The 132,500-nt window shown below is 43.2% G+C and overlaps 2 protein-coding genes across 14 annotated transcripts in view; one reads left to right on the plus strand and one right to left on the minus strand.

Annotated features, from left to right (window-relative positions):
• Positions 1 to 6,859: 6,859 nt before the first annotated feature.
• LOC147010503 (clathrin coat assembly protein AP180-like) lies at positions 6,860 to 80,476 on the minus strand. 6 transcript variants are annotated; one of them, XM_085859415.1, is made up of 28 exons: positions 80,193 to 80,474; positions 66,236 to 66,378; positions 64,788 to 64,863; positions 61,234 to 61,336; positions 60,303 to 60,396; positions 53,684 to 53,795; positions 53,426 to 53,532; positions 53,267 to 53,308; positions 52,792 to 52,865; positions 48,901 to 48,928; positions 48,666 to 48,772; positions 43,513 to 43,610; positions 39,369 to 39,386; positions 22,619 to 22,852; positions 22,324 to 22,395; positions 21,353 to 21,577; positions 19,974 to 20,057; positions 19,453 to 19,524; positions 19,059 to 19,127; positions 18,448 to 18,528; positions 18,140 to 18,280; positions 16,449 to 16,658; positions 13,134 to 13,161; positions 12,737 to 12,842; positions 12,591 to 12,641; positions 12,370 to 12,486; positions 7,936 to 8,033; positions 6,860 to 7,408 (listed from the first exon to the last, which is right to left on the minus strand). In XM_085859415.1, exons 1-27 carry the CDS (start codon positions 80,320 to 80,322, stop codon positions 7,953 to 7,955), a joined length of 2,703 nt encoding a protein of 900 aa, XP_085715541.1. In that variant the 5' UTR covers positions 80,323 to 80,474; the 3' UTR covers positions 6,860 to 7,408; positions 7,936 to 7,952. The 6 variants fall into 6 exon arrangements, with proteins under 6 accessions (XP_085715541.1, XP_085715536.1, XP_085715537.1 ...); XM_085859410.1 differs by lacking the exon at positions 39,369 to 39,386 and having other exon boundaries at positions 80,193 to 80,476; XM_085859411.1 differs by lacking the exon at positions 19,059 to 19,127 and having other exon boundaries at positions 80,193 to 80,476.
• Positions 80,477 to 102,669: 22,193 nt separating this feature from the next.
• Positions 102,670 to 132,500, plus strand: part of LOC147010504 (lethal(3)malignant brain tumor-like protein 2) — a 76,243-nt gene continuing 46,412 nt past the window's right edge. For 4 of the 8 annotated variants that reach the window (XR_015052482.1, XM_085860043.1, XM_085860049.1 and 1 more), the window contains exons 1-2: positions 102,670 to 102,717; positions 126,761 to 126,914. Coding sequence is in view for 4 of the 8 variants with exons in the window: in XM_085860043.1 (XP_085716169.1) it covers positions 102,685 to 102,717; positions 126,761 to 126,914 (187 nt within the window). In the remaining 4 variants the exon portion in view is untranslated. Of the gene's footprint in view, positions 102,718 to 115,934; positions 116,074 to 126,760; positions 126,915 to 132,500 lie in introns of those variants that run through there. The other 4 variants (XM_085860044.1, XM_085860048.1, XM_085860047.1 and 1 more) reach the window with 4 other exon arrangements.

Below are 132,500 nucleotides of genomic sequence, written 5' to 3' on the forward strand. Positions count from 1 at the left end.
TCATGCTACTCAAGCTACACAAGCAAAGAAAGGATCTCTCGAATAAAGAAATCAGAGCAAGGGCCATCTGACCATGAAAAATCGAGTCATCCAAGCACCAGTGCAGCAGAACTACTGACCACACCAGCCTCCAGACTAAAGCTCATCATCTCCAATGAATTGGGAGGCATGCATGTTTTGCCAGAATGTTGTAGCCAATACAAAGTTGTCATCAGTGACTATAATGAAGATGAGCCAAAGGATCCTTGAAGCTGCAAAGTTTGACCAATGTCTACATGTAAGGATGGCTGGAGTAAAGGGATCAACACTAACAAAACTGCTGACATTTAAAGGACTTCATAAATCTTTTGATTTGTTCCCTACCTAAATTATCCCAGATAACGAAATACATACTTATCAATGAGTTGGCAATGTTGAAATCTTGCACTTTTGTACGATACCAAACATGATTATTATGTTTGTCACTAAGAAGGTAACCTATGGAAATGGGTGTGGCTAATAATGTGATATCAGGGGTCACTGGGTTAGGATACAGCTTGACAGAACTTTTTTAAATTCAGCATATAGGGTAATGTAATGTATCTACCATGTACACCAAAAAATGTCAGATTTTTTTTCATACTAAAATTATGCTTCAGGATAAGCTGGCAAGGCCGGAGCAGTAGGGGCGTTCTGAATGGTATTTTGACGAGAAGCTTCTCGATTTTAATCTTGATTTACATTAAAATCGAGTTGCTCCTCGTCCAAACACTTGTTAGATCCTCCTATCCCTGATGGTTTATCCTGAATAATGATTCCTTAGAATGAAAAAGAACGATATGAATTTAGTCCTGAATTGTCTTTATAGAGCTATGTGGAATTACGTAATATTGTTAAAGGATCAGCGGTGGAGGGAATCGCACCCCACTCCGGACACCAAATGTTGATTCGGCGTCACGAAACGGCACCGCCGTCTCAAGGGTTATAACGCCGGCTAGTTCGGCACAGGTCTCAGGTCACGTGCCTCAGATCACGATACCAAAGTACATCTGGGCCGTACCAGTTGGGGATATAGACCCTGGCTACAGACTGGGTTTGTCAGAGACCGAGCGAAGTCTGCCAGTCTGTAGCCCGTTTAGTTTTATATACAAATCGAGCAATTGTTCCTTGGCACGGCACGAATAAATTCAAGGCGGCAACTTTCATACGAATCAGCCAGATTTATTGGGGACACATCGGGGAAACACGACACAAGCAAAGCATTCACAAACGTTATCATTCATGTATAACCCGCTTTTAACTAGGGAGCTACGGATACAGGTTTCGAAGGGAACCCTAGCGAAATAAACCTAAGGCTCCTTAGGTTTATTTCGCTCTTGAGCTCCTGACTACTTACAAAGCTTTTGTCCGTAGCCTGATGGAGTACTGCTCTCCCCTCTGGGCTGGTGCTCCTGCCTCCCACCTTTCTCGACTTCACGCTGTCGAAACCAGGGCTTTTAAGATCATTGGCATCTCCCGCAATGAAGCTGAGTCTTTGGGCCTCTCACTCAATCACCGCAGGTTGGTCGGTGGTCTTTCTGTCTTCTACCGACTCCTCTCCAGCCTTGCCCCCCCTGCTCTCTCTGCGATTTGTCCCAACCACATTTCCACAGGGCGCTCAAGGTCCGCCAACAACCCCATTCTGGTAAAACTACCAAAATCACGAATCACTGCTCATCTTCACTCTTTCATTCCTCTTTTTTCCCGCCTTTGGAATAAACTTCCTCACTCTATTCTTTCCCATTCTTCCCTCCAGGCTTTCAAAACAGCTGTTCACCACCACCTCTTATCTTCCCCCATCCAAATCCTCGATCTTTTCTACCCCCGATAATCCACCCAAGCCCACTTCCTTCAATTCTCCTGCTTTCCTTCCTGAAAGTCCCTGTAATGTCCATCTTCTCCTCGCCATGTTCCCCGTCCCATCCCCATCCCTCTCCCTTCCACAGTTCACCTGTGTCTGTTCCTCAATGTTTTGTCCCTTCCACTCCCACCCCTCTTGTCTCATGCCTCCTTGCTGTGAGTTGTGTGTTAGCTCTCATACGAGCCTCGACCAAGGTATACAAAAAAAAAAAAAAAAAAAAAGGCCTGGCCACATGCAGACAAGACACGGAGTACTTGGTGGTGCCTCATGGACGAGAGGAAAAGCGTCGAAGGCACGAATGCGGCTCGTGACAAGCCGATTGTGTTGGATTCGAGCGTCCAAGCTCGAGCATGTGGGGTGGCAAGATGGCGCTCGTACTCCTATTCTCGGCACTGCTTGCGCACACAGCGTGGCAAGATGGCGCTCGTTCTCTTATTGACTTCGCTTGAGTACGCAGCCTCGGCGCGTCCAGCCCCCCGTAAGGTCAACGGCACAAGACAGTCAGATCTATGGTGGGTTCCAGCTGGTTTCTCACAAGGTCCAGTATGCGAATCCAGGCCTGGCCCGCACACCAGACTAGGCCAAATCTGGGTGTTGGACTCTGCATGCTGGGTCCATGGCCGAGGAGGAACAGCCGGCCAAACCACTCTTCACAAAGTAGATCCCCGACCGACCAAACAGTTCCTCTCGAAGCAGATCGCAGACCGACACTGGGCAGTTCCTCTCGAAGCAGATCGCAGACTCGACACTGGGCAGTTCCTCTTGAAGCAGATCGCAGACTCGACACTGGGCAGTTCCTCTTGAAGCAGATTGCAGACTCAACACAGCCATCCCTTCCTTTGCTTTTCGGGGCCCGCCTTTCTCACGAAGCCGATCGCAGACAGACCTCATGCAGTTCCTCTTGCCTTTCGGGGCGGGTCTTTCTCACGAAAACAGATCGCAGACAGACCTCATGCAGTTGGGTCGCCGGCACGCCTTGTCGACCGACTGTCAGGGTGCCGGGTGGGGGCTGGTTAGGAGGGGGGAAGAAGAAGACGCTTCTCCGTACACCACCACTGTACAAACAGTGGACAGCCTGCTACACCTCCCGACACACAGGTAACATCCGATTACCAAACAACCTGGCTAAACATGCATTTAAGGGGGGATCTGGGCTAATCCTATATTTAATAACACACTAAGGGCCCATTTCTGCAACAATATGATATGACCTCATTTGACCCAAAATGACCTCTAAATGACACCACATGATGTAATATATACTTATTAATCACGTTTTTGCAATGTTCATGTCATTACCTTTCATGATACCACACATGATATATTTACATTAACTTTTACAGTAAACCGTATTACGGAATATGCAAAAAAGGGGCGTGGCTTATTACATCATTTTGAGGGTCAAGATACAGCTTGGCAGACAGCAAAATTGAAATCAGCATACCAAAATTAGGTAAAGTAAAGTGTCTGCCAGCTTTTCCTCAAAAATGCCTCTAGGGTTGTTATATTCAGAAAACTTGACTAGTCTAACAGCCGGGAGTGTCGGGTTCTGTGGATTTTACTGTGAACACGAAAATGAAAAACAATGCACGTGTTCTCAGTTGCAGGGAATGGTCGGACAAAGCGATTGTGCCGTCTTCAAAAGGAAAACATTGCTAAGATTTGGGTTTAGCAAACATCTGGCTGACGTATGCAAACATGCTCGTACCACTTGTGGCTACTGGCGGTGTGAAGGCCACTTGGCTCAAGTGTGTTTAACGAAACAAACCCATCACTTTACCACCTCCAGTGATGAGTCACAGCACGAACCGAATATGGTGTATGTGATGCATATTAACTCAACATCGGTTTCAACGGACACGACCCCTCACTACCAGATAAAAATCTCCATAGACAGAACAGAGATCCCAATGGAAATTGATACGGGGTGTTCAGTAATTCTACTGCACAGTCGTGATTTTCACCAAATACCTGGCGACATCAATATTTTGAAACCAGCCACAATATTACTGAAACGCAATACAGGTGATGCCATCAAATGCTTAGGTGAGAAAGAAATGTGTCAAAATTGGAGAGCAACATGGTTTTGTTACAGTACGAGCAGTTGATGGAACAGGGCCCTCACTACTGCGAAGGGATATTACGTCTAAATATTCCTTACCCTGGGAAAAAAAAAAAAATCTTCAACGTTGTTCTTTCTATTTTCACCGATGACAAAATCAGGCAATACCCTGATTTATTTGATAGTAACACCCTGGGAAAACTGAAAGGGGTACAGGTTACTCTGAAGGTTCAGGATGATAATCCTGTATTCATTAAGGCTAAAACCGTTCATTTTGCCATCCGCGAAAGGTTTGACCAGGCGTTGGACAAGCTTGAAAAGAATGGTGTCATTGAGAAAGTCCACGTTTCACGGGTTAAGAGTGTTCTATTTAATTTCAAAGTTTTATTTATTGTGTTATTTTGAGATGGATTAAATCCATCTACATTTTAAAATAGTTTTAATACTTGTTTCAGTTGATTTGGGTGCTGGCTTGGATATGTATCACTTTTGGAATGGTTCTGTCCACTGTCCATTCCCCCCCCCCCCCCGTCCCACGATCCTGGGTTGGTCGAGTCCACATTTACATTCGATTTGTTTTCCCAATAAAACGAGAACTTTTTTGTTTTTTTGGGGTTGCGTGCACTCGCCCAGAGACAAAGTAACTTCCTCGTGTTGGAATCGCCATCATAGCTTCAGCAGTTGTTGAGGTCACTCGTGCTACAGTTTTACATTGTTTTGAGAGGGGAACAACGAGAAGTAGTACAAATTGGCGTTTTAGCAATCTGTCGTTGTGGTAGTTTAACGATATATTTTGGCATCTTTTTAAGTCTTGGTAGTTCAGAAAACGCTCAAGAATAAAATATATGGCTTTTAAATGCTTGTGACTTCACTCTTTAGGTTTAGCAGTTCACGAGTGTATCATTGTGTACACATTTGAATGGGAAGCCATTTTTTTTTCTGCATCATCCCTCTATATGGAGTACCACCATACTCCATTACATACTTTGGAGGGGACCCACAGAACATCCGTGCAATGCACAATGTGACCTCAAGTCCTCAAACCCACCCCCCCCCAAACTCCAAGTCTTCAAACATCCTCCCACCAACCAAACACAAACAGCAATTCTCCAACATGTCATGGCGCATCACAGTCACCTGTCCGACTTGCAATCCCACAAGATATGCGGAAACCCCATGGAATTGCAACTCAAGTGACCACGAGCAGCCTAATTGTGCCAATAAATAACCCTAAACCAATGATCTTCCTGATGAAGAAGTAAGTCACCGATTTATGTTGTTTCAATAGAACGTCATTAACATTATGGGACAACTGTGAATTCTGTTTGTCCAATACCCCAGGGTGTGTATCTTTCGTTCTCCCTCCCATTTACTTAAGTATGCACATTAAGTTACTTGCTCCGAGTAATTTGAGTTGCCATAATTGCAAACAGCTTTAGTTATTAATCGTTCGTTAAAGGATAGATGTTTTATTTATGGATGATTAGCATCTGGATGGAAAGCACCCAGCATGCGGTGCGGTAATGGCTCAAACTATTTTTTCCTTCAAACGAATATGTCTGCCACACCACATGACTGACGTTTTAGTTATTACTTTGATCCCCATGACGAGTCCAAGGAAGAAGTTATCTTTACCAAACTTTATTCCCTATGGGTAGTCGATCATATTTACAAAATATCGCATCAATCTCTTAAGCGGTTCAGCAGAAGATTTTTTTTTCTTTTTCAATCCAATATGGGTGCCAAACCACATGACTGATGACATCATACATTTAATGCTTACTATTATTTGGTCATAAATCAGATTTATAAAGTTTGAGTTTTTTTGGACATGGATTTTGATTCAACCAATTATGGTTGGCATAGCACTTCACCGATGTGGGAGTCGGCAGGGGGAGTTGATGACGTGTCAAGTTTCAATTTTTTTCGTTGAGCAGTTTTGGAGATGATGTCCAAAGTTTTTCCTTCAATCCAATATGGCTGTCACACCACTTGACCCATGAGCGCAGTCATCAATGTAAAATTATCCATGGGGAGTCACTGATGTTTAAAGTTTTACATTGATTGGACAAGCGGTTTCAGAGAAAAGATTAATAGTGAATAATATGGCAAACATGCTCAAATGAGCTAAGATTCTCGTCCTCTTAATGGTGACATCATAAAAACGAATATGACGTCATTGTGATGTATTAGGTTTGCGATAGATTATCTGTGCTAATGCCCGGCTTGATTCCCGCAAACAAAATTTAAACAGCTTGCCTAGTTTCGGAGTTAATGGTACAGGCGATTTCCATTAGCGGCGATATTATGACGTCAACTTTTTTTCTAGGAAGAATTTCCAAAATCGGAGATGGTTACTGCCTGCGCGTGGGCTTTCTGCATATGCATGGCAAGTTTCACGAAGATCCGAGGAAAACTCTGGGTTGTGAAACAAAATGTCAAAAAATAGGAATGACGTCATAAAAATTGATATGACATCATAGTGATGCATCATATGTGCGGTAATTCATCTCTGCTAATGCCCTGTTTGATTCCCACAAACAGAATTCAAAAAGCTTGCCTAGTTTCGGAGATAATTTTTTCGGCGATTTCCATTAGCGGAGATATTTTGATGTCATAACTTTTTTCTAGGAGGAATTTTCAAAATTGGAGATGGTTACTGTCTGTGCAGGGTAATTTTACATATATACGCCGTTTCAGGAATTTTCGATGAAAACTGTAGGCTGTGAAACAAAAAAAGTCCACAAGAAGAAGATGAAGAACAACAACGTGAGTAATACTTAGAGATCCTCCACGAGGATCTAATAATATGGCAAAAAAGGTATAAAGTATCATAGTAACCCAAGGAAAAATCAATAGGGTACCAGCCAGGAACGGCTCGATCCCTGAATTAAATAATTTGCATCCAAATTCTAAAGTTTCTGCCTGGGTGACTTTATTATCCCACATCATACTTACAGGAGGAATCCACATGACCGTGATTAAGCCAACAGCGGCTATACAGCATTCACATCGCAAGGGAGACAAAAACGCTTTCTGTGGCAGAATACACAATTGCACGGCACCTTTTGAGGAGAGATGTGTCAAAGTAAATAAAACAACAAAACTGCTCCAAGCACATATCAATTAACCAGAGGTACATGGGGAATGGAATTTCACTTTACACAATCCAAAAAAATAAAATAAAGGGGGGGGGGGCTGGAGGATGATCCACTTTGAACAGCATTGGAGCAATCTTGATAGCACAACACCTGGAGACACATAATCATGTTTGTTCGGATACGATCAGTTCCCCTCGCCCCTGCCGTTAGTTCGCTCCAAACTCTCAACGTGACAATCGTCTTACAAACACTGCCATGGTAATACACTTAAATCTGCACCCTATGTTTGCAGACTGCATACGTGGCATCCACCGACGGTGGCTTCAAGGTGGTCGGATTCATTGGGCCAGGAACCCTCAACTTCCGCTGAAAGGAAAAAGTAACAGGAGGAGCGTAGTTTCGGTTAAATGAGCAGCAAGCAGAGTTCCAGGTTACGTACAGATACGTTGGGCAATCCACAAGTTATTGGGGTTTGCCCACCAGACGGGAACAAAAGAACATTCCCTTTTGGGAATATCGTAGAATTACGGACCTCAAGCTTCCCCTCTCTGTGCCAGAGCAATAACCCTGTCATTGATTAACATAAAGAGATATTTAACTTTCTCCAAATGGAAAGCAGAGTTAAATTTCACCCTTACATAAGATGCTTGTGCACAGATTCAATTGACCATCGATTTCATGCATTCTTAGTTTTACAATGATGTTTTACATGTGTTTTACACATGTAAAACGATAGTTTTACATGTGCCAAATCATTTTACAATACAGTTTTACAATGTTTGTCTCAAATCTATGGATTATAAATCGATTCAAAGCAATGGTGATGTTCCAAGCCAACAACAACAACAACAAAAAAAACAACCACCAAGGTACAAAATGCAAGCTTCTCTCACCTGGATACGAGTGTGAATCACATGAAATTCTTCAGGTTGAGATCGGCAAGTGGGTCCTTGGACTTTTGCGGGCTCTGGGAGACCGAAGGTGGGCCTGACTGCAAACCCAGGAAAGAGCATAATCGTCGGAAAATGCAACGTTACATTAAAATATATACATATACACACAATGTCAAGAGCTAACACACAGAACATATAACAAGGGGAGCAGGAGAGAAGGGGGAAGCACAAAACAGTAGGGGACAGACACATGAGATCTGTGGAAGGGAGAGGGATGGGGTGGGGTAAACAAGATGGACACTACAGGGACTTTCAAGAAGGAAAGCAGGGAATATGAAGGAGGTGGGGCAGTGAATATTGATTTTGGTAGTTTAACCAGAAGGGGGTTGCTGGCAAACCTTGCGGAAATATTGGGGGGGGGACAGATCAGAGAGCAGGGGGGGCAGGCCAGAGAGGAGACTGTATAAGACAAAGACCACCAATGTGACTGTGGCGAGAGGTCCAACAACTCAGCCTCAACGCGAGAGATACCAATGATCTTAAATGCCTTGGTTTCCACAGCGTGAAGCCAAGAAAGGTGAGAGGCAGGAGCACCAGCCCAGAGAGGAGAGCAGTACTCCATCAGGCTGCGAATGAAAGCTGTCAGATGTGCCAGGAGCTCAGTGTGCCAAGGAAGTCTGCGTGGTTGTTCTTTTTGGGGGTCCATTGTTGAAATGTGCACCCATTGACAGCTGCTGGACCCCCAGCTCCAGTTCTGCCAAGTTTGATGCGGATTGTCGATGGAGTGCAATCTTCAAGTCTCCTCATAAATGTTCAATTGGGTTCAAGTCAGGACATTGGAGTGGCTGAATGAGAAAATAAATGTTAATGAGGGGCCCAATGAGTGTGGCTTTAGCTTTGTGCTTCAGATCATTGTTCTGCTGTGATGTGAATCCCCTACCCAGTTTCAGATTCATGGCAGCCTCAAGCAGGTTTTCATCAAGGATTCTCCTCTACTTTGCACCGTCTATTGGCCTTTCCTCGGCTGATGAAAAGCATCCCCATAACATGATGCTGCCACCATGCTTGACAGTAGATATGGTGTTGACTGGGTGATGTGCAGTGTTAGGATTAAACCAGATGTAGTGCTTTGAATTTAGACCAAAAAGTTCTTCAATTTTTGTCTCGCCTGACCAAAAAACTTTTCTCCATGTACCTGCAGTCATGAAGATGCTTTCAGATGCGTCTTTTTCAGCAATGGCTTCACTCTTGCTCCCTGTCCATACAGGCCATCTTTGTGAATGGAATGGGATATTGTTGATCGATGAACACTGACCTCCGTCTGACATATAACGTTGCAGATCTTTCAAAGTCAATGTTGGATTTACAGTAACATCCCGAAACAGTTTCCCGATTGCCCTTCTGCTGAGTTTGGATGGTCGACCTCATCTGGGTAGAGTCTGGGTAGTATGATAAGTCTTCCACGTTTTAATGATGGGTTTCACCGCACTCGAAGGGATAACGAGTGGCTTTGAAATAGTCATAACCCTCTCCTGAATGGTGCTTCTCCACCACTTCATGTCCGACTTCTTTGGAAGGCTCCTTGGTCTTCATGGTTTACCAAGTTGCACCTTAAAACACCTTAGATAAGTAGGGGATGTTAATTTTTAAGTTAAACCACTGATTAATTACATACAGGTGAAGCTTATTACACTTATTTTGTAACCTTTCAAACAAATAATTTGCTCCTGAAGTGATTTCGGGTTAATTATGTGAAGGGTTTGAATACTTATGCAACTGAGAATCATCTGATTTTCACTGTTAATATACCTTATTCACATTTTATCTCCATTTTTTAGCTTTATCACTGGAGTTGTTTGTAAAACCCTATTTATTAAGTTTGATTTGAAAGCGTTATGAAGTAAGCAGGTGTGGGAGGGGGGGATACTTTTGCAGGCCAATGCATGTCAAAAAATAGGACCATCTGTCCTGAAGCTCACCTGGATCAGGAGCAAGTCACTCAAACCCCCCCCCCCACCCCCACAAACCCTGAATTCTTTTAATCCATGAACAAATTTCGGGACATCAAGAGCAATGAAGGTTGTGGTTAAGTTTCATCGAAATCGTGTTTGTAGTTTCGGAGAAGAGAATACCTATTTTGGGGGGTTTCAACCCCCCCCCCCATCCCTCGTAGATGCCTTAATTAGTACAGATTTTGATGTGGTCAATAAAATTTGGTACATCACTCATGATGAAGGATGTGTTCAACTTTCATCAAAATTGTGCGTTTGTTTCAAGCAATGACGACTGGTGTTTACGGACTGACTGACTCATTGACTCACTCCCCTACAGACGCTGCTCAATCACATAAGCTCACCTGACTGAAGTCCAGGTTAGCTAATAAAAATTAGTAAGGTTTAATCAAGCCCATCAGTGCTCATGGTATGCACCTCACTAAAATAAATAAATAAATGAATAGTGTGGACCAAAGACATCAGGCGATAACAGTGTCAAGGTGTCGATGGCCACCATGAGGTAAATGTAACCAAACTTCCTCCCATCACTGCTACCCCCCCCCCCCCTTCAAGACAAGTTTCAAAGCCAAACACTTGCCTACGACAGAACTGTAACCTGTCCAGGATTGCATCGTTAAAACTTGTGTGAACAATCCAACAAGCACCAACACCACTACTCAAAAGTAGAGGATGTGAAAGTAATTATCCACAACTGTCAATCAAATTCACAACGTATGCTACCCATGATGCCAACACAAGCGAAGCCTCCCTATGCTGTGACAGACTCAGGAGAACCTGCAAATTCCCAAATCAAAAATGTTTTTAATTAATTAATTAATACCGATTAGCCATGGGGTATTGTTGAAGATAATTTTCTCAACCAAATGTTGACTGGTATGCTAAACCACCATGGCACCGAATCTCGAGCGACGTCTCAACCGAAACGTCGCTTCACCGCCTTTCTCACGATGAAGAGTATACCTCAACATTCGGTTGAGGAAACTCAACATCCTCATTTCTCTATCGATGCTCACCTCGGATATTTAATTTTAAACCCTCGTAGCAATCGGACGAGTTCCAAAATCCGACGTCGGTTAAAATGTGAAATCATTTGGCATTCACTTTACCAGAAACACAAGACGTGATCGACAGAATCAAACACGGCAACTCAAATTAGTCCCGGCAGGAATTTACTCATGTAATCAAGATTATGGTAACCATGAAAACTGCATTAATCATGACCTGGGCAATCAACCTCAACCCGTAAGGAGGAAGGGGTTCGTCCGCTTGAGCTCGCACGTCATGGAAAGCAATGTTATCAAATCTATATTTGGAGCCGAAACAAGTAATTCCAGGGTGGAGATGAATGCTCAATTTCACCGGTTAAACAAAATCATTAACCTCCCACAAGCTGGTCACCATGACACCGAGATCCCAAGCTATTTTGTTTTTATCAACATGTCCAGAGACATTAAAATGGATAGCTCATCATGGTAAGGAGAAACAACCACGTTTGAAATGTTAACCTACACCCCGTTAATCCACCCCAAACCCACCTCCTTAAAATTCCCTGTTTCCTTCCTGAAAGTCCCTGTAATGTCCATCTTGTATTCCCTTGTGTTCCCCACCCCATCCCTCTCCCTTCCACAGATCTCCTAATGTCTCTGTTCCCCACTGTTTTGTCCTTCCCTCTCCCGCCCCTCTCGTCTCATGCCGCCCTTGCCGAGTGTTAGCTCTCACACGAGCCTCGACGATGGATACAAAACAAATCAAAAACCTTGATTGCCACCATCCTCCCCATACAAACCTGCTTTGGTGATTTTAAACCTCATCTTTGCCCAATAATAGTGCAATCACACCAAAGCGGTGGTTTTAACCTTCCAGCCAGACATCCAAGACAAATGTTATGATCCACCGGTGATGCACTTTGAAATCGGCATCAAATATACCAATTATCGTGTTGTTGTTGTTTTTTGTATACATTGTCGAGCCTCGTGTGAGAGCTAACACACAACAAAGGAGGGGGGGGGCATGAGAAGAGGGGCGGGAGAGGGAAGGACAAAACAGTGGGGAACAGAGACATCAGGAGATCTGTGGAAGGGAGAGGGATGGGGCAAGAAACACGGGGTATACAAGATGGACATTACAGGGACTTTCAGGAAGGAAAGCAGGGAATTTTAAGGTGGGTTTGGGTGGATTAATGGGGGTAGAAAAGATCGAGGATTTGGATGGGGGATAAGAGGTGGGGATGAACAGCTGTTTTGAAAACCTGTTGGGAAGAATGGGATTGAACAGAGTGAGGGAGTTTATTCCAAAGGTGGGGAAAAAAGAGGAATGAAAGCGTGAAGGTGAGCAGCGATTCGTGATTTTGGTAGTTTTACCAGAAGGGGGTTGTTGGCGGACCTTGGGGTATTGCAAGACATTTGCACAAAAAGCTTACCTGAGCAGGAGAAATTGGTGAAAAGGCTGTATGAGGGACGGGCTGCGTGCTTGGTGGGACAAATGCCCTGGAAGGCTGTGCCCCCATGGGAGAGGCACCAGGCACCGGCTGGGAGGACTAAGGAGGATGATGAGGGAGAAGGCAAGGCCACTTAGAAATCTGTGATTATGAAAACCCAAATAAACGTCTGTACAGTGGAAGACAGTACTGTACAGACTTACCATTCCAAAGCCAGGCTGTACAGAAGCAGGGAATCCCAAAGATCCAGTGGCCTAGGAAAGAAAACATCAAAACTAACTGAATCAAACTACAACAACGCGTGTCTGAACAAATGAACCAACTAATGCTCAAGTCACAAACATTGTACCATTTGGGGTGTTGGGCCGGCCCCATGAGCCCATGCCGAAGGGGGAGCTGCTCTGGGCTGCCAATTGGCCCCACCAGTGAGCTTTTTCTCACCTCCCCACTGTCCCCTGGAGGTGCACAATGAGGACACGAACATGAGGGAAATGCTAAACTACAATTGGTATGTACAGGACAGTATATTCAAATAAATAAATAAAATAAATAGTTTTGCTTGCACAAAATACTCATTCGTCGCCATCCAATGAAACCAAGCTTTGTTTTTGTGTCGTACCACCCACCCCCAGACAAGGAATTTAATGGAACGTGTGCCAACATGCAAACGCCATTAATGTTAAATTCTAACCCCAACAGCTTGGACGCTCTGAGCACAAGCACAGATAAAATGTAAAATTACTCACTTTTTTGCAGGACTGTCGATGCCAAGATCTACAGGAGAGGGAGAGAGAAGGTGGGAAGCAATCCTGGAATTACAACTCGTACATCAACTGTGTTGACATTGATGCGTGCATGCTACTTGTGAATCTGAGATGTACCAAACTACCACTACCAACTACTTATTCTTCAATGGCACCATTCCACCATCTTGTGGCTTCAGTCGTACAACATTGTTCACGAGTCAGCTCGGAAGGCCGGATGTTTGGCTGAAGGTTATTTCGGCAGGAATATGTAATTTGTTCAGAATACCGGCGATAATTCACCGATCTACTCTTCATGAAGGATAATATGGGAGATATATATATATATATATATATATATATATATATATATATATATATATATATATATATATATATATATATATATGTATATGTATATGTATATATATATATATATATATATATATATATATATATATATATATATATATATATATATATATATATATATAAAATCCACCGACTAATGCCTACAGAAGAGATGCCTCAGTTTAACCTAGATCCGAGGGACGAAACGCATGGACGCCTCGCCCTGCATGCGAAACACCAGGATGGCAGTTTATAGTTGGGCCATGATTAGAACCGAGGCTCGACGGCTCAAAGGTGACCATGCAGAACTCTCGGCTATCCTAGCGGACATCATACATGGGTAAGTGGCAAATAAATTATTTGTTGTTTTTTTCTGAGAGTAGAAGTGAACATTGAAAGATGAAAACGTTGAAAGAGAAATCAAACTTGAGTAAAAGGTGAATGTTGTTCACATCAGGTTAGTGGGGGTGAGTATGGCAAGCTCAGTCCAAAAAAAAAACACTACAAACTCCAAGGAGTCACAACTCGAGAGGTCATAGAACACATTACATCCCATGCAGTGTTCAAGGGTAAACTTCAATTTAAAACAATGGTTTTATAGATAATTTAAAAAAATAATAATAATAATAATTCCAGAAGGTTAGTGCTAGTGAAGTAGTCTTATACACAAGCCGAGTTAACATGTCAAAGTACGATAAAACTGCAGCTTCTTGGAAGTGACAAAAAGGCGATTTGTGTTCTACAATGTTCAAGTATCCTTAGGATAATTCACAGACGGTGCTTGTGTGTGTGTTTGTTGCGCTTCTCCTCCTTTTTTAAATTAAATTTTTAAAAACTCCTACAGTTGTCGGCTGATTACATCCAGACTTGCTACAGAGGATCAGCTGGACCCCAATTAGTGTATAGGGGTGTTTTTATCTTTGCCAGTGGGGGTGGGGGTGGAGGGTGACTGGGGAATTCTCTATGGAAATGTGTATCGTGTCGCGCCGCCTCCGGGCGGGGGAAAACATTACAAGTCTCCACCATTTACAATACAGTATTCATGTCCCCAAGTTTTCCAGTGCAGAGAGGTGTTTTGAATTATAAGCAGTAGGTATGTTTTTGCTTCATGCACGTAACAAGAGTTATTATATTTTACCTATACAGAGCTGTCAGTTACCTTTACAGCACCCAGACAAAGGTATGCAGCAGAAGAACGTGTTGCATGCTTTGAACAAGATTGCCCGTAGGGTGGGTACTCTGCCATTACTGGATAATTCAATATAAATAAAATAAGGATTGTAGAAATCATATAAAACAAATTAATTCCAGAATTTACTGCCGTGAACGCAGTCTCTATTACACCACCTTACATTAATTGTTTGTGCCCGTTTGTGTCCTTTATAACAGCCTTTAAAAAAAAGTACGTTTCCTACTCGGAACGATTTTCAATTTTGTTTGTCAGGCAGACAGAGTAGAAAAAAAAAACCATCGATATGATCTCACTCCTCACTGCGCACGTGCAATCAGTTTGGATTCAGATCCAAAGTACGTTCAACGGCAGGTTTGTTTTCCGACTTGTGTTCAAAATTTAACATCCAATTGGAATACATGTTGTTCCTCGATTATAAACCGACACTTGCAGACAGACGGATGGACGTAAACGATTTGCTTGATCCCAATTTTCATGCATGGGGTAAAAAGTAGAAATTCCTATTAAAAACAAACAAACAAAAACTGAGACCGCAGGAAGTGCTGCCTTGCAGTTGTCAACACAAAACGTATGAAAATCCACCTTTTATGCTTTCCCAAGACTAGAGAAAACCTAAAATGTTACTCGAATATAAACTCCGCTCCACACAATGCTACCAGGTCAGGAAATCTTAACCCTTTCTCAACCTTATTGTTCGAAATATTAGAAAAAAAAACAAAAAACAACGCATCATGGTGTTTTGTGTCTCGTCAAATTCCTCGTCCTTGGAAATACCCGCGTACGTTCAGTAATCGGTGAGTGGTTCGAAACCCGTGAAAGATTCAAGATGGCTCGGTTGGCGAATTTACACGAGCATTTGCTTTGTGCGACACGGACCACGGGTTAGAATACGACATCGTACAACAAACGGTCCATCCATGGTGTCCTAATTCATGTACAAGCTCTTCAACGAGACTCGGTCACAATAAAAGGATAAAAACAAACCAGAGTTGGTGTCAAAGCCACCCAATGTTCGCCTGTTTATACATTTATCGTTTTTAAAAGACTCGTCTAATAATTAATATTTTTTATAAAGCATTGCAGTGAAGTCTGATCCAAATATTTTTAAAGCAATCTATGTATTTGTATATTGTAATCAGTAACAAGAGCGCAAGTGAGCACAATATACGCCCGAACAAGAAGGTATATACAGAATTGTGCTACTACATGGAAAACAGCATCCTGGTTGCCATGGCAACCACTTTAGATGATGAACATATGTCACGACACACCGACTCCACAGTCTGTACCTATGTACCAAATATGAAACGTGAAAGTTGAAAACTTTGGGAGTTAGGTTAGAGTGCGGACAGGAACGGACAGACAGGGATGGACGGACGGACGGACAGACAGACGACCAGTATCACATAATACGCCCCGATATATATATATATATATATATATATATATATATATATATATATATATATATATATATATATATATATATATATATATATATATATCGGGCGTATCAAAAAGTGTGGGAGATAAAAACATTAGAAAGGAAAAAAATAACTTGCACCAAAAACTTTAACATTTTCACGCTCACGCTGACGCTCACGTCCACGCCCATGCAGACGCTCACGCCGGGGGTATCGCTATAGCTCTCTGTTCTTCGAACAGGCGAGCTAATAATTGAAACGCAGGATCTCAGATCACAAATTGCATTCAAGATAGTCATCGTGCGAGGCAAACACACACTTCCTTTAACTTTGGAGACAAACCATACATACTGCCGACAAGACTCGCGAGGGACGAGTCCAGGTCCTTAGCCAGCAGTTTGTTCGGCTGTGGTGATGGTGTTGGCATAACAGGAATAGTTGGGATGGGACAAGCGACCAGGGCTGGAGAGACGGAAGCTGGAATCTGCATTTGAGGAGTTGCTGGGGGTGCTTGTGTAGAGCTGAGTGTTGGCATGAGGAGGTCACCCAAAGAGGCCAAACCTAAGTAAGGATAAAGGAAAAGAATATCATCCACAAGTCTGGTGGTAAACATCCCAAGTGCTCGGCTAAAACCAACCAAGACCAAGATACGGTTTCGACCGTTTCACCAGAGGGCCGACATCTCTGCAAGGCTATTGGGTCCCTTCAATGATCATTTCTACCAAATAGGAATTGCATCTCTAAATGGATATCTGATGGTACCATGAAAAAAAAAAAAAAAAAAAAAAGATTTACTGTTGAAATATTCAAAAAATTTTAACTTCTAGCTTGAGCTTTCAGCCTTCCAAGGGGCCATACCGTGCGGCCCACATGATGGAGACCATTTCCTATTCCTTGTATGGGTCAGTGAGCACGATTGCTTGTGCTTGACCTCACATGGAGAGAAGGACTTGTGGATAAACTCAGTGCTTTCTTGGACACTATAAACACCAGATCCCTCTGAGAGCATCCATTTCAATATCATTTTGTAATAATGGTAATATTATTAAGCTATTATCATTATTGTTGTTGTCATTGGAAGCGGCCTTGGAAAGACACCAGGACAACGCATAACGACGCTCAAGCCGACACCTGTACACGTGGCATTTCCCTCCCCACCCCCCCCCCCCACAAGGCATAAAAACACAGGAATTCCTCTAGAGTTTTTGCAGTCGAGTTTCAAGTAACACAAGATAAGCGAGTACCAAAACAAGGTGAAGGCCTCTCAAGCGTCACCCGTAATAACCTGTCCCACCACAACCAGGAACGATACAACACGGTACACATTGGCTTTAGCCCCACCTTCGGAACACCTCCAGGAGGGGTGGTGGAAAACCAAGCAGCTACAACCAGTCTTACGACTCTTAGTCCTGCTCACGAGTTTGGATAAGCAATGACCGAATGCATCGGCCACCGAGACAAACCAAATTGCGTATTCTAGTACGATAGTGGTCGAACAAACGAACAGGAGGAACGTGTCAGTATTCGTCGAGATGAAGATCATTACTTGTGCAACGATCCCCCATGAGAAAAATTTGTGGAATTGTGTAACAAACGATGAGAACATTCCGCAGCGGAATGATTCATTTCATTGGTCAGTTAGAGGAAGTGCAAAGGTAATGGTGATCACATTCAATCAATCTCCGGATAAGATGACTCATTGAACCTTTTCAATTGCTATCAACACAAAACATTCCTCACCTGAACAGCAAGCAAGCTGGATTTTTATCCCTCATTGAACCAGCACTTGTCTGCACAAACCAAGTCGGAGCCAAAATGTCACAAAAAACAACATGCAAGTCGCTGAATTGAGGAACTGGAAGAGTGATTAGGTCGGATCATGCCTGAGAGTTGTGAACAGAGTTTCTCTTCTCGAATCCAAATGGAGGTTATTCCTGCTTCAAGGAAACTCCACCTTAACTGCACATTCATTTTCACTTTTTGGAGAAACTAAAAATTCCAAATTAAAAATATTTGTGTAATCAGAACCAACACCGCCATACCAGAACTCTGATCCACTGGAGCCGGCGATGTCCGACCGAACAGATCCAGGTCGACTGCCTGAGGAACCAGGGACGTTTGAGGTTCCACGGAAGCCGGCTGAGGGCTGAGCGCCATGGTAGCCGGAGGTGAAGATCCGATCGCTGCAAACACCACGATCCAAGGGTTACTTTGAATGGAAGAAATGTCCGTTAGTTGGTTTCCTTGGCTACCTTTCAATGGCATACGAGCTCGCAATTAGGTGATTGGGAATGTCCGTACCCTTACCAATTTCCACAAATGTCAAGGTGCAGGAGAATCTGAGGCTCACCTGAAAAAGGATCAGCACTGGAAGCAGGAAGCGAAGCAGCCGGAGTAATAGCGGGCGATTCTGCGGCAGCTGTAAAGGATTCTGAAAGGAAGATTTAAAATTTACATTTTCAAATAAATTTGTGCATGGGGCAGAAGAATAAAAAGAAGAAAGCATTTACTGTACAAGTTATGAGGTTCACTCATCCTTTTTTTTAATTGATAAGAAGCATTAAACGATCACAGAAGTATAAATCGCATTATTATTTTTAATGGTTTTAGAACGCATTCTATAATCATAGCCCAGGCAAAGACTCAGACTAATCACATGGAAATACCGTCCCACTATGCAAGAGTTCATGGAACACCTTACCCCGTGATGTCTTGAGAAACAAGGACATGTGCAGGGTGTACGAGCGACAAATTTGATTGGTCGTGATGACGTAAAATGCAGTAATATTAAAATAAATCACAACAATGTCTCCTTTTACCAAGTTTGGGATTAAGTAGCATCATTCAAAATAAATATTCGTCAAACGGAATGACTATCGGTCATTAACTGATCAAATGAATCTTTTTCGAATTCTGGAACGGCACAAAACAGCTTCGACAAAAACAACAACAGACACCCACCTCCAAGAAGATCTATACACACTTCGGACTTGGCTGGGGAGGCAGGTGTGGGGGTGCTCAAAGGCTCTGCTGTTAATGTGAGTGAAGGGGTAAGGAAGATGGGTGAGGTTTAAGGATCCGATAACCAGTGCACCTTCCAGAATGATCTGTAGCATTATAGCATCCCATGAAGTCACCAGTGCAATTGAGATTATCAAACTTTTTTTGGTTGTTTTCTTTAACTTGATCTCTATCAAAAATATATATTAAAAGTTTGATAATCCACTGTATTATTCCAGGCAGTGGTTGAACCCCGAGCCCACCCCCCATGATTTAGCAGATTGCAGGTGATAGCAAGCATGTGACAGCATGTGCGGAGGCAAGTTAGCATTATGCCGGAGCCAAGTGGCCTCACCAGGCAGCAGTGACGCTGAAATTGCTGCATCAGGAAGTGGAGAAGTTCCTCTTGATGGAGGGGAAAACACCTCTGAAAGGAATTGACAAATAGAAAATGGGGGTGATGGGACACACATCACTGAGAAACGGCTATTCTGAACCCAAAGATACACAAGGAATTTGGATACAGAAGACGGCATCAAGCCGACCGCGTGCTGTACAAATTTGTACAAATGTTCTCCAGTACGCATCCTTGGTTTAAAGAAAATGAAAGTATCAAAACAGAAATACAAACTGGAGGGGGTAGATACAATTATTTTGAGTAAAGCAATACAAGGCAAAAATCTGAGTCATGGTGAGTCACCTTGCACATCGTCAAATTGAAATACTGTTCCACTGGCAAACAAGCCTCTCGCAGAACAAGAAGATCACTGCCTTTGCTCAATGCAAATCATGAATATTAAATAATTAAATGGAACTTTGAGAATGTGTAATTTTTGAGTTAACATTTAGAAACAACAAATACCTGTAAGCTATTACCTGAAGCTAAAAAGTGGACGTCGGTAACTGTTTCTGGCCTGGGAGAAACAGGGCGAGCCTGTTCAGGTAAAGAACCAAACGCATCTGGAAAAAAGGGAAGGGGGGGGGGGAATATTGACAAAATTATTAAAATAAAATAAAGGGACACAGGTACAACAAACTTCCTGCCTTTGGAACAAACTCCCACACTCTCTTCAATCCCATTCTTCCCTCCAGGTCTTCAAAACAGCTGTTCACAATCATCTCTTATCTTCCCCCATCCAAAACCATGATCTTTTCTACCCCCGTTAATCCACCCCAAACCCACCTCCTTCAAATTCTCTGCTTTCCTTCCTGAAAGTCCCTGTAGTGTCCATCTTGTATACTCAGTGTTCACCACCCCATCCCTCTCCCTCCCACAGACCTCCTCATGTCTATGTACCACACTGTCTTTTTCTTTTCCTTCCTTCTACTGCTCTTAATCTATCTATAATTCCAGCAGTGTGTGTGTGTGTGTGTGTGTGTGTGTGTGTGTGTGTGTGTGTGTGTGTGTGTGTGTGTGTGTGTGTGTGACCGCTGTTTCTCGACAACCACTGGTCCGATCTAATTGAAACTTGCCAGGTATATTGCCGGGGACCTGAGTATGTGCCTTTTCAAGGTTTGATATTAATCGGACAAGTGCTTCCCAAGTTATGGCCATTTATTTACCAAACCAATGACAAGACACGTTGCTGCGTAGGCATGGCCGATGGGGAAAGGGCACCATTTAGTTACCGTAGCGTAGGAGTGGCAATGGTCAATGGCAGCGAATGTCATGGCTAGCAAAGACAGGGAGGTAAACTTGATTTTAATTAACTGTGTGTGGAAGTATCACAGCAGTTGTTACTTCAATGCAAGTGATAATTCGTGGAATGCATGTGAACATTCCGTACGGGCACGCACCACTTCCGGATAGTGATGACTTACTGTATTCGAATAATTTCTCAATTTCTGATGCGCATTTATAGATAAACACAATGCCCCAATCCAGTCGTCATTTACGAGAGCGAAGGAACGGCCTGTGTGGTTGTTTGAAAGTTTTTTTTGGGGGGGGGAGGGGTTGCACTTACGGCCATGCACATACGGCCATGCATATACGGGCACGCGAGAGCGAAGGAACGGCCTGTGTGTTTGTTTCTGGCACACGGTTTTTTGTTTTTTTTGCACGTACGGGCACATACTAATAGTAATAATAACAATAATAATACATAAATTAAAAAATCGTAGATAAATAATAATTTTTAAAACGTGGACATCAAGTTAGCAACTGAAAATCTACATATTCAAACCTACAATCACACACACACACACACACACACACACACCCCAATTACTGAAGGAATAAAAAAAAATAAAAACACCTGCAAAAATATCTGCAGCAGTTGTGGTTGGAGTCACCATCTGGGTCGGTGTCAGAGCAGAAGAAGGGCCGGGAGGGGACGACACTGTGAGAGGAGGAGCCGGAGTAGGGGCTCGAGAAGGGGTTGAGGTCGTCACGGCCGGGCTCTCGGAATCCGACGGTTTCATAGCAAATAGGTCAAGAGCCATCGGGGCCGTGGCACTACCTTCACTTGGTGCAAAAGGATCTAAGCGGAAAGGTAAATCGAGGGAGGTGAGAAGCAAGATGGTAAAAACAAGCATTAAGGTTTTATGTCAAAATAAATAAATAAATACAAACTTCAAGTTGCATCACGTGCAAGTTGGATTTTATATATATATATATATATATATATATATATATATATATATATATATATATATATATATATATATATATATATATATATATATATATATATATATATATATAAAACAAATTAAATGGACAAACCAATTTGAAAATAAATTTTATTAAAATGAGCAGGTTGCCCATACCTGCACGAGATTCTATACAGGGAAGGGAGAAAGGTGGCAAAAATGCAAATGGCATCTTCTGTCATCAAGCTGGCAAGCTGGGAGCAACAATTCACATTTATTGCCATGTCTGATGCAATTTTAATGCTCTAATGGTGGTGAGGTGCTCCATTTGAAACTGTTTTGTCGATATCTGTAGCTTTTTGATTCCTCGGGACTGTTATAAAAATTTCCATTGGTGTCAAAGGCAGAGATCAATTGCAAATCGATAGTAGCATTACAAAACATCCCCACGATGCAACTTCACGACAGATACAAAGATAAAACGAACGAGATGTCGACATGCAAGTCTCTTGCCAACATCACGGATGAGAAATCACAAGCTCAGCCAAAAGATCATTGAATCACAAATCAAAAAAAAAAAAAGTTTCTACAAACAACCAGAAAAGAACAGCCAAAGGACAAATAACAAACAGACCATCTCCAGTGAAGACGTCAACAGCAGCAGCTTCGGGTGCATCTGCCTTTCCATTTTCAGAAGCAAATGCATCTGTAGTTGGTGGTACGCAAGGGATGAAGGAGCATCGCAGAGTGCGGTGTTAATTAGGATAAAAGGTCAGAGAAAGAAAGAATGCAGTAAGAAGCTGTGGAACAAGAACACGTAGTGACAATGAAAATAAATAAATGATGCATCCATCTCAAATTTGGGGAAGGGGAGGTGGAGGATAAAAAGGTGCAAACACCAGTTTTCATCCATAAAAAAACGATCAGACCTGCGAAAGGATCAGCATTTGCCGTGGGTGGTGCGGGGGTGGGAATCATACAGGTAGTGGTGGTCAGGGGAGCGGGGCCGGGCACAGAGGCAGCGTCGGTGTCGGCCGGGCCCAACGAGACTCCTAATCCTGAAAAAGGGTCGGGGCCATCACCACCCCCATACTGGGCTGCCCCTCCAGATGCGAGCGGAGTGGGTAATGGCACCGCGCTTACGGCCACTGGGGCAAGCACATCTGCCAAAGTCAGAGTGAGCAAGTCATTCCACCAGTGGTTGAATGACAGGAAGGAATATAATGACAGTAAGAAAGAGCAGAAATGTTGCAGAAGTTACAAGGCCATGTTATTAAAAAGCATGTGCAGGTAGTTTTGAAAAGTGACAGAACATCAGATCTGACCATTCCAAGCACGTCCACCATCTTGTGTGTCAAACGCAAAGTAAAGTTTATGTCCCAGTCGGTGATTAACGATTTCCAAAAGGAAAGCTAACTTTTTCGAACCATAATTATGCCTCACTTCATTATGTTTGTACCATATCCTGATGCTGTGTGGACTGTGCTTCCCCGCTGACGGACCAATGGAAGCTTGTACATGATGCTGCGTTTGAGCCCGAGGAGTAAATGCTGAAATCTATCTGTCCCAGTTCTTTGTTCTTTGTTCCCTTCACATTTCTTTGCATATTATTATTATTATTGTTGTGATGAGGGTGCTATTAGCCTTACAGGCTGTGGTACCCTATTGTTACCTCCACCACCGAAGGTGAAGGAGGTTATTTTCACCCCTTTCTGTTTGCCTGGCTGTTTGTGTGCAGGATATCTCAAAAAGTTGTGGACAGGTCGGGTGTGTGACGAGGATGAATTGATTCAATGTTTGTGAAGATCCAAATCTGGATACGACAATTATTTAATTTTTAAAGTGATTCTTCACCATTGAGAGATGGAGCAAAAAAAACGATATAGTACTGTATAGCATGATAGTTCAAACATGTATTGGGCCCGACCTGTTCTCGTTGATCAGGGATTACGTGGCAGAGGTGTGCGCTCCACTGAGTGTCCTTCTAGTTTTTGTTGTTTCCTTTTATTGTTAGTCTTCGTCCCTTTTTGTCCTGTTTTTTTTTTGCTCGATTATTTCTTCAACATTATTTTCCCCAGCAACCGCTTGTCCAATTGAAACAATATTTTAAGGATAGGAGTCAACCCCCCATGGAGAATATCTTAATTATAATTACTAGTACGGGCCCGTAGGTGCGTAAACGATGACTGGATTGGGGCATTATTTCAATTAGATTGGACCAACTGTATCATAAATCGCCATAACTTGGGAAACACCTGGGAAAAACATATTCAGGTCCCCAGCGTCAATTGTGACATCATATCAAATGAAGAAGAATTGACGCCCCCTCTCTCTCTCGCCCCCCCCTCACTCCCCTCCTCTCGCCCCTCTCTCTCTCCCTCTCTTGAATTGTGACGCCCTCTCTCTCACCCCCCTCTCTCTCCCTCTCTTGAATTGTGATGCCCTCTCTCTCACCCCCTCTTTCCCTCCCCTCTCTCACCCCCTAGTCTCGCCCCGCTCTCCCCCCTCTATCCCCCATAGTCTCGCCCTTCCTCTCTCTCCCCCACTCTCATCCCCCCTCTCCCGCAGATATTCGTCGACAGATAAATGGCGTAACTTGGGAACTGCTCGTCCGATTAATATCAAACCTCGAAAAGGCACATCCGCGGGTCCCCAGCAATATTCCTGGCAAGTTTCAATCAGATCGGACCGTCAATCGTGCAAATAAAATAAAAATAATAAATAAACATTAATTGTGACGTCATTCATGAAGTCATAGCACAGTGTCTTGTCATTTGTCGACAAATAAATGGCCGTAACTTGGGAACCGCTTGTCCGATTGATATCAAACCTTGAAAAGGCACATCAGCGGGTCCCCGGCAATATTCCTGGCAAGTTTCAATCCGATCGGACCGGTGATCGTCCGGTTATCAATAATTTGGGGAAAAAAATTGGCATGATAAGGTGAGAAGGTGGAACGACACCTTCAGCTGCCATATATACACACCTTTAACACTGAAAAAGCAGTAAAATGGCCGTAACTTGGGAACCGCTTGTCCGATTGATATCAAACCTCGAAAGGGCACATCTGCGGGGCCGCGGAAATATTCCTGGCAAGTTTCAATCAGATCGGACCGGCGGTCATCGAGAAACGGCGGTCGCACACACACATTGCTGGAATTATAGATAGATGATGTCATAGGTGACGTAGTATGGCAGCCATCTTGGATTAAACAAACAAACAATTTAAATTATATATCACTGAAACCACTTCACAGATGATCAGAAACATTTGAAGCTTAGTACATCACATTCAACTGCCAATGGAAAAGCCTGGTGTTGGCTTAGTGGTTAGGGTGGCGGCTTGGGATCCGAGGGTCCTGAGTTCAATCCCCGTTGGCCGCTGAATTAAAATACTCCAGGAGGTTGACTCAGCCTGTCATCCTTCCGAGATCAGGAAAATGAGCACCAGTGTACTGGTAAGGGGGACACTGCATCAGCGGCATAGGTCAGGTCAGGTCAGGTATGGGAGCATGTGCCAGAACAGCGCGTCGCTGCGTCCACTTTCCGCCGGTACTCCAGGGGCCTCCGTCTGGCCATCCCCCAGGCAGATGCCAGGCCCATCCCCATCTCCTTGAGATGATGGTCAACCTGCTGCAACCATGAGGCACGTGGTCGGCCCACTGGCCTCCTCCACTCATGAGACTCCCTCGCTGAGAGAATCTGGTGAGCAGGATCAGCGTCAGGAAAACGAGCCACATGTCCATACAGCCGCAGCTGACGCTCACGGACTATGCAGGTAACAAATCTCATCCGAGTCTCTCTCAGCAACCGCTCGTTGGACACAAAATCCGACCAGCGATAGCCAAGGATTCTCCGAAGAGACCTGGTACCAAAGGAATTAAGTCTCCGTCTCAGATCCTTGGTCAAAGTCCAAGTCTCGCACCCATAGAGCAAGACTGGAAGTACCAAGGACCTGAAGACTCGGACTTTCGTCCTCCCGCACAGGTATCGGCAGCGCCACACCCCATGATCCAGTGAATCCATGACTCCCCAGGCCCGACCCAGACGTCTATTGACCTCCGGCTCACAACCTGCGGAGACATGAATATCACTGCCAAGGTAAGTGAATCTATCCACGACCTCAACATCCTCACCACAAACAGACACAGACAGGACAGCAGCATCCAAGATGTCACCGAAAGCCTGGATCTTTGTTTTGACCCAAGAAATCCGTAATCCCAACGGCTCCGACTCCTCATTCAGCACCTCGAGGGCCCCCAAGAGGATGTCTAAAGTCTCCGCAAAGATGACTGCATCATCTGCAAAATCAAGGTCCGAGATCTTGACATTGCCAAACGATGCACCGCAACTTGATCTCTCCGACATCCTCCCAAAAATCCAGTCCATACAAGTGCTGAAAAGTGTGGGGGCAAGTACACATCCCTGACGAACTCCAGTAACAACTGGAAATAAGTCAGAGGCGGTACCACCACACTTCACAGCACTCTCAGTACCAGAGTAGAGTTCAGACATCAGATCGATCAGTTTCGGTGGCACCCCACGAAGACCAAGAATCCTCCAGAGGACATCCCGATTCACTGAATCGAACGCTTTACAGAGATCAACATAGGCTGCAAGCAGCCCCTGCCGAAACTCTCGTCTGCGTTCGGTGAGGACACGAAGTGCAAGGATACGGTCAATCGTTGACCTCTTTGGTGTAAAGCCTGACTGCTCTGGACGCTGGTGCTCAAGCAGATGGTGGCGAACCCTATCGAGAATTATCCGAGCAAAGACCTTGCCCGGCACTGAGAGCAGCGTCACCCCTCGGTAGTTGTTGCAGTCTTGGCGATCACCCTTCCCTTTCCAGAGAGGGACAACAAGGCCCCTCTTCCAGTCAGTTGGGATGATGCCTGTGTTCCAGGCAGAGCACAAAACTGCATGCAACGACGCGAGTGCAGCATTTCCACCAGCCTTGAGAAGTTCGGCATGGATGCCACAAATCCCTGGAGCTTTGCCCCGTTTCAACTGGTTCACCGCAGCCCGTGTTTCCACAAGCGATGGTGGACCACATTTGATTCGAGGGTCAGCAACAGGGATTGTAACACCCTTGACGTCCAACTCAACAGCTGGGGGATCAGACTGGTACAACCGCTCAAAGTAACCGGCCCAGCGGGCCTTCACTTCAGACTCCTCTGTCAAGAGCCTACCACTCTCTGCTCGAACTGCAGTGCTCCGAGGGATGGGCTTTGATGAACGTAATGCGCGAATTCCCCTGTAAGCGGGACGAGAATCACCTGTCCACAGGTGATGCTCTACCCCCTCACAGATTCCTCGCACATAGGCCTCCTTGTCCACCCTCAGTGCACGTACAGTTTTACGCCTCAGCTCCCTGAACAGCTCAGCTCTGCCATTCAGCCTGGCCCTGCGACTCTGGTCAATGGTATCCAGTGTCCCTTGAGAGACAAAATTCTTCTTTGCCCTGCGGTGAACTCCAAGGCATCCACCGGCAACATCAAGGACGGTGGTCTTGAAGGTGCTCCACAACTCTTCAGGACCCCCCAAAGCACCCAGACCCCCCAAGTGTCCACTCAGCCTGTTCGCAAACTCCTCAGCTACTCTCTCATCCCTGAGCTTGGCAACATCCAGCCTAGGCTGGGATGGTACCATTCTCCAGGATTTAAGGTGCAGCTTTAGAGTTGCTACAACAAGCCTGTGGTCAGTATTAAGGAACTGAGCACTCCGGTAGACCCTGCAGTTCTGGATCATCCTCCAACGACCGTCAATGAGGACATGGTCAATCTCCTTTGCCACACCGCCAGCGTTGGAATGCCAAGTCCAGCGATGAACTTGCGGGCGCTGAAACCATGAACCAGCCACCCTAAGTCCATGACTTCTTGCAAAGTCAAGGAACCTAGTGCTATTCTGGTTCATAGTTCCTGACCCATGGGGACCAACACACACCTCATAACCATCCCTATCAGTTCCAGTCGATGCATTAAAATCCCCCAAGACTAGAAGTGTATCTCGTCTGGGGCACTGATCAACCACAGACTCGAGTGTGGCGTAGAATGTGTCCTTCACGGTAAGATCACTCGCCTCAGTCGGAGCATAAATAGAGACCAGGGAAATGACACCTAAGGAGTGACGAATCCTTAATCTCATAATACGCTCGTTGACCGGTGTTACCTCAATTATCATTGGGGTCAGCTTATTGGACACAGCTACAGCAACTCCTTGGGTATGGTAACCATCAGAGCGACCAGACCAATAGTAGGTGTAACCACCCACCATTATCTCGCCGCAATCCGGTCTCCGAACCTCAGAGAGAGCTGCAATCCCGATGTCCAAACGCTTGAGCTCAGATGATAACAGAGACAGGTGATCATCCTCTCTTAGGGATAGGACATTCCAGGCACCCACCCGAAGGGACCGCCTCAGGTTAACCCAAGGAGACCGCCGTCTGGTGGACGACACCTCAGCACCACTCCGACACACTCTCCCGCAATCTGACCCAGGGATGTTACCCCGTGGTTTCCCTCCTATCAAAGATTGGGGGTCCCGAAGGCTTTGCCCCAATCCCATCATCCGGTGAGCTGCCCTGCGAAGGGAAGCTGCACAGGAGGTACTCCCACGGAGTGGGTTTTCAGATTTTTTTGCGTTTTTGCGTTTTGCGGAATGAAGCGTTTTACGGTGGCTGGAGTGCAAATCCTGCCACCAACCTCCTAATAAGAAGTAACCCAACTGCAGGAGGACGTCCGCAGACATAGTTGGGCACTAGATATGGATGGCCGTTGGCTCACAAGGAGCTCCTCCGCCCTTTGACAGGTTTTGTTTTTAATCCTGCTGGGTGTCCATATCCAAACACCCCCCTCACCAGAAAACCTGGTGGGGGAGACGGTTTAGTCGCCGACAACCCGACCATGGAACAGGTTAGTACAGGTTTACATGGTACCTGTAGCAGGTCACAGATCGAACCTGACCTGACAAAAAAAAGCGGCATAGCCAAAAAAAAAAAAAAGCGGCACATTATTGACAAAATTATTGTTATTATTGACATTGACAAAATTATTATTTTGTTTTTTGACAAAAAATTATTGACAAATTGACAAAATTATTGACAAAAAAAAAAAAGCGGCATAGCCGCGTCCCAAACAATGATGAAAGAGAGAAAGAGAGAAAGAGAGAAAGAGAGAAAGAGAGAAAGAGAGAAAGAGAGAAAGAGAGAAAGAGAGAAAGAGAGAAAGAGAGAAAGAGAGAAAGAGAGAAAGAGAGAAAGAGAGAAAGAGAGAAAGAGAGAAAGAGAGAAAGAGAGAAAGAGAGAAAGAGAGAAAGAGAGAAAGAGAGAAAGAGAGAAAGAGAGAAAGAGAGAAAGAGAGAAAGAGAGAAAGAGAGAAAGAGAGAAAGAGAGAAAGAGAGAAAGAGAGAAAAGAGAAAGAGAGAAAGAGAGAAAGAGAGAAAGAGAGAAAGAGAGAAAGAGAGAAAGAGAGAAAGAGAGAAAGAGAGAAAGAGAGAAAGAGAGAAAGAGAGAAAGAGAGAAAGAGAGAAAGAGAGAAAGAGAGAAAGAGAGAAAGAGAGAAAGAGAGAAAGAGAGAAAGAGAGAAAGAGAGAAAGAGAGAAAGAGAGAAAGAGAGAAAGAGAGAAAGAGAGAAAGAGAGAAAGAGAGAGAAAGAGAGAAAGAGAGAAAGAGAGAAAGAGAGAAAGAGAGAAAGAGAGAGAGATGCCAATGGAGAATAAGGACATCATCATGATTATGTCAAAGGTGAAGTGGTACAGCAGCCAAAAATTTACTTGATATCCTTGTCCTATAAATCTGAAACTTCATACACAATCTATGACCGAATATAAATGGAGGTATTAAACTTATGACATCATCAATCACATGGTTTCGCAGCCATATTGTTTTGTTTTTTTTAAAGGGGAAGAAAACAAAAAACAAAATCTTCTCCAGAACTGCTTTACAGATCAAAGTGAAGCTGCACCCAAATCAGACTCGTCATGCTGAATCAAGTTTGATGACTGACATCATAGGTCACATGGTCTGGCAGCCATCTTTGATTTACCCTAAAACCTTCAAAAAAGAAAAAAAACTTTTCCCAGAACAGCTGGACAGATTGAGGGGAAACTTCGAAGACATGCGCCTCATGAGTTGGGGATACGAGGGCGATAAAGAATTATTGATAGATCACATGATTCGGTGACCATATTAGATTGAAGAAAAATATTAAATGTTTTCTCTGGAACCACGTATCTGATTGAAGCACAACTTTAGAAGTATCATCTCGTGCTATTGCTGCATACATGATAAAAATGACGTCATAAGTCACGTGGTTTGGTGGCAATCTTGGATAGAAAAACACACCTTATCCAATTAAGATGAAACTTCACAAGAGTGATCCACGACCCAATTCGAGGCAGAATCTAAATTTATGTCATAGGTCACATGGTTTGGCAGCCATATTGGATTTAAAGAAAATATTAAATAATGCTTCCTCTGGAACCGCTTCAAAGTGAAACTTTAGAATGATCTCGAAGACAAGGTGAACATATATTTTAAATTTAATTGTGATCGGCCACATGATTCGGCAGCCATATAGGATTGACGGGAAATATTAAATAATGTTTCCTCTGGAACTGCTTATCCGATTGAAGCGAAATTTACCAAATATGTACTACCATTGCTGCATGCAGGGTAAACATGATGACATCATAGGTCACGTGGTGTGGCAGCCATATTGCATAGAAAAAACAAATCTTATCCGATCAAGACGAAACTTCAGTGTGATCCTCTACCCAATTATGGGCAGAGTACAAATTTTCATTGCCATAGGTCACGTGGTTTGGCAGCCATGTTAGTTTGAAAATTTAGAAAACCCTTTTTTTCCGAAACGGCGAAACATATTGATGTGACTGGAGAAAGGGTAGTGGATCAGAACTGCAAAGTTTCGTATTGATCGCTTCAGCAGTTTGAGACATAATTTTTTAATATTTCCCTCAAAACCAATGTGGCTGCCACTCCACCTGACTGATAACATCATTATATGCCAGGTGTTGGCTTAATGATTAGGGTGGCAGGCTAGGGATCCTAGGATCCTGAGTTCAAATCCCACTTTTCTGTTGAATTAACACCAGGTGGGGTTGAATGGCTGTCATCCTGAGGACGGCAAAATGAGTGCCAGCTTGCTGGTATTCTGTGTCGGAGTGGCAACCCATCCAGAATTGTGCCCAATAGCCAGAGACTGCTTAGGCAGCACCAACGCTCTGCATGGAGTCTGGTCCCAATGGATGGATGGATGGATCATTATCAAAATATATCCTCCAAGGGTAGTGGATTATTTTCATAATGTTACAATGAAAGTTAAGCGGTTTCTCGAAATATATAATTTTAATATGGTAGACTAGGCATGAGGAATATTGGTTGAAAATTTCAACATCAGTCACATGGTCTCGCAACCATGTTGGACAAAAATAAAAAATAAAAAAACCTCATCCGATCAATATTAAACTTTCCACACCAGATAAATTACCTGCATGCAGACAGCTAGAAGGGGAAGAAGTAAAGGGATTAAAAATAAAATTAGTTCGAAATTTTTTCTCACAGGAGCCGATGACAAAGGTCTGACGTGCTGTGAGATGCGAGTGGTGCGAGTGCGACTCCAAAAGCGGCTGCGGGACAGCAGTCAGACGGCTTGTGTGCATGGGAAAAAATTGCATGGCATGAGAGCAAGGGAGAAAGAAAACAGAGTAGATCGTGTGAATGAGTGGTGTGCGAAACACAGCAGGACAGCGCGAGTCGGCAGTGTGCACAAGTGGTGTGAAATCGGTGGGACGGGTGCAGAGATGGTTATGGAAAGTCCCACATTGCAAAAGTGTGTGTGGTGACCCATATGTGAGCGATGTCTGCAGGGATCTTTTTCAGCGCCACTCCCTTTCAAAGCGTGGGTCAGGTGTCCACTCAAAGCTGGGGGGGAGGGGGGCATTGTACCCTATAGTCCCTACATAGAAGAGTTACGACATGACAAGTCCGGAAAAAAGTGGTCACGTGGTCTGTGGACGCCATGTTGTTTCAGACTTTCTCGGCACATTTTGCACTTTTCGTTTGTTTACATCGAAGATCACTATTTTTGTGTTGTCTACATTTACTAATTTCTTGAAAGATGACGGGTTGCTGTGCCTTTGGGTGCAGTAATCGGTCGGAGAAGGGATTTCACATGTACAGATTCCCGAGAAATCCTGAAAGAAGGAAACTGTGGGTGAATAGAGTCCGGAGAGTAGGATGGGAACCGACTTCCTCGTCATTTCTGTGTCATGTTAGTCATAGTATAGTAGTCCTGTACACATACTTTGATGTGGTCATTTTTTTTTATTTTTACTGTCGATTGCTTCTCGCGGTTTAATTTTGTCTATGAAGTCAAATTGAATAAAAATTCATAATACGGTACCAAGTAAATACAATATTATTGCTATGTGTATGTGTAGTGTTAATTTTTTCAGGAATATAATTGATCTAGGGGTCTATTTATTGAAGAAAACACAACTTTAATTAGTCTAGAATCCAATTCAAATTGACCAGAGGCCGAGTAGTGAGTGAGTGGCACTGGCCACTGCCACTGGGAGTGGTAGGCATGAATATGATGAAAATGATGAGTCCAAGTCCGATTGCAATCTGAACCCGGTGCAATGGCAGCACGGGGTCAGATATATGACGATCATAAATCTGGAATATAGTCAGACTGACATGTCTGATATTACTGAAAACGGTAGTAAAAACGGTAGTTGCAATGAATTATGTTGACCAAGAGAAGGTGGAGAAACAGGATTCGATGTAAAAATGACATACTTGCATGGTGGTTGAATGATGATGATTTAAAGAAAATACAAGTATTTTTCCAGTTTAGTCAATATAATCTTCCCTTTATTTTTTTTTTTTTTGATATACCTGCACTCCACCCTACATTTCCAGGCCCCCCTAACAAAGGGACGCCAACATTGTCAGACGGAATGAAAACCCGTCATTCTTGTTACAAAAACAGCTAAAATTGATGAAAAAGTGGCCGAAATTGAAACCAACACAGTAATTACGGTCGCAATAGCAAATATAATCGAAACCAACACGTTTATTCTACACACAAAAACGGTCGTGACTGACACAAGAACGGTCAATCCCGAAATAGAATGGTGGGGAACGGAAGCAACATCGGTTATTTCCGTCGCGAAACGGCGGAGACCGAAGCGAAAGCGATTCATTCCGGTTACCATAACGTGGAAAACATGGCGGCTTGAAAAGTTCTTGAAGTTATGGAAAGTTAACTTTAACGTAGTCTGCCTTGAATACATCATGTCCGTTAATGAAAACCCGTTTGTGGTACGGGATATTATACAAGCAGCGATAAATGTGCCCTCTTGACTTAATGTGTGGCTGACATTTCGTGTAATTCGTGCCCCCGTGCTGCAGCGATCAGTGACGATTGATCGTTTATATTTGCACGAGGTGAAATTTGATAGTAATAATAAATTGCAAATTCCAATAAAATAACAAAGTTAATATGATGTAAAAACTGCAAAAAGATCCCATACACGATCCCCTATGTTGAACTGGGCATACACAACTAGCGATCCTTCACTCGGCGGCTCGAAATACAGGCAAACCAAACATTATCATCACAACAAAATTCGGTTTAATAAATTGTTAAAACTACATCAGGTACTACCCACTATATATTGTTACGTTTGAGGGGGGGGGGGTATGCATTCAAAGGGTAATTAGGATGTTTAATTAGGTATGCCATGCTGTTCGAGTTTACCAGGATCTCGATGTAATAAGTAGCAATTCAGTGGTGATAAGTTGTCTAGTAAATGTCCATTTCTTCAAGGGGGAAATGATAATTGTCACGTAATTAGATAGGGACACGGGATGGGGTAAGTGTGTCTGCGTAAACCCCTTTTGGTATTCTCTGGAGGCTGGCCGTGACGTCACAGGACAGTGCAGCGGATGGCTCCGCCCCGTGATCACGATTGGCGGAAGGCGACGGCGGTGGGCCAATAAACGGCTCGATTGGAAGTGATGAGGACAGGAGGATAAAAAGGTTCTGTTCGGGGTCGAAAAGGAAGAGGAAGAAGATCGGGACAAAAAGATCGTGTTTTTTTGGTGTGGAGGCTGTTGCGCGGGAAGCGTACTTGTTGTTGTGCTGATTCGATCGTGTTCTTCATCGTGTCTTGGAGCCTTGCTGAGCCTCGTGCCTCACCTTGGTTGGCTCTGGAGTTCTGCTGACTCGGAGTACGGGGTCGAACGGCGGGCGGACCTGCCTCCCTCTCCTGCTCGCAATTTGGCGCCAGAACTGGTTCCCTGGCGGCTGTGAGTGGACTTGGGCCAGGACCAGGAGGTCGACAGCACCACGGTTTCTCCTGCCCCCCCACGACGAGAGCAAAGCCAGCTCGTCCGGCGCTGATCCAGGGACAGTTGCATCCACACCACGGTCCAGCCTGACCACCAGAAATAGCTACGTGCGTGTGTGTGTGTGCGTGTGTGCGTGTGTGCGTGTGTGCGTGTGTGCGTGTGTGCGTGTGTGCGTGTGTGCGTGTGTGCGTGTGTGCGTGTGTGCGTGTGTGCGTGTGTGCGTGCGTGCGTGCGTGCGTGCGTGCGTGCGTGCGTGCGTGCGTGCGTGCGTGCGTACTTGGCGCCTTAGAGGGTTTGAGATCTGTATATTCATTGGAATTGTCTGTGTTTTCCCCACGCCCGATCCCACACCATCCCGTCGAATCGCCCCGGATCCCTCTTCTTGCAGAGTCTTGTTATTTCTGGTTAATAATAAAAACAAATAAACATCATCAACTCAGTAAAAAGTGACTCGTGCCACCTTCCTCGTCCCGTTTGCGGTAGAGCGATTAGAACCGCCATGTTTGGGTTATAAATAAATAAACCGCCTCCATCGTTTCGGCTCATTCTACGTTGGCGGGACTGTTCAAGTCCCGTGGACGTCACAATATTATCTATATTACATTTATGTTCGAGGCACAAGCACTAAAAATTTACATTCCGTAACAGGTCGTTCTACTGCATCCGCCATCTTGTTCGCACTACAGTAACCGGAATGAACCGCTTTTGTTTCGCCCTCGGACGTTTCGCGACGGAAATAACCAATCTTGCTTCCGTTCCCCACCAATCTATTTCGGGATTGTCCATTCTTGTTTCCGTCACGACCGTTCTTGTGTGTAGAATAAACATGTTGGTTTCCATTATATCTGCTATTGCGACCGTAATTACTGTGTTGGTTTCAATTTCGGCCGCTTTTTATCAATTTTAGCTGTTTTTGTAACAAGAATGACGGGTTTTCATTCCGTCTGACAACGTTGGCGTCCGTTTGTTAGGGGGGCCTGATTTCCATCCTCGTTTTTCTTCTCACTTCTCCTTGATAAAACATGTTTAAACAATGATTATTGCAATAATTAATAAAATCAGAGTCTAAATCTTGGATGAAATCGTATTAAAAGCGAGGGACACGGGGCAGGTCATGAATTGCACAACATAGCACAATGTACACGCTGTAGTGGGCAGTGCGCTTGTGCGTGGCACAAACAATGGAAACAAAATGGCGTCAAATTCCGGGTTGTTGTAACTCTTTCTATGTAGGGACTCTATTGTACCTGACCCTAACTGCTCGCAGCTATAAAGCGTAGCGCTTCTCGTGTTTGTTTTTTTTTTCCCCACAATTCTCTTTATTCATTCTAATTCTTGCTTTTTCTTCTCTTTCATCTTTTACTTTCTATTTCTCCCTTTCTTTATGTTTCTGTCTCAGGAGAGGTGAATTCTTACAGAAGATTTTCTGTAAGATTCACTTGTCTGCATCTGGATGAGTTTGAGGGAAGTGGAGTAGCGGCTGAAACCAGAATCCGATTCAGGTTCCACCTGACGACTCAATCTTTGCTCTACTTATTTGGGTTCCTTCTTGGTCTTCCGTTTCATCGTTTAGCAATTGGATTGAACAGTTCCAACATATAGATAAATAACTGTCCTGGCAGCAATTAATAATTGCAGGTGATTGATCATCAAAACATTCTTCATAACAAGAAAGAACAATCGGAGATTGCAGACCCTCACCAGGACTGCTTTTGTGTGGTGCATTTTGTGTGGCGTTTGTGTACTGGTGTTACATAATTAATAGGAGACATAATTAGAACTGCCACTTTATAACTGCTGGCAGTGATTACCGGGTACCAAAACGTCCCGCTTTCATTAGACACCTGACCCATGACGTTTTTAAAAAGTATTATTCATTTGAATTTAAAATGGGATTAAAATAAATTTAATTTAAATCAAATGGAAGACCAAATAGGTACAATCCTGCATTGGAGAAATCAGAAGGAACCCGAACAAACAACAAGTGAAATCCTTCAATACAGTGCGTGTGGTGAAGCAAATGAGTACACTAATGTTAAAATATGCAATCTATGCTTTTTCAGTTGAAAAACAATTAAAAAGCATACTTAATATTTGAAATGTAAAAATCTTGTTATTATTGTGATAAGCACCTTTATATATAACAGAAGGAATGAAATCGCTCGATACAGCGTGGCAGGGGGGCCACAAAAGAATGATGGCAGAAGAAGAACTAAGCTTTCAGCGTTCGGCGCGAAATGCGATGGTGGGAGGAAATGCGATGGTGGGCGGAAATGACGTCTTTCGGCGCGAAATGCGATGGTGGGCGGAAATGACGTCTTTCGGTCGTTCGTACATGAGAGGGGCGCGTTTCTTGCTTTTTTTTTTCCGTCAAGCAATAAATTCAATGTTTTTCACATATATATATATATATAACACGTTAGTTTCACAAATTTCCATTGAAATACTCGGGTATTTGTCAATTGTCGCCATTTCGGTCTAGGTTATGCACTGCATCTACCGGACGGCAGTCATTGGCTTTCACAGGCACGTGGGGGGACACCGGGACACCGGAGACGTGGTAGACACCGGGGACATTTCAAACTCTGTGCAATTGTATACAGCGCAGGCGCTGTAATAAAAAGCAAAGATGAAGTCGTTAGGAGGAACCTGGATAGGATTTGCATTTCAGTTGCTACTTCTCTACCCTCAAACCCATCCAGGCACAGCTAAATGAGCCTTATTGAAAAAATTAAAAAAAAAATAAACCCCCAAAAAACAAATAAACCCCAAAAAGAACCCATATCAAAAATATAATTAATTCTGGCTGCCAGACCATGTGCTAATCAAGTTGCAATTTAGAACCTGTATTGCCCATCACGGCTGGATGATAAATATGAAATTTCACATTGAGTGATTAAGCAGTTCCAGAGAAAACTTTGTTTAATATTTTTTCTTCAACCCAATATGGCTGCCAAACCAGGTGACCCATCAATTATTCCTCAACAAACTTGTACACCCATGGCTTGAGGAACACTTGTGTGAAGTTTCCCCTCGATTTGTCCAGCAGTTTCTGGAGATTTTTTTTATAGGTTTTAGGGTAAATACAACATGGCTGCCAAACCATGTGACCAATGACATGTGTGAACCTTTTGTTCCTCATGGACAGGCGGTCATACGTGTAAAGTTTCGCTTCGATCTGTTCAGCCACTTCAGAGAAGATTTTTGAAGGGTTTTTTTTGCTTGTGCTTTTTTTATTTAAATAAAAAAATATGGCTGCTGAATCACGTGAACAATGACATCAATTTTTTTCTGTCAACCATTGTAACCCTAGATGACACTCAAATTTTCATACTGATTGGATGTAGCGTTCTACATGTGCAATTATGACGTTACAACGAGGGCACCTGGCACCTATCTTGTCATAAAAAAATATAATAGAATAAAATAAATCAACCTCATTCCCCATGAGGAGTACTTGCAATGTACTAAGTTTCAATTTTTTCCTTGGTGCAGTTTGAGATACAGGAGGTCCAAAGTTTTTCCGTTTTTCCAATATGGCTGCCACACCACGTGACCGAGGACGTCATAATTATCATTAAAACATTCCACATGAGGAGTCGCACCAATGGTCAAAATTTCTTCTCCATCCGACCAAGCGGTTGCGGAGAAAAACATGAAAAGTTCTGTGCGAACAAAACAGACAAACGGACAGACAGACAAAGAAACAAACGGACCCAAATGCAATCTCCTCTCCTTCGTCAAGGGCAATAAATCATCAAAAGTAAAAAAACGAGTAGTCACAAAAGCATCACGGGATGTAGGACAGCAAGCTAAAATAAACTAGGATAAGCCTGCAACAAAATACTAAATACTCTCTAGTCTGCTCCGATCATTTGTTAAAATGTATATACCATATAGTAATAAAGTACATTGCTTCAAACAATTAGCCTGTCTGCTACGCAGAGGGACACAGGGTTTTGAGCGTCTGCCAAAATGCACGAGAGTGTGAGTGAGTCCCGGCCACAATTTCTTCTTTTGTTGTTTGCTTCCTCCTCCTCCCCCCCATTTAGGCCTTTGCCACTTTAGCCCAATTATTAATTACTTCTCATAAATAAGGGTTTGTTGAAAATTTGACAAAAGGGAAACTCACAGTGAGTAGAAGTAGGCCATATTAGACCATTTGCAGAGTCACGTGACACGACCGGGTTTGCTTATCGACTGTTTGAGCTTTTGTCATCAAGTTTCCAACATACCTTTATTATGAACATGGAGAACACTAATTAATTAAACTAAGAAGAAAAAAAAATTATATATATATATATATATATATATATATATATATATATATATATATATATATATATATATATATATATATATGGAGCTGCAAAAGTAGGTATACAGTAATGAAAAACAAAACGTGCACACAAAACGTATTTTATTGATTATACAAGTATATCAATAATAACATACCAATAACAAACATATTAATCCCTCAAATATTTTGATTTTAATGAATTAAATGAATTCTAGTATTAAATGAATCCTAGCACCACTATTATAATACTGGTAATACTGCTATAATCCTTACTGTATACCTACTTTTGCAGCCCCCTGTATACTAGTTGTGCTTTTCCTCAAGTTGAATTCAGTACAAAGCGGACACAGATGGGCTTTGCATTTTAAGATGTTTAAATGTCGTAATTTTTCATCCATTGCTCATCTCAAAACACCATGGGTAAGAATGAAACGATGGATGCACGCCGTGCCTTCCTAGTGGGATGTTTTAAATAAATTTTCCGTAAAAGCAAAGTTGTATAACTATAACGGATAATCTTCAACCTCGCTCCCTCCTCACACATCAATATTCACATCAAAAACAGATGTTGGTTTCGCCAAATGGTTTTTAACTCGTCATCTCTGTTGCGACATGTGATAAAACATGCTAAATGATCAGCTTATTAAAATTAAAATGTACACACATTCAGGCAAACAAGCAAACCTACATAATATCATGTGGACCTGAAACATATTTTTGGACGCCTAATCTTTAGAAAACACACGCACATCATCAGTTGTCAAGACAAAGCTCGATGTGCAACTGAAACAATATGGAGGACTTGGAAATGGACCATCACCATTTGGTCATGTGAATGAAATAAATAAATTTTTAAAATAAACTAGTTATACAAGCTCTGTAAAGGCGATGCAATCAGAGCGACGACAGAACAATGCGCTTCCTCCCCATAATGTTTAGCGTCAAGTCATCCACCGTCAATGGCCAGAAAACCCACCCTGAAATTAAACCAAAGGAACCTTACCTCCACCAAGAAGATCAGCTTACCCAGCGAGGACGAGGTTTTAAAAATAAAAATAAAAGGACAGGAAAGGAAAGAAAGATAAAAAGCAAGAATTATGTCTCAAACTTAAGAACACACACATAGCTGTGCACACAGCATACAATACAGCCTTTGCATCAGCGCCATGCACCAGAACATCAACAATTATCAAGAGAAAACGGTCCATTCCTGTTTAGTGTTTACAGCAGGAATAAGCATCTCACACACTATGCCTGGAGCAAATAATGTGCCGGGCAACCAATTGCTCTCCACACGGTACGACCAAGTTATGGCTCGTTAGCTATTGGTAATGTACGCCTCGTTCACACGTTCATATATTGGAACAGCTGAAGCTCTGCCTTCTCCTGCCAAGTCCAGCATTCCACAAGGAAAACCCATCCTCAACGAGGGAAGTGTCCTTGCAGGACAACCCCATATCCCTCCAGCGGATAAAACAGTTCGTCTCGGAATGGGGTCATTCCGTGCCAACTCACCTATATTTCAAAAACCTCCCCAGGCCACCTCCTCAGATTTTGGTGGAAAAATTCTGAAATGTAGATCTAAATGGCTCTACACACCATGCAAAAGATTAGCTTTCAATTCCTCATAGTTTAAAAAATATCTATCTCAAGAGACCTTTGAAATTTTGCCCTAAAAATGCCAAATGTGAAAAACGCATTTTTTTCAACTTCAGGGGCTTATAATTTTATAAATGGACTCCTCTAGAAAGTTAATATTGCAAATATTTACTAATTGGCATCCAAATTTTTCAATTATGGCATCAGATAGCCTCTGGGATGCATATTTCTCACTCTATAGGAAGCTAAACTTGCTTTTGGGCCAAAACGAGCTAAAATAAGGTGAAACTATAGGAGCCCTCCTGAAAAATATGGAACTACTTAGAATTTTTTTCCTCATAACAGTGATTATAGGGTCATTATCTATCCATAGATACATTTTTGTTGGGATAATACAGTTAGGTGATGAATTATAAAAGTTTTACCATAAGCCCTTGCCTCCGAGGGCTCTAAAATGGACCAATTTTGTCCCATGGTTTGACCATGTGGCTAGGGGTTTAGGATCTTAATTTTTTTCTAAAGATTGCCTCATGTAAGATGTGTCTACTGACCGAATAATTTTATCCAACGCCCATGGCTTCATATTAAAATTATTTACATGCACATTTTTTATAATTATTCACTTTTTTCATATTCATGAGCTTATAAATCTGAAACTGAACACTCCAGCAAAGTGATACTGCAGATATTTATAAACTGGCATATGAAATTTAAGGATCTGTTATCAGAATGTCTGATAAATGCATATGTTTCTTTCTGTAGGAAGTTGAAAATGCCACTTTGACCAAAAATGGTGAATATGCAGGGGGCACTAACTGAGGTTATGTAACAACTTAGATTATTCTTCTCATAAATTAATAATTATAAGTACATTTTTTATTCAAAAATAAATTATTGTAATGATAATCCAAACATATGCTTGGGTTTTAATTAAAAAAAAAAACATGTCCTACAGTTCTCCATTTGAAGTCATTAGTTATGACATACACCACCAGATGGAGTAATGTGATGGGATTGGAGGAACTGTGAAGCGCCTTGTTGCAAGGGCAAGTTTGCAAGCCACTCTACAGAATCAGATTCTGACAGCTGAAGAGATGTTCCAGTGGGCAGAGAAGAATATAGGAGGGATCAAATTCTTCTTTGTGACATCACAAGAAATCTAACAAAATGCAATGTTGTATGACCTTGAGAAGCGCTTCAGAGCAGCAACAACCATTGCTGGTACACGGTCACACCATGGTTTCCTGCCAATCTCCTCAACATGTCTGGAGATGACAAGGGTTTCTTCTGATGCTGTATCATCAACAGTATGCACAGGACCGGAAACCACACAAGCTCATCTGTCCCAGTTATTAGTCCCAACCCTAACTGAACTGAACTGGATGTATACCAGGCTGGGAAATATATTGCTTGTATTTATGACAGAAAATGGTACATTGGGAACATTGTCACAAGAAATGATGATGAAAATGATGAGTTTGTGAACTTCATGAAGCAAGGAAGGGGTAACACATTCTCATGGCCTCCAGAAAAAAAAGAAAGATCAATGCTGGTTGCCATTACTCAACATTCAGTGTGTGGTTCAGGCCCCTGACATAAAATCTGGTGGAAGTCAGTACCAACTGTCACAGCATGACTTTAAGCATGTTCAAGACCTGTTTTCTAAGATGTAAAATTCTGTGCCTCTGAGTGCTAGATAATCATGATAATGAATGTCATAAAAGATGAAAGGTCATTAAAGAGTTTTCCAAGGGATAAAAATTACTAATATTCATTGTCTCTGTATATCTGTAAATAAAAAAGCTGTGACTCAACTAATCAAATTTGTTCTAATTTAGAATTTGCAATCACTTACGAAAGTAATCATTAGCATGTATTTATGAATAAATAACATCCTAATCACTAATGTCTAATAAGAAGCATAAATAATTTAGCCTCATGCGCACCCCTGCAAGTTCACCTTGTTTTGTACCAAGTGGGCCAAATTGCCATATTTGGCCTCCTAAAACTAGGAGTATGTGCTTTCGAGACATTCTGATGCCACAATCTGAAATTTTGTATACCAGTTTATAAAGTTCTGCAGTAACTCTTTCCTGGATAGCTCCATTAAAGATTTATAAACTTCTGAATATGAAAAAAGTGAATAATGATTAAAAAAAAAAAACGTGCATGTAAATAAAAATTTATTTTACCATGAATCCATGGGCGTTAGATAAAACTATTCGGTCAGTAGACACATCTTATATGAGGCAATCTTTAGAAAAAAAATGAAGATCCTAAACCCCTAGCCACATGGTCAAACCAGGTGACAAAATTGGTCCATTTTGGAGCCCTCGGAGGCAAGGGCTTATGGTAAAACTTTTATAATTCATCACCTAACTATTATCCCAGCAAAAAATGTATCTATGGATAGATAATGACCATATAATCACTGTGTTATGAGGAAAAAATTTGAAGCTGCTCTATATTTTCAGGAGGGCTCCTATAGTTTCACCTTATTTTAGCTCGTTTTGGCCAAAAAGCCATTTTTAGCTTCCTATAGAGTGAGAAATATAGACCCCAGAAGCTATCTGATGCCATAATTGAAAAATTTGGATGCCAATTAGTAGATATTTGCAATATTAGCTTTCTAGAAGAGTCCATTATAAAATTATAAGCCACTGAAGTTGGAAAAAAATGCGTTTTTCACATTTGGCATTTTTAGGGCCAAATTTCAAAGGTCTCTAGAGATAGATATTTTTTAAACTATGAGGAATTGAAAGCTAATCTTTTGCATGGTGGGTAGAGCCAAATAGATCTACATTTAAGAATTTTTCCAGCAAAATCTGAGGAGGTGACCTGGGGACCCTTAGGTGAGTTGGCATGGAATGACCCAATGTCATAATGCTCCCAGCCCCTTCAAACACAAAGGAACACAAAATTGCAGATGTAGCAAAGCCCACTACGCCCCTCCACCCTCCCCCCCCCCGTTTTTGATGGTACTGTGGACAGAAGAGAAGAGGAAGCTCAAATTGAAAAGCTGTTCAGTCGTAGTTCAAAACTGGGGTGGCACGAACTGCAAGCGAGAGTGATGAAAGTTGACATTCTTTGGAAACAGGTCTGTAATGCCTCGGCCATTATACGAGATATTTGAACCCCAACTCAAACGGACGCAATCACTCAAACGGAAACAATCGGCTCTACTCATGCCTCGCAACACCTCAGAACAGCTGCAGCCTTTAAATTGAATGGGTCACAGTGTTGACGCATTCTGTCTGGGAAGCCCAAATTGGCTTGGAGGAGGTTTAAAGACTTAAGATGCACAGACATTTTGGACACATTCCCTTCTTGGCCAAAACTAACCATCAGATCTGATGGATCTGTCAAGAATTGCACCAAGCCCTTAAAGATCCAGCAACCCTGATAAACATCTTGTGATCAGATGAGTTAAAACACACACACACACACACACACACACACACCCTTAAAAAAACACAATGATTGCATGAGTCACTGGCAGGCCTACATAAAATGTGAAGAAAAAAAAACTGTGGAAACGAGGTCAATACCTGACCAGCTCGTTGGTGGAGTGGGAGATGCACTTGGCTGGGGTGGTGTAGCAGATGTCAGGAAGTTTGTTTGCAAACCTAGAAGGTCAGTCGATGCACTAACCGAGAATGGAAAGAAAGTTAGTTCCACTTCTCAGGTGTGGGGGGGGAAAAAATTCCGAGACCCAACTCCTAAAACCCAGCAAACAAACATTTAATCAATGAGATTACATTGGCAGGACGGAGGAAAACCAAGATCAATGTAAAGGTCTTGAACCATTTCAGTGTTTCTCAACAATGGAGGGTTTAACAAAATTTGGTTGAAGAGGAGGAGAGAGACAGGCAAGGGTTAATGATCGCAGCAACATCAAACCTCATTCCAGCAATTTAAAATGACGTTGACACGCTCTACTCGAGGCAGATTCTTAGGCTATTTTACAAAGGGATCATGTTATTGTTCCATATAGAGGCGAAAAAACAGAAGATGATAAATAAAAATGCACAAATCTAATAACTCAATGGGTACCAACTACTACACAAATTATCCACTCAACTACAATAATAACTAGAAGTGCACTCGGAGAGCATATCGTCTCGCCTCACGCGTTCATTGAACATGCTACTATTACGGCTCATGACACCCGTATAATCCATGCACTCTGCTGTCACATCGTTTCTTGGCATGGGTTATCAACGTCATAAATTTAATTCTTCACATCACGGGTCATAGATCAGATACAAGAAGTTAGATTTTTTTTTTGGACAAAGATTTCAATTCAAATAATTATGGCTGAAATACCACTTCACCGATGACTTCATCGTTATCACCCTCCATACCCCGTGGGGAGTTGATAACACATGAGAAGTTTCAAACTTTTTCATACAGTGGTTTTGGAGAAAATGTCCAAATTTTTGCCTTTAATCCAATATGGCTGCCATACCATATGACCTATGACATCAGAGTAGGCAATACAAAATTCTCCATGGGGAGTCCCTCCTATGTTTAAAGTTTTGCATCGAACAGAGAAGCGGTTGCTGAGAAAAACATATCGACGTGGACACACAGACAAGATAGGGGTGTTGCAATAGTCTCGCATGCCCTTCGAGACAAGACTAATAATAATGATAATCTTTACTACAATGGAGCTATGGTGTATGTATGTATGTATGATCTACTTCTGGGGGGTTTGACATGGAATGCTGAAACTTTCAGGGATAAGGGCACCCTGAAGTTGTGCATGTGAAAGTTTTGTTTGATTCCATCAAATTTAGAATTTTTTTTATATGCAGTCATGCGCCACTTAACGACAGGGTTACGTTCTGAGAAACGCGTCGTTAAGCGACGTCGTCGTTGTGCGAACATCATTTTTTTTTCGTTTTCAAACACCGTACTTACAAAACTACACACCAAGGCTATATGGTATAGCCAACTACACACCTAGGCTATATGGTATAGCCTATTGCTCCTCGGATACAAACCTGTACAGCATGTTACTGTACTGAATACTGTCGGCAATTGTAACACACGTTAGTTTTACCTTTGTGCTGTTCATGACGGCCATCGGTGTTGTTAGCAGCAGCTTACAATCGCCTCTCGCATCGATTATAGAAAGATGAATAGCGTTTGGATTTTATAAATACGTAATCATTGCATCGATGTTATAATTTATAAATGAAGAAACGAGCTCCTGTCAATGGTGATATATATTTTCAGAACAGTGCGATTGTTTTAACAACATGAAAAACTTCACCAAAAAGAAATTTGTGTTTTAATTTCGACTGTAACAACGATTTATTCATGGAATTCTTCAATTCAAAGGTAATTTACTTGCTAGAAGGTAAACGTGCAAACATTGGTTCAGTTTGAAAGCCGATTTCCTTGAATCCCGATTTAGTACGACCCTGCTTTTTTCGATGACATTTTATGGACCTCAACAATCGCATTATAACAGGGCCACACTGTCGTTGTTTATAATCATTATGAAGTATTATGTACTGTACAGCGTACATAATTGTACGTGCTATTTTGAAACAACTGGCAGCGCTACATCGGCGACATCACTCGGCGATAGGAATTTTTCAGCTACATTTTTTCAGAGCTGGCAGATCCATCGTATATGCGATCCGACGTTGCCCGGAACGTCGTTAAGCGGCGCATGACTGTATAAATTTTTGCCAATATTTAAGTTTTATCTTTGAGGTGGGGGAGAGGGTCCAATCGTAATTGGCCGAGCTATATCATTATTATTATTACGCAGGTGAGCAGTTGGCATGATTTTGTTTCATACATACAACCCAGATTTTTTTTTGCTAGTGATTGAGGCAGTGATTTGTTGCCTATACACTGTCCAAATAAAGAGATGTGTCAGAAGAACTTGTCGCATGCTTCGAACAAGATCGCCTGTAGGATGGGTACTCTGGTGGTAGTAGTAGTGGTGGTAGTAGTAGTAGTAGTAGTAGTAATAACAACAATAATCTCCCTCACAAGGAACTTTCATGCAGAGGAAACCATTAAGCCCATCAAAGCCCACACCATTATTTCCGACGTATAGACGTCTCCATGCTCTTCTTCTCCTCAGCTTCCCTTTATAAGGGGTGATGTCCAATGGCACCAAGCCTCTGCCATGCCCACGATACTCCTCCACCTCCCTCTGTCCTCAGCCAACCCTCTCCACTCTTCATCCACCCTTACCTCAATGATATCCCACCTCACACACTCCTCCAATCTCAGTGGTTTACCTCTTTTCCTCCGACCTTGCTCCCTCAGCCTATTCACTCTCTCTGCCATTCGCTCTTCCCCCATCTGCACCAAGTGTCCAGCCCATCTCAGCCAGCATTTCACCAATCTCCCCAAACTCATCTGCACAACAATCTCTTCAGTCAGTTCATCCATCCTCTTCACTCCTGCAATCTTCCAGACCTGAGCTCTTGCAAATTTGCAGCCTCTCTGACCATGCAACTGTTTCCAGACCGTAAAGGTAGGCCAGTGTTACACATGGCAGGAGAACCTTCCCTTTCAATTTCCTCGAAATCTTTGTGTGACATTAATCCCTCCGCCATGCATTCACACCCATCTGAATCCTTCTCCGCACCTCTGCCTCGGATTTACCATCCCCGGACACTGTTCCCCCAACCCCCCGCCCGCCTCAGATACTCAAACCTATTTCCCTGTCCGATTTCTCGCCCCTCCAACGTGATATTAATTTATTTTCTCTGCTGCCCAACCCACACCACCTGTCTTCTCCATACTCATCTTCAGCCCATGCTTCCAAAATACCTTCTTCCACTCCCCCCAGGGACTGCCTGCATCTTCCACCCACTCTCCTCCACAACAGCTAGATTGTCCACATACAACATCCTCCGCATACTACCCCTCAAGTTTACCTTCCCAACTACCAGCTCCATCACCATGATAAACACAAGTGGGCTGAGCGCTTCCCTGCCTCAAACCGATGTTCCCACTGAACTTGGACATTCCTTCCCCAACCAACCTTCTTCCCTTCATTCTCTTGTACAACCCTTCCTCAACCTGACTTCTGCTTCCAGCACTCCTATCCAGCTCAGTGTTGCCATCACCACCTCTCAGGACCTTCTTCAGGTACACAAATCTCAATGCAAATTCACCTTGCACCTTCAACCTCTGCACCAGCCATCTCAGCATGAACATCCCATCCCACCCATCATCCCCATACCCTTTGTAAACCCCTGCTGCTCTTCTCCGATCTCCATCCCGACACTTCCTTATCCTCCCTTCCAGAATCTTCAACAGCTTCATGACAGAAGGAGCGCAAAATCCAGGTACTTCCCCAAATCTTTAACATCCACCTTCCCCTTCTATACCGGCACAATTAACCCAGTCCTCACTCCTCAGGAATTTAACCCTCTCACAGATACAGTATATTTCTTCTTTTGCCCATACAGGTGCAGCAACTCTCCAGTGAATTCCTGAATTCCTGCTTCTCCACTCCAGTCCTTCCCATTTGTGGCCCAAATACCGACATAAAACACATCATTTGCCTCCACCACCCATGCCACAACTATCCGTCCATCCCATTTCTCCACTATGACCACCTGCTTGCTGATCACATCCAAAACTATTATTTCCATACCACGACTCGTAAATCCCCACCCCTGTGCAACAGTTTGTATCCTACCAACCTCCTCACCCTGTCTCCTTTCCATCTGGTCTCCTGCACACACAACACTTCTAACCACCTCATCTGCATCATCTTGAACAACTTGATTCCTCTCCCCTCCCCTCCCCTCCATTGATCCCATATTCAAACTACCTAGCCAGACCTCACTTTTGAATCGCTACCCACCTGGCAGAGCCAAGTACCATCTTGATCAGTTTGGGATGCTCTGATCATCAATCGGCTGTGCTGCTCGGGCTGACCTGCTGGATCTACTACCCTAACCTGTTATCATAATCTTGTGTGCATGCATCCACCAATCTTTCTCCACCCTCTCCACCACAATGGACTTCTCTCCTCTCCCCCACCCTTGAGGTACTCATCCCTACCTCCACCCCACACTCCTTCCACCACCAACTTCCCTATGTACCACTCTCTCCAATACATAAAATGATGTTTATTCAGCTTACAAGTAAATGCTTTTCACAATAAATAATTAAATATTTTCTTTAAAAATCAGTTCTTTCACAGATATCACAGTTAAAAAGCTACTCAAGTTGGCTCTCATCGAGCTCACGAAAATACGCTTCTCAGCTCCCACGCTCAGACCTCGACTTCCATGCTCTAGAAAACTACCAAGCCACACACTCTCGGTCCAGTTCCTTGCCATGCAGGGCCAACCCACAAAGGAACAACCGAGCAGAGTCCAAATACACAAGAACCGAATGCAGCCCGAACCGCTAAATGAATCCACTGTACCACGAGCCGAGGCGAGTCCACAGGCTCTATCCTTTATATATGCTGAGTCAAGCAAGGAAGCAGCTCATTTGGGGTTTGAACCACCAACCTCCCCGACTCAGAACGGCTGTCAACCATTACACCAAGGAGGCTACAAGTAGATAAAACAAACTCACTCTTTCACAAATGTACAACACTTGTTTTTACAATAAATTTTTTTTTAAACTTTTATTAAATAAATAATTCTAATCAATCATCGTCCAATAATCCAAAACAGAGCAAACAATTTGTCTGCGATGATACCTGGTGGACTGTGGCTGTGCGCTCGGTGGGGGTGGAAACGCTTCGACAGATGCAGCACCATCCACAGGTTGCACCGGTGATGATGTGGCAGCCGCGTCCGGGGAATCCTGGGGTCGGGCAGAACATGTAGCCATGCTCATGCAAGAACCACAAATCCATGAAATACCGAAGAAATAATACATTTAAATATATTACTCAGTGAACAATGGAACCAGTCGAGAGAATGCAAAATTACCTTTCCTGAAGTCGAGCCTCCACTTTGCCTTTGAAGATGAAGACGAAGCAAAAAAAAAAAAGGTGGTTACTAAGAGAACTCAACAGTTACACAAGATAACTTTAAAACAAAAACTTCCAAAGGCAAGCTATTAAATCATACTTAAATTCAAACCTCAAAACAACCACGAGTATCCTATTCATAATCATAAATCCCCACCAGGTGAGGGGTTTACCAGTGATAAGTTCAGCTGTCACTACCTGCTTGAGAGGTTTTTTTGTTTGGCAGGGAAAATATGAGTAATATATTTAAATATTTTTTAATAAAATATAAATATGTTTGGCAAGAAAAATATGAGTAATATGTCAACCTTCCCATGTGACACTTAAAAAAAAAAAATTTTTAACTCAAAGACAGCACAACCATGGGAACAACAAATCACGATTCACGACTCATTTGAGATGTACAAACACACTGTGGACAAACAGAATAAAAGCAAAAGCTCTCGTGTATCAAAAGGTCTGTTAACCATGATAATAAAAGTGAAACAAGTGATGGGAAATAAATGATGATGATGTAAAAAAAATTTTTTTAAATATATTACTCATATTTTCCCTGCCAAACAAAAAACAACCAAAAAAAACTCAGGCAGGTAGTGACAGCTGAACTTTTCACTGGTAAACAACTTACCTGTTTTGAATGACTAGATATTGTGAAATTACTGTTGTTCAACCCACCAAGAAAAAAAATCAAAAACAATTTTGTAGCATTGAAACGAACGAATGAACGAGTGGCCGAATTATGCAAAGTTAGTAACTGCGTGATGACAAGCAGCAGGTAAATACTCAATAAAGCAAAGCACTTACCCCTCGCTGTGGGTCCAATGGCATTCAGCAGGAAGCATCAAGCCAAAAATAAAATAATAAAAAGCAAAAAAGCAATTACATCAAGAACACAGATGTACAACCAGCACAGGAGCAAGCAGAAGAACAGCAAGAATGATCTTCACACCACGTGAACAATGATTCGAGTTTTAACGACTCTCCGCATTATTATCCGCAGTTTGTAATGATTGACTTTGCATTATTATCCAACCAGTCAAGAATGATGCAAACTTCAAGAAAGTTCACATTTTCCCAATAAAATTGTCTAAACATCCTCAATTTATTTATTATTAATACTCGGACAACCCTTTGGGGAATTGCACCAAGGTCTGTTTGACTTTCTAGTGCAAGGTAATATTTTCCTCAACGTAAACAAACGACCAAGCACAAGTCTTTCAAACTTGGTCAGACCTATGTGGACTGTCGAGTTGGATTTTCAAAATCTTAACAGGATCCGTCCGTCATCAACCTTTCAAAATCCGAACCATAAACATCCAGCAATACAGAAACAGGCCGACATGAGGTTGGCTAAGCTGGCGTAGCCAATTGAGCTCCAATTACAATTAATCCATCGTTTGGAAGTGCTCATCCTCATTTTATAACATCTAAAGGCATGTTTACATCGTCCTCAAACAGCCTCTGGTCCCTGCTGGCTCAGCCCCTTGCAAGGGGTTTGGCGCGTTTTAATTGGCCGCAAGTGGCATGTTTTCATACAAGGCCAGTCTCGAGATATCTGGTCGAAGGAACAGTCAAAGCAAGTTTTAAATGGTGCTCATCATCGTCCACATGCTGAGCAAGAAAGTTGGTCACCATAAGGGTCTTCAAACTCGTCACATGGAGGGCCATAGCAAAGCTGTGGTCCGAGTCCATGAAACATCCTATACATTCTAGATGCAAAGCTTTCTCAATAATTGAAATGGCAAAGCAGAAATAAAATCAGCAATTCAATGCAGGCAGACACGGAAAAAAAAGGCATCAAGCAAGAAACGAACAAAAGTGAAATAATAAAAATAAATAAATAAAATAAACTCCAACATTAAATCAAAGTAACTCAATTAGATCGAGGAAAAATCTTGGTTTCAAACACTTGTGAGGCTATTTTGGTCAAAAGATTTGCAATAAAATTGGCCATTTCAACTGGGGCAACTATGCTGAAGCATCAGAAGTAACAATTGGTCAACCATCTGATGTAATTCTGCAAATCATGTGGCGATCATTGCGGCCGCTTCACTGGACTCACGTCCTCCGGCTTGTGCATTCTGCCCCGCTCAAAATGCAAACATCACGGCCGGACTGATCTCACTATCTGGTTCCGTTCAGCCAATTAGAGGATACCAAACGTACGACTGGAGAGAAAATATTGTTACGGTTCTAGGACCCATATACATTCAAACATACAGGTGCCCCGAAGTTAATTATTCCATTAAGTATATGTGTAGACAGACCCCTCCTTGTGTGTAGTGCGAAATCGAAGGGGTGCGTTGCGATGTTTTTTTAGTTAGGGTAATAAATCTTTATTTCCCCTCTTATTTGAACCACAGTACCTTTTTCTCTCTTTCAGAGGCGAAATCTTTGTGAGGTACCTTTTTGGCGAGTGCAGTCACACGTGGAGGGGGCGGGCTCCCGGCATGGCCGAAACCCCGCCCAGAAGGGGCGGACCCACGGAAGCCCTGTCCAATCAGGGTGAACAGTGACGTCAGTTTTCACCAAGATCCCGCCCCGCTGAGGGAGGTCGATGGACTACGAAGGGACCCTCTAAGACACGTGTTCGTTGGAGTTCAGTCAAAAGGCTCAGTTCAGTTCTGCATTCGCTGGGGTGTTCGTTGGAGTTTTGCGAGAGTTTTGAGTTCGGTGTATGAGGAGGATTGACAGACAGAGCTTTTTCACGAGTCTGTGGGTGGTAGTGCATGGCCGTTCTTCGTTGGTGGAGCGATCCGTCTGGTCGATTCTGATAATGAACGAGGACACCCGACCTCGACCGGGTCTCTCGCTGGGTCCTGTCCGCGACCCTGATCCCCGCCTTGGGACTCCGCTCGGGTTCCTCCGCGGACACGAGCCCCACGCGTATGACTGTGGGCCAAGCTGCACGACCACTGGCAGGTGCCGCACCACAGAGGAATTGTGGAACCACCACCACACCACCCTCCCTCCAACGTGCAGGTACACAGCTGAGCCGCGACCCCAGCTCATCCCTCTCCCTGGCTGCGAGGTTCCTTGGAATTCACCTGGGTTTTATTTTCGTCTGTGTGTGTGGCGCCGTCTACCAAGTACAACTGCATAAGTGTTTTCGATCATTGTAAATCTCCTGTATATCCACGATGAGCTTGCTCTGTGTTCTTCTTGCTGTAAATAAAACAATTGTAGAAATGTTCCCAGTTCATTGGTCCAGCATGGTTCGTTCATTGGTTGGTCTTTCATCTTTCTTTCATTGGTCTTCTTTCATTGGTCCAGCATGGTTCGGATCTGAGTTTTAGCCGGGTCTTTGTTCCCGTTAATCTGCTCATAATTTCCAGCACGGCTTTGGCAGTTCCGCTCGACTGCACCTGAACCAGAGTTGGCAGTCGGTAGTTGGAATTCTACCGCAGTCGGTAGAGTGACCCGGTTCGAGCAAGACATGCCAAGGGCGTGGTTAATTAGGTAAATTGATTCTAGACAAAAAGACCCTACGCTACGCGGTGGAGGTATTGGCGTCCACGGTCGGTTAAGCGACCCGCCGCCTCGGAGTTATCCATGAGCGACGGCTTACAATTCCGGAAGTCTGGTGGGAGACGACGCAACTCCCCCCACCTAGCAGTCGTTCTCGCCACCGGTCCCCGGCCCGCAACAATATGAACCGTGGGAAGATCAAAATGAGAAAAAAAAAAAAAAGGTAAATTAGGCTGAAAATAAAGCCAAAACACCCATAGAGTAATGCCAATGTAAGAACTTTTTGGGTCCCTAATGTAAAGTAAGCAGACCAAGCCTATCGCAAGACATATCCAGGCCGACCATCAAGACAGCCAACATCAGCAGTGCATGGTGATCTTACCTGCCTTCTTTACTCTTCTTTGACTCTTGCAAGGCAACATGCTGCTCCATCGATTCCAATAAGCTCCCTGGAGCCTAGGCATGAGAGGTTGGAGGACATAAGGAAGCAATTTGGGGAAGGGTTGGTGATAATTAAGGGCCATTTACCCTGCGAGAAAGCTGGTCACTGGTAAAGACATTGTACGACAACCAAGACAAAAAATAAAAAAAAATAAAAAAAAAAACAAACAACGTGAACAATTACAGGAAAATAGATACAGATACATCCAATGTAATCATGGTTCTTACAAAAATAATCCAGAACAATATCCTAAAGCATTGGATTAAAAATAAATAAATAAATGAATAATAATTTCAATTACATTTAAAATATATAAATCTTTCAACACCAATAAAAAAATAAAACTACAAGGTACTTTGTTCTGAGTAAAAAAAAAAAAAAATAGTAATGGTCAATAAAATTGTACCGTCAATACCTGAGCAATGTCTGGTATGTCTCCTTTATCAATCCCCACTTGCTGCAACAAAACATCACAAATAAATAAATAAATACCCACTCTTTCACACCAGACAAATAAAACGACCGAGAAAGACAGTACGGCGGTCAAAACGACCTCACAAGGAATTGCACAAACCTCAGCGATCTTGAAGAACTCAGAAACACGTATCATGCAAGTGAGGAACTTCTTGTAGATTTCCAGCCCCTCCTTGCTTTGCACCTTCTTCAAATCAAAGAATTTCTCTGCAGAACATCAATGACCAATGTAAGAACAAAAGGTAAGGTTGAATAAAATGAATAAATAAATAAAAAGGAGGAAGAGTTGAAAGAGGTATGATAAAAGGAAAAAAAAAAAGTTACATGATGGACAGAACAGGTGTTGCCCTTGACGTACCCAACAGGTTGATGATACCATCATTGTAACAAGCAAACAGGCGAATCATGTCCTTGAAGAGCAGCGAGAAGGCGGCGCTCATCACACCATTACTCAAATCCTTTTGATGAGCCTAAATCAGCAAGCACAAAGAGGGTCCCATCATAAATTACTTCATATTTTGGAAGCTATAAATAGTTGCGGTAAAGATAAATTTAAAAGTAAATAAATAACAATAAAAGTTAAACTCAGTAAAGAGAGTGCGAGGTCTATCTGTTCATAGTCTTGAGAACTTTAATGCCATAAATAGATTGATAAAATCAAATTGTAATGGGAGGTTTGATATGGTCTTGTATCAAAGTAAGCAGTTATTCCATTATGAAGTAGGCCATTCCATGAGATTCAACCAACTTGGATACAAAATGAGAAATGAGTACAAGAAAAAAAAACAAAGAAAAAGAGCAATCAGAGATTGCAGATCATCGCCAGGGCTTCTATTGAGTGGTGTATTTTTATCGGTTTTAGGGTAATTCCAATATAGCTGCCAAACCATGTGATCAATGATATCATGTGTGAACCTTTTGTTCCTCATGGACAGGCAACCATACGTGTAAAGTTTCGGCTCGATTTGTTCAGCCACTTTAGAGAAGATTTTTGAAAAATATATATTTTAAACAATATGGCTGCCGAATCACGTGACCGATGACGTCATTATTTTTTTCTGTGAACCATTTTATCCCTAGATGACCCTCAAAAATTTTCATACTGATCGGATGTGGCGTTCTATATATGTAATGAAGTCATAACGAGGGCACCTATGACATCATTAAAAAAAAATCCCCATGGCGAGTGCTTGCGATATGCCGCGTTTAAATTTTTTCCCCTTCGTGCGGTTTCAGAGATACAGAGGTCCAAAGTTTTTCTGTTTTTCTAATATGGCTGACACCATGTGACCGATGTCAAAATTATCATTGAAACATTCTACATGAGTATTCGCACCAATGGTGAAAATTTTGTCTCAATCCGTCAAACGGTTGCAGAGAAAAACATGAAAGTTCTGTACTAACAAAGAAACAAACAAACAAGCAGTCATAGACTGGTACTTACGAAATCGTCAACTTGACCTCTGACCTTGTCTAATAAAAGCTGTCTCTTGAGAAGGTAGCGACGCAAACTAGAAGTTTCTTCGACGATTCTGTACCAAACCATCAAAAAAAAAAATCGAATGTTTTGGATGTTTGACCCCACCGTGACCTTGACCTTTGACCAAAATCTAATCAGTGCTAGCCACCACCCTCCTGAATCACGTGGTGTAATTTGACATTGGTAGCTTCTTCCATTCTCGAGTTATCATTTTTTGGATGTTTGACCTCACTGTGACCTTGACCTTTGACCAAAATATAATCAGCACTAGTCATCACCCTCCTGAATCACGTGGTGTAATTTGACATTGGTAGCTTCTTCCGGTCTCGAGTTTTCTGTACCAAACCATCAAAAATCGGATATTTGACCTCACTGTGACCTTGACCTTTGACCGATTTAGACCAGAATCTAATCAGCACTTGCCATCACCCTCCTGAATCACGTGGTGTAATTTGACATTGGTAGCTTCTTCCCTTCTCGAGTTATCGTGCCGACAAACAAACAAACAAACAAGCAGTCATAGACTGGCACTTACGAAATCGTCAACTTGACCTCTGGCCTTGTCTAATAAAAGCTGTCTCTGGAGAAGGTAGCGACGCAAACCAGAAGTTTCTACAATGATTCTGTACCAAACCATCAAAAATCGAATGTTTTGGATGTTTGACCTCACTGTGACCTTGACCGATTTTGACCAAAATCTAATCAGCACTGGCCATCACCCTCCTGAATCACATGGTGTAATTTGACATTGGTAGCTTCTTCCGTTTGAGTTATCTGTACCAAACCATCAAAAATCGAATATTTGACCTCACTGTGACCGATTTTGACCAAAATGTAATCAGCACTAGCCATCACCCTCCTGAATTACATGGTGTAATTTGACATTGGTAGCTTCTCCCGTTCGAGTTATTGTGCCTACAAACAAACAAACAAACAAGCAGTCATAGACTGGTACTTACGAAATCGGCAACTTGACCTCTGACCTTGTCTAATAAAAGCTGTCTCGAGAGAACGTAGCGACGCAAACCAGAAGTTTCTTAGATGATTCTGTACCAAACCATCAAAAATCGTATGTTTTGGATGTTTGACCTCACTGTGACCTTGACCTTTGACCGATTTTGACCAAAATCTAATCAGCGCTCGCCACCACCCTCCTGAATGAAGTGGTGTAATTTAACATTGGTAGCTTCTTCCGTTCGAGTTATCTGTACCAAACCATCAAAAATCGAATATTTGACCTCACTGTGACCGATTTTGACCAAAATCTAATCAGCAGTAGCCATCACCCTCCTGAATCACGTGGTGTAATTTGACATTGGTAGCTTCTTCTGTTCTCGAGTTATCGTGCCTACAAACAAACAAACAGAAACTGAAGTCATCAATATACTAACGAAATCTTTAGATTTCGTAAGTAACAAACAAGCAGTCATAGACTGGGACTTACGAAATCGGCAACTTGACCTCTGACCTTGTCGAATAAAAGCTGTCTCTTGAGAAGGTAGCGGCACAAACCAGAAGTTACGATGATTCTGCACAAAACCATCAAAAATCGTATGTTTGACCTCACTGTGACCTTGACCTTCGACCGATTTTGACCAAAATCTAATCAGCACTAGCCATCAGCCTCCTGAATCACGTGGTTTAATTTGACATTGGTAGCTTCTTCCGTTCGAGTTATCGTGCCTACAAACAAACAAAAACAAACAAACAAACAAGCAGTCATAGACTGGTACTTACGAAATTGTCAACTTGGCCTCTGACCTTGTCTAATAAAAGCTGTCTCTCGAGAAGGTAGCGACACAAACCAGAAGTTTCTCTGATGATTCTGCACCAAACCATCAAAATCGAATGTTTTGGATGTTTGACCTCACAGTGACCTTGACCTTTGACAGATTTTGACCAAAATATAATCAGTGCTAGCCATCACCCTCCTGAATCACATGGTGTAATTTGACATTGGTAGCTTCTTCCGTTCGAGTTATCGTGCCTACAAACAAACAAAGTCATAGACTAGTACTTATGAAATCGTCAACTTGACCTCTGACCTTGTCCAATAAAAGCTGTCTCAAGAAAAGGTAGCGACGCAAACCAGAAGTTTCTACGATGATTCTGTATCAAACCATCAAAAATCGTAACGTCGACCGAAGCAAAAATCTCCATTTCTCCACGCAATTATATTATACCTTAACGTCACCCAACGACGCGTCTGCTCGAGCGCACTGCATCATGGGACGACCCGTGGACGCGTCGAGTGAAATATTTTTTATACAATCTTAAAACGTCTTCAAAACATCCGATTTTTACCAGAATTTCTACAACCGAGTTTTAAGCGTCCTAAGCGATCGCAAAAACCGAAGACAAAATTAAAATCGAAGTTAATATGAACTCGTAACGTCGAGCGAAGCAAAAATACTCCATTTCTCCACGTGAATTTACGGAATTATGTTTGACCTCACTGTGACCTTGACCTTTGACCGATTTTGACCACAATCTAATCAGCACTAGCCAACACCCTCCTGAATCACGTGGTGTAATTTGACATTGGTAGCTTCTTCCGTTCTCGAGTTATCATGCCTAAAAACAAACAAACACAAACGGAAGTCATCAATATACTTACGAAATCTTTAGATTTCGTAAGTAACAAACAAACAGAAACGGAAGTCATCAATATACTTACGAAATCTTTAGATTCCGTAAGTAACAAACAACAGACCCAAATGCAATCCCCTCTCCTCTGGGAAGGAAATAATCACATAATGTCAATCACTCACTGTGCCTTCAGAAAGTATTCACACCCCTCGACTTTTGTCACATTTTGTTGTGTTCCAGCCTCAATTTGAAATAGATTAAATTTAATTTTTTTTTGTCACTGCTCGACACAAAATATCCCATATAATGAGAAAGTGAAAACATGTTTTTAGAAATTATTACTAATTAATTAAAAATGCAAAGCTGAAATGTCTTCAATCAATCAGTATTCAACCCTCCCCCTCCCCAAATCAATACTTCTTGGGTGTGTCCATCAGCTTTGCACATCTGGATTCAGGGATTTTCTCACATATTTGCTCAAGCTCTGTCAAGTTAGATGAAGAGTGTCGGTGAACAGTGATCTTAAAGTCTTTCCACAGATTCTCAATGGGATTAAAGTCTGGGCTTTGGATGGGTCCACTCAAGGACTTTCACGTTCTTGTTCTGAAGCCATTCCAATGATGCTTTGGCTGCATGCTTGGGGTCATTGTTCTGTTGGAACGTAAATCTTCACTGCATTCTCAGGTCTTTTGCGCTCTGAAGCAGGTTCTCATCAAGGATTTGCCTGTATTTGGTTACATTCATTGTTCCCTCTATCCTTACAAGTCTCACAGTCCCTGCCATTGTTCCTAAAAAGCATCCGCATAGCATGATGCTGCCACCACCTTGCTTCATGGTAGGAATGGTGTTAGATGGGTTATGAGCTGTGCTCGGGTTCCACCAGACGTAGCGCTTTGCATTCAGGCCAAAGAGTTCAATCTTCATCTCATGCTCTCAGAGTATTTCACGTGCCTTTTTGAAAACTCCAGGCGTGCTGTGATGTGCCTTTTCCTTCGGAGTGGCTTCCATCTGGCCACTCTCCCCTGAAGCCCATATTTGTGAAGCACTGCAGAGACTTTTATCCTTCCAGCAGACTCTCCCATCTCTGCCAAGGAACCCTGTAGTTCTGTCAGAGTGGTCATTGGGTTCTTCTTCCCTCCCTGACCAAGGTCCTCTTTGCATGGTTGCTCAGTTTGGTTGGACGGCCAGCTCTTCGAAGAGTCTGGATAGTTTCATATTCTTTCCATTTCCCAATGATGCTTCTGCTCACTGTGCTCTTGGGAACTTTCAACACTCTAGAAATTGTTTTATACCCTCCCCCAGATCTATACCTCCTCACAATTAAATTCTATCCTCTTTCTACAGACAGTTCCTTGGACTCCATAGTAATCAACTTTTATAGAAAGATGTTTCTTTCTAAATCATGTTCAATCAACGAGACTCACCACAGGTGGACTCCAATCAAGTTGTGGAGACCTCTCAAGGATGATCAAAGGAAATGCACCTGAACTCAGGTGCAGAATGATCAAAGCACCTGAGCCCAATGTGGAGTGTCATAGCAAGCAGCACTGTCATCCCTCAGACCGGCAAGCAGCAGCTTCTTCGCTCACTGCAGATCTGGATAAAATCACAAACTGGTCCAACACGTGGAACATGTCTTTCAATCCAGACAAATCTCACACTCTCACCATGTCTCTTCGAAAGGACCGTTTAGAAAACCCCCCCATCCACTTTCTCAACAATCCTCTGGAAGAAGTCTTTTCTTTCAAGCTTCTAGGTCTCACGATCTGCCATGACCTTTCCTGGGAAAGTCACATTTCCAACCTCGCCTCAACCTGGGAATCCTCAGTTTGGGAAAATTCCTTCCTCGGCCCTCTTGAGCTCCTGACCACTTACAAAGCTTTTGTCCGTAGCCTGATGGAGTACTGCTCTCCCCTCTGGGCTGGTGCTCCTGCCTCCCACCTTTCTCGGCTTCACTCTGTCGAAACCAGGGCATTTAAGATCATCGGCATCTCCCGCAATGAAGCTGAATCTTTGGGCCTCTCACTCAATCACCGCAGGTTGGTCGGTGGTCTTTCTGTCTTCTACCGACTCCTCTCCAGCCTTGCCCCCCCCCTTGCTCTCTGCGATTTGTCCCCACCACATTTCCACAGGGCGCTCAAGGTCCGCCAACAACCCCCTTCTGGTAAAACTACCAAAATCACGAATCACTGCTCATCTTCACTCTTTCATTCTCTTTTTTTCCCGCCTTTGGAATAAACTTCCTCACTCTATTCTTTCCCATTCTTCCCTCCAGGCTTTCAAAACAGCTGTTCACCACCACCTCTTATCTTCCCCCATCCAAATCCTCGAACTTTTCTACCCCCGATAATCCACCCAAGCCCACTTCCTTCAATTCCCCTGCTTTCCTTCCTGAAAGTCTCTGTAATGCCCATCTTCTCTTCGCCATGTTCCCCGTCCCATCCCCATATCTCTCCCTTCCACAGTTCACCTAATGTGTCTGTTCCCCACTGTTTTGTCCCTTCCACTCCTGCCCCTCTTGTCTCATGCCCCCTGCTGTGAGTTGTGTGTTAGCGCTCATACGAGCCTCGACAAGGTATACAAAAATAAAAAGGGGGGGTTGAATACATATCGACACAAGATAATTCAAATTTTCATTAATTTATAATTATTTCTTCAAACATGTTTTCACTTTGTAATTATGGGATATTTTGTGTAATATCAGTGACAAAAAAATGTAAACTTCATCCATTTTAAATTCAGTCTAACACAACAAAATGTGACAAAGGTCAAGGCATATGAATACCTTCTGAAAGCACTGCAATTCCACATCTACCAATACCTGGGACAACTAACAAATGAACGGCAAGATGATCGATGAGCAAAAATTCAAGAACAACACACAAATTCTCAACATTACGCAACTTACCTCAAAGTCGAGAAGAGCATCGACCTGAGCTTGCAGGACAGACAGGGCTTTCAAAACCTTCTCCACACTCATCGAACGCATCAGCCCATCGTTGCTGAAATGAAAACAAACGAAGCAAGCTGAAAATTCAGCATATATAACCAGACATCACGAGGGCAGACTATGAGAAGCACATCACTTTCCAACACATCAAAAAAATAATAATAAATCGCTCAATTGAGCAAGCAAAGCTACAGGAAGTCTCAAAATCCATGCAATAAGAAATCAATGAGCAGAAATCTGGAAAAAAATCTATTACAATCACAGATTATTTATATATTAAAATTTCAAGCCCTGCAAACACAATCCAATCCAATCTGTATAAACAGATATTAGGAGCTTTCTCCACATTATGGCTTCAAAGGGGAAAGGAGTTGGAAAATTAAATAAATAAATAAAATAAGAAGCAGGGCAATGCTAATGTTGGGAGAAAATGCAAGCAAAGTGAATAAAAATTATTTTTAAGGGTGGGTGGGGAGGTGGGGTGAGGGAGTGTCGAGGTATTCCACCATTTCTGCACAGCGATGAGGTTAGTCATTTAGTTCCATCAAGTTGCGTCAGACTTCTGACATTATTGATCAGATTTCTCCAAACATCCCGAATCCATCCTGTACTGCTGCCTGAAGCTGTGGAGACAGCTTGTTCGAAGCCTTCACTACTTCGACACAGTAGCTTTCCCCTTACATGGCCAAAAGAATACTGAAAACAAGCTCGTTTGAAAGTAGAAAATAAAGGGTGGTAATTCACATTTTAATAAACCATATTTGTTAACAGCCAGTTACTTCTTTTTTAACAAGTGAACAAGTTTAGCAACAAACAAGTTCACTTGTTCAAGTGAAAAAAAAAAAAAATAATAATAAAAATAAAAAAAAGAATCCTCAGAATAACTAACCCCCTCTTGACTCTGATGAAGTCAAAAGCCATCTGTCGATATGCATAGGCCTTCTCGTTCAAATACTTGCTGTAGCGCCGAACGAAGGTAGACATATCATAACCTGCACCCAAAAGGCAGATGCACATTCAACGGTTAAAGCACAGCACAGGGCAACTTGAAAAGATGCATGTAGTTTCATGTAATGATGGTTATTCAATCATACATTACAAGAAGAAAAAATCAAAATAAAAAGAAAAGAAAGGTATGAAGAATGAAATGGTTAGTTATCCACTGTGAAGGATTACAGGGTGCCGACATTTTGGCCATTACCCTTCATCTGAGCAAATGACCTTCAACCTCGCTCTTTCACGGAAAGCAGAAACGTCAGCACCTCGGAATCCTTCACGGTAGACAACTACAACCATTTTTTTTAAAGCTTTTATTCTCTTGTACCAACAATTGCATGCATTATAGGAATCGTATTCAATTTCTAACAGACATTTCAAATTTAAAATAAAAAATAAAAAAACACGGCAAATGTATTGTCCTGTACCCAAGAAATCAAAGTTACGGATCATTTAAAAACAGTATGGTGAATGCACATCCAGGTGTTTGATCACTAAATTTGACAGGTAACATGTTGGAAAGTGAAGAAATTTCAGTTCGGCAAACCTGACCGCATCGACGTACCTCATCAATTACTACGTCGAGTTACCATGCCCAGGAAGTACACAATCTGGCTGCTCAAATCTACCTGGCACTCTCTTCATGACACAGTTGTTCATCACTGCTGAACCGATGCCATGGTACCAGAGGCCCGTCCCTGGAAATCCTAGTCTGGCATTACGATCCGACAACTCAATCCCATCACCTCCTCATTTGGATGCCATCTTCTGCTTCTCTTCCTTCCAAAAGTTCTCATCAAATCCAAGTTCTAAAAGCATCTTCATTTCAGAGGCAACATGGGCCATCATGCAATTACATATTCCGAAAAGGACATGATGACAACCAGCCTGGCTACTTGGAATGACATGGATTTTAAATACCCCATGATATTCCCAAACAAAGTACCATGGTCAAATGAGAAAATGGAAGGTGTGTTCAAAACAAACAGCTATGGGAACGACAGTCGCAATAGTCGAAGACATGAGAGCGGTTGAAGACAAAACCAAAGTGAAGTTGACGGCACATCATCGCAAATCCCCACACTTCACACGTAAACCAAGTCTGCCCTCTATCTTGTCCTTGTCTACCTCCCTATTCCATCTCCAAGCGCTGCATGTCATCACCGGGTGCCAAAAGTCCCTGCAATGAGATGCGCCGAAAGGGCGTACTCAGTTTATTTGTCCGGGCGATATCTCAGCCATCCTTCGAGCTAGGAAGCTGAAATTTGGGCACAATAGTGAACAAGTGCTTTGGCAAAAATGGTGTTTTGATTTTTTTGATTTATCAATTAATTGACTATCGATTTATCTATCACTTATTTTCTCTCACCTGGGAAATGTCTCGGGTACCTTTTGAGCTTGGAAGTTGATATTTGGACATGACAGTGAACAAGTGATTTGGCTTTACGATTTGATTAATCAATTAATCGATTAACAAATTAATTATTTATTTTAATTACACAATTAATCAATCAATTATTGTACACCGCTCCCTCACAATTCCATCTCCATGTGCTGCACGGCGGCATCGCCGGGTTCCCAAGGTGCCCCGACAATGTCGCATGCTGGAGGATTGGTTATTTGTTTATTTGGCATGGGGGTGGTGTACTTTGAATGTACCGCTACTTGTTTGTTTGTTTGTTTGTAAGCATGGGGGTATATCATGCCCCTCAATTTCAAAATAACTTCCTCAGTTTGCTTTTCAAACCGTAAGCCTGTAAAATACAAGCATCCAATTGCCCTTCAACCCCGTCTGTTGCTTCTCTTGGTTCGCTGCAAAAAATGGGGAATTCAAATGTCTTAGCTGATAATAGTCACCGAGTACCAGGCCCAATATGTACAGAGAAGGGAGAGTGTAACTAAATTTTGGGAAGAAATTATAAGCTCAACTTAACACTCATAACTATATGGTGCAACAGCAAACCTCCGAATTGTACGGTGAAACGAGTGTCAGATTAGTTATACTTATGGCATGTCACAAAAACAGACCTGCAAGTTTATAAATGGGCAAAAAATAAAAATTTACAAATTAAAAAAAAAAAAAAAAAGTATCAGGAACAAAATAATAACCAGAGAACTTCTTGAACTCTAATATTGCCTCCAGTAATACAGGAAAATGGAAACCGCAGCCTGTCATTTTGCATTACAAGTGAGGATCAAAGAAAGATCGACTGAACAAGCAACACCAAAGAAAGCAGATCGACAATTTGCAACATTCAGGGAAATTATTCCACACCTCCATAGAGCATCCTTCTAAAGAAGAGGATCAAGTGCTGGCAAATACTTAATCTGGAGGAAGAGTGTGAACTGTTCACTTCTTACAACACCCTAGAGACTGCCGATTTGTGACAGCCATTCCATCATTGGTTTTGACCATTTAAGGCAGAGAAAGGACACAAAAATGGCATTTGTAGTCTCCCTTTGGCACAGCCATTATGTCGGGGCATTCAAAAAATGGCAGCCGGTCACAATATGCATCACTCACCGTGTCCTGATAGCAGAGAAACCAGAACAGAAAGATCAGGCTGAACAGTTTACGTTTCATAACCTACTGATAGGCCGGATCTGCACAAACATCAAATTGGCTTGTTCTTCTCACCTAACCAACTCATCAATCTTGTCCACCTGGTTTTGTCACAAGTCGTCCACAACATTTTGAAATATCATGCTACACATCATTTTTGGCGCAATCTCTCAATGGTAAAGAATCACTTTGAAAACATTCTGCATACGGATCCGATAATGTTTTTAAACATCCATAAGTGAGCATAAAGTGAAGAAAGAAAGATATAGATGAAGTCAGGAATACAGAGAGAATAAGTAGCCAGTTCAGCATCCCCAGTTTATGACACGCGTACAAAACACGAGAACGGTTTTGTTGAACTGAATCCTCATGGAATCCAATTTTCCACGAGGATTAAAATCTGTACTTGACAACTCAGAAGCAAGCAAGCTCACAGTTGAAATACTCTGTGAACATTTAGCCCAACACCACCACCACCACCACCAAAAACAAGAGGAAAATATAGATGTATATACTTTTTAAAGTACACAAATTACACGTAACGAACGAACGAGCGCACACGCCTTTACTCATATCCTCTAAAACATTTTCATTCTCCACCCCCTCCCCCCTGCCACACAACCCTACCCTCCTCTCATTAATCATCCTACCTCATTTTTCTTTTGACAAGTGAGCCCTCCGATTCTTCTCCACTACATAGGTAAAATAAATGGCCCCAAATGCCCCCTTACAATCACAACGGCATTGCAGGGCAACAATGCACGTCAACATGAACCCCACAGAGTACCAGCTGTGCTTTCCAGGCAAGGAACACCTTCCTGCACCGACAACACTCAGGGAAATAAAATAAAATTAAAACAGCACAAGCAAGTTCAAATGCACACCTTGAACGCCACTCTTGTCCAGGAAGTTGCTGAGGTTGAAAAGCGTGTTCCGAGATGCAAGGTACTGAATGAAACGCTGCCAGCAGAGGAAGAGTGCAATGCGATTAATAAAAATGTCACGCTTTGTCAGACAGCAAGGCATTGATGATATGAATAGAAAGCAAAAACAGCAAATTTGAAATGTACAACTAATGGAGGCTTGTGCACAACATGGTGACACTTTGACATGAAGATCAAATCAAAAGACCTGAAGACTGCACGAGTGGACCAAATACAAATACATTCACAAAGACAACAGAAGCAAAAACTGAAATGGAAAAACTTCAGGTTACATCACTCAGGTGAAAGATTTGTCATGGCTCGACGATGTTGTACCATAATGGAAGTTTGTGGTTTTTATTCAGAGACCCTGTTCATAAAAAAAAATCAACCAAGTAGGCATACCTCTGGAGAAAAACAACAAGAGTGAATTGCTTTGCAATACATGTCCCCTCCACCAGTGTGATACTTTCCAAGTCCAAAAAAAAAAAAACTACACAAATCTGAAAAATTGACGAAATACCCTGAAACTCGAACTTGTTCTGTAACACCTATAGTCCCTCCGGTGAAACCAGAGAATAACGAGGACACTCTGTAGAGCACATACCTCCGCCACGTAATCAACGACTGATCCACGAGAACATATCGGGCCCAATAGATTTTTGAAATATGCAAGACAGTACTATATCGTTTTTGAGCCCTATCTCTCAATGGTGAAGAATCACTTAAAAAAAAATTTTTTTAATAATTATCGTGTCCAGATCCAGATGCAGATCTTCACCAACGTCGAATCAGTTCTTCCTCGTCACACACCCAACCTGTCCACAAAGTTTCATCTGAATCAGTACACAACTTTTTGAGATATCATGCTATATACAAGTATAGCACCGTCTCTCAATGGTGAAGAATCACTTTTAAAATTCTCGTAGTCTGATCCGGATCCGGATGTTCACCAAAATCTAATCAGTTCGTCCTTGTCACACATCCTTGCCCTGAATTTCATCCAGATCCGTCCACAACCTTTTGAAATATCCTATGCACATACAAACAGAGGAACAGACAGAAAGGGGTGAAAACATCACTTCCTTCACCTTCGGTGGCAAAGATAACAAACAAAAACACGAGAAGAAAATAAAGCATACACGTGTACCACACAAACACCAATTTTGTGCCTGGCCATTAACCAATCAGGACACTGACTATGAGCAGGTCCAAAGGTGGAAGCAAAACACCCACACCAACCCGATTGACTGACTGACATATGATGCCCCCCCCTCCCACAAACAGTTTTACTTTTCTTCTACATCAAACAAGGGGGTGGAGAGGGAAAGGGATACATTTGGAGAACTGCACATACATATCTCGACATAAACAAATGATCGCAAGCGATTGTTACACGAGTGGCTCACCTCATTTCCTTGGCACATAAGATGATGAGTTGAAACGAGAGCCTTGAAGGCGACGACCCAACTGCTGTTGGCAGCGCGTTCAAACAATGTGTCGGCAAGTTGTGGGACGTTCACATTACTTTCGTTGGTACATTGAATCAAGTCTGTGGACACGAAAGAAAACATGAAGCTGAGCTCGAGCTGGAATACAACCCTTGGCTTGCACAAACTCAATTATATATATATATATATATATATATATATATATATATATATATATATATATATATATATATATATATATATATATATATATATATATATATATATATATATATTGATTCCCTTTGAAATGAAAGAAAATCATGTTCCACACAACAAATTGAAGACGGTGTAATTCAGAGTGGTCGATCGAGTCTAGACATTAATTTTTCATGAATCACAATGGACGCAAGACGATTTTGTTACAGTGTAAATGTTTTAAAACTTGCGTACACCATTCGCTTTGTGATCAAGTCTGAAATGGTACAGCAAAGATGCAAGATCAGTTAGGGTTACCAATTGTTTTCATTAATGTTTCCAAACCAAATGAAGAGGACATTTGAACTGAGAAGCTCCACAGATGAGATATACATACATATATATATATATATATATTTTGTTGTCGTCGAATTAATCGAGGTTAAAGGAAGAGCGAGTACACTGAATGGATCAGGACGTAACAGGATGGAAGTGTACGATGTTTCACAATTAAAAAAATAAGGGCTGGAAGAATCATTGGCAACACAAGATGAAAGAAATCCAACTGTAGAGATATACATCTCATTCTAACCACTCGCTGATATTAATGTTCAACACCTTCCGGGTGATGTACTGAGCTGAAATTTGGCATGCCAACGGACATTGAAGCAGATACACTAGGAAATAATAATAAAAATAAACATGAAAAAAAACACAGACGGAGAGAGGAGAGAGACGGAGAGAGACGGAGAGAGACGGAGAGAGACGGAGAGAGAGAGAGACAGAGAGAGAGAGACAGAGACACAGAGAGACAGGAGAGAGGAGAGAGGAGAGAGGAGAGAGAGAGGAGGGAGAGAATCATGTTGCATATTATTCGTTTGCAATTTATAAAAATGACACCAATGAACTGCAATTTTCACACCAACTGCACAACAAAACCTATCAAATGGAACTTCACTGTTCTTACAACTGCACACAACAGCCTTCCTTTCCTCACCTCAGGATCAATTACCAAATGATCAGTGTTCAAGATATAAATAAACACGTTAACCGTCATCCCGACAGAGCACAGCAACACCTCAAGGAACACATTCATTCCATTCCCGGTTTGATCACAGACATGGAGCACAAATGTAGGGCAGATCCGAAATCAAGACGACGTCCGATAAATTGGATTGCCGTGTCGCTACAATCACAGACGAGAAGCACAAATTCCATACGATCCATTTCATTGTGGTGTTTGCACTGACATCACAAATGAAGGGGCGTTCACATTACCCACAATTCAACCTTTGTGTGGCGTGGATAAATAAATAAAGATAAAATAAATTATAAATAAATAAATTTGAGCAAATAGTTTACTTTCCATGATAAATCATCCTGGTGTTTCACAGGCAAGGTGGAGCTGGCTTAAGATCTTAGGGTCTTGAGTTTGAGCCCCTGTTGTGCCATTGAAATAACACCTGGTGGGTCATCCATCCTTCCGAGATCAGCAAAATGAGTACCAGCTTGCTGCGCTTCCAGAAAATGATGCAAACGAAACAGGTAGGGTGGTTCAATCTGTGTGCCATCCCTTGGATGGATGTTAAACGAGAGTCCCGTCTGCCAGCATCGGTTAGTGGACGGCAAAGATCCCACGATGATCTTCACGAAGAGTATGTGAGTTATCACTGGCACCTTGAAAAAAAAATTTTTTTTTTAAACAAATTCCTGCTCTAACCTACAAGTGGCACATCTGCACTTCCAAGAAATGATTCTACCTGCACCCTTGTGCTGCATTACTAAAGAAGATGCATCCCACTTCATCCACCTGATGGCTTAATGTCTGTGGTTGGATCCACTTTGGGGTGGCAATCAAAACTCCCAATACCAAAAATAGGACCACTGGACCTGCAGCTTATCTGGGCCCTGGCCTAATGTTGTCACCCAAATTTGGTAGCATTCTGACTGGTTGTCAGGTGAGGCCAGATCAGATCAGATCTGTGACTTGCTACAGGTATCATGTAAACATGGACAAACCAGTTTCATGGTTGGGTTATCAGTGACTAAACCGTCTCCCCCACAAGGTTTCCTGATGGACATGGGTGCATGATATGGACACCCAGCAGGATTAAAAACAAAACCTGTCAAAGGGCAGAGGAGCTCCTTGTGAGCCAACGGCCATCCATATCGAGTACTCAACTGTGTCTGCGGACGTCCTCCAGCAGTTGGGTTACTCTTTTTTTTATTTTTTAGGAGGTTGGTGGCAGGATTTGCACTCCGGCCACTGTAAAACACAAGAAAACTGTGAAGAGAACTGAAAAGTCACTCCTTGGGAGGACCTCCTGTGCAGCTGCCCTACACAGGGCAGCTCACCGGATGACAGGATTGGGGCAAAGCCTTCGGGACCTCCACACTTTGATGACAAGAGGGAAACCACTGGGTAACTTTCCCAGGTCAGATTACGGTAGTGTGTGTCGGGGTGGTGCTGAGGTGTCGGCCAGCAGATGGCGGTCTCCTTGGATTAACCTGAGGCGGTCCCTTCGGGAGGGTGCCTGGAATGTCCTATCCATAAGAGAGGATGGTCACCTGTCTCTGTTATCATCTGAGCTAAAGAATTTGAACATCGGTATTGCAGCACTCTCTGAGGTTTGGAGAACAGATTGCGGCGAGATAATGGCAGGTGGTTACACAGACTATTGGTCTGGTCAATCTGATGGTTACCATGCTAAAGGTAACACCGGTCAACGAGCACACGAGACTAAGGATTTGTCACTCCTTGGGTGTCATTTCCCTCGGCTCTCGATGCTCCAACCGAGGCGAGTGATCTCGCTGTGAAGGATGTATTCTATGCCGCACTCGAGTATGTGGTTGATCAGTGCCCCAACCAAGATCATCTTGGGGGAATTTCAATGCATCGACTGGAACTGATAAGGATGGTTATGAGACGATTTGGTCCCCATGGGTTTGGAACTATGAACCAGAATAACACAAAGTTCTTTGACTTTGTAAGAAGTCATGGAGTGTTGGTGGCTGGGTCATGGTTTCAGCACCCACAGGCTCATCGCTGGACTTGGTATTCCAACGCTGGTGGTGCGGCAAAGAATATTGACTATGTGCTCGTTGATGGTCGCTGGAGGATGATCCAGAACTGCAGGGTCTCCCAGAGTGCTTAGTTCTTCAATAACAACCACAGTCTTGTTGTAGCAACTCTGGAGTTACAGCTTAAATCGGGGAGAATGGTACCATCCCAGCATAGGCTGGATGTTGGCAAGCTCAAGGATGAGAGGGTAGCTGAGGAGTTTGCAAACAGACTGAGTGGGCATTTGGGGGGGGGGGGTCTGGGTGCTTTGGGAGGTCCTGAAGAGTTGTGGAGTGCCTTCAAGACCACAGTCCTTGATATTGCCGGTGAATGTCTTGGAATTCAGCGTAGGGCGAAGAAATATTTTGTCTCTCAGGGGACACTGGATACCATTGACCAGTCACAGGGCCAGCCTTAATGGCAGAGCTGAGCTGTTCAGGGACCAAAGGTGTAAAACTGTATGTGCGCTGAGGCTGGACAAGGAGGCCGATGCGCGAAGGATCTGTGAGGGGGGGTAGAGAATCACCTGTGGTGGTGATTCTCATCCCACTTACAGGAGAATTTGCACATTGCGTTCCTCCAAGCATGTCCCCGGTGTACTGCAGTAAGAGCAGAGGGTGGTGGGCTCTCGACAGAGGAGTCCGAAGTGAAGGCCCTGTGGGTGACTGAGCGGCTGTACCAGGTTGATCCACCAGCTGTTGAGTTGGATGTCCATGGTGTTACAGTCCCTATTGCTGATCCTCCAATCAACTGTGGTACACATTCGTATGTGGAAACACAGGGTGTGGTGATCCAGTTGAAATGGGATAAAGCTCCTGGGATCTGTGGCATCCATGCTGAACTTCAAGGCTGGTGGAAATGCTGTACTCGTGTCATTGCATGCAGTTCTGTGCTCTGCCTGGAACACAGGAATCATCCCAACTGACTGGAAGAGGGGTCTTGTTGTCCCTCTATGGAAATGGAAGGGTGATCACCAGGACTGCAACAACAACTGAGGGGGTGACACTGCTCTCTGTGCCAGGCAAGGTCTTTGCTCGGATAATTCTTGAGAGGGTTCGTCATCATCTACTTGAGCACCAGCGCCGACAGCAGTCAGGCTTTACACCAGAGATCAACGATTGACCGAATCCTTGCCCTTCGGGTCCTCACCGAACGCAGACGAGAGTTTCGGCAGGGGCTGCTTGCAGCCTATGTTGATCTCTGTAAAGTGTTCGATTCAGTGAAACGGGATGTCCTCTGGAGTATCCTTGGTCTTCGTGGGGTGGCACTAAAACTGATCGATCTGATGTCTGAACTATACTCTAGAACTGAGAGTGCTGTGAGATGTGGTGGTACCATCTCTGACTTATTTCCAGTTGTTACTAGAGTTCGTCAGGGGTGTGTACTTTTCAGTGCTTGTTTGGACTGGATTCTGGGGAGGATGTTGAAGAGATCAAGCTGTGGTGCATCGTTTGGGAATGTCAATATCTCTGACCTTGATTTCGGAGATGATGCAGTCATCTTTGCAGAGACTCTGGATAGCCTTTTGGGAGCCCTCGAGGTGCTGAATGAGGAGTCGGAGCCGCTGGGATTACGGGTTTCCTGGATCAAAACTAAGATCCAGGCTTTCAATGACATCTTGGTTGCTGCTGTCTTGTCTGTACCTGTTTGCGGTGAAGATGTTGAGGTCATAGAGATTCACTTACCTTGGCAGTGATATGCATGTCTCTGCTGGCTGCGAGAGAGTTCAATGAACATTTGGGTTACGCCAGGGAAGTCATGGATTTACTATATCATGTGGTGTGGTGTGGTGTTGTCGGTACCTGTGCAGGAGGAGAAATGTCCGAGTCTTCAGGTCCTTGGTGTTTCCAGTCTTGCTCTACGGATGTGAGACTTGGACTCTGACCAAGCATCTGAGATTGAGAGTGAATTCCTTTGGTACCAGGTCTCTTCGGAGAATCCTTCGTGATTGCTGGTCGGACTGTGTCCAACGAGTGGTTGCTGAGAGAGACTCAAAAGAGATTTGTACCTGCATAGTCCGTATGGACATGTTGCTCATTTTCCCAACGCCGACCCTGTTCACCAGATTCCCTCAACAAGGTCATGTGACCAGAACAAGCTTGGCAATTCCTGTTAGCAGTCAGGAGAGAATCGTTGCTGCAAAATTTCAGCCGGATCGGCCCAGCGGTTTGACCGAAGAAGTCGAAAAAGGAGATGGACAGACGGTGCGCAATGACAATACCGTATCTGGACTATAAATTCCAGATAAGCTAAAAATGGCACGAGATCATTACCCTCAGCCGAAGCCTGGTGTTGGCTCAAGATCATTATCCTCTGCCGAAGCCTGATGTTGGCTCAATATCTTAGGATATTCAGGTCAGGTCAGGTGGGAAAGTAGGACAGGAGGGCAGTACCCTATGCGGTACCATCATTGCTACCTCCACCATCGAAGGTGAAGGAGGTTATGTTTTCACCTTTTTCTGTCTGTGTGCAGGATATCTCAAAAAGTTGTGGACAGATCCAGATTAAATTTTATGGACAGGTTCGGTGTGTCAAAAGGACAAACTGATTAGATTTTGGTAAAGATCTGGATCCGGATTCGACTACTAGAATTTTTAAAGTGATTCTTCCCAATTGAGAGATAGGACTAAACCGATATCTCAAAAAGTTGTGGATGGATTCGGATAAAACTTGGTGCGTGCGTCAAGGACAAATTGATTAGATTCTGGTGAAGATCTGAATCCAAATCTGGATACGATGATTATTTAATTTTAAAAGTGATTCTTCACCATTAAGAGATTGGGCCAAAAACTATATATAGGATGACATTTCAAAAATGTATTGGGCCCGATATATTCTCGTGGATCAGGCATTGCGTGGCAGAGGTATGCGCTCTACCGAATGCCCTTTTTGTTGAAACAGCAGCCTGTCTAAACTCTTTAAATGCATCAGCTGAGGGTGATTGAACAGCTTCTTCGTCGAGTCCATTCCACACGTCAACCAGTCGATGAGTATAGAAGACTGCTCTCCTCCTGCAGCGGGCCGCAGGCTTGGTCAGTTTTCAGGAGTGACCACAAAGGCGGTCTTCGATTGAAAAAAGGTGGTTCTTCTGAAACTTGGAGTATCCTGTGCAGGATCCGGCAGAGAGCGATCAAATCTCCTCCAATTAGTCTGTAATAGAGTGAGAGGAGTTCAAGCCAAAATACCATTTAATTAACACCAGGCGGGTTGATTCAGCCTGCCATCATTCCGAGGTCAGCGAAATGAGTGCCAGCATGCTGGTAACAGGGAGTATTGCATCAGCGGCACAGCCGTGCCCCCACAGGCTGCATAAGAATAAATAAATAAACAAACAAACAAATAAACAAACAAACAAGCAGTCATAGACTGGCACTTAAGAAATCGTCAACTTGACCTCTGACCTTGTCGAATAAAAGCTGTCTCTCGAGAAGGTAGCGACGCAAACCAGAAGTTTCTACGATGATTCTGTATCAAACCATCAAAAATCGTAACGTCGACCGAAGCAAAAAATCTCCATTTCTCCACGCAATTAAACCTTAACGTAACTCAACGACGCGTCTGCTCGAGCGCACTGCATCATGGGACGACCCGTGACGCGTCGAGTGAAATATTTTTTATACAATCTTAAAACGTCTCCAAAACATCCGATTTTTACTAGAATTTCTACAACCGAGTTTTAAGCGTCCTAAGCGGTCGCAAAAACCGAAGACAAAATTAAAATCGAAGTTAAAATGAACTCGTAATGTCGAGCGAAGCATAAATACTCCATTTCTCCACGTGAATTTACGGAATTATGTTTGACCTCACTGTGACCTTGACCTTTGACCGATTTTGACCAAAATCTAATCAGCACTAGCCATCACCCTCCTGAATCACGTGGTGTAATCTGACATTGGTAGCTTCTTCCGTTCGAGTTATCTGTACCAAACCATCAAAAATCGAATATTTGACCTCACTGTGACCTTGACCTTTGACCGATTTTGACCAAAATCTAATCAGCACTAGCCATCACCCTCCTGAATCACGTGGTGTAATTTGACATTGGTAGGTTCTTCCGTTCGAGTTATCGTGCCTACAAACAAACAAACAAACAAACAAACAAACAAACAGAAACGGAAGTCATCAAGATACTTACGAAATCTTTAGATTTCGTAAGTAACAAACAAATTACCCCCAGCCAATATCTGAGGGGTTTTTGACATAATGTCATGCAAATAACATGGCTAACTTTCACAAATTTGCTAGGCAGTTGTTGAAGTGGTGAAATGTTGAAGTGCTGTGCCAGAGTTGTGGTTATGGTTGTAACAACCAATCAGGTGAGGGGTGTGAAGGCAATAAATCAGGAATTTCAATTTCATGTATTTCCTTTGCAGAGTGCTCAAGTGTTGTCCTGTTATTATCTCTTGTATTAAAAGCATTTCATGGGACAATAAAATAAATCAGTGGGACACAAAACATAAACTGTTCAGCCTGGCGGAGGTGCTGTATACATACACACATTAGATATATACATATTGTTGCGGATTCGCGCCTGCCGGCGTGCGAGCGGCCACGCAACTCGAATCGCGGCACGTCGCCCACCGGACGGACAATCCCGTCGTGACCCTCTCGGACTAACGCCGGGAACTAGTCACGGGTGGGCCTTTCGGCCTCACCACGATCGTGCCAATCGGCCCCCCGCGTGGGATAGGGTTGCTCGCCAAATTCGACCTACCTAAGTACCCACACGGAGGGTAGACCGGGCGATCGCACCTCGCCGCAGGTCGACTTCGGACACGGGCCACTTTAAGCGACCCGTTCCGTACTATCGGGATAACCGAGCGGTGTTATCGTCAACCTCGACGGTTCGATTAATTATTGGGCATATTTAGCCCACGACCAACCCTTTACGTGAAGTAAGATGGAGATTCAATAAAGGAAAAGACGAAGCGAAACGGGAAAATCAGTTCAACATAAAGCACATTTATTCCGCGGCAAACGGAAAGCACACATATACAATTATACACCAAAAGCAAATGTAAAAGTGACACGGCAATTCTGCACAAAAAGCAAATGTAAAAGAGAAACACAATGCAGATCTACTACCGACTACCGAGCACACGGCAACACTTATACAGTTTTACTTCACAGACGGCGCCGACAACACATATACTCAAAGCAAAAGAAAAAGGGACCACCCTCCACTATGAGGGGGGCAGACGGGCCTGGGGCCGAGACCGCGTCGAGCCTACCCGTCTGGTGATGAGCCGCAAAATGGCGGTGGCGCCCCGACTCCGCGGGCCTCGCTGGCACTGCCTGTGGTGTGGGGTGGGAACGGGGCCCCCTTCTCACACTATCTCAGCGCGGGGGGGAAACAGGAGGGGGTTGTTGATGCTCGGGGGGGATGAGGATATCTCGCTGGCTCGGGTCCCGCGACGAGCGTCTCCACCGCGACCTCGGTCGCGTTATCGGCCTCCCCTCTCCGCAGCTCCCCGACTCTGACACGAGCGCCCTCTCGACTGCCTTCGCCGCCGCCGCCACCTCTCCAACTCTCCCACTCTCCACAGCTCCGTCCAACTGCTTTCTCAGACTCTTCTCTTCTCAACTCTCCTTGACTGACTCTTTCCAACTCAACTGCTCCGACTCTTCCCAACTCAACTGCCTTTTTGGCGAGCGAACGCGGCCCTTTATAGCCCCCGTGGCTTCGCTCCTTCACCTTCGACCCTTTACCTCTGGCTGGCTCCCCATTGGACAGAGGAAAAGTGGGCGTGAATGCTTTTTGATCCACGAATCTGCATATAGCGATTATACTCCGACGCACCTGGAGGCGGGGCCAAATCGCCCCATGCTCGCTGATAGGACGGAACAGAAGTGGGCGTGAATCGTTCTTGATCCGATTTCTTCGGAAAGGCTGGTGTTTTTGCACCCGCCGCTCGGCGCGCGCCCTGCACGAGTCCAGGATCGGGGTCCACAAGCGGCGCGGGAATGGCGGTGATGCGATGGTTGCGAGAGCGAGATGTGACGGCAAGGGTCGTGGCTGTGGTTGTGAAGCGGCATTGCGGTTGGTGGTTGTTGTGTGATGGCTGTTGAGACGTGGTTGGTGGTGGTAGTAATGGTAGTAATGGCGGCTGGTCCAAAATAAAGATAGTAAAAGAAAAACGGCGATCTAGAAGGGTCGCAGCCCGAATGAATGACATTTATTCCCTCTAAACAACGGGTTTGGGCCTAACTACACATATACTTACAGAGATATCTCACCTAAGGGACCTGAATGGTGGTTTGCGAATTTCATCAACCACAACAATATATATATTACACACCATTCTGGAGTGTCAGAGTCCACCGATAGCATTTGAGCTACTTGCAAATTTAGCAAAGTAACCAAACATGAACCGATCTGTGTGCTGCTAATCAAAATGGTAAAATAATGGCGGGACGTCACAGTTACGTGACTACAACGTATCAAAACACAAGTTTTCCCCCAAAGTGTCGGAGATATTAAAATGCATTCAGTGCAAAACCTCAACAGGCTTTCATCCAGCCAAACAGTGTGGACTTTCTAATGTCAAGCTGCAACATTCCTGGACATTTGCAAGCAAACCCGAAACTTTACGTTCCATTACACTGCTTGTGTTCAACCGCTTCGAGCTCACAAGGGTGGCCACATCACGAATACAGATACAGTCAAAGCTCGTTACTATGCCACCTCGCTTCTATGCCACTCTCGCTATTATACCACTTTTGCTCGGTCCCGACAAAATTCAATACAAAATAAATTTACTATGCCACCCCCTACTCTCGCTACCATGCCACTACTGTGTGACTGTTAAAAGGCACGAGTCGTGAAAAAGTCTGTATTGCGCAGTGCTCGATTATCACACTCACGTCCAAAGGCGAAGCGACGAACTACAGTCCAGCTGCGCACAACATAACTCAATACGTACACGCATAGTCAGACTGTGTCAAAACATGCGATTCTTCTCCCCGATGCCAGCCACAACAAGCCAATCACAACACGCACAACGAGACACAAAAAAGCGCGAGCACACACACAGACACGCAGGCACACGTACAACAGTGACATCATTTTTTTTCAAATTCAGCCCATAATGTCAGCTCAGAAACGCAAGCGAACCGACTTTACGCTGAAGGAGAAGAAGGAGATCATCGATGCCGTGAAGAAGGAGCCAAAATCAGTCCAAGTTGGCCAGGGAGATTAGCAAGAAATGGGGCGTCGAAGTTAAGAGAACCACCGTGAAGGGCATTCTCAGCAAGAAGGATGCAATCGAGGCTGCAATCAAAGCTGGATTTCCATCGAAGCGCATGAAGTTGACACAGGCTCACGACCCGAAGCTTGATGAGGGAGTGCTCATGTGGCTGAAGCAATCAAGAGGACAGAATGTGCCTGTCAGCGGCGATCTGATCAAGGAGAAGGCGATGAAACTGGCCGAGCTGATGCACATCCCAGACTTCATGGCGAGCGACGGTTGGTTGGGCAATTTCAAGAAGCGCCACGGCATCATGTTCAAGACAGTGCAGGGCGAAGCTGGAGCGGTGGATTCGCAATCCCTTCTTGAGTGGCAACAACAGGTTCTCCGGCCCTTACTCGGGCAGTTCTCCGCAGACGACGTCTTCAACCTGGACGAGACTGGACTCTTCTGGCAGCTGCTTCCGAACAAGACCATGGCTTTCAGGGAGAGCGGTGTACTGGAGGAAAGAAAAGCAAGCAAAGGATCACTCTTCTGGTTGGGGCAAACATGAGCGGCAGCGAGAAGTTCCCTCTTCTGGTGATTGGCAATTCCAAGAAACCCCGTGCCTTCAAGAACAAAGAGATCCCGGTCAAGTACAAGACGAACTCGAAGGCGTGGATGACGGCGGAGCTTTTCGAGGAGATGTTGCGTGCGTGGGACGGACGACTCGGCCAGCAGGGACGCAGAGTGCTGGTCTGTCTCGATAACTTCTCTGGCCACCCTCCCGAGCTCGAGCTGAACAACATCCAACTGGTCTTCTTCCCACCCAACACGACAGCCAATTCGCAACCAATGGATCAGGGAATCATGGAGAACCTCAAGCGCCACTACAAGAAGCTCCTGCTATGCCGCCGGCTTGAGGCCATAGACGGGGGAAAGGAGTTCAAGTTCACGTTGCTCGACGCTCTACACGTTGCCCGGCGTGCTTGGGAGCAGGTCGGCAAGTCGACGATCAGGAACTGTTTCGCGAAGGCCAAGTTCATCGAAGAGGAGATCCAAACTGAGCCACAGGATGCGGAGCTGCCCGACATCTGGGAAGCTCTGCCTGCCGAGGAAAAGATGCACGAGAACGAGGAGATCGAGCTGTCTGACTTTCTCGAAGCCGACGAGCGCCTCGCGACTGGCGGGTATTTCATGCTGGAGGAGATTCTGTGCAGTGAGGAGCCGGTGGAAAGCGAAGATGACGAGGTAACTGTCGAGGAGGAAATCGTTCCGTTCGAGGAAGCCCAGCGCGCTTGTAGCACCGAAATTAATTGTAACTTGAGAAAATAAGGCCATTTTTACAAAATCTCGTTACTATGCCACTCTCGCTACTATGCCACTTTTGCTCGGTCCCGACGGGTGGCATAGTAACGAGCTTTGACTGTATCATCATTTAATTTCTGCGAAGATCAGAAATGGCAGCGTCTCACTGACTGTTGTGAAATGGTGGGAATGAATGCAACACGTGAAACAATACACAATGAAATAAAATGACCGTTTTTACAGCCATTTTTCCCTGCTGTGCAGGGGTTGGGCTTTTTCTTGAGGCAATGTTTTATGGCCGGATGCCCTTCCTGACGCCAACCCTGGTTGCCTCTTACGACACACAGGGATATGGTACACCTATTCTAACCGGGGCATACACCGGGACCAGTACACTGGTACTCATTTCGCCGACCTTGGAAGGATGACAGGCTGAAACAACCCCCTGGTGTTAATTCAGCAGCCAACGGGGCTTGAACTCAGGACCCTGGGATCCCAAGCCCCAACCCTAACCACTAAGCTAACACCAGGCTCAAACAATACACAATAAGAGAATGGAAAAAAAAAATCTAGATTCCAGAAAGACCCAGTACAACCTGCAGACATAAAACTTTTCTTTCTGCATGATACTACATTTCTACATAAGGTCAACGATGGATGTTCACGTGGGACAGGTGCACACCTTGGAGCAAATTTGTTTATAATGTGTGGTGGAGAGGGAGGGAGGAGGTGGAGAGGGAGGAGGTGGTAGGTGGTGGAGGGAGGAGGTGGTAGGTGGTGGAGGGAGGAGGTGGGGAGGGAGGTGGTGGAGGGAGGAGGTGGTAGGTGGTGGAGGGAGGAGGTGGTAGGTGGTGGAGGGAGGAGGTGGTAGGTGGTGGAGGGAGGAGGTGGTAGGTGGTGGAGGGAGGAGGTGGTAGGTGGTGGAGGGAGGAGGTGGTAGGTGGTGGAGGGAGGAGGTGGTAGGTGGTGGAGGGAGGAGGTGGTAGGTGGTGGAGGGAGGAGGTGGTAGGTGGTGGAGGGAGGAGGTGGTAGGTGGTGGAGGGAGGAGGTGGTAGGTGGTGGAGGGAGGAGGTGGTAGGTGGTGGAGGGAGGAGGTGGCAGGTGGTGGAGGGAGGAGGTGGCAGGTGGTGGAGGGAGGAGGTGGCAGGTGGTGGAGGGAGGAGGTGGCAGGTGGTGGAGGGAGGAGGTGGCAGGTGGTGGAGGGAGGAGGTGGCAGGTGGTGGAGGGAGGAGGTGGCAGGTGGTGGAGGGAGGAGGTGGCAGGTGGTGGAGGGAGGAGGTGGCAGGTGGTGGAGGGAGGAGGTGGCAGGTGGTGGAGGGAGGAGGGGCAAGGGGCGAGGGAGGAGACGGAGGGAGGAGGTGGCGGTAGCGGTGGAGGAGACGGAGGGAAGAGACGGTGGCGGCGAGGGAAGAGATGGAGGGAGGGAGGAAGGGGATGGAGGAGACGGCGGTGTCGGCGAGCGAGGGTACAGAGGGAGGAGGCGGCAGTGGCAGCGAGGGAGGAGGCGGAGGGAGGAGATGGCGGCGGCGAGGGAGGAGACGGAGGGAGGGGACGGAGGGGGGTAGACGGAGACGGCGGGGAGGAGATGGAGATGGCGGGTGGAGATGGAGGGAGGAGGCGGTGGCGGCGGTGAGGGAGAAGACAGCGGTGGTGGTGGTGGAGGACCGTGACGAGGGGTGGGTGGCAACGGTGCAGGACCGTGATGGAGGCCTTTGACAATGGTGGGTGGTGGTTGTGTGCAAACACACCACCACTTCAACGCAGCAAAAGGGAGACACTCGGCACATCCCCTCCAACACCAACCTCGAGATAAAATTATAATTATCCCTTGGTTCATTTAAACGCAGCCTGGGCAAAATGCACTTCTCTCATCGCCTTCACACACCTTTAATTCTGACATTTCTCCACAAAACAAACACCCTTTCCCCAACCCCCTCCCGGCAGTCTCCTCGCCCCTGTCTGATCAGACGCCCCCGCATATCGCCCAAAGATGCGGAATCTCTCCTCTTACCGATTCGTGCAAAATTCTTTAAAATAAAATAAAATAAAATAAAATAAAATAAATAAATCACTCCATTGCATAATTCACACAAACATCACATCAGCAGAACACGAAACACACGAACAAGTTCAACATTGTTTCGCTTCCGACGACGATCGGCAAAATGTTGTTCATTAAATATAATAACGTGGAGAGACTTACAGTCGAGGTGTTTTTTCTTGGGCGCCATGACCTCGTGAGTCGTTGCTTTGCACACGGACTTGGCCATGGATGACCCCACGACGTGGTACTGTGCCGCGGCGATGCGGTCCGTGAGCGTTTGTCCCGACATGCCGAAGGACAACAAAAACAACCCCAAAGACCGTTCACCCCCCTCCCCTACAAAAAAAAATCTCGAACCTTTTCCACAAACCCCCCTCCCTGAATACCGAACCCAAACCCAAACCGACGAGCTGTGTCCTCCCTCCGTTACTCGTTGTTCTTCTTCTTCTTCTTCTTCTTCTTAATATGTTCCCCCGAGCCAAGACCGTGACGCGTCACATCAATGGGCGGAGCTTGGAGCTGTCTTTTTCAGCACTCGCGACGAGAAACGTTTGTGATTCATTCGGGTTCGTTGAAAAAACTACGATTCATTCAGATCGGCTGATTTAAACTACGATTCTTTCACATCGGCTGATTTAAACTACGATTCATTCAGATCGGCTGATTTAAACTTCGATTCTTTCAGATCGGTTGATTCAAACTACGATTCATACCGATCGGCTGATTTAAACTACGATTCATTCAGATCGGCTGATTTAAACTACGATTCATTCAGATCGGCTGATTTAAACTACGAATCATTCATATCGGCTGATTTAAACTATGATTCATTCAGATCGGCTGATTTAAACTACGATTCATTCAGATCGGCTGATTTAAACTACGATTCATTCAGATCGGCTGATTTAAACTATGATTCATTCAGATCGGCTGATTTAAACTTCGAATCATTCATATCGGCTGATTTAAACTATGATTCATTCAGATTGGCTGATTTAAAGTACGATTCATTCAGATCGGCTGATTTAAACTATGATTCATTCAGATCGGCTGATTTAAACTTCGATTCATTCAGATCGGCTGATTTAAACTACGATTCATTAATATCGGCTGATTTAAACTACGATTATTTCATATCGGCTGATTTAAACTTCCATTCATTCAGATCGGCTGATTTAAACTACGATTATTTCATATCGGCTGATTTAAACTTCCATTCATTCAGATCGGCTGATTTAAACTACGATTATTTCATATCGGCTGATGTAAACTTCGATTCATTCAGATCGGCTGATTTAAACTACGATTATTTCATATCGGCTGATGTAAACTTCGATTCATTCAGATCGGCTGATTTAAACTACGATTCATTCAGATCGGCTGATTTAAACTACGATTATTTCATATCGGCTGATTTAAACTACGATTCATTCAGATCGGCTGATTTAAACTACGATTCATTCATATCGGCTGATTTAAAGTACGATTCATTCAGATCAGCTGATTTAAACTACGATTCATTCAGACCGGCTGATTTAAACTACGATTCATTCATATCAGCTGATTTAAAGTACGATTCATTCATATCGGCTAATTTAAACTACGAATCATTCATATCGGCTGATTTAAACTATGATTCATTCAGATCGGCTGATTTAAACTACGATTCATTCAGATCGGCTGATTTAAACTATGATTCATTCAGATCGGCTGATTTAAACTTCGAATCATTCATATCGGCTGATTTAAACTATGATTCATTCAGATTGGCTGATTTAAAGTACGATTCATTCAGATCGGCTGATTTAAACTATGATTCATTCAGATCGGCTGATTTAAAGTAGGATTCATTCAGATCGGCTGATTTAAACTACGATTCATTCAGATCGGCTGATTTAAACTTCGATTCTTTCAGATCGGTTGATTCAAACTACGATTCATACCGATCGGCTGATTTAAACTACGATTCATTCAGATCGGCTGATTTAAACTACGATTCATTCAGATCGGCTGATTTAAACTACGAATCATTCATATCGGCTGATATAAACTATGATTCATTCAGATCGGCTGATTTAAACTACGATTCATTCAGATCGGCTGATTTAAACTACGATTCATTCAGATCGGCTGATTTAAACTATGATTCATTCAGATCGGCTGATTTAAACTTCGACTCATTCATATCGGCTGATTTAAACTATGATTCATTCAGATTGGCTGATTTAAAGTACAATTCATTCAGATCGGCTGATTTAAACTACGATTCATTCAGATCGGCTGATTTAAACTTCGATTCATTCAGATCGGCTGATTTAAACTACGATTCATTAATATCGGCTGATTTAAACTACGATTATTTCATATCGGCTGATTTAAACTTCGATTCATTCAGATCGGCTGATTTAAACTACGATTCATTAATATCGGCTGATTTAAACTCCGATTATTTCATATCGGCTGATTTAAACTTCGATTCATTCAGATCGGCTGATTTAAACTACGATTATTTCATATCGGCTGATGTAAACTTCGATTCATTCAGATCGGCTGATTTAAACTACGATTATTTCATATCGGCTGATGTAAACTTCGATTCATTCAGATCGGCTGATTTAAACTACGATTCATTCAGATCGGCTGATTTAAACTACGATTATTTCATATCGGCTGATTTAAACTACGATTCATTCAGATCGGCTGATTTAAACTACGATTCATTCATATCGGCTGATTTAAAGTACGATTCATTCAGATCAGCTGATTTAAACTACGATTCATTCAGACCGGCTGATTTAAACTACGATTCATTCATATCGGCTGATTTAAAGTACGATTCATTCATATCGGCTGATTTAAACTACGAATCATTCATATCGGCTGATTTAAACTATGATTCATTCAGATCGGCTGATTTAAACTACGATTCATTCAGATCGGCTGATTTAAACTATGATTCATTCAGATCGGCTGATTTAAACTTCGAATCATTCATATCGGCTGATTTAAACTATGATTCATTCAGATTGGCTGATTTAAAGTACGATTCATTCAGATCGGCTGATTTAAACTTCGAATCATTCATATCGGCTGATTTAAACTATGATTCATTCAGATTGGCTGATTTAAAGTACGATTCATTCAGATCGGCTGATTTAAACTATGATTCATTCAGATCGGCTGATTTAAAGTAGGATTCATTCAGATCGGCTGATTTAAACTACGATTCATTCAGATCGGCTGATTTAAACTACGATTCATTCAGATCGGCTGATTTAAACTTCGATTCATTCAGATCGGCTGATTTAAACTACGATTCATTAATATCGGCTGATTTAAACTCCGATTATTTCATATCGGCTGATGTAAACTTCGATTCATTCAGATCGGCTGATTTAAACTACGATTATTTCATATCGGCTGATGTAAACTTCGATTCATTCAGATCGGCTGATTTAAACTACGATTATTTCATATCGGCTGATGTAAACTTCGATTCATTCAGATCGGCTGATTTAAACTACGATTATTTCATATCGGCTGATGTAAACTTCGATTCATTCAGATCGGCTGATTTAAACTACGATTCATTCAGATCGGCTGATTTAAAGTACGATTCATTCAGATCGGCTGATTTAAACTACGATTATTTCATATCGGCTGATTTAAACTACGATTCACTCAGATCGGCTGATTTAAACTACGATTCATTCATATCGGCTGATTTAAAGTACGATTCATTCAGATCGGCTGATTTAAACTACGATTCATTCAGATCGGCTGATTTAAACTACGATTCATTCATATCGGCTGATTTAAACTCGATTCATTCAGATCGGCTGATTTAAACTACGATTCATTAATATCGGCTGATTTAAACTTCAATTCTTTCAGATCGGCTGATTTAAACTACGATTCATTCAGATCAGCTGATTTAAACTTCGATTCATTCAGATCAGCTGATTTAAACTACGATTCATTAATATCGGCTGATTTAAACTTCGATTCATTCAGATCGACTGATTTAAACTACGATTCATTCAGATCGGCTGATTTAAACTTCGATTCTTTCAGATCGGCTGATTTAAACTCCGATTCTTTCAGATCGGCTAATTTAAACTACGATTCATTCAGATTGACTGATTTAAACTATGATTCATTCAGATCGACTGATGTAAACTACGATTCATTCAGATCGGCTGATTTAAACTTCGATTCATTCAGATCGGCTCATTTAAACTCCGATTCTTTCAGATCGGCTGATTTAAACTACGATTCATTCAGATTGACTGATTTAAACTACGATTCATTCAGATCGACTGATTTAAACTGCGATTCATTCAGATCGGCTGATTTAAACTTCGATTCTTTCAGATCGGCTGATTTAAACTACGATTCATTCAGATTGACTGATTTAAACTTAGATTCATTCAGATCGGCTGATTTAAACTCCGATTCATTCAGATCGGCTGATTCATGCTACGATTATTTCATATCGGCTGATTTAAACTATGATTCATTCAGATCGGCTGATTTAAACTACGATTCATTCATATCGGCTGATTTAAAGTACGATTCATTCTTATCGGCTGATTTAAAGTACGATTCATTCAGATCGGCTGATTTAAACTACAACTCATTCATATCGGCTGATTTAAAGTACGATTCATTCAGATCGGCTGATTTAAACTATGATTCATTCAGATCAGCTGATTTAAACTTCGATTCATTCAGATCGGCTGATTTAAACTACGATTATTTCATATCGGCTGATTTAAACTACGATTCATTCAAATCGGCTGATTTAAACTACGATTCATTCAGATCAGCTGATTTAAACTTCGATTCATTCAGATCAGCTGATTTAAACTACGATTCATTAATATCGGCTGATTTAAACTTCGATTCATTCAGATCGACTGATTTAAACTACGATTCATTCAGATCGGCTGATTTAAACTTCGATTCTTTCAGATCGGCTGATTTAAACTCCGATTCTTTCAGATCGGCTGATTTAAACTACGATTCATTCAGATTGACTGATTTAAACTATGATTCATTCAGATCGACTGATGTAAACTACGATTCATTCAGATCGGCTGATTTAAACTTCGATTCATTCAGATCGGCTCATTTAAACTCCGATTCTTTCAGATCGGCTGATTTAAACTCCGATTCTTTCAGATCGGCTGATTTAAACTACGATTCATTCAGATTGACTGATTTAAACTATGATTCATTCAGATCGACTGATGTAAACTACGATTCATTCAGATCGGCTGATTTAAACTTCGATTCATTCAGATCGGCTCATTTAAACTCCCATTCTTTCAGATCGGCTGATTTAAACTACGATTCATTCAGATTGACTGATTTAAACTACGATTCATTCAGATCGACTGATTTAAACTGCGATTCATTCAGATCGGCTGATTTAAACTTCGATTCTTTCAGATCGGCTGATTTAAACTACGATTCATTCAGATTGACTGATTTAAACTTAGATTCATTCAGATCGGCTGATTTAAACTCCGATTCATTCAGATCGGCTGATTCATGCTACGATTATTTCATATCGGCTGATTTAAACTATGATTCATTCAGATCGGCTGATTTAAACTACGATTCATTCATATCGGCTGATTTAAAGTACGATTCATTCTTATCGGCTGATTTAAAGTACGATTCATTCAGATCGGCTGATTTAAACTACAACTCATTCATATCGGCTGATTTAAAGTACGATTCATTCAGATCGGCTGATTTAAACTACGATTCATTCAGATCAGCTGATTTAAACTTCGATTCATTCAGATCGGCTGATTTAAACTACGATTATTTCATATCGGCTGATTTAAACTACGATTCATTCAAATCGGCTGATTTAAACTACGATTCATTCAGATCAGCTGATGTAAACTTCGATTCATTCAGATCAGCTGATTTAAACTACGATTCATTAATATCGGCTGATTTAAACTTCGATTCATTCAGATCGACTGATTTAAACTACGATTCATTCAGATCGGCTGATTTAAACTTCGATTCTTTCAGATCGGCTGATTTAAACTCCGATTCTTTCAGATCGGCTGATTTAAACTACGATTCATTCAGATTGACTGATTTAAACTATGATTCATTCAGATCAACTGATGTAAACTACGATTCATTCAGATCGGCTGATTTAAACTTCGATTCATTCAGATCGGCTCATTTAAACTCCGATTCTTTCAGATCGGCTGATTTAAACTACGATTCATTCAGATTGACTGATTTAAACTACGATTCATTCACATCGACTGATTTAAACTGCGATTCATTCAGATCGGCTGATTTAAACTTCGATTCTTTCAGATCGGCTGATTTAAACTACGATTCATTCAGATTGACTGATTTAAACTACGATTTATTCAGATCGGCTGATTTAAACTCCGATTCATTCAGATCGGCTGATTCATGCTACGATTATTTCATATCGGCTGATTTAAACTATGATTCATTCAGATCGGCTGATTTAAACTACGATTCATTCATATCGGCTGATTTAAAGTACGATTCATTCTTATCGGCTGATTTAAAGTACGATTCATTCAGATCGGCTGATTTAAACTACAACTCATTCATATCGGCTGATTTAAAGTACGATTCATTCAGATCGGCTGATTTAAACTACGATTCATTCAGATCAGCTGATTTAAACTTCGATTCATTCAGATCGGCTGATTTAAACTACGATTATTTCATATCGGCTGATTTAAACTACGATTCATTCAAATCGGCTGATTTAAAATACGATTCATTCAGATCAGCTGATTTAAACTTCGATTCATTCAGATCAGCTGATTTAAACTACGATTCATTAATATCGGCTGATTTAAACTTCGATTCATTCAGATCGACTGATTTAAACTACGATTCATTCAGATCGGCTGATTTAAACTTCGATTCTTTCAGATCGGCTGATTTAAACTCCGATTCTTTCAGATCGGCTGATTTAAACTACGATTCATTCAGATTGACTGATTTAAACTATGATTCATTCAGATCAACTGATGTAAACTACGATTCATTCAGATCGGCTGATTTAAACTTCGATTCATTCAGATCGGCTCATTTAAACTCCGATTCTTTCAGATCGGCTGATTTAAACTACGATTCATTCAGATTGACTGATTTAAACTACGATTCATTCAGATCGACTGATTTAAACTGCGATTCATTCAGATCGGCTGATTTAAACTTCGATTCTTTCAGATCGGCTGATTTAAACTACGATTCATTCAGATTGACTGATTTAAACTACGATTTATTCAGATCGGCTGATTTAAACTCCGATTCATTCAGATCGGCTGATTCATGCTACGATTATTTCATATCGGCTGATTTAAACTATGATTCATTCAGATCGGCTGATTCATGCTACGATTACTTCATATCGGCTGATTTAAACTATGATTCATTCAGATCGGCTGATTTAAACTACGATTCATTCATATCGGTTGATTTAAAGTACGATTCATTCTTATCGGCTGATTTAAAGTACGATTCATTCAGATCGGCTGATTTAAACTACAATTCATTCATATCGGCTGATTTAAAGTACGATTCATTCAGATCGGCTGATTTAAACTACGATTCATTCAGATCAGCTGATTTAAACTTCGATTCATTCAGATCAGCTGATTTAAACTACGATTCATTCAGATCAGCTGATTTAAACTACGATTTATTAATATCGGCTGATTTAAACTACGATTATTTCATATCGGCTGATTTAAACTTCGATTCTTTCAGATCGGCTGATTTAAACTCCGATTCTTTCAGATCGGCTGATTTAAACTACGATTCATTCAGATTGACTGATTTGAACTACGATTCATTCAGATCGACTGATGTAAACTACGATTCATTCAGATCGGCTGATGTAAACTTCGATTCATTCAGATCGGCTGATTTAAACTACGATTCATTCAGATCGGCTGATTTAAACTACGATTATTTCATATCGGCTGATTTAAACTACGATTCATTCAGATCGGCTGATTTAAACTACGATTCATTCATATCGGCTGATTTAAAGTACGATTCATTCAGATCAGCTGATTTAAACTACGATTCATTCAGACCGGCTGATTTAAACTACGATTCATTCATATCGGCTGATTTAAAGTACGATTCATTCATATCGGCTGATTTACACTACGAATCATTCATATCGGCTGATTTAAACTATGATTCATTCAGATCGGCTGATTTAAACTACGATTCATTCAGATCGGCTGATTTAAACTATGATTCATTCAGATCGGCTGATTTAAACTTCGAATCATTCATATCAGCTGATTTAAACTATGATTCATTCAGATTGGCTGATTTAAAGTACGATTCATTCAGATCGGCTGATTTAAACTATGATTCATTCAGATCGGCTGATTTAAAGTAGGATTCATTCAGATCGGCTGATTTAAACTACGATTCATTCAGATCGGCTGATTTAAACTACGATTCATTCAGATCGGCTGATTTAAACTTCGATTCATTCAGATCGGCTGATTTAAACTACGATTCATCAATATCGGCTGATTTAAACTCCGATTATTTCATATCGGCTGATGTAAACTTCGATTCATTCAGATCGGCTGATTTAAACTACGATTATTTCATATCGGCTGATGTAAACTTCGATTCATTCAGATCGGCTGATTTAAACTACGATTATTTCATATCGGCTGATGTAAACTTCGATTCATTCAGATCGGCTGATTTAAACTACGATTATTTCATATCGGCTGATGTAAACTTCGATTCATTCAGATCGGCTGATTTAAACTACGATTCATTCAGATCGGCTGATTTAAAGTACGATTAATTCAGATCGGCTGATTTAAACTACGATTATTTCATATCGGCTGATTTAAACTACGATTCACTCAGATCGGCTGATTTAAACTACGATTCATTCATATCGGCTGATTTAAAGTACGATTCATTCAGATCGGCTGATTTAAACTACGATTCATTCAGATCGGCTGATTTAAACTACGATTCATTCATATCGGCTGATTTAAACTCGATTCATTCAGATCGGCTGATTTAAACTACGATTCATTAATATCGGCTGATTTAAACTTCAATTCTTTCAGATCGGCTGATTTAAACTATGATTATTTCATATCGGCTGATTTAAACTCGATTCATTCATATCGGCTGATTTAAACTACGATTCATTAATATCGGCTGATTTAAACTTCAATTCTTTCAGATCGGCTGATTTAAACTATGATTATTTCATATCGGCTGATGTAAACTTCGATGCATTCAGATTGGCTGATTTAAACTACGATTCATTCAGATCGGCTGATTTAAACTTCGATTCATTCAGATCGGCTGATTTAAACTACGATTATTTTATATCGGCTGATGTAAACTTCGATTCATTCAGATCGGCTGATTTAAACTACGATTCATTCAGATCGGCTGATTTAAACTTCGATTCATTCAGATCGGCTGATTTAAACTACGATTCATTCAGATCGGCTGATTTAAACTTCGATTCATTCAGATCGGCTGATTTAAACTACGATTATTTTATATCGGCTGATGTAAACTTCGATTCATTCAGATCGGCTGATTTAAACTACGATTCATTCAGATCGGCTGATTTAAACTTCGATTCATTCAGATCGGCTGATTTAAACTACGATTCATTCAGATCGGCTGATTTAAACTACGAATCATTCATATCGGCTGATTTAAACTATGATTCATTCAGATCGGCTGATTTAAACTACGATTCATTCAGATTGGCTGATTTAAAGTAGGATTCATTCAGATCGGCTGATTTAAACTACGATTCATTCAGATCGGCTGATTTAAACTTCGATTCATTCAGATCGGCTGATTTAAACTACGATTCATTAATATCGGCTGATTTAAACTCCGATTATTTCATATCGGCTGATTTAAACTCCGATTATTTCATATCGGCTGATTTAAACTTTGATTCATTCAGATCGGCTGATTTAAACTACGATTCATTAATATCGGCTGATTTAAACTCCGATTATTTCATATCGGCTGATTTAAACTTCGATTCATTCAGATCGGCTGATTTAAACTACGATTATTTCATATCGGCTGATGTAAACTTCGATTCATTCAGATCGGCTGATTTAAACTTCGATTCATTCAGATCGGCTGATTTAAACTACGATTATTTCATATCGGCTGATGTAAACTTCGATTCATTCAGATCGGCTGATTTAAACTACGATTCATTCAGATCGGCTGATTTAAACTACGATTATTTCATATCGGCTGATTTAAACTACGATTCATTCAGATCGGCTGATTTAAACTACGATTCATTCATATCGGCTGATTTAAAGTACGATTCATTCAGATCAGCTGATTTAAACTACGATTCATTCAGACCGGCTGATTTAAACTACGATTCATTCATATCGGCTGATTTAAAGTACGATTCATTCAGATCGGCTGATTTAAACTACGAATCATTCATATCGGCTGATTTAAACTATGATTCATTCAGATCGGCTGATTTAAACTTCGAATCATTCATATCGGCTGATTTAAACTATGATTCATTCAGATTGGCTGATTTAAAGTACGATTCATTCAGATCGGCTGATTTAAACTATGATTCATTCAGATCGGCTGATTTAAAGTAGGATTCATTCAGATCGGCTGATTTAAAGTACGATTCATTCAGATCGGCTGATTTAAACTACGATTATTTCAGATCGGCTGATTTAAACTACGATTCATTCATATCGGCTGATTTAAACTACGATTCATTCAGATCGGCTGATTTAAACTACGATTCATTCAGATCGGCTGATTTAAACTACGATTCATTCAGATCGGCTGATTTAAACTACGAATCATTCATATCGGCTGATTTAAACTATGATTCATTCAGATCGGCTGATTTAAACTACGATTCATTCAGATCGGCTGATTTAAACTACGATTCATTCAGATCGGCTGATTTAAACTATGATTCATTCAGATCGGCTGATTTAAACTTCGAATCATTCATATCGGCTGATTTAAACTTCGATTCATTCAGATCGGCTGATTTAAACTACGATTCATTAATATCGGCTGATTTAAACTTGATTCATTCATATCGGCTGATTTAAACTCGATTCATTCAGATCGGCTGATTTAAACTACGATTCATTAAATCGGCTGATTTAAACTTCCGATTCATTCAGATCGGCTGATTTAAACTACGATTCATTCAGATCGGCTGATTTAAACTATGATTCATTCAGATCCGTTCATATCGGCTGATTTAAACTATGATTCATTCAGATCGGCTGATTTAAAGTACGATTCATTCAGATCGGCTGATTTAAACTACGATTCATTCAGATCGGCTGATTTAAACGATTCATTCAGATCGGCTGCTTTAAACTACGATTCATTCAGATCGGCTGATTTAAACTACGATTATTTCATATCGGCTGATTTAAACTTCGATTCATTCAGATCGGCTGATTTAGATTATTTCATATCGGCTGAATTCTGATTTAAACTACGATTATTTCATATCGGCTGATGTAAACTTCGCTGATTTCATTCAACACTATCATTCATTCAGATCGGCTGATTTAAACTACGATTCATAGATTTAAATTTGCTGATTCATTCATATCACGATTCATTCATATCGGCTGATTTTCATTCATATCGGCTGATTTAAACTATGATTCATTCAGATCGGCTGATTTAAACTACGATTCATTCAGATCGGCTGATTTAAACTATGATTCATTCAGATCGGCTGATTTAAACTTCGAATCATTCATATCGGCTGATTTAAACTATGATTCATTCAGATTGGCTGATTTAAAGTACGATTCATTCAGATCGGCTGATTTAAACTATGATTCATTCAGATCGGCTGATTTAAAGTAGGATTCATTCAGATCGGCTGATTTAAACTACGATTCATTCAGATCGGCTGATTTAAACTACGATTCATTCAGATCGGCTGATTTAAACTTCGATTCATTCAGATCGGCTGATTTAAACTACGATTCATTAATATCGGCTGATTTAAACTCCGATTATTTCATATCGGCTGATGTAAACTTCGATTCATTCAGATCGGCTGATTTAAACTACGATTATTTCATATCGGCTGATGTAAACTTCGATTCATTCAGATCGGCTGATTTAAACTACGATTATTTCATATCGGCTGATGTAAACTTCGGTTCATTCAGATCGATCGGCTGATTTAAACTACGATTCATTCAGATCGGCTGACTCAGATCGGCTGATTTAAACTTACGTTCATTCATTCAGATCGGCTGATTTAAACTATGATTCATTCAGATCGGCTGATTTAAAGTAGGATTCATTCAGATCGGCTGATTTAAAGTACGATTCATTCAGATCGGCTGATTTAAACTACGATTATTTCATATCGGCTGATTTAAACTATGATTCATTCAGATCGGCTGATTTAAACTACGATTCATTCATATCGGCTGATTTAAACTACGATTCATTCAGATCAGCTGATTTAAACTTCGATTCATTCAGATCGGCTGATTTAAACTACGATTATTTCATATCGGCTGATTTAAACTCGATTCATTCAGATCGGCTGATTTAAACTACGATTCATTCAGATTGACTGATTTAAACTACGATTCATTCAGATCGAGCTGATTTAAACTGCGATTCATTCAGATCGGCTGATTTAAACTTCGATTCTTTCAGATCGACTGATGTAAACTACGATTCATTCAGATTGACTGATTTAAACTTAGATTCTTTCAGATCGGGCTGATTTAAACTCCGATTCATTCAGATTGACTGATTTAAACTACGATTCATTCAGATCGACTGATTTAAACTACGATTCATTCAGATCGGCTGATTTAAACTTCGATTCATTCAGATCGGCTGATTTAAACTACGATTCATTCAGATGATTTAAACGATTCATTCAGATCGGCTGATTTAAACTACGATTCATTCAGATCAGCTGATTTAAACTACGATTCATTCCTCGATTCATTCAGATCGGCTGATTTAAACTACTTCGATTCATTCAGATCCTGATTTTGATTCATTCAGATCAGCTGATTTAAAATTCATTCAGATCGGCGTTCATTCATATCGGCTGATTTAAACTACGATTCATTCAGATCGGCTGATTTAAACTACGATTCATTCAGATCGGCTGATTTAAACTACGATTCATTCATATCGGCTGATTTAAACTATGATTCATTCAGATCGGCTGATTTAAACTACGATTCATTCAGATCGGCTGATTTAAACTATGAATTCATTCAGATCGGCTGATTTAAAGTACGATTCATTCAGATCGGCTGATTTAAACTACGATTCATTTCATATGAGGCATTAGTTTGGCTTCTGATTCACTCAATTCGACTGATTTAAAACTACGATTCATTCATATCAGCTGATTTAGCTTCTGATTCATTAATATCGGCTGATTTAAACTCTGATTCATTTCAGATCAACTGATTTAAACTACGATTCATTCCAGATCGGCATTGATTTAAACTACGATTCATTTCATATCGGCTGATTTAAACTTCGATTCATTCAGATCGGCTGATTTAAACTACTGATTCATTTAATATCGGCTGGGTTTAGCTTTCATTCTTTCAGATCAGCTGGTTAAACTACGATTCATTTCAGATCAGCTGATTTAAACTCGATTCTTTCAGATCGGCTGATTTAAACTACGATTCATTCAGATTGACTGATTTAAACTTCGATTCATTCAGATCGACTGATGTAAACTACGATTCATTCAGATCGGCTGATTTAAACTCCGATTCTTTCAGATCGGCTGATTTAAACTACGATTCATTCAGATTGACTGATTTAAACTACGATTCATTCAGATCAGCTGATTTAAACTACGATTCATTAATATCGGCTGATTTAAACTTCGATTCATTCAGATCGACTGATGTAAACTACGATTCATTCAGATCGGCTGATTTAAACTCCGATTCTTTCAGATCGGCTGATTTAAACTACGATTCATTCAGATTGACTGATTTAAACTACGATTCGGCTGAATCGACTGATTTAAACTGCGATTCCATTCAGATCGGCTGATTTAAACTTCGATTCTTTCAGATCGGCTGATTTAAAGCTACGATTCATTCAGATTGACTGATTTAAACTTACGATTCATTCAGATCGGCTGATTTAAACTCCGATTCATTCAGATCGGCTGATTCATGCTACGATTCATTTCATATCGGCTGATTTAAATCACGATTCATTCAGATCCGGCTGATTTAAACTACAACTCATTCATATCGGCTGATTTAAAACTTACGATTCATTCAGATCGGCAGTTTAAACTACGATTCATTCAGATCAACTGATTTCAACTCCGAATTCATTCAGATCGGCTGATTTAAACTACTGATTCATTTCATATGGCTGATTTAAACTACGATTCATTCAAATCGGCTGATTTAAACTACGATTCCATTCAGATCGCTGATTTAAACTCCCCATTCTTTCAGATCGGCTGATTTAAAGCTACGATTCATTCCAGATTGACTGATTTAAACTACGATTCATTCAGATCGACTGATTTAAACTGCTGATTTCATTCAGATTGACTGGTTTAAGCTACGATTCTTTCAGATCGGCTGATTTAAAGAAACTACGATTCATTCAGATTGACTGATTTAAAGCTTAGATTCATTCAGATCGGCTGATTTAAACTCCGATTCATTCAGATCGGCTGATTCATCACTACGATTCATTTTCATATCATTTGATTTAAACTATCGATTCATTCAGATCGGCTGATTTAAACTACTGATTCATTTCATATCGGCTGATTTAAGTACGATTCATTCTTATCGGCTGATTTAAAGTACTGATTCATTCCAGGTCGGCTGATTTAAAGCTACAAACTCATTCATATCGGCTGATTTAAAGTACGATTCATTCAGATCGGCTGATTTAAACTTCGAATTCATTCATATCTGACCTGATTTAAACTATGCGATTCAACAGATTGGCTGATTTAAATCGATTCATTCAGATCGGCTGATTTAAACTATGATTCATTCAGATCAGCTGATTTAAAGTAGGAATTCATTCAGATCGGCATTGATTTGAAAAGCTACGATTCATTCAGATCGGCTGATTCGTAAACTACGATTCATTTCAGATCGGCTGATTTAAACCGATTCATTTCAGTCATGTTGATTTAAAGCTACGATTCATTAATATCGGCTGATTTAAACTCCGATTCATTTCATATCGGCTGATGTAAACTTCGATTCATTCCAGATCGGCTGATTTAAACTACGATTATTTCATATCAGCTGATTTAGTAACTGATTCATTCCAGATCGGCTGATTTCCCAAACTACGAATTATTTCATATCGGCTGATGTAAACTATGGTTCATTCAGATTGGCATTGATTTAAACTTCTGATTCATTTCATATCGGCTGATGTAAACTATCGATTCATTCAGATCGGCTGATTTAAACTACGATTCATTCAGATCGGCTGATTTAAAGTACGATTCATTCAGATCGGCATTTGATTTAAACTACGATTCATTTCCATATCGGCTGATTTAAAGCTACGATTCACTCAGATCGGCTGATTTAAACTACGATTCATTCATATCGGCTGATTTAAAAGTACGATTCATTTCAGATCGGCTGATTTAAACTTACGATTCATTCAGATCGGCTGATTTAAACTACGATTCATTTCATATCGGCTGATTCCGACTCGATTCATTCCAGATCAGCTGATTTAAACTACATTCATTTAATATCGGCTGATTTAAACTTCAATTCTTTCAAGATCAGCTGGTTGACTTCCACGATTCATTGAATCGGCACAGCTGATTTAAACTTCGATTCATTCCAGATCAGCTGATTTAATACTCGATTCATTCCAATATCGGCTGATTTGAAAGTACGATTCGATTCATTCGAATCTGACTGATGTAACTACGGAATTCATTTGAATGGCCGGCTGATTTAAAAACTACGATTCACTTTCAGAATCGGCTGATTTAAACCTACGATTCATTCAGATCGATGATTTGAAACTACGATTCATTTCAGAATCGACTGATTTAAAGCTGCGATTCATTCAGATCGGCTGATTTAAACTTCAATTCATTCAGATCGGCTGATTTAAACTACGATTCAACAGATTGACTGATTTAGCTTACGATTCATTCAGATCGGCTGATTTAAACTTCCGATTCGACTGGAATCGGCTGATTCATGCTCACGATTCATTTCATATCATTGATTTAAAAGTGATTCATTCAGATCGGCTGATTTAAACTACAACTCATTCATATCGGCTGATTTAAAGTACGATTCATTCAGATCGACTGATTTAAACTACGATTCATTCAGATTCAAGCTGATTTAAACTTCCGATTCGAACAGATCAAGCATTTGGATTTAAGAGCTACGATTCATTCAGATATCGGCTGATTTAAACTTCGATTCACATTCAGATCGACTGATGTAAACACGATTCATTCAGATCGGCTGATTTAAACTCCGATTCTTTCCAGATGCGGCTGATTTAAACTACGATTCATTCAGATTGACTGATTTAAACTTACGATTCATTCAGATCGACTGATTTAAACTGCGATTCATTCAGATCAGCTGATTTAAACTTCGATTCTTTCAGATCGGCTGATTTAAACTCTGATTCATTCAGATTGACTGATTTAAACTTAGATTCATTCAGATCGGCTGATTTAAACTCCGATTCATTCAGATCGGCTGATTCATGCTACGATTCATTTCATATCGGCTGATTTAAAGGTACTTGATTCATTCAGATCGGCTGATTTAAACTACAACTCATTCATATCGGCTGATTTAAAGTACGATTCATTCCAGATCTGACTGATTTAAACTACGATTCATTCAGAATCAGCTGATTTAAACTCCGATTCTTTAAGATCGCTGATTTAAACTACGATTCATTCAGTATCGGCTGATTTAGCTTCGATTCATTCAGATCGACTGATGTAAACTACGATTCATTTCAGATCAGCTGATTTGTCGATTCTTTCAGATCGGCTGATTTAAACTACGATTCATTCAGATTGACTGATTTAAACTACGATTCATTCAGATCGACTGATTTAAACTGCGATTCATTCAGATGCATTTGATTCATGCTACGATTATTTCATATCGGCTGATTTAAAAATCGTTCATTCAGATCGGCTGATTTAAACTACAACTCATTCATATCGGCTGATTTAAAGTCTGATTCATTCAGATCGGCTGATTTAAACTACGATTCATTCAGATTGACTGATTTAAACTTAGATTCATTCAGATCGGCTGATTTAAACTTCGAATCATTCATATCGGCTGATTTAAACTATGATTCATTCAGATTGGCTGATTTAAAGTACGATTCATTCAGATCGGCTGATTTAAACTATGATTCATTCAGATCGGCTGATTTAAAGTAGGATTCATTCAGATCGGCTGATTTAAACTACGATTCATTCAGATCGGCTGATTTAAACTTCGATTCTTTCAGATCGGTTGATTCAAACTACGATTCATACCGATCGGCTGATTTAAACTACGATTCATTCAGATCGGCTGATTTAAACTACGATTCATTCAGATCGGCTGATTTAAACTACGAATCATTCATATCGGCTGATTTAAACTACGATTCATTCAGATCGGCTGATTTAAACTACGATTCATTCAGATCGGCTGATTTAAACTACGATTCATTCAGATCGGCTGATTTAAACTATGATTCATTCAGATCGGCTGATTTAAACTTCGACTCATTCATATCGGCTGATTTAAACTATGATTCATTCAGATTGGCTGATTTAAAGTACGATTCATTCAGATCGGCTGATTTAAACTACGATTCATTCAGATCGGCTGATTTAAACTTCGATTCATTCAGATCGGCTGATTTAAACTACGATTCATTAATATCGGCTGATTTAAACTACGATTATTTCATATCGGCTGATTTAAACTTCGATTCATTCAGATCGGCTGATTTAAACTACGATTCATTAATATCGGCTGATTTAAACTCCGATTCATTCAGATCGGCTGATTTAAACTACGATTCATTCAGATCGGCTGATTTAAACTATGATTCATTCAGATCGGCTGATTTAAACTTCGACTCATTCATATCGGCTGATTTAAACTATGATTCATTCAGATTGGCTGATTTAAAGTACGATTCATTCAGATCGGCTGATTTAAACTACGATTCATTCAGATCGGCTGATTTAAACTTCGATTCATTCAGATCGGCTGATTTAAACTACGATTCATTAATATCGGCTGATTTAAACTACGATTATTTCATATCGGCTGATTTAAACTTCGATTCATTCAGATCGGCTGATTTAAACTACGATTATTTCATATCGGCTGATGTAAACTTCGATTCATTCAGATCGGCTGATTTAAACTACGATTATTTCATATCGGCTGATGTAAACTTCGATTCATTCAGATCGGCTGATTCAAACTACGATTCATTCAGATCGGCTGATTTAAACTACGATTATTTCATATCGGCTGATTTAAACTACGATTCATTCAGATCGGCTGATTTAAACTACGATTCATTCATATCGGCTGATTTAAAGTACGATTCATTCAGATCAGCTGATTTAAACTACGATTCATTCAGACCGGCTGATTTAAACTACGATTCATTCATATCGGCTGATTTAAAGTACGATTCATTCATATCGGCTGATTTAAACTACGAATCATTCATATCGGCTGATTTAAACTATGATTCATTCAGATCGGCTGATTTAAACTACGATTCATTCAGATCGGCTGATTTAAACTATGATTCATTCAGATCGGCTGATTTAAACTTCGAATCATTCATATCGGCTGATTTAAACTATGATTCATTCAGATTGGCTGATTTAAAGTACGATTCATTCAGATCGGCTGATTTAAACTATGATTCATTCAGATCGGCTGATTTAAAGTAGGATTCATTCAGATCGGCTGATTTAAACTACGATTCATTCAGATCGGCTGATTTAAACTACGATTCATTCAGATCGGCTGATTTAAACTTCGATTCATTCAGATCGGCTGATTTAAACTACGATTCATTAATATCGGCTGATTTAAACTCCGATTATTTCATATCGGCTGATGTAAACTTCGATTCATTCAGATCGGCTGATTTAAACTACGATTATTTCATATCGGCTGATGTAAACTTCGATTCATTCAGATCGGCTGATTTAAACTACGATTATTTCATATCGGCTGATGTAAACTTCGATTCATTCAGATCGGCTGATTTAAACTACGATTCATTCAGATCGGCTGATTTAAAGTACGATTCATTCAGATCGGCTGATTTAAACTACGATTATTTCATATCGGCTGATTTAAACTACGATTCACTCAGATCGGCTGATTTAAACTACGATTCATTCATATCGGCTGATTTAAAGTACGATTCATTCAGATCGGCTGATTTAAACTACGATTCATTCAGATCGGCTGATTTAAACTACGATTCATTCATATCGGCTGATTTAAACTCGATTCATTCAGATCGGCTGATTTAAACTACGATTCATTAATATCGGCTGATTTAAACTTCAATTCTTTCAGATCGGCTGATTTAAACTACGATTCATTCAGATCAGCTGATTTAAACTTCGATTCATTCAGATCAGCTGATTTAAACTACGATTCATTAATATCGGCTGATTTAAACTTCGATTCATTCAGATCGACTGATGTAAACTACGATTCATTCAGATCGGCTGATTTAAACTACGATTCATTCAGATCGGCTGATTTAAACTCCGATTCTTTCAGATCGGCTGATTTAAACTACGATTCATTCAGATTGACTGATTTAAACTACGATTCATTCAGATCGACTGATTTAAACTGCGATTCATTCAGATCGGCTGATTTAAACTTCGATTCTTTCAGATCGGCTGATTTAAACTACGATTCATTCAGATTGACTGATTTAAACTTAGATTCATTCAGATCGGCTGATTTAAACTCCGATTCATTCAGATCGGCTGATTCATGCTACGATTATTTCATATCGGCTGATTTAAAGTACGATTCATTCAGATCGGCTGATTTAAACTACAACTCATTCATATCGGCTGATTTAAAGTACGATTCATTCAGATCGGCTGATTTAAACTACGATTCATTCAGATCAGCTGATTTAAACTTCGATTCATTCAGATCGGCTGATTTAAACTACGATTATTTCATATCGGCTGATTTAAACTACGATTCATTCAAATCGGCTGATTTAAACTACGATTCATTCAGATCAGCTGATTTAAACTCCCATTCTTTCAGATCGGCTGATTTAAACTACGATTCATTCAGATTGACTGATTTAAACTACGATTCATTCAGATCGACTGATTTAAACTGCGATTCATTCAGATCGGCTGATTTAAACTTCGATTCTTTCAGATCGGCTGATTTAAACTACGATTCATTCAGATTGACTGATTTAAACTTAGATTCATTCAGATCGGCTGATTTAAACTCCGATTCATTCAGATCGGCTGATTCATGCTACGATTATTTCATATCGGCTGATTTAAACTATGATTCATTCAGATCGGCTGATTTAAACTACGATTCATTCATATCGGCTGATTTAAAGTACGATTCATTCTTATCGGCTGATTTAAAGTACGATTCATTCAGATCGGCTGATTTAAACTACAACTCATTCATATCGGCTGATTTAAAGTACGATTCATTCAGATCGGCTGATTTAAACTACGATTCATTCAGATCAGCTGATTTAAACTTCGATTCATTCAGATCGGCTGATTTAAACTACGATTATTTCATATCGGCTGATTTAAACTACGATTCATTCAAATCGGCTGATTTAAACTACGATTCATTCAGATCAGCTGATTTAAACTTCGATTCATTCAGATCAGCTGATTTAAACTACGATTCATTAATATCGGCTGATTTAAACTTCGATTCATTCAGATCGACTGATTTAAACTACGATTCATTCAGATCGGCTGATTTAAACTTCGATTCTTTCAGATCGGCTGATTTAAACTCCGATTCTTTCAGATCGGCTGATTTAAACTACGATTCATTCAGATTGACTGATTTAAACTATGATTCATTCAGATCAACTGATGTAAACTACGATTCATTCAGATCGGCTGATTTAAACTTCGATTCATTCAGATCGGCTCATTTAAACTCCGATTCTTTCAGATCGGCTGATTTAAACTACGATTCATTCAGATTGACTGATTTAAACTACGATTCATTCAGATCGACTGATTTAAACTGCGATTCATTCAGATCGGCTGATTTAAACTTCGATTCTTTCAGATCGGCTGATTTAAACTACGATTCATTCAGATTGACTGATTTAAACTACGATTTATTCAGATCGGCTGATTTAAACTCCGATTCATTCAGATCGGCTGATTCATGCTACGATTATTTCATATCGGCTGATTTAAACTATGATTCATTCAGATCGGCTGATTTAAACTACGATTCATTCATATCGGCTGATTTAAAGTACGATTCATTCTTATCGGCTGATTTAAAGTACGATTCATTCAGATCGGCTGATTTAAACTACAATTCATTCATATCGGCTGATTTAAAGTACGATTCATTCAGATCGGCTGATTTAAACTACGATTCATTCAGATCAGCTGATTTAAACTTCGATTCATTCAGATCAGCTGATTTAAACTTCGATTCATTCAGATCAGCTGATTTAAACTACGATTTATTAATATCGGCTGATTTAAACTACGATTATTTCATATCGGCTGATTTAAACTTCGATTCTTTCAGATCGGCTGATTTAAACTCCGATTCTTTCAGATCGGCTGATTTAAACTACGATTCATTCAGATTGACTGATTTGAACTACGATTCATTCAGATCGACTGATGTAAACTACGATTCATTCAGATTGGCTGATTTAAACTTCGATTCATTCAGATCGGCTCATTTAAACTCCGATTCTTTCAGATCGGCTGATTTAAACTACGATTCATTCAGATTGACTGATTTAAACTACGATTCATTCAGATCGACTGATTTAAACTCCGATTATTTCAGATCGGCTGATTGAAACTCCGATTATTTCAGATCGGCTGATTTAAACTGATTTTAAATGAATTCTGGTATTAAATGAATCCTTGCACCATTATTATAATACTGGTAATCCGGGTATAATCCTTCCTGTATACCTACTTTTGCAGCCCCCTTTTATGTATATATATATATATATATATATATATATATATATATATATATATATATATATATATATATATATATATATATATATATATATATAAATAAATATATTGATCTGAGGTGGTCGACGGTCAGGCAACCCCCAGGTTTACTTTTGGAATCTCTGGGAAGTCCCACGGCCTGGTGTTGGGAAGGCTTAATGGCGATTTTTCGTTGTGATGGTAACCAAGGTAACAGTTCTCTCGGCCTCATTCACACATTTTTTGAGGCCCCTGCGGGTTGTGAGGCCCGAAGCTGTTGCTTGTTGAGCTTATGCCCAAATGTGGCGCTGGTTATTACCTCAACCACCGAAGGTAAAGGAGGTTCTGTTTCCACCTCTTTCTGTCTGTTTGTGTACAGAACATCTCAAAAGGTTGTGGACAGATCCGGATAAAATTTTGTGGACATGTTGATTGTGTGACAAGGACGAACTGATTAGATTTTGTTGAAGATCCAGATCTCGATCCGACTACGAGAATTTTTAAAGTCGTTCTTCACCATTGAGAGAGAGAGGGCTCAAAGACGATATATAGCACGATATCTCAAAAAGTTGTGGACGGATTCGGATGAAACTTTATGGACATGTTGGGTCTGAGAAGGAAGAATTGATTCAATTTTGGTGAAGATCAGAATCCAGATCTGTAATGTACTCAATATGCAGGGACGAAGGCTGTGAAGTGGGAACGACAGGTTTAATGCGGACTCGGACACAACACAGCATAGCACAGCATCAGAACATGGGCGGGTCATGTGACTCTCCTTAACCACGCCCCGGTGCACCCATGTATCCATGCATTATCATAAACTACTGATACATCTCATCTCCCCCTCCCCCCATCTTTTAAAAAATTACAAATCAAAGCGCTCAGGAGGGTTACAGACATGAGCTGACCTTCTGAGGGCTAGTGGAGGGTTGTCCTTGCAACTGCTGTGGGCTTCTTAATAAGGGGTAAAGGGTCAGGAAGGAGTTCAGGTACATTTATGGGTGAAAAGCTTTCATGAGGAAACACCTTAGGTTCAAACCCAGGTGGTGTTAACACAAGAATGGGTGACAAAGGCACTTGAGCCGGTTCAATGTTTGGCTCCCCATGACGTAACCTTAGTTGGTCAACATGTTTACCATGCATCTACCATCACACAACTTCACAAGAAACATCATTTCACCATTGTTATCGATAATGGTGTCAGATAACCACTTGGTTCCCCATCCAGAGTGCAGCACGTATACAGGATCATTGATCTGGAAGTTGAGGTTTGCAGACGTTTGGTCGTGATTACGTTTCTGTTGATACTTGATATTCTCGACCTCGAACGTTACGTTCAGGTGTACCAATGACAACCGTGTTGTTAATTCACGACCCATCAGAAGCTTGGCAGGTGAGCGACCGGTGGTTTAATGTGGTCTGGTGCGGTAGTTGAGCAACACACGAGCTAGACGAGGTTGAATGGAGCCTTCCTTGATGGGGTTTAGACCATGCTTGATGATCTAAACAGCAGGTTCGGCTTGACCATTACTGGCAGGTTTGTAGGGGGCAGATGTGTAGTGCTAAATGCCATTCATTTTACAAAAGTTCTGAAACTCTGAACTCATAAATGACGATCCATTATCTGATACAATGGAGTTCGGAATACCTTGTTGCACAAACATGGTACGTAGAGCTTCAATTGTTACAGCAGAGGATGAGGATGGCACCACGAGAGCTTCAATCCATTTGGAGTGGGCATCAACTACGAGCAGGAAAAGCATCCCTTGAAATGGACCAGCATGGTCCATGTGTAGTCTGGACCATGGTATTGATGGCCACGACTACATGGCCAATGGTGACTGTGGTGGTGTCTTAGCATGGGCTTGACAAGTATAACAATGGCGTGCATGGGACTCAATGTCACTGTCCAAACCAGGCCACCAATCATGGGCTGAACAAGTATAACAATGGTGTGCATGGGACTCAATGTCACTGTCCAAACCAGGCCACCAATCATGGGCTTGACAAGTATAACAATGGCGTGCATGGGACTCTGTGTCACTGTCCAAACCAGGCCACCAATCATGGGCTGGACAAGTATAACAATGGTGTGCATGGGACTCAATGTCACTGTCCAAACCAGGCCACCAATCATGGGCTGAACAAGTATAACAATGGCGTGCATGGGACTCAATGTCACTGTCCAAACCAGGCCACCAATCATGGGCTGAACAAGTATAACAATGGCGTGCATGGGACTCAATGTCACTGTCCAAACCAGGCCACCAATCATGGGCTGGACAAGTATAACAATGGCGTGCATGGGACTCAATGTCACTGTCCAAACCAGGCCACCAATCATGGGCTTGACAAGTATAACAATGGCGTGCATGGGACTCAATGTCACTGTCCAAACCAGGCCACCAATCATGGGCTGGACAAGTATAACAATGGCGTGCATGGGACTCAATGTCACTGTCCAAACCAGGCCACCAATCATGGGCTTGACAAGTATAACAATGGCGTGCATGGGACTCTGTGTCACTGTCCAAACCAGGCCACCAATCATGGGCTTGACAAGTATAACAATGGCGTGCATGGGACTCAATGTCACTGTCCAAACCAGGCCACCAATCATGGGCTGGACAAGTATAACAATGGCGTGCATGGGACTCTGTGTCACTGTCCAAACCAGGCCACCAATCATGGGCTGGACAAGTATAACAATGGCGTGCATGGGACTCAATGTCACTGTCCAAACCAGGCCACCAATCATGGGCTGGACAAGTATAACAATGGCGTGCATGGGACTCAATGTCACTGTCCAAACCAGGCCACCAATCATGGGCTGGACAAGTATAACAATGGCGTGCATGGGACTCAATGTCACTGTCCAAACCAGGCCACCAATCATGGGCTGGACAAGTATAACAATGGCGTGCATGGGACTCAATGTCACTGTCCAAACCAGGCCACCAATCATGGGCTGGACAAGTATAACAATGGCGTGCATGGGACTCAATGTCACTGTCCAAACCAGGCCACCAATCATGGGCTGGACAAGTATAACAATGGCGTGCATGGGACTCAATGTCACTGTCCAAACCAGGCCACCAATCATGGGCTGGACAAGTATAACAATGGGGTGCATGGGACTCTGTGTCACTGTCCAAACCAGGCCACCAATCATGGGCTGGACAAGTATAACAATGGCGTGCATGGGACTCAATGTCACTGTCCAAACCAGGCCACCAATCATGCAGATAGAAGACTAGTAGGGGTACTTGTCATTGTGCCGTGCTGTTCTAATCCTGTTGGCATTTTCAATAAACCAAATCTTGTGTAATACCTCTGCCACCAAATGTGGACCGTTATGTTTTCACCCGTTTGTTTTTGTCTGTGAGCCCGATATTTCAAAACGTTAGACAGATTCGGACAAAACTTAGCAGACAGGTTGGGTGTGTGACAACGAATTGATTCGAGTTGGTGAAGTTCTGGATGTGGATATGAGAATTTTGTGAGTGATTCTTCACCATTGAGAGGTAGGAGCAACAACAATATAAAGCACGATATCTCAAAAAGCTGTGGACAGATTAAGACAAACCAAGCTGTTTGAGGTGTTCCCAGAGGTGTGGTCCCTTACCAACAGATTGCTTGCTGTTCCTTATCAACCGTTTCGATGGAGTGCTTGCTTGTGTCATAACGACAGACACGAATGGATTCACATTGCTGGGATCAAATGTTGTATTTATCAGCGCATGCGCACAACATGTGCAAGCCAGATGAATACAACCAATCAAATAAGCATATAATTTATCAATATTACATCCCCCGTCAGTACGAGGAGCAATAGACTGAAAATAGCAAAATCAAGTTTTATAACCGGCCAACGAATGATCAAATGCTATGTTATATATAACTATGAAAGAACCTTTGAGGCAAGGCCCTGGCACGCTGTGACCTGTGGTGAGGAGGTGGAGGAGATGGGGAGTTCGCAGCACTTGGAGGTGGTGTTGGTGCCATGTCCACAGTTCTCTGAGATTCCTCTGGAGGAATGTTCAATTCTCCAAAATCCGGAAATGGGAGAATGGCCACTGGCTCATGGGGAGATTTCTGCAGGTGTTGCCTGTTGCGGCAGTAGGGTCTTCTGTTGGCCGTGGTAACTAGGTACGAACTTGATGCAGAAAGTTTCCTCGATATGACTACAGGTACGCAGCCCTATCTGGTCTCGACGTGGGCAGCATCACCTACTTGGAGGTCAATGAGAGGTTTCACCCCTCGATCATAGAATTTGGTGTATAGCTTCTGACAAGCATCTGACATGACATCTGGCTGGATGTTTTTACTGCATACAGATAACTTATCCCTTAGCCTCTTATTCATCAAACGTTGAGCTGGAGAGAATGTCATTCTGCGAATACGCGAGTTGCGGTAGGCAAGGATTGCTAGTTGAATGCCAGTCCCATCTTCATGTGCCTTTCGCAATGTCCGTTTCATTGTCTGAATCACTCGCTCGGTTTGACCGTTGGCTTGCGGATATGTCGGGGATAAGGTTGTGAATGTTATGCTCTATTATTCATGTCCAAAGTCCTTAATTTCTGCACTACCAAAGGGAACACTGTCAGCTAATACCTCCTCCGGATTGCAATGGCGAGAAAAGTTTGCTTTCATTGCTCAAATGACCGAAGTAGCCGTGAGCCCATCCAGCTGTCAGGTCAGGTCAGGTCAGGTCAGGTCAGGAAGCATGCGCCGGAGCTGCACATCACCGCGTCCACTTTCTCCCGGTATTCTTGGGGCCTCCGTCTGGCTATCACCCAGGCAGATGCCTGACCCATCCCCATATCCTCAGATTCTGATCAACCTGCTGCAACCACACGGCACATGGTCAGCCCATTGGACTCCTCCACTCACGAGGCTCCCTCGCAGAGAGAATCTGATGAGCAGGATCAGCGTCAGGAAAACAAGCCACATGCCCATTTAGCCGCAGCTAATGCTCATGGACTAAAGAGGTAAACAAATCTCATCTGAGTCTGTCTCAACAACCGCTCATTGGACACAAAGTCTGACCAGCGATAGCCAAGGATTCTCCGAAGAGACCTGGTACCAAAGGAATTAAGTCTCCATCTCAGATCCCTGGTCAAAGTCCAAGTCTCACATTCATAGAGCAAGAATGGAAGAACTTACGACCTGAAGACTTTGACTTTCGTCGACCTGCATATGTACCGATAGCACCACACCCCATTATCCAGTGACTACATGACTCCCCAGGCATCTATTGACCTCAAGAACACAGCCAGCAGAGTCATGAACATCACTGCCAAGGTAATGAATCTCTCCATGACCTCAACATCCTCACCACAACGAGGTACAGGATAGCAGGATCCAAGATGTCAATGAAAGCCTGAATCTTAGTTTTGACCCAGGAATCCCGTAATCCTAGCAGCGCCGACTCCTTGTTCAGCACCTCGAGGGCCTACAAAAGGATACCCAGTCTCCGCAAAGATGACTGTGTCATCTGCAAAATCAAAGTCAGAGGTCTTGACATTCCCAAACAATGCACTACAGCTTGATCTCTCCGACATCCAGTGCATGTGTGGGGGCCAGCACACACCCCTGACTAACTCCAGTAAAAACTGGAAATAAGTCAGAGATGGTATCACCCTATCAAGAATTATTCAAGCAAAGACCTTGCCCAGCACCAAGAGCAGCGTCACCCCTCGGTGGTCGTTTCAGTCCTGCCGATCACCCTTTCCTTTCCAGTCAGTTGGGATGATGCCTGTGTTCCAGGCAGAGCACAGAAATGCATGCAACGACACGAGTACAGCATTTCCACCAACCTTGAGAAGTTCAGCATGGATGCCACAGTTTCCAAAAGCTTTACCCCATTTTCAACCAGTTCACTGCAGCCTGTTTCCACAAACAAAGGTGGATTACAATTGATTGAAGGGTCAGCAATAGGGATAGTAACACCCCTGACATCCAACTCAACAGCTGGTGGGTCTGCTTGGTACAGCCGCTCAAAGTAACTGGCCCAGCAAGTCTTCATTTCGGACTCCTCTGTCAAGAGCCCACCACCCTCTGCTCTAACTGCAGTTCTGATCACCCTGCTCCAACCATGCGGCACATGGTCGTGCCGTGTGGTTGCAGCAGGTTGATCAGAACTGTGGTCGGTATTGAGGAACTGAGCACTCCGGAAGACCCTGCAGTTCTGGATCATCCTGTGAGTGGGAGGATGTCTCGCCAGAAGGGTGTAAGTGGTGGGGTACCTCAGAGATCAGTACTCGGACCATTATTAACATCAATGATTTGGATAGTGGGGTGAAGAGTTGGCTTTCCAAATTTGCAAATGACACCAAGCTTGGAAGTAAGTTGGATAGCAGGGGGGAGGGAGGGGAGGGGTGGTGATGAGAGTTAGGAAAGTATAGATACTTGCATCGATTGGGCAAAAGATTGGCAGATGCAATTTAACCTGAGCAAGTGTAAGGTGTTGGGGATGGGAAAAAAAACGACAATGAAAATAAAGATTACAGGATGCAAGGGGTAATTTTGGAGCGTGTCACGCAGGAGAAAGACCTGGAGGTGGTAATCGATAAGGAAGGCAAGCAGGCAGCACAATGCCAGGCAGCTATAGGTAAAGCAAATATGGTTTTAGGTTGTATTCAGAGGGGGCTCATTCATAAATTTAGAGGTGGTGTTAACCTTGTACAGGAATTTAGTGAGGGTCACATCTAGAATATTGTGTGCAGTTTTGGTCACCACAACTCACTTTTACTCAGAGAGTAGTTAATGCATGGAATGGGCTCCCTGGAAAGGTAGTGGCAGCAGAAAGGGTTGATAAGTTTAAAGTGGAATTTGATAGGTACCTGGAGGTTATGGAGATAGAGGGATGCCAGGATGTTGGCAGGACTTTTAGGTAGTTTGAGCATTGATGGGAGATCGTGTGCATATGTAAGGAGTGCTGTTGGTGGAGGTTTCGTCAAGTGGTGTTGTATGGTTGATGTGTGTTTTTTTTAACCAAGCCCTTGAACACCTCAGCTCTGCCATTAAGGCTGGACCTACGACTCTGGTCAATGGTATCCAGTGTCTCGAGAGACAAAATTCTTCTTCGCCCGACAGTGAGTTCCAAGACATCCACCGGCAACATCAAGGATGGTGGTCTTAAAGGCACTCCGCAACTCTTCAGGATTTCCCAAAGCACCCAGACCCCCTAAATCCCCACTGAGGCTGTTAGCAAACTCGTCAGCTACCCTCTCAACATTGAGCTTGCCAACACCTAGCCTAGGCTGGGGTGGTACCATTCTCTTAGATTTAAGCTGCAACTTCAGAGTTGTTAGAACAAGCCTGAGGTCGGTATTGAAGAAATGAGCACTCCGGTAGACCCTGCAGCTCTGGATTATCCTCCAGCGACCATCAACAATGACATGGTCAATCTCCTTTGCCACACCACCAGCGTTGGAATAACAAGTCCAGCGATGAACCTGCGGGGGCTGAATCCATGAACCGGCCACCCTAAGTCCATGACTGCTTGCAAGGTCAAATAACTTAGTGCTATTCTGCTTCGCAGCTCCAGAACCATGGGGACCAACACACGTCTCAAACCACCTCCGCCCTGTGAGAGGTTTTGTTTTTAATCCTGCTGGGTGTCCATATCCTTTTCCCGTCCTCACCAGGAAACCTTGTGGGGGAGACGGTTTAGTCGCCACCAACCCGACCATGAAACAGGTTAACATGGTACCTGTAAGCAAATCACAGATCTAATCTGGCATGACCTGATAATACTGTGACACCTCAGGAAATTGAGTAGCAGTCAACCAGAATGAGGTAGTCTTTTCCACAGAAGTGAAATATATCGGCATCCAGATTCTGCCATGGGCGATCAGGGACTCTGTGTGGGTTGAGTGGCTCTTTCTGATTGGCAGGCCGAAATCTGGCAGACACACTCCACACGACTCTATGTCTCTTGACATGCCTGGCCAGTACTGCACTGATGTACAGATACTTTGTTGGGATGTACTGCACTGACACAGTGCATCGGTGAAGGCAAAGGATCATGAATTGAAGTCTGGGCAAGAGCAGGTGCAGTGGCTTCTTGACCATAGCCACCACCGGCTTGTGGGCGGTGTGTACGGTCGTGTCAAACCTGTATATGTACTGATGGAAACACTCAGCCCCGAATGCAATTCCAGGAAGCTGCTTCTCTATCTGGACGTAATTCTGTTCAGCAGGTGTTAGAGACCAGGAGGCATATGTGACAGAATGCCCTTCCTGCAGCAGGCATGTGCCCAACCCAGCTGAACATGCATCAGTCTGAAGGACTGCAAACTTTGCGGGGTCAAAGAACTTCAACACGAGCCGCTTGGTGATTGAGGATTTCACCATCTGGTATGCTGCATCATGCTCTCAATGCCATTCCCAGGCTGCCTCTTTCTTTCATAGTGAACACAATTGGCGTTGTGATGGTCATGTTGGGTATGAACCGACCGAGGTAGTCGACAACACCCAGAACTCGCTGCAGCTTCAGCAGTGACTGAGGAGTTGGCAATTCCAATGTGGCTTTCACCTCGTCTTCATCCAGACGAACACCAGCAGAGGTGAGGACATGACCCATGTATTTTAACTCTGCAACCTTCCACTGCATCTTGTTGGGTTGAATTTGACGGTCCGCTTTCGTGCATGGTCCAATACCTTGTGTGCAATGGCGTTTTGCTCAGCAGGTGTGGTTGCAGCAAGAATCATGTAGTCTGTGATGCAGAAGACTCCATCAATGTCTTCAAATGTGCTGTTATTTCTCTTTTGCAGAACCTCACTGGCTGATGTGACACCAAATGGAAGATGGTTAGAACAATGACACACCAGGAGAGAATTAAAAGTGCACCTAAGGGCACTCTCCTGATCTAAATGAACCTGCCAGAAATAAAAGTCCTTTTGATCAAATATAGTGAAGACCTTTGTGGTGAGTTGACCCATGGCTTCGTCTGATGTTGAGATGGGGTGGTGCTCACGTTTAATGGCCTTGTTGAGATTCCTGGGGTCGATACACAATCGCAACTATTTATCTTTCTTCTCAACAACCACTAGATTATGCACCCAGTCCGTCAGTCCACCCATCTTGGAAATTATGCCCTGTCTCCATGTCAAGCAATTTGGCCTTCAAGTGCTCATGTAGGCTGTCACACGACGATGTGTCTCAATGTGGTGTGGTGGGTCGAACTTCCCCAAGCTAGTGAACAAATCTGCATGGTCAGCCTGGACCTTGTACAGTGCAAGGTCAGATTGTGGTGAAGCCAACGACGTCACAGCCTCGACAGACAGCAAGCGACTGTTGGGGCCCTTCTGGATAAGATGCACGTACGTCAGCACGCGAAGACTGAGAATAGTCCGCACATTGGTATCGACCACATACAAGTCGAAGCGCCCCATCGACGACCCAGCGGTGTATAGTAGCTTGGCCACTCCATGATGAGGGATAGTGCCCCCACTGTAACTTCAATAGGATTGTCAATTTGATAGTCTTAACTGGATTCTCCATGGAATGTAATATTCTGCGAGGAAGTATTGATACCTGTGCTCTGGAGTCAACAGTCCCCTTAACCCTAAGGCCATTGATGTTGAGGTTGGCAAATCAGGAGACGTCCGGATTCATGACCTGCACGTCTTCCTACCAGCAACATGGACACACCATCAATGTACAGGTTACTAAGAGACGGCAGCTCGGTCAGCGCCGTGCTCGTCGCCAATGCATGAACACGCTTGGATGGTCGGCAGACTTCTGCAAAATGGTTCTGCTTATTACAGTTCCTGCAGTTTTTCCCAAAAGGCAGGACATTGGCAAGGTTGATGAATACACCTGCAGTTCACACAGTTTCGGATGTCCTTGTATGTGATCGGCCAAAGGCTCGGGTGCAAAGGGACCCTTGCCAGAAGACTTGAGACTGCGGCGCCCTTGGCAGTGAATCGACTCAATGTCTTGGGAGAATCTGGTGGAAGCAGCCGATGAGAGTCGACATCATGGCCCTGGCATGTGACCTACTCGACTCGGCAACCAAACAGAGAGTTATCGTTTTTTTTTTTCTTCCAAAGTCAGTCTCGGCTCACGTAACAGACACTCTTTCAAGGAGAGGTTGCGCATGGAAAAATGATTTTATCCCTGATCATGTTATCAGTGTCGGCGGAATTCGCATGACTTCACCATGATGCGCAGCTTGTTCAAATATGGCTCGAATGACTGGACTTTCAGACTCGGGGAATTCCCAAAACTTGACTCGCTCACGGACCGGTTGCAGTACGTGTCGAATGCCTCTCTGACGGTTTTGAATATCTTCGAGGCAACCGCCGACCCGAGCGGGAGGTTTTCATATGCATACATCCACAGAATCGGGCCCAGCGCAGTTCAGCAAGATGGCGACCCTTCGGCCGTCGCTCGTCGACTCGAGGCCGGCAGCCTCAAGATACCGGTCAATGCCCTCACTCCAGCATCGCCGACTCTCGACTACATTCTATCAAACCGGAGATAACCAGACGGCTTAAATCCCATCACGTCGATGAAGAAATTCCCAAATCTCTAACACCATGCCATGACGACAGACACGAACAGCCTCACATCACCAACGTGACCAATCCTCATCTATCTATAATTCCAGCAATGTGTGTCTGTGTCTGTGAGTGTGTCTGTGACCGCTGTTTCTCGACAACCACTGGTCCGATCTAATCGAAACTTGCCAGATATATTGCTGGGGGCCTGAGGATGTGCCTTTTTAAGGTTTGATATTAATCGGACAAGTGCTTCCCAAGTTATGGCCATTTATTTACCAAACCAATGACAGGACACGTTGCTGCGTAGGCGTGGCCGATGGGGAAAGGGCGCCTTCGTTATCAATGACAGGACATGTTGCTGCGTAGGCATGGCCGATGCGCCATTTAGTTACCAATGACAGGACATGTTGCTGCGGAGGCGTGGCCGTTGGGGAAGAGATCCTCAGCCACGTTCCCCATTTCGGGTTTACGGGTTACAACGTACGGATAGTGATGACTGAATATATTTTAATAATTTCTCGATTTCTTATGCGCATTTAGAGATAAACACAATGCCCCAATCCAGTCGTCATTTACGAGAGCAAAGGAATGGCCTATGTGGTTGTTTGAAAGTTTTTTTTGGGTTTGCACGTACGGCCATGCATGTACGGCCACGCGAGAGTGAAGGACCGGCCTGTGTGTTTGTTTGAAAGTTTTTTTTGGGGTTTTCACGTACGGCCACGCATGTACGGCCACGCATGTACGGCCACGTGAGAGTGAAGGAACGGCCTGTGTGGTTGTTTGAAAGTTTTTTTTTTGGGTTTGCACGTACGGCCACGCATGTACGGCCACGCACGTACGACCACACGAGAGTGAAGGAACGGCCTGTGTGGTTGATTGAAAGTTTTTTGGTTTTTTGGGTTTGCACGTACGGCCACGCATGTACGGCCACGCACGTACGACCACGCCAGAGTGAAGGAATAGCCTGTGTGGTTGTTTGAAAGTTTTTTTTTTGGTTTGCACGTACGGCCACGCATGTACGCCCATGCGAGAGTGAAGGAACGGCCTGTGTTGTTGTTTGAAAGTTTTTTTTTGGGGGGGGGGTTGCACGTACGGCCACGCATGTACGGCCACGCACGTACGGCCACACGAGAGTAAAGGAATGGCCTATGTAGTTGTTTGAAAGTTTTTTTTTGGTTTGCACGTACGGCCACGCATGTACGGCCATGCGAGAGTGAATGAACGGCCTGTGTGTTGTTTGAAAGTTTTTGGTTTTTTTGGGTTTGCACGTACGGCCACGCGAGAGTGAAGAAATGGCCTGTGTGGTTGTTTGAAAGTTGTTTTTTTTTGGTTTGCATGTACGGCCACGCACGTACGACCACGCGAGAGTGAAGGAATGGCCTGTGTGGTTGTTTGAAAGTTATTTTTTTGGTTTGCACGTACGGCCACGCATGTACGGCCATGCAAGAGTGAAGGAACGGCCTGTGTTGTTGTTTGAAAGTTTTTTTTGGGGGGGGGGGTTGCACGTACGGCCACGCATGTACGGCCACGCACGTACGGCCACACGAGAGTGAAGGAACGGCCTGCGTGGTTTTTTGAAAGTTTTTTTGGGGGTTTGCACGTACGGTCACGCATGTACGGCCACACGAGAGTGAAGGAACGGCCTGTGTAGTTGTTTGAAAGTTTTTTTTGGGTTTGCACGTACGGCCACGCATGTACGGCCACGCATGTATGGCCACGCACGTACGGCCACGCGAGAGTGAAGGAACGGCCTGTGTGGTTTTTTTGAAAGTTTTTTTGGGGGTTTGTACGTACGGCCACGCATGTACGGCCACGCGAGAGTGAAGGAACGGCCTGTGTGGTTGTTTGAAAGTTTTTTTTTTGGTTTGCATGTACGGCCACGCGAGAGTGAAGGAACGGCCTGTGTGGTTGTTTGAAAGTTTTTTTGGGGGGTTTGTACGTACGGCCACGCATGTACGGCCACGCGAGAGTGAAGGAACGGCCTGTGTGGTTGTTTGAAAGTTTTTTTTTTTTGGTTTGCACGTACGGCCACGCGAGAGTGAAGGAACGGCCTGTGTGGTTGTTTGAAAGTTTTTTTTTTTGGTTTGCACGTACGGCCACACGAGAGTGAAGGAACGGCCTGTGTGGTTGTTTGAAAGTTTTTTTTTTGGTTTGCACGTACGGCCACACGAGAGTGAAGGAACGGCCTGCGTGTTTGTTTGAAAGTTTTTTTTTTGGTTTGCACGTACGGCCACGCGAGAGTGAAGGAACGGCCTGTGTGGTTGTTTGAAAGTTTTTTTTTTTGGTTTGCACGTACGGCCACACGAGAGTGAAGGAACGGCCTGCGTGTTTGTTTGAAAGTTTTTTTTTTGGTTTGCACGTACGGCCACGCGAGAGTGAAGGAACGGCCTGTGTGGTTGTTTGAAAGTTTTTTTTTTGGTTTGCACGTACGGCCACGCGAGAGTGAAGGAACGGCCTGTGTGGTTGTTTGAAAGTTTTTTTTTTTGGTTTGCACGTACGGCCACGCGAGAGTGAAGGAACGGCCTGTGTGTTGTTGTTTCTGGCACGTAGGTTGAAAGTTTTTTATTTTGCACGTACGGCCACGTACTAGTTTTCATAAATTCCAAGGTGAGCCAATGAAAAAAGCCAAGAAATCACAAGGTTTCGGAAAAGCGATGATAATAGAAAACCAAGACGCCAAGGTGAACAACGAATAGCCAAGATCTTGTGGAAAAAGCCAAGGAGTAGGGTCACGCTGAACATCGCTGGGCCCAACTGGCCGAGTTATTACTGCGCATGCGCACAACACATACAAGCCAAATGACGACAACCAATCACGTGTAAGCATTTATAATTCACCAATATCAATACACAGCTCGAGTCTTCAAGCCACTTGACGAGTCTCCTCAGGCTGATTGGGGATCGAACACACCCGAGTGCCGTTTCGGTGTATCTTTAAGCACGGCTTGCAATTTCTCCCTCTTTCGCCCTTCATCTCGCCGATGTTCTGTTTCTGTAAAAATACGAAGCTAGGGTGAAACGTTGTTGACTCGTGTTTTAGGATTACTGATGAAATCCATTAAAAACACCGCAAAAAAAACCCAAAAAAACAAAGGTTCGAGAAGGGCGGTCGTGTAAATCCGTCGACCTGAGTTCCATTTGTCCTCGTGGTGACTGGTGATGGGCGGAAAGGTGAGGGGCGTGAGGGACACAAGTACATGGACGTGTACCTCATGTCTGTTCAATGTCCTTGTTTGAGATCGATAAGTATAAGGTCGATACGAACGGAGCCCGAGATCGACGGTAATTAAAGAAATCATAAAAGTCACCTGACTGACGGTGCCTCACGTTGTGTGCCATTGTGGCCTTATTATTATTATTATTATTATTATTATTATTATTATTATTATTATTATTATAATAACGCGTACTTTATAAACACGAAGTACAGTTTACAAGTGTTCGTGCACGTTCGTACTGTACGTACATTGGACTAGGAGTATCATCTATTGGGGGGGTTGCTGTAGAGACCCCTGATGCAGTGCCCCCTTGTCGGCTTTAGCAGGATTTTTTATTTTTAACTTCACGAAGTCGAAGATACCCCGCTTATTGTTCGTTAAAAGACCCCATGATATCTTTTAACGTCCACCAACGAATGCGAGCAGATTGGTCCCCGGCTGATGATATAAACCAGGTGATTCATAAGAACTGCTGGTTGCATCATTTTCTGGGGGGGTGGCCGTGCTGCTGATGCGGTGTCCCCTCTTAGTAGTGTACACTGGAAGGCAGTTTGTCGACCTCGGAAGAATTAAGAGCTGAGTCAACCCACCTGGTGTTCATTCAACAGTTGATAAGGGCTCAAACTGAAGACCTTGAGGTTTACTGGTGGTGGTGGTGTTGTTGCGTAGGCATGATTGACTCGATGGCCTCCCTCCTGCAAACAATTTCCTTGTATGTACCTGAGGATCTTGAGGCAGCCACCTTGACCATGAAGCCAACACCGGGCTTGTGGATCTTGAGCCAGCCACTTTAATCGTGAAGCCAACACCGGGCTTGTGGATCTTGAGCCAGCCACCTTAACCGTGAAGCCAACACCGGGCTTGTGGATCTTGAGCCAGCCACTTTAACTGTGAAGCCAACACCGGGCTCGTGGATCTTGAGCCAGCCACCTTAACCGTGAAGCCAACGCCGGGCTTGTGGATCTTGAGCCAGCCACCTTAACCGTGAAGCCAACGCCGGGCTTGTGGATCTTGAGCCAGCCACCTTAACCGTGAAGCCAACACCGGGCTTGTGGATCTTGAGCCAGCCACCTTAACCATGAAGCCAACACCGGGCTTGTAAGAACTCCTTACCCTGTGCAGTCTTGAGACAAAGGACATGGGAAGGGTCATTGCCCTGTGAGCGCAAAGCCAAAAGTGGGGTGATGCGCTCATATCTATCTATCTGTCTGTCTGTCTGTCTCTACACTGTACACATCAGTTTATGATCGAGCAACAACTTGATTTCGACAAAGTTATATTTTGAACATTGTAGAACACGAAGCGGAACTCGAACCTCCAGTTCAGCAGTACTTGGACAAACGTTGCACTATTTTACGTCATGTCAAATTGATCAAATTTGCTGTGTCGCTGTCTCAGCATTGAGGAATATCGAGATTCAGACAAAATGACAGCTCGCAGGACATATAGATCGTGCTCGGGAATGTGATTAGCAAAAATGGAAAACACCCTTCGCAATTCCCATGTTTTATTTTTATTTTTTTGTTTTGGGTTTTTTTTCTTCTCAAAACTGCACAAGGTAAGGTGTTCTGTGCATTCTTGTCGAGCTATCTAGTTCTGTGAAGTCATGTCCAACTTCTGGTGCCATTCATGATCGGATTTGTCCAAACATCCATATCCTGCACTGCTTTCCAAAGCTCTGCCAGATACAGCTGGGTTGTAGCCCCATCCATCCAGCAGATACACAGTCTACGTCTTCCTCTTCTTCCCTCAACCACATCCAGCATGGTTGATTTCTCCAGACATTCCTTTTAATGCACGCATGATGTCTCCAAAAGTATAACAGTTTCAGTTTTATCATCAGCTCTACTAATGTACATGCTCAAATTTATTCAACCACTGATTTGTTTGTTGTGCTTGTCCATGTAAGTTTTAACATTTGCCTCCACCAATACATTTTATAACTGTCAATCTTCTTCCTTCATTTGGGGAGATGATGGGGTATTGGTGGAGGTGGGGCAAATATGTTTTGTGCTGTCTCTAATAATCCCCCTATCTGCAGAATGGGTCAGTAAAGCATTTGCATTATGGCATGTGTACAGGTGAAAAAGTCGTCCCCCCCCCCCCCACACCACTCACAATGGGGGAAGGGGGATGACCTGACTCTGGGTATTACCAACACATTTGCAAAATTTGGTTGAGATTAGCCCAGCCCTGTTGTTTTCCATGATTTTCAGATACGCATACACCTATACGTACACACACCCATACATACACGTACATACACACATGCAACACCCATACATACACACATACAGAGAATTGCCTTATTTAATACGAGCAAAACTGCAAAAGTACCCGTCGCTTTGCTGATGGTTTTATTTAAAGGACAACATGTTGTACTTCACGAACATTATGCTCTTTTTACTGTATAATTTACCCGAGGTCATCTTCCATGGCAAACATTACTGTACATTTGCTCTACGTCCCTCACTTTCGTGTCCATCCACCCCGTGTCCCTCTCCCTCCTTGCTTCCTCCATGTTCTATCCCCTCCTTGCTTCCTTCATGCCCCACATCCTCCTTGCTTTCCCTGCACCCTTCCCCCTCTTTACTTCTCCCCCTCGACTTCTCCCCCTGCGTCCCGGCCCATCCCTTCTCCCCCTGCGTCCCGGCCCATCCCTTCTCCCCTGCGTCCCGGCCCATCCCTTCTCCCCCTGCGTCCCGGTCCCTCCCTTCTCCCCTGCGTCCCGGTCCCTCCCTTCTCCCCCTGCGTCCCGGTCCCTCCCTTCTCCCCCTGCGTCCCGGTCCCTCCCTTCTCCCCCTGCGTCCCGGTCCCTCCCTTCTCCCCCTGCGTCCCGGTCCCTCCCTTCTACCCCTGCGTCCCGGTCCCTCCCTTCTCCCCCTGCGTCCCGGTCCCTCCCTTCTCCCCCTGCGTCCCGGTCCCTCCCTTCTCCCCCTGCGTCCCGGTCCCTCCCTTCTCCCCCTGCGTCCCGGTCCCTCCCTTCTCCCCCTGCGTCCCGGTCCCTCCCTTCTCCCCCTGCGTCCCGGCCCATCCCTTCCCCCCCTTCGTCCCGGTCCCTCCCTTCTCCCCCTGCGTCCCGGTCCCTCCCTTCTCCCCCTGCGTCCCGGTCCCTCCCTTCTCCCCCTGCGTCCCGGTCCCTCCCTTCTCCCCCTGCGTCCCGGTCCCTCCCTTCTCCCCCTGCGTCCCGGTCCCTCCCTTCTCCCCCTGCGTCCCGGCCCCTCCCTTCTCCCCCTGCGTCCCGGCCCCTCCCTTCTCCCCCTGCGTCCCGGCCCCTCCCTTCTCCCCCTGCGTCCCGGCCCCTCCCTTCTCCCCCTGCGTCCCGGCCCCTCCCTTCTCCCCCTGCGTCCCGGTCCCTCCCTTCTCCCCCTGCGTCCCGGCCCCTCCCTTCTCCCCCTGCGTCCCGGCCCCTCCCTTCTCCCCCTGCGTCCCGACCACCCTCTTCTCCCCCTGAATCCCAGCCCCTCCCTGCGTTCTCACCCTGCGTCTTCTCCCCCCCCCCCCACGCACGTTGCTCATCGCTTTATTTGGGCAGTGTATAAATTCCACAGACTGCTGCCACGATTAATCCTGAAAAGAATAACAAACTAGAAGGGCACTCGGTAGAGCGCATACCTCCGCTACGTAATGCCTGATCCATGAGAACATATCAGGCCCAATACATTTTTCAATATCGTGCTATCCAGTACTATATCGTTTTTGGCCCTATATCTCAATGGTGAAGAATCACTTTAAAAATCAAATCGTTCTTGTATGCAGATTCAGATTCAGATCTTCACCAAAATCAAATTAATTAGTCCTTGCCACACACCCAACATGTCCACAATTTTTTGAGATATCATGCTATATATCGTTTTTATCTCCATCTCTCAATGGTGAAGAATCACTTTATAAAATTATCAAATCTGGATCTTCACCAAAATCGAATCAATTCTTCCTTGTCACACACCCAACATATCCACCACGTTTCATCCAAATCCATCCACAACTTTTTGAGATATCATGCTATATATCGTTTTTAGCCCCATCTTTTAATGGTGAAGAATCACTTTAAAAATTCTCAGATCCGGATCCGGATTCGGATCTTCACCAAAATTAAGTGTTGCTGTTCTTGTCCAGTCACCTACACACACAAAAACAAATTCAGAACGATTGCTTGAAAACTGGGCAAAAATCATGTGTCAGATAGACAACAAACACCGACAAATGCAACAGACCAACATACTTGGCAAAAATAATTTTTTGCCAAGTAACAAACAGCCAAGCAGGCAGAAAGGGGTGAAAACATAACCTCCTTCACCTTCTGTGGCAGAGGTAATAACTCGGGGGTACATACGTGAAGCAAAAACGTGCCTACTGCTTGTGTGCAGAAATAATACATGTAAAATTCTGAGCATCATCTTCATCACCAGAATCCTCTACATTCACACCAAGTGCGGCATTTTCTCTTCAAAGTTTGCTCTCGACTCACTTTGGTTCCTTTCAAGATGAGTCTCTCGCTCAACTGAGGGAAAGTTACAGCTGCTGCAACTCTCCTCAACACATCCTTCTTGGGATTGCTCCAATTCTGGCTCGACAAAACAAACTTCAGGGCTTGCCTTCCTGTGAGTGCCAAGCTTGGGAAGCAGTGCTTCATGAAGATCACTTTCCTCATCCAGGATCTTCGTTGCTTCAATGTCATCTTCTTTTACAGTTTCCAATGTGTTATTCCCTACCGTACACTCATGCCAAAACATTTCTGTAGATCCACTCTCAACAGCTGTACAGCTATACCATCTGCATCACAACAGTGAGAAGCATTAGACTCATCACAACCCTCTACCTTCGCATCACTTGCACTAGATTAGTAAACTGAGTAATTGACCTTCACCACCATTATCTGGATCTGAACTCTGAAATTGGACCTGCAAATTCCTTTCAAAAACATCACTTTCCCACCCATTTGACAAGCTTACCACTCTTCCTCTCCATTTCCACTGCCTTCCTCAACATCACTAAGCTCCCCCTGTGTCCAACCCCTGCTTGGCTTGGCAGGGGGTTGTGTGGGTGAAAGTTTCATGTGTTGCAAGTTAACATTTTGAGGCTAAATTGTCGCATGCCCCATGGATTGTGCAGCTTGCGTCGGTGTGGTAATGCTGATCAGATCATTCGGCTGTTCCTCAATCTTTCAATCGGGAGGCAGGAAGGTGTTGAGACCCATCATCAAATTGTATTGTCCCTTGCTTGAACAAGTTTGAGACATGGCTGACGATGCCTGCGGTATCAATACTCTGTGACTTTAATTCCTCCATGATGCCCAGGAAGTCACTGTAAACCTGGGGTTTGTTTGCAAATTGCTGCTTCACCTGGTGCATGTAGGACGATGCATCTTTACCCTTCGAACGCTGGAATTGTTGCCTTTCCAAGCGTCCATTCCTTTGCCTTATTTCTTCCCTTTGTTCAACAATTATGTTTCCCATTTCCCTCATTTTATTCCTTTGTTCATCAATTTGTCCCTTCATTCCACTATTTATTTGTGTCATCACTTTATCCCCATGTTCATTTTGTCTTTTCATTTCCCCTCAAATTCTGTCTTTCAATCCTTCATTCCCTTACCTTATTTCCTCTTTTTTTTTCCAACGTGAACATGGAGGGCCAACGCACACCGTTTTCTGAATTGACGGCCCAGGAATGGGGAAGGTTTCTACCCTATCGTCATCACCCAGCTCTACCCCTGGTTCGCTTCCTTCATAATCACTATCTTCCCACCGAAACTGCAACCCTTTCTCCCTCGGGAGAGAGGTGATTGTTTAAAAAATTAGATTCCCGATGTTTTTTTTTGGGGGTTTTTTTTGTAAGCTTAGCTCGCTCCGACCCCAAATATCGTGGTCCCGATGGATCCATAAATCCCACCCTTAATCAACAAATGTTAATCAGGGTTGGAATTGCATGACCTGACGTCAATTATCATGATCACCAGTTTTGTGTCCCCTGTGAAATGTTGATCAGAGTTCGAATCCTAACTCCCGAGGGAGTTAATAATCCCACTCCTGATCAGCGATTGTCACGACCCTGAGTGGTTAGGTTAATTCCCCTGACCCAATTGTCATGGACTGGTGGTTAACACCGACCAGGCTGGATCACCGAGCGGTTTTCCTTGGAGGCGAACAGCCACGTTTCTCGGAGATTATGGCACGCCCAGGAAGAAAAGGGTGGCACGGATGGAAGCACAATGGGGTTTATCTCGAACCCATGACAAATCGACAACACAAGTAACTTAAAATAAATGCGGAAGTTTAATGAAAATAGATCAAATATTTACAATGGTAATAATTCAAAGTGCAATAATAAAACGTGAGGTAAATTAAAGCCTAAAGTTGAGGCACCTCTACACACGGACTTCAATACAGACAAGGGGAAAAGAAAAGAAAAGAAAAGAAAATCCTCCCTTAATTCTGGCACTTAGCTTTGTCCAGAGATGGTCTTTATTGAACTTTGGGGTCGAGCTGTGTGCTGCGTGGGAAGATCTGCCCAAAATGACGCCGAGCCGCTCTCTGGGCGGGAAACGTACGTGAGGTATTTCGTGAGGTGGTATTCAACATCAGGGCCCACCAACCGGCGTGCGGCTTCTCATGAACAAATATGCAGAATGTTCCTCTCTCACACCAGGTTCGCTCACAACGATCACCCACCTTCCTCCTCGACCATATGACGAGACAATCTCTGAGGTTTTGTGATAAGGCCACGAGGGACACTTTTCTTCCCTCAAACTTACACACTTCATGGCTCCGCTCAACAGGAATGGCTAGCATCTTGTCCAGCACGTGGGCAAATTCACAGCATGACATGAGAATTGTGTTGCTGTATCTCGTCATGTCCAGACATAGACAGCTAGCCAGACCCCCTTATTCAATCGTGTCCTCCCACAATTTTGTCCTCTCCGTTCTCCCGCTCCTAACACTTTTCTTCCCTCAAACTTACACACTTCATGGCTCCACTGAACAGGAATGGCTAGCATCTTGTCCAGCACACGGGCAAATTCACAGCACGACACAAGAATTGTGTTGCTGTATCTCGTCATGTCCAGACGTAGACAGCCAGCCAGACCCCCTTATTCAATCGTGTCCTCCCACAACTGTGTCCTCTCCGTTCTCCCGCTCCGAACCTCACTTTCCTTCCACCGGCTCTCTGACATCACGCCCATTAATCATCCACTCTGAGGGCATGGTTCTGCCAGCCGTGTCACCCCTGGAGGCAGGGCTTTCTGCCTGCTTGGACGTGCAGCTCGGTTGTCGCCGTTTTAAAGAGCAGGTTGCAGGTCACCAAACATGTTCTGAAAATTTATCAATATGATTATATGTGCATTAAATAGTTTGATGCAAACTATTGTGGTTGCCTAACTATTGGGAGAATTAATGAGATTTAACTCCGAAGTTGTTATTTCTCGAGGCCGTTGAAAAAAAACAGCCGTGTGCCAATCTGAATGGTGACGTCACGTTCTCAAAAACAAAGCGGAAGCTCACTCGCTCATTGAAGAAGTGTCCAGTTCAGCGGGCCGTTCTTTCACTTATTTTGAGCTTGCAACTGTCTATCTTATCCTTTTTTTATTTTGAATTGTTGTAGAACAAAGTTATTTGGATATTTGCACATCATGCCTCGTACGTGTGTCGTCATATTTTGCGAAAATGGCTGGAAAACGGGTAACCGCTCCCACCGATTCCCGAAGGAATCAAACATTCGCCGGCAGTGGATAAGATTTGTAAAGAGGACCCTTTGGATAGACTTGTCATTTGTGGTGACCATTTCACAGCCGGGGATTATGTAGGCAACGCAATGAGTGAGCTCGGTTTCAAAACAAGCGTGACGCTGTGCCCACCATTCAGCCTTCTCCTCCTCAGCTGGCTCCTACTTCATTTTCTCACACTGTCACCTCTCAAGGATTGGGGCATTGTATTTATCTCTAAATGCGCATAAGAAATCGAGAAATTATTAGAATAGAGTAAGTCATCACTATCCGGAAGTCCGTACGTTGTAACCCGTAATGGGGAACGTGGCTGAGAATCTCTTCCCCATCGGCCACACCATCATCACTTTCACTGGGGTCAAGCTCAGCTGTCAGAAAGACTTCAACACCAAGGGTCCATTATATTTGGGTCCATTATTGATTCATTCTATTTCTGACTCTTGAGTGACTAGAGGGTTGGTGGTGGTCGTATGGCAGCTTAGCTGCCAGGGTAGCTATCATTTCTTGAAGCGCAACTGTCGCTGATGCAGTGCCCCTCTACCAGTACACACACTGGAACTGGTACTCATTTTGCCGATCTCGGAAGGATGACAGGCTGAGTCAACCCCCTGGTGTATTAATTCAGCGGCCGACGGGGCTTGAACTCCGGACCTGAGGATCCCAAGCCACCACCCTAACCACTGAGCCAACACCAGGCTACTAGAGGGTTAAAAAAAATTATTATATCAAGTCACAGACGAATCAAACTTTACATTATTTTATGCATCGGACAAGAAAATGAAAATCTACAAACCAATCTGTCTGGTGGAGTCTGTCAGTGTGAACTGCCGGACAATCAGTCCTGCCACTTGTACACCAAATAGGCTGTTTTCTGGCACTTGCAAGTCAGTGTTTTCCATCCATAGGGCTCATTTGGGTGGCTGCCTAAGTCAATTTCTGGCTGCTCAACTGCTTTAAAAATAATTAAAAAAAAAAATTAAAAAAAGATTCTAAATATTTATGGTGAAGATGCATACATGATAAATATAAGATATGTTGTAAGTGAGAATTTTTTTTTACAAAATTGATGCCAAGATACTAATTTGTGTCTCTACTTGCATGCTCAGAATGCACCTGCGAGCATCTAAAATTGCTAAATTTCCTGGGGGAGAACCCCCAGACCCCCCGACAGCGGAAGGGGGGAGACCCCCCTCTCCCACTCTTCCCCCCCCCCCGTGCCCACTGGTCGTGGCCCACAAAATTATACATGTTGCCAGTTTTTTTATCCAAGTCATTTTAAAACCCAGGGAAAATCCTACAAGTGGCTCAAATTTATATGGCTCACGGCCAGAAACTCCATAGTATAAATTCCCATCATCCTCCGACTCGTCCTCGGCAATATCGGAATGAGCACACTCAATTTCATCGCCGCTGAAATCGCTCTCTGATTCGCATCTCACCATTGTTTACACGCTGTTTCCGAATGTTCACGAAGTTTTCAGAGAATGTTACGTCATAGCATCTTCGGTAACTTCCAGTCTGTTTTTCGATCACCGAGAAAAGTTTTGACTTAAAAGTTAATTTTGGCATATTTTGAGTTTCAAATGTAAGAAAATAAATACCCCACGTTTATTAATGTGCTTACAACCTTCAAATCACATCAGCGACCCAAAACCTGCTCTTTAAGGATGTGATCCCTTTTCATCGCGTCTTGAAATAAATAAAACAGGAAAATGTCACAGGGGCAATTACATACTGGGGGAAATTGACCTAATCCCTACCTAATTAACACAGCAAGTAACAAGTAACAAGTAACATGTGGTGGTGACAAGTAACACTTAAGCTCAGTTTCCCTACTTAATTTACATCGAGATGTCTCCACGTCCACAGACCAAGCTTCTCTATACAGTCCTAACTTTTCTGTGAAATTCCTCCATCTACCCCCACAAACATAATATATATAATATGTCATAGTTAAACAGCTTGGATAGATTCAAATTGCACTGGCTCATAGGCTGACACCAGAGGCTTGAAACCTCAGTGTATACGCTGTCAGTGAGATACAAAGTTTAAACTGTTAAGCCTGGCGGAGGTGTACGCTCTACCGAGTGTTGTTCTAGTTGTTTCTTCTTTGCGTATGGGATTGTCTTCGATGGTAGAATCGGCAAAATGCTATATGCCATTTTTCTTCAAGGATGCAGATAAACTATTCAGACAAATCACCAATTGGATTAGTTTTAAACTTGTACCATTGTTATCTTATTGGTTAAGTGTGAAGGAAATATTGCCCTCAACAGCAGCACAATGTGCAATACATGGAGTTCAGTCAGTCGAGACTGAGCCTGGAGGTGAGAATGATTTCGATTTTTATTGCAAAGATCTTTGTGCAGCAAGCATTTGGGGTCATACCATGTCAGAAGCACAGGAAATTGGAAGCAAGAGGGTAGAATAGATGGTTAATTTTACCACCATTTTGTGGAATAATTGGACATGAGATAGATTGCACTGTGAAGGACTAGGTAAGAACGAGTCAAGGCAGATGTTTGGGCACAGTTGTATAAGTGGGGGAAAAATGGGTGTTCATCCCTACTACAAAATACTTGCAGGATAATAAAGGATGGAAAGTGAGAGAAAATTTTGGATTTTAGGGTGTTGGCAAGGAGTGGGTTTGTGGATTTATATTTTTTGAACAACAGGGGTGAGGAGGATTGGTGGTGCAAAGCCAGAGATCTTTTGCTCCCCAAAGATACCCTGATTTCATGTTTTCAGGCTTGGTTCATCATCCATTGTTATGCAAGACCAGCTCACACAATTTCTCGTTATTCTTTCAACATGCTGCTCTTCTTTCTTCAGTTTGGGATACTTTTTGCATGTATATGTAAATATTTCCCTTTTTTATTCTTTCTGTTGTCTCTCTTGCCTTCCTTTGCCCTGGCAGGATGCCCCTTGTGTGATAACAATGAAGGATTCTTTTGGAATAAAGTTAGAGGACAAGACAGAACTGTGCACAGACCCAGCCACAGCCAACCAACCTAATGAATCCAAAGCTGACACCACTATTTCATTTGAAAAGAATGGTGTATCAGAAAGCGGTGGGATATCTGCACTATAAAAGTTAATTTGTATATTTGTTTGTTTGTTTATTTGTTTATATATGCTTCAAAAACTAAAACACTACTGAACCAAATACAACCAAATTTTGTATGTTGCCTAAGGGTACCCCAAGTATGGTTTCTGTCTGGGTTGCATATCTGGGGGAGGAAGACCCCAATTCTCTGTGTAAGTGTATCGCGTCGCTCCACCCAGTGGTATCTGTTATTACAAATCTTTTTTGGAAAAATAAAGTTTAAACAACTTAACAATTTGGATTATGGTGATGTTGAAATCTGAGTGAGAATAATTTGAAATTTTCAAAATGTTTCATTTCATTCATTTTAAGCAGAGGTTCCAACCAAAGCATCCAACACTGAGTGATGTTTGCTCACACCATGTATAAGCAGCAAGGATAGTTGAGGAAGGTGATGTTGGCTGACTTCCAAGCAGATGGAAGATTACCTCGAACAACTTATTGAATGAATAGAGCAGAATGTTTGTGAAGTACAGCATATTTTCTTTTGATCAAATTTGCCGGCAAAGCAACGGGTAAAACTTCATAGTATGTATGTTACATATATATGTATATATATTGTTGTAGAATTCTGCCCGCCGGCGTGCGGACGACCACGTCTGACCAATAGCGGTCGCTTCGCCCACCGAACGGACAATCCAGTCGCGGCTTTCCGGATCAACGCCGGAAACCAGCCACGGGTGTGTTTGTAACCACACCACAAACTTGTCCGCACTCTACCCGCGCGCTACCGGGTCCGATCGCCAAATCTTCGATTTACCTAATTATTCGCACGGGTAGGTTACCGAGAGATTGTAGCTCAACGGGACCACTTGGAAACGAGCCACTTAAGCAGCTCGCTTCCTTTTGGGATAACCGAGCGGGGTATTATCGCGCAGTCCCATTGGACCCGATCACTTTACCGGCTATTTAAAAACCAACTATATTCCGAGTGCAAGATGGGGCAGTTCAATGAGGGAATGGACGCAAGAACAGGTTTACATTCACACAAGGACATTTATTATAATAAAGCACGTATGCAATTAAACAAGGCAAAACACGTATGCAATTATACAGCAACAAAAGAACTACAACCATCTACTTATTATGCACAGTCACTTGCACTTAACAGCAGTTCCAACTTGTTAGACGGGCCCACGGACACACGTACGCACACACACACACACCCAATAAATGGTGGTAGAGGCCTTTAATAACGAGCTCCAGCTCGGAGGACAGGTGAGCTGAAATCCAGAGCCTATCTCGAACCTCTCCACCTCGTATGGGTGGTCTTCAAGTTGTTCTGACCCGGGCTCCAGCGAGTGCAAGCTGGATCCAATCGCCGTGAGCTGCGATCCTTCCCGAGCTCCCACGAATCCTCCCGCACTTCTCAACACGTGCTGGTGAGACGAGGCGCCGATCCTTCCCGTCAATGCGTCGCTTCCCTGAGGAATCCACCTCCACGAAGAGGTCGATGAGTCGCACCAAGCCGGGAACCAAAATGGAGAACAAAGAGCTCCACAAACCAAAAAGAAGAAGCCACCGTTTACAGCTCGAGCCGAGCAACCGGCTCAACTTCCTTCCAAAACAAAGGAGCTCGAAGCAAAAAGCTCTCCCGAGCCAAACAGAAGCCGAAGCTCACTGAACCACCAAAGCAAAAAGCTTCCGAAGGCCTCAACCCTAATGCAAGCAAAGCTGGACCCGACAGTCTGCTGATCGACTCCCCTCAACTCCCTCCTCCAACTCTGCCCACGAACAAAAGAAAAGATATCCTCTTATCCTTCTCCCGCCCTTCCCCCGCTCCCGGCGTGACTCGTGACTCATGCCCTCGTGCTCCATCCCCCGCTCATCCACGGGTGGGAGGGAGTTGTTGACATCATGAGTCACGGGACAGCAGGGTGGTTCTTCCTCTTCGCAGAAGAGGGGGAGGGATGTCTCCATTGTTCGTTCCCTAACTATTAAATCGATCCACAGTGCATCTAATCGATTTCTGAACATTTAAACAATGAAAGGTGAGCTATCTAGGGAACAAGCACTTATCGACATAGCTGACTAAAGGAACCTGTATGTTGTGTGCAATCGAATTCCCAAATTCGTAACACTACCCCCTCCCCTTTTTATAGGTCAAATTACTCGTCCCGAGTCGTCAAATTTTCATGTGACCAGCATGTCTAAGTTTTCCCCTGTACGTTCTACCTTCGGATCTCTGAGTGCGACATTTCTTTATACGTGTCCCAAAAATAAATAACCTAATGCACTGCGTAACTACCTAAACAAACTCTCACAGACTCATTCGGACAACTTAACTAAAATTGCCGGCGATAAAACAAACATCCAGGTGGGGTTCCACGTATTTACAATTTTCACTCAACTTATCCATTACTTAACCATGAGCCAGGACTTGTGATCTGTGAAAGGGGAGAAGGTAAAAGTCGTTTCAAAGTCCATTGATGCAGGGGAATGGATGGAGATGGTCGCAAAACACAAATGAGCATGATGGATGCATGGGCTGCCTGCAGGGCAGTCCTTGCAAAACTGGATGGTCCTGGTGCACATGGTGATGGATGGACACAGGGGCAAACACAAACAAGGGCTAGCAGGCATGGGGTCATGGCAGAGGCAGGCAAACGAGGTATGGCAAGGCAAGTCTATGCAGAACAGGCAGCTGCAGCACAACAGGCCGGCAGGTGAAGCTGGCCGGCCTTTGGTTTGATTCCATCAGGTCTGAAGGGAGTGCAGTGGTACTGGCCGCTTTGAAGGCGTGCTCAGACCAAGCCTACTGTCTCCCCCCACTCTATCGCCTTTGCCTGTCTCTGTCCATACCCACTCCCTTAATTTGCCACACAACACAACAAAATTTATCCCCTGTTTATTTTTATTTCCCTTTTATAATCGTCTCCCTAACCCCCTTTATCGTCTCTGTCCTTCTAACCTATCCTGTCAATCTAACCTACTCCCAACCCCTACATTCCCTCTCTGGAGGGGAATAGGGAGAGACTAGCATCCTGTCTCGAGGCCCAACAAAGCCTCAGAATGGCCTCCTCAGAGTTTAGCAATCGACCAAGGTCAGTCCAGCGGCCTACAACGAGCGAAGGGATGGATGGTGCGAAGGGGTACATCTCCTATCTACCCTAACATTCATTAACCTGAAACTACCCCGGGGCTTGCCAAAAACGCCTCATATTTTAAAACTATCGGTTCCAAAAACCATGATTCCCGTCGCCTGTGTTGGTGTCCATTATAAATTTGGGTCGTGCCCTCGCACAATTTCCTGGCTGGGCAGCGTGACAATTGGCAGGAACTCCCCCTCTGCCGAACTCTAACCATGGCACCCCCAGGCCCGCAGGCTGCCTACGAGCCTAGCTGCTCCCTACAACGTGGCGGGTTGCCCTCTCTGGCATTGCCCCCCTCCGATGCCCACGTGTCGTGTTGCTGCCTCGGGTCCCTTTCCGAGGGTCGCCCGTGCCCACTACACTTCCCCCGTGGCATTCTGGCGCTATGGGTCCCGTTTCCGACGGGTCGCCTGTGCCCATTACACTATCCCGGCCCCTCTTGGGCCCTTGGCCTACTCTGGCCGACTAGTCCAGTGCCCGGGGTGCCCACTAAACAAAACTCACCTTTCCACAGCCACGCTCCCAGCCGGTCCATGAACTCTTGCACCCCTCCAAACGGGTTTCATGCCTTCTCTCGACACGAACAACAAAACGACCTCCTTTTAGTAAATTTAACTACCCACTAACTAACATTAAACGACTGACCCCGGAGTCTCTTGGGTGGGAATCACTCCTCCCCCCAATCAGTCATCGCACCATGCATACCACATTCGCTCCACTCACACACTTGGGCCCGCTGTCACACACTCACTCATTGTACACTTTTCACTCTTTTCCACTCACACCAACACTCCACACTGCCATTCTTCCTAATTAAATCCCCTGACTAACTCGTGCTCCCTCGTCATCCCTTAAAACTCATGCACGTTCCATTTACTCTACGTAGCTAAGCTACATCTCCACTTCACATTTCCAGTCTGTCCACGTCTCCAAAAATCCCAAAAATTCCCTGTTCCTAAATCTAAACTGAAATCACTCTGACTAATCCATTCCACAGGCTCCATGAGGCTTTGTCCCTGCCCCATGAAGCCAGTCTAACTATCGCTAACCCATCCCCCGAACTAGTACTTCCTGTGCCCCCTAAGCAAGGGGGTATTCCACCCCCTGCCTGGGGCTCGTGTCCACTCGAAGTGGCGAGGCTTGCTTTTCTCTCTCTCTATTTTTCTATGCGCCCACCAGCGCGGCAACTCGCAACCTGCGCTCTTTTCCGTGACGTCATGGCAGCTGCTCGCGTTTCTCGTACCTCATCCCTTATCGGACGGTACCATCCGGCAGGGATTGCCCTCCTGCCGGATTCCAACCATGCAGCCACCACGTCATCCTGTGCATCCAAAGCAAACTCGCGTTTTGAGGGGTTCCTCACGCGAACACATGTGCTCTGCTCGTCGGAGCTTTACAAACACGCTCGCGTGGGGAACCCATCCGGTCCAAATCCATTATCCAGCCTACCTTCTGTCTGTCTGCGGGGTCGGCTCGAATCCACCGCAGCGTTTCCGGACCGGGTCTCACTCGCGCAGCCGCGCAAACCCGGCATGGTCCCCAAAACAGCTACGGCTGCTACTCGGCCTTTGTCCCTCATCTGTCGCAATCGTCGTCACCATTCAACGCGCACACTCCTGCTTGCCACGACACACACACCTCACCATTACACTAGGACATGCGGTTGCGGTCTCCCGCATGCTAACCGCCATCTCCCTCTCATACCGCCACCTCGCACAGGCGGTCTCTCACACATCGCCTTTTACTCACACACGCGGTGCCTCATCCACACACGGTGCTTCATCCACACCATGCGTGCTGGAAAGCACGCATTTCGGCACACTCGCAAACACACATTTCGACACCACACACACCGGAACAACCATGCTGGGAATTTAGCACCACCACAAGGGGTCCCAGGGTTTCCATAACCCCCAATCTCCGCGTGCACCCGTTCCCCTCACTCATCCGCTCCACCTCGCAAAGCTCGACCGGACCCACCTGGTCATGATCTGCTTCAAGGGGGCACATTCCCTCCCCTCGTTCCTGAAGGAGGCTATCCAGCTGCTTGCACGGGGTCACGACACCTTCCCCGAGCTCCCCCTCATGGTCCCCCGCTACGTGTGTGTGTGTGTGTGTGTGTGTGTGTGTGTGTGTGTGTGTGTGTGTGTGTGTGTGTGTGTGTGTGTGTGTGTGTGTGTGTGTGTGTGTGTGTGTGTGTGTGTGTGTGTGTGTGTTCGTTTTTAGTTTCTTCCACCCCATCCAATTCATCCTCTATCTCCCGTGTCTCTGTTTCCGTGACTATTTGCGTTTCCGTCACCTTGTTCGTTTCCTTCGTCTCCACTATTATTTCTGCCATCATCACCTCGTGTCTCGTCTTACACGTTTCGGTCTCCCCTTTTAATTTTTCCCTCTCCGTCACCGTCACTCTCTCTCTGCCGTTACGAGTCTCGTCCAACACATCTCCCGTATTATTTTGT

This window comes from Eptatretus burgeri, chromosome 16, assembly GCF_056783735.1.
Source record: "Eptatretus burgeri isolate ZD-2024b chromosome 16, Ebu_testis_v1, whole genome shotgun sequence".
Classification (NCBI taxonomy): Eukaryota; Metazoa; Chordata; class Myxini; order Myxiniformes; family Myxinidae; genus Eptatretus; species Eptatretus burgeri.

Coding starts and splice junctions, on each gene's coding strand:
- LOC147010503 (XM_085859415.1), bottom strand. CDS start 80,322: ATGTCGGGACAAACGCTCACGGACCGCATCGCCGCGGCACAGTACCAC. Junction 53,796..60,302: donor ATGCTCTTCTCGACTTTGAG/GTAAGTTGCGTA, acceptor TTGCTGATTTAG/GCTCATCAAAAGGATTTGAG. Junction 53,309..53,425: donor AGTTCTTCAAGATCGCTGAG/GTTTGTGCAATT, acceptor GTTTTGTTGCAG/CAAGTGGGGATTGATAAAGG.